Here is a 121894-nt window from a genome sequence, read left to right as displayed (position 1 = left end):
TATAAAAAAAATGTAGCAAAGTATCTTTTAACCTGACACACAAATAAATACTGAATTAATGTGCCTTGGTTTAAGGTTCAGTGACAAAAACTGAAGAGAATTTTAACCAAGACATTACAGCAGTCCTTTGAAAAACTTAATTGATAAGGAAAAACTGTTTGCTAACAAAACTGACTTATTAAAACTATTTATTTTAATTGTCATTTTTTATTTTCAGAACCTCAGCGACCTCCTTGAAAGAGGAATTCCACAGATTTTTTAAAACTTGAAAAATTCAGTACTTAAGATGTAAACAGATTAATTCAGAGAGTTTTTGTAATTTCTTTACAGAAATTAAGTGTCAGATTGAGGAACCAAGGGTCACAATATTTCGGTACAAATATAGACATTCAGAAAAACAATGAACCAGCCTAAACATGTCTTTTCTGTATATTGCTGGAGCAAATCATTGTATCTCAATTTGTGTCAATATTAATTGTTTGGCATATTTTTATCAAGTTATGTGGTGAATGTAGTATTAGTAGTTAGTTCTCCCCAAGGACTCTTATTAAAGGTATATATAATGCAGCAGTGTTACACATTAAGTCTAAACCTGTCACTATGGTAATATATGGTAAAATAGAGGTTTACCACTACACTCTGAATCGTTTACACCTTGATGATTGAAATATACAAAGAAATTTTTGGAATTCTCCTTTAACAAATCAGGGTGTTTTTTTGACATAAGCTAATATAATGTATGTTACTCAGTCCCTTGCTGAACCTTCAGTGTGTTTAGGCAATGCATCATTGGGAAAAAAACATAAAATAATTGTGCTTACATGTTTTTAACCTAAGAAGAAGGGGTTGAATAAGAATAAGTTGTTCTAAAAACATCCTGATTTGCATTTTTGATGCTCAAAAATATTAGAAAATTCTATAAACATACTTAAATATGGTCAAAAATGAATGCTGTTTTGTACTTTTTATGAATATGACTTCATTTTTTAATGAGCTCCCCTGTTTATAGGAAGGAGTTCAGCTTGTTAGAAGTGTCTCTAAGGAGCTATGACACTTATGTATAGATGAAATACTCTCTACAGTGTTAGTAGACCATGGGCTGAGGCTGTCTATGTCCTGACTCTTGAATGTCAGCATATGTCTGAGAAAACAGGCCATGTGGTAGTGAAGTCGACACCCTGAAAACTTTAAAACATTGAGTTTATTGGATTCAAATGTGTGCATCATTTCAATTATAAGATATTGTCTTAACTAAATGTGCCCAGGATTTTAGGAGTAGAAGTGTTGCTTTCTTGAGGGTTTGTTACTGACAGCTTTGTACAATGTGCTTAGGTTGTCACAGGTGTCAGGAGAAATCAATTCTGTGCAAAAACATAAAAGATCATAATTGAAATTGTACTAAATGAAATGTGTAAGTTTGGTCACATCTCAAAATACTGGGGTGTGTTTTCAAGGCCTAATGCTACATATATTGTAGTCAGTTATTTTATGTGCATCCCTGGTTAATGTACTGAATTTCTTAGTAACATTAGTAAATAGTAAATATTAGTTATTTTTAATCGTTCCTGTTCGTTCTATGTCAAGTCAAAAGCAGTTGCCGATTTAAACGAATGCACAAATTTGAATAAAAATAAAACCAATGCTTTGTTATTTTAATGTGCACCTCTCTGCCTCCTTCCCCACAGTCTGCTGAACTGTCTTCTTCCTTTCTCTTTCCCTGGCTGACTGTTGTTTGCAGTCCAGTCTGTACATAGTATGTATTGTGCCACAGAAGTCAACAGTGCATGTTTGTCTGGACAGATCTTCTCTATGTGTGTACTTTTTCATCTTTGTGATAGTTCACACAGCAACTATAACTGTAGCTTAGTTACTATTAACCCCTTAAGGAATGAAAAGTTATTTATATCTCAACCATTTGTATGCACTTTGGGAGGGGTGGATATTAAAATATTTCAAAAAAAGAAATTTGGACCTTTTTTATTATTATTATTATTATTATTATTTATTGGAGCACGTGTCATTCCATAGCAGCTCACCTAGCAGTTGAAGTGATTCGAGGATAAATGAAGAAAGAAAACACTGACCCATCAGGTTCTAAATGGAACTAAGCTGTACTTGTGCAACATGTCACATACAACATCTTGATATATATATTGATTCCACATCAGAATGTTGGAAGATATTTTTTTTTTATTGTAACTTTAGGTTTTAAATTGTACTCTGAACATACAGTAATCTGTACATATCAAAACACGGCAGGCAGCCTATAGCATCATCAGTACATATTCTCATTTCTCTCTCTTCCTCCCTCCCTCTCTGTCTCTCCCACTCTTCCAACTCCTCCTTCACATTCACAAGTCACACACACACTTTTGTGTGCTATTACTTGTCTCAGAGGACTTTTTCTTTAGAGATTAACTTCCTCCAGTTTCAGACGTCAGCAAAGTGGTGGAGTAGGCCATGTTTACTTTCTCTGCTTCAACTGAACATTATCTCACTGCAATGATGTGAAGAACAATCCATTAACTGACTTCATTTTGTTTTTAAAATGACTGTCTGGAATCAATGGAAGGTTGTTGCAAAAGATTAAAGCGTTGCTAAAAGAGGACCATTCAATCATAGCGACACTAGGTAGGAATTACATTACTACAGTATTTTCTTGCTATGATTTGCATTCTTATCTAATGTTATCAGAACATTTCTTGAATAAAATACATATAATATTGAAAGTGTTAATCAACACAAATGATATACACCAGAATTTATCAGCATTTCTGAGACCACACTGCACTATTTGATGATTGCAGGCAATTATTAAAAATAGAAATATACATTAAATATACTATTAAACATATAAAGGTTATACAGACAATAAGCATAATCATAACTAGCAAACTCATATTTGTTCTGTGACTATCCCTTCTTTTCTTTCTTTTTCTATAGTGGCTAATTCCCAGTCCAGATCGTATTAGGAGAATATTATGGGGTGTGTGAGTGTGATCGAGCCTGTAATTGGGCTGCACTCATTCTCCATGTTCATGACTTACCCGCTGTTACAGCAGTACATTTACAGGAGATTGTGGCAGCAGCTGAGCGGGTCTCAATATTCGTCCACCTTTAATCAGTCCCACTGCTCTAAGAACTACAGCAACATCAGCATTCAGCAGGTCATTCACCATGCATCACCCTGAGGCTACATTCTGGATTCATTTAACTTCACTGTTGTTTATTGATTTTTTTGTTTTAGAAGAATTAGCTTTTGAAGAAGTTTCTTTTGAAATAAATACATACATCCCCTGCACCCATGTAATACAAATGTAGTTGAATTATCATCATATTTGGTATATTTGCCTAATTTAATATCAATGCTTGTTTTAATCAGTTGGTTTTTATTTTATCTTCACAAAAATTGTGTTTGTCATCATTGCCACACGTTACTTTTACAAGGACAGCAAATCCCTCCATCCCTACCTACATCCCTCCATTTTTTATAATCAAAATTTTTAAGCATGGTGACACTCGGTTTACCTAACTCCAACTGTAAAGAAGTCTGTATGTTTATCTGCAATGTGCCATTTCATATTATTGTTTCTTTACATTTTACAAGTTTATGGGTGAATTTTGAAAAGTAACCAGTTTTTTTTTTCTTTTTTTTTTTCTAAATTAATAAACTCAGATCTTCAACTAAACCAATATTTACATGATGCATTTAACTCACAACTTCCTGTCCAAGCGTAATTTAAGTACCAGATTTAGAACTGGTTCTGCTGGGCAGTTCTGCACACTTGAGAATATAAGACCCTTTTAATCACTTAATTACTTGTCATTTGACACCACCATAGTCTCCACGTTTCATTCTCTGTGGTTTGTGTTCTATAGGCCATACAAACAGAGACGTCACACTTCCTCATGCAGAGTGAGCTGGCTTTCCTCATCCCCAGTCTCTTCTCTTCACTGCTGTTGGTCTCATACAGTGACTATAGGGGGCGCAAGGTGGCCATGGTGCCCCCCCTCGTGGGTGATTTTCTCTTCACTTTCATTTACTTTATAGTGACCTGGTTCTCACTAAGCCTGAGCTACTTGTTGGCTGCTGCTTTCTTGGCTGGTGTGCTGGGGGGTCCCAATACACTCATAGGAGGCTGCTTCTCCTATGTGGCTGACCGCTGCCAAGCCGCAACTGCTGGAAGAAAGACCATGCAAATGGCCCGTCTGGAGGCGGTCCTGGGTATTCTGTCTGGATTAGGCTCCCTTTGTACTGGCTTCTTTATCAGAGCAGCTGGCTTCAGCTGGCCCTTCCTTACTGCATCCATACTTCATCTTATAAACCTCATTTATGTGCTGGGGGTCCTGGAAGATCCTCCCAAGCAACATTTGCCGACTAGTCCCTCCAGCCCTAGTGCCGCCACTGACACACCTCATGTAACCCATTCTCATGCCATAACTGGCCGTCTGCAGGGTGTTTATCTGCTGTTTGCAGCTTCCACAAGGAGACGGAACACAGTGTTGCTGCTTCTTTTGGGTGCCTTCATTTTCTACAAGGTGATCACAAAACACCCTGCAAAAAATGTAAAGTAGTAGTGTGTAATGCATGCATTTTTGTTCATTAGGGTTCTCCTCCAAGCATGTTATGGAGTCCAGTGATGTTGCATAAATGGTAGTTATAAAATAAGTGGTGATGCTGGGGTTCAAGCTTTCATCCTTCCAGTTTGGTAGCATATCAGAGACCAAACTAGTGGCTTAAATAATAAACATAATAAGGTTAAATAATAAACAGAAACACAACAAAAAAATCTGCCTTATATATAGCCCATTATGCAAGACATATTCAATAGTAGTGGGTAATACTGTTGCCCTACATTTGGCAGACTGGGATTCAATTCCCTGGGTAGACTCCAGACCCATCATGCCCCTGAACTGGATAAGTGATGAATGACTTTACACATAGAAATTATGATACATGCTCTAAAGGCCTATTTCTATAGGTAGCTAATGTCGGAGGCATGTCCATCTTCATCCTTTATGAGCTGAATGCGCCACTCTGTTGGGACGAGGTGCTGGTTGGATACGGATCTGGTCTTTCAACTCTGATCTACCTGAGCAGTTTTACTGGAGTGGCTCTGTTTTCACGGTGGCTGTCTGATGCTCATATTGCTCTCCTGGGGCTGTTGTCTGTCGCTCTTGGACTCTTAGTGGCTGCATTTGCCAGAACCACAACACTCATGTTCCTGGGTAAGAGAATTTTAGGAGGAGAGGGGTGGATGGATGGATGGATGGATGGACTGTTGAATGGAGCCTGGACAGATGGATGACCAAGTGTCTGGAATGTTTACAAATGGAAATATTGAAAGAATACCTGAAAAGAAGAGTCAACACACAGGGATGGATGGTTCTCAGTTAGTTAGCCAAGTGATTAGTTCATTGACAAGTCTTTTTCTGAATTGAATAAGATCAGTTACAGCAGAAGCCCTTCAGATATGTCGATCAGGAGAACCACTTGTAAACAATGGACAAATAGCTAGAATGTTTACTGCATGAAGAAACAAAAAGATTGATCAGTTATATCCTCTGTGATCTTGCAGTGCGTCTACCTCTCCTCCTGTCATTTATGCCTGCACCTGTGATGCGCTCCATGATGTCTAAACTAGTGTCCAGTTCAGAGCAAGGTGAGGACCGCATCATGTGATACATATATGCCTCCTCTGTCCTTCATAACCCATAGGTCATAATTCCTTATAACACACACACACACACACACACACACATAAACAAACACTCGCACAGCCTTCACCATTCCTCACGGTTCTGCAGTCTGATAGCTGTCAATAAAGAAAAGTAAAAGAAAAGTGTTTCAACTCAGAGCATTGCCTGTCCAGTCAGTAACCTGCCTTCATCTGTGTGTTTGTATGTGTGTGTGTGTGTGTGTGTGTGTGTGTGTGTGTGTAGGAGCTGTTTTCGCATGTGTGGCTTTTGTGGAAATGCTGAGCATGGGCCTGGCATTCCCAATGTTCAGTAGCATTTACGTTGTTACCTTCCCCTGGTTCTCAGGGTTCACTTTTCTCCTAGCAGCCAGTCTGACCCTCATTCCAGCAACACTGATTGGGTGAGATATTGAATCAGAAACACATTTCCCCTTTAAACAATTGTTTAATATAAAGATTTATTGTATTACTCTCAATGAAAGTTTTAATTGTCAGTGAGACAGTTTACTTAAAATACTATGGAAAATATCAGAGACAATATTCAGGCAAAATAAGTATTTTCTGTTTTTTTAAGAGTTTCTAAATAACAATCCACTTGCAGAAGCAATAGGAAGTTCAAAGGAAAAATTGTGAAAAAATATATCTGAATTATCACAAACTTGCATAAAACAGCATAGTGATCTCTTGTTTGTGTGATATCTGATATGGTATACTATAACTCTCAGCCATAAATCTATAATAAAAATATGAGCCACTTGAAATCTGAATATTGTTTCTAAATGACCCTTCTAATGTTGCCCCCAGCACTGTGTTATGGCTAAGGCTGGACATGGAGGAGTGCAACAGACTGATGTCTGAAGATGACTCTGAGAGCAGCACAGGCTCTGAGATGCTTCAGGTCCCTCAGTGGTACAACTGTTGAGAGACATTGTACTCATAACAATGATGGCATTATCAGTGCTGATGAGTGTGATTAAGTTTCTAAACATTTAATTCTTGGAATGACAAAAGTGTTTATTCATTTCACTGTGGCAGTGCACATGACGTGGACTTTTGTTCTGATTCATTTATATAAAAGAAAGTACTAAATTGTCATTGGAGAAACTCATTTAGATTATGTACCTCTATTTGTAGTTCTCTCTCTCTCTTTTTTTTTAAACATTAGGTTTTATTTAAAATAATAATGCACCTGATTGATTCATTCATTGTCTGTAACTACTAGAGAGTAGTTCTACTTCATGGTCGCATTCACTCACACCTATTGACACTTTTGAGTCGCCAATCCACCTGCCAACGTGTGTTTTTGGACCGTGGGAGGAACCTGGAGCATCCAGAGGAAACCCACGTGGACACAGGGAGAACACAGCAAACTCACACACACAGACAGTCACCCGGAGCAGGACTCAAACCCACAACCTCACAACCTCCAGGTCCCTGGAGCTGTGTGACCGCAACACTACCTGCAGCGCCACCTTGACGTCCCAATATGCACCTTCATTCATTCATTCATTATCTGTATCCGCTTATCCAATTCAGGGTCACGGTGGGTCCAGAGCCTACCTGGAATCACTGGGCACAAGGCGGGAATACACCCTGGAGGGGGCGCCAGTCCTTCACAGGGCAACACAGACACACACACATTCACTCACACACTCACACCTACGGACACTTTTGAGTCGCCAATCCACCTACCAACGTGTGTTTTTGGACTGTGGGAGGAAACCGGAGCACCCGGAGGAAACCCACGCGGACACGGGGAAAACACACCAACTCCTCACAGACAGTCACCCGGAGTGGGAATCAAACCCCAAAACCTCCAGGTCCCTGTGTGACTGCGACACTACCTGCTGCGCCACCGTGCCACTCCCAATATTCACCTGAGAACTTTTATTTAAGCCACAGAACTGAAGATGAAACTTTCCTTGTTTGGACAGTATAGTGAATGTTACATTTATAAACTTTAATACTTTACCTGCTCCATTAGAATAATACTGAAATTATTCTTGGACTTTTCCATCTGTTTTATTTATACAATAAATGTTTATTAAAATATGATATTTTTAAAGGGTATTATACACATGGGGTTTATTGAAAAGGTTGCGTATTATGCAAAGCTCTGTAAAAACAGTGCATTTATTATATAAAAATAAATGATATAATCTGTACACAGAGTAAATGTGGAAATGATTCAACGTTTTTATCTCTATTAGAACAAAACCTATTTGAGTTTCTTTCTTGTTGATGCAGTTTGTCACCAGCTGTACTTTTGATCCATTCATCCATCCACTATCCACCGCTTATCTGGGTCCAGGTCGTGGGGGAGGCAGTCAGAATAAAGAAACCCAAACCTTTCCTTCCTAGCGGTGTTCCCAGGCCAGTCAATACATATAATCTCTCACTTTGCACTGTATCAAAAGTTCATGCTTCCATTGTGTTTTCCTATCCTGTAAAAACTGGGTATATTTGAAGATACAAGGTTGTTTTTCCAAATGCAAAAAAATGTTTAGATATTTAGCTCAGAGTGATTCATAGCCTTCTTTTAATTGTTCATGCATATGACACATTCAGTGGACGCATGAGTTCATTTTTTAATTAAGTGGCCCAGGATATCCATGGGGAGAGGGAAGACAATGGTGGAATTTTTCTCTGCAGCAATGGTGTTGAGTGTCTGCAGGTAACGCAGCTGCAGAGCAGATGGAGACTCAGCAATCACCAGAGAAGCCTCCTTTAGAGCCCGAGAAGCATTCATCTCTCCCTCTGCTGCTATCACCTGCACAAATCACAGTGTCCAGCTGTTAAAACATTGTGAACTTATATTTCTTTCCTTATCTCCCCAATTTTAGTCATTACACAGTTGCACAAGAACCCCCCCCCATATTATATCAGAGATATATAAGTTAGTCTTCACATAAGTCTTTACACTCCTTTTCTTGCTGCCACTAATTCAAACTTTTGGCCAGTTCTATATATTTGGAGGGGAACCCTAGCTGTCCAGCTCTGTAATATAACCTAATATGTGTTTACATTGATTAGCATCATACAGATTAATGAGGGTAGAGACATCCATCTGATGACACAACAATGCTTAGACAGTTGCATCACTCATGAGCCAATGCAGACAGCTTTCCTCTTAATATAAATTTAGTAAATATCTTATGACCTGTAACTACATTTCACATAGTTCTCTTCTTCATGTAGATGCAAGAGAGTCTGACCTTTGCTCTGGCCTCACGTGCTGCCTCTGCCTCAGCTGCCATGGCCCTCTGCAGCTGTTGAGGCAGCTTCACATCCTTAATCTCCACCCGTTCCACCTTAATGCCCCACGAGTCTGTGGCCTCATCAAGAGTCGTCTGTAAACAGGAAGAGAAGGATCAAGGATATAACTCTGACTTATGAGAATGGGTCAAGGCTACTTTTATGACATATACATTAAACACAAATTGTAGGATGCACACACACACACACACACACACACACCTGCATGCTATGAGAGATACCCTCTCTGTCAGACAGCACTTCAGCCAGGTTCTTGGTGCCCAGGACATTCCTCAGTGTGGTCTGGGCCAGGAGGCGAGTAGAGTAGTCAGCATTGAACACATTGGCCACAGAGGCAATGGGATCACTGACCCGGAAGTACACCACACCGTCCACACTTACAGTCACTGAGTCCTTGGTCAAGATCTATGATCAACAAGACACAGATGACAGGTAAGATAAAAACATAGACACAAAACAAAAAGACAGTTTGTTAGACATTCAAAGAAGCAATCAGCAATTTTCTCCAGTGATACGTCTTCACATTATGACACAGCTGTTATAACAAAATCTAGTGGGCTGAATACAATGGAGATTTTGCATTAACCCTATGTTTACCTTGGCCACATTCTTGTGGAGAGCCCCCTCTCTGGAGTATGAATTGTTAATTCTCATGTGAGTTACACTTTACCCCAAACATGTCAAAATTAAAAAGACACATTTATTAATATTATTTGCTAGTTTTAGGTGGTGAAAAAAGACTGGTTATTCCTGTAATATGATTTACCTCTTGAGGAGGAATGTCAAATGAGACAGTTCTCATGTCCACCTTAACAAAGGAGTCAGTGCATGGGAGGATAAAGAAGATGCCTAGAGGTAAAGCAAGAAATGTGCAAAAAATACAGTTAACCTTAGAATCTACAGCTTTTAAGGAAGTTTCATTTTTTAGGATGCATTTCTTAGAAGAAACATTTCAGAAAGAGTAATAAAACCCAGTCACCTAATTATAAACAGGTAAAAATCTATAAAAACCTGCTTAAAATAATCTATTAATGTTCTTATAGAAATAACAAAATGAGAAGTATCCGATTATCTCAATTAACTTAGACAAGTGTAGACTGATATATAATTTGTTCGTTTATTATAATGAAAATCACTTTTTGAAAATTAAACAATGTTTAAACAAACTCTTTTTAATGTAATTCATTAAAAAAAACAGAGGGAAATCCTGTTCTCCTTAGGGGTCCTTCAAGTCCATTTATGGAGATTAAGCCTGAGTGTAATTATTATTAGTGTCATAGTAGTTGTTTACCTGGTCCCTTTGGCTTTTTGGATGTGATCCGGCCCAATCGGAATATTACAGCCCTTTCATACTCCTGAACAATCTGTAGGGCACAATATAATATGTTTCATAAAACACATAATCAACTCTCTCATGAAGCTCAGAAATATGGTCTGACTTGCTCAAACAGAACAAAAGCTTAAACAGTAGATTGCTTATTCTCTAGAACACATGCAAATTAGAAACACAGCAGTCACATGAAAAACACATCGTAAAAACACAATAAGAAAATGTGAACAAATTAGCACTTATTGCGCCTTCATACCTTGATGCTGACAAAGATCATGATGGGGAAGAGCAGGATTGTAAAAAATGTGGAGAGGGCAACAAGGATCCATCCACAGCAACCAATACCTGGTTTAGTGTCATCTGTGGAAAAAAAAACAGATGAAGACAAAGACTACATTTTTTTAATTATTACGTTTTTATTTAAAAAAAAAAAAAAACAATGCTGGGAGTAGTTTGATGTGAATTTTAGAGAAACTAAGAAAGTGTGAATAATTGACAGCGATGGCACGGACATGTCCATGAAACACTGTGTTCATTTATTGCTCCCAGTTATAAACACATTAAACATCTGTTGTTTGATTTATGGGCGGCACGGTGGCGCAGCAGGTAGTGTCGCAGTCACACAGCTCCAGGGGCCTGGAGGTTGTGGGTTTGATTCCTGCTCCGGGTGACTGTCTGTGAGGAGTTGGTGTGTTCTCCACATGTCTGCATGGGTTCCCTCTGGGTGCTCCGGTTTCCTCCCACAGTCCAAAAACACATTGGTTGGTGGATTGGCGACTCAAAAGTATCCATTGGTGTGAGTGAATGTATGGGTGTGTGTGTGTATTGCCCTGTGAAGGACTGGCACCCCCTCCAGGGTGTATTCCCGCATTGTGCCCCAATGATTCCAGGTTGGCTCTGAACCCACCGTGACCCTGAACTGGATAAGCGGTTACATATAATGAATGAATGTTTGATTTGTATGTCACCTTCTATGCTCACTTTCCCCCAAGTTGACGTCTTCAGCTTCTTAGGATAATTTTACCATGTTCTATTTTCATTGTAGATGAATTTGCATTGATATTACACTCCCCACAATTCCAGGCTTTATATTGTGTTTTTGTAAGCAAAATAGTTTAGAAAAGAGTGTTCAATGTAATTTTAAGGACCTTTTTTCTGACAGTGCAAAGCCAACAGAATTTATACAGGTGGGGTTTAATTGTACATGAGAGTATAAACAAAAGTAATGTCATACTGCAAAGCATCTAATTCTCTTTCTTTTACTCAGTTACTTAACGTTGAATGTGTTGAAAAAACATTTTGTTTTCTTAATGTATGCCTTTAAGAGAAATTTATTTTTACAACACATTTAATACAATTAAAAGGACTGTGTACAATCTTAGATTTAATTTTTTACAAAAACACTTTTCATGACATGATATATCCAGGGCGAAACACTGTCAGTGCAGAGACTCTTTGTGAACTTGCCAAGTGTTTTTTTTTTTTAGTAAAATAAATCTTAGAAGGCTTGATTTTGAGAGTGCACACTTTTTCTTAATTTTGCAGACTTTCTTTAAGTTTACACACCACACTCAAAACAAGGCAATCAAACAGCAGAGTAAATACAGCCATTTAACTGCAAGGTGCAGAACACATTTAAATCATGTGATGTAGGTAACGTGTGCATAATTGTGCTACCATGTATCAATATAAATAGGGTATCTAATTTTATCTTTTTCACCTGAACGGGTATTTTAAGTAATGAGTAGTGGGATTAGTCCTGGAGTAATGAGGAAAGTATTCCCAAGAAATAAAATAATAATATGTAGTTCTGTGCTTTCAGAAACTTATCAAATGCGTTACCAAGGAACACTTATCACTGCCCGGTGGCCATGTTGTGTGTATGTGAAACTGAACCATAAACCACAGCTAACAAGGAAAGGTGTTTATTCAGTGAACAGCAAAGTCATAAAAGTGAGCAACTTGGACAGGTCTGCTGCTGTTTTCATTCTCAGACAATATCCTAGGTACCATTGTTACTGAAAATGATAAATAATCATAAATAATGGTTTTAAGGGCCCAGTTATCATGACCCCCTGTACAAAACACACAAAATATATAATTGCCCCTTTGTTATTAATGATAATAACATTTAATGTTCTCCTAGTTTCTACACTCATCTGTTGCTCTAAATACACTGATAGTTTCCTTTCACCCCTTTCTTCAGTGGTCAGAAACTTTAGCACACTACCACAGCGGTGGTGGATCATTCTCAGCACTGCACTGACACAGATGTGATATTGGCATGTGAGTGAGTGTTACACTGTGGATCAGATATAGTGCTGCTAAAGTTTTTCAGTGTTGTATTTACATAATATTTCAAACACTAGTCTTTCATCAGTGTCCACAGGACAATGCCCAAAAGATGCTGTTGGTTAGATATGTTTGGTTTCATTCTCAGTCCAGCAGCACTGCTGTGTTTGTTCTACTTGTACATTGGATCCTATAAAATGGACAGTGTGGTGGCCACAGTTTTACGGTTGGATGGTGTAGACTACTGTACACACTGTAACCCCATCCTTTTTCATTTATTCTGATCTCTGTTTATATAACCATTTTGCTATTTATATAGTGGTCTTCATTTATACTCTGCTTACAATGCTCTTTGTTTATATAATGCTCTTTGTTTATACACTATAATATTAAGGGAACTGGTACTGTGTGTGTACAAATACTAAAGCATTGTTCAGACACGCAGCTCAAATTCGCATAGTTTGCACATCACATTTTAGCATGTTTAGATTTTCTTCAGTCTGAAAAGTCACAAAGCTACAAGAAATCTGACTTTTTTCAATCTAATTAATTCAATCATTGTCCTAACAGAATGATGTACCTTCATTTTTAACCTTTCCAGATTGTTCCAGACCTTTCTGTAAAATGCATTAAATATTTTCTTGACGCTTTACTGAACTGAAAAAACACAAAGAAAATGTTACCAACGTTTTTAATGCTGCCTGCAAAGAGGCTTGTTTATCAACATGATGCATCAACTTTCCTTGTAATTACTCTGTTAAATCACTTGGGAACTGAAGATAGTAATTGTTAAACGTCTACAAGTGGATATTTGCCTATGGCTTGATTTAAGAATTCAGTGGCTCAACACAACAGATGCACTCAACATGCATCCTGAAATAACCAGAGGCTTTACAGGAAAAGCTGTTGTCCTGGAAGTATCTACAGTCCTGTCATAAATCTCTTGAAGAAGATAAGTGCTGCTAAAATAGCATTCAAAGATTCATGCTTACAAAATTTCCTCTGACTGTGGTTTACCCTTTGCCCCTGGGCTGGGCCAGTCATGCGCCTGTTAACTTTATCTGGTCCTGGAAATATTATCTGCAGGTGCAGGGGCACCATCTCAATAGACTGTATGCTGTTTGATGTTATTCCTACATTCATTAAGCATCTGCACTGTAAACAGTGTCAGGTGATAAGACAAATAACACGATGGCTCTGCTTTCCGAGCTGGTTTTACAAGTGTGGAACAGATGCATGTTTTATTTCATACAACAACAAACATTATAAATCTAGTTAACTTACTGTTGAATAAAGTGTAATTACATGATTTTAAATATGGGAATAATATTTAGTTTCACTGTTACATTACATTTACTGTATGCCCAATTTCCACAAGATTGCGTACCTAATAAAGATTTAAAACATTTTTACTACAGTGTGACTGTTTAATTATGTTTTAATTCCATTGTACTTAACTAATTACGTTATAACTTGTCTTTGCTTAGCAATTACTTTGTCGTAGTTACACTGTTCTCTACTGAGAACTACTAGAGCACTGTAAAATAAAGCATTGCCATATTTTTTTAATTAATTAAGTCACAATTTGTGAATGTAGCTTGAAGTCCTTACAACTTTACTGTATAGGTGCAGCTATGGTGTAGGATGAATAACAAACTATTGCAAAGGAAAAGCATGTATCTCCATATATTTAAATTTTCTTAAATTATTCAAGCACAGTTAAAATATACCTTGTGTGAACATTTGACGATGAATGGATCAATAGACATACATTAAAAACTTAACACATTACAGTTTGGCTGTCTCCTGTAATGTTGCTATTCTGGGGATCTCTTTTTGTTTTGACAGTGACGATAGATAAACACAGCATTTATAAAACATTAAACACAGAACAATAATAATATAAATAAAAAATAAAAAGCGAGAAACCATTTAAAATTATAAAAAATAAGCAAAGTAACTCACGGATTAAGTCTTGTTTGCTGTGATTTCCTCTCTCTATCTGACTTTCCATCTCCATACAATGTGTTCTAGTTGAGTTCAGTGTTAAGAGTGTGGCTGTCTAAGTGTTAAAGGGGGAAGTTAGTGCTTATAAAACACACTATCTACAGAGGTGTGGCCTTATCTATCTAAAGAGTACCATTAGGAAATTACTGATCAAGTCAGAAGCCTCGTGACTCTGTCAGCTATAAAATACTCATCAACCTACAATTCACAATCCCTTATCCTCAAAAAAAAAAAAAAAAAATATATATATATATATATTTTTTTTTTTTTTTTTTTGAGGATAAGGGATTGTGAATTGTAGGTTGATGAGTATTTTATAGCTGACAGAGTTAAAAAAAAAAAAAAAAAAACTATGTGAAAGCGTACCTATGATAAACCACATTGCTCATTTCCTCTTTGAGAGACGAGACTACAGAGAACTGAACAAATTTACACCTTGCAGCTTCCGCAGTCAAAAGAAAAGAATTAGAAGTTTAACTAGTTGAAGACAAATTATGAATCTGTGCTAATAATTCAGTAATCAGCTACATATCAGAGCTGTAAACTACAGAATTGCACAATTCTGAAAGAAAAAAAGGAAAGTGTTGGCTCACACCTCATGAGCCTAAATCACATGATTAGACCTCTGAGTATTGCTACAGCATTAGTAGTTCATTTTTATTATCCTACAAACACGTGTATACAAGACTGCTTTCAGTTGAGTATTTGTTTTATTAAACCAAAGTAAAATGCATCAAAGCAATCACTTAAATATGGATACATTCAGTATCTTGGCATGAAAGTTGAATTAGGTGAATAAACAAATAGAAATCAGTGTTAAAAATCATTGTTTGGAGGAAGTTCCCATCTTGCTGAAACACACATTTCTGTATTTTAAATGGAAAGCCATTAGGGTGGGATCATATAACCGTCATTTCAGTTTCTCCCTAAATCTTTAAAAAAAAAAAAAAAAAAAAAAAAAAAAAAAAAAAAGACCCATAACCAACCCTACGAAACTTTAGGAAAACCTTGAGTTTTAAAAAGGAAATGAGAGAAAGAGCCTTCTCAGGAAGTGAATACCAAGTCTTAGGTATATTCTTTAATTGTATATGTTGCAAAGAGTGTACTCATGTCCATGATGCCTGAGTAAGTCCAATTTTCATGAATTTCATGCAGTGTTAACATTATACTCTACAGTGTATAGAAATTATTCTATTTCAATCAGGCATTACAATATCAAAAAGCTGCCTTGAAAAGTAAATCGTTTGACAAATGGTTAAACAATTAAAACTAAAGAGCAAGCAAGTCCAAAAGAAAATAAAAATGTAAAATATTTCATGATACATAAACTAATCTATACCTACTGATGGTTCTAGTACAGTATTTGAGAGTCATTAACTTCATCTAGAAACAAATATATAGATCCACCATCAGCAATCTACGGCAGATTCCCATTTATCCAATTTCTTCTATATAGACAACGGCATGTATAAAAAAGGGTTTTAAAAATAATAATAATAATAAAATAATAATAATAATAATAATCTAGTACACATCACACATATTTAACAGTTGATTTACCCAAACAGTCTTAGGGTATTAACATTTTTTTAACAGATGCTGGCTCTTTAGAAGTTAAAAAAATTCAGAGTGAGGTGATTGTGACACTGCCCTCTTCACAGTTTATCCAAATGCTGTACATCCATTTCATCGTGATTAAATGACATTTTGGGTAGATATATTACTTTTCTTCTAAATGAAGGCATTTTCAAAAATGAAAAATTAATAAACCATTACTGTTCATTCTTGCTTTCAAACTGTTGAATGGGAAACCATATATCTAGCAGTAACATCACTTGGCAGAGGTATAGACCACAAAGACAATTTGCATTGGATTTCTGATTGCTCTCTTTCTTTCTGTTGTGGAAGGATTTTACTACAGTAGAGCGCCCTGTGCTGTTTGTTCCAAACAGCTTCTCCCTGTGTCCATAGAGGTCACTTTTAAATTTAACAACACTCACTCTCATTTACAGTCCATAACTCACAAACTATCAAACCACTGCCTTTGGGCCACTGAGGTACTGTGTTCAGGTTGCTCTTCTGAGTGTAGTCACTGCCAGCCCAGCTGAGGATGTAGGCCTGGCTGCAAAGGGAAGGGGGTACCAGCAGCAGCAGGGGAGAAGGGGGTCCCTGCAGCTGGAGGGTAGCTGCCAAAGCCATTAGGCTGAGGAGTGAAGCTGTCCAATGCTGATGCAGAATGAGCCTGTCCAAGCAAACAAGCATTAGACTGAAATTAATGTATCATTGAATTACAAAGCAAGGCAGGATCATTGTTATATATTGAAACATTAGCATAGCTTTAAGTGGGTGACATGACAATGGAATCGTTGATAGAGCATCAGACAGATATTTAACCTGAACTCTGGTGGTTGCTTTATTTGTGCATTAATTATAACAATATTAATAATAATGATAATAATAAATACATACCCCATTTCCAAAGAAGTTGGGATGCTGTGCAAAATGTAAATAAAACAAAATGCAATGTGCAAATAAATTAAACCATATATTTAACCTAAAATACTACACAGACATTTTTTATTTTATATAAGTGATTTCCATTAAAGAATCTTGTATATATACACACTTCTATAAATTCTCTGAATATATTGCTGATATTACCTACTGTAGACATTTTAATTTATATTTTTATTGTCCCCATAGTGGAAATAAGGTTTGCAGCAGATCTCAGCAGTTATACACCACGTGCATTATAAACAATTTCTCAGTTTCAACATTTAAAATACTGTATTTGCATCATATTCAACACAAAAAGGATTTGCATTATTTGCAGATCATTTCATTCTGTTTCTATTGTCAATAAGCAAATCATCCCAACTTTTTTAAAAAATGGGGTTTGTAATCTCCATATTCACCTGGAGTGATGTGCATGTTTGCCAGACATAGCTAGAACAAATATTGTTGAATGTTTGAAGCTGTTTGGTACCTGCAGCAGTGCTGATTGCACAGCAGGGTTGTGGAGGCCTGAGAGAGCAGCAGGAGCAGGAGGCATTCCAGCAGGGAACGACAGCAGTCCAGGGAAAGCTGCACCTCCTGGGGCCTGAAGAGTACTGCAAAATACCATCACAAATATTGTTAGACAATACTGTTGGAATTACTTAAATTGTTTTAGAAAAAATGGCTCCAAAAATGCATACTATAAATACACTCATCCACCCACACACCCCTGCCGTAACATTATGACCACCTTGTTACTACACATACTATCCATTCTATCAGCTCCACTGACCCTAGAAGAACTATGTGCCATAAACGAAGTCTAGATCATCTCAAACAGGTCGTAAGTTCACATATATTGATTGCTTTAGTTTCAGAGGTACCAGAGCTTAAAAATATATATTTTTATAATATGAAGTATATATTTAATCCAGAAGAGAGCTCTTAACTGAAATTTGGTCTCATTTCACGTAGTCAAGTCAATGTGCACAAAAAAATGTTGCCTAATTAAAAACGTAATCGCTTTTTTAAATATTACGTATACATATAAAATCTTTGTTCATTTTATGGTAACGGTTGTGGAGTAATAAAGATGACCATAGTCATTTTATGAAAAGAAAAAAATATATAAAAATACATGCTATGTTTATGATCACTAACATGGAAATCATATCCACCCATGCATTTATAAACTTTGCTTATAACATTTAGTGAAGTACAATATAATTCACAGTATGTTGTGGTGTTCATCATTTAACAGCTACAATAAAGGTTCAGCAGAAAACTTTCACACCCTTATAATGATCCATTCACCAAACATATCTTTACAGAGAGCTATTGTATGTTTCTTTGAAAAAGCAAATAGAAATTAGTCTTAAAATTCAAGGGGGCGCATATGATGTAAACAGGAAAAAATCAACTGGGACTGTCATTCAAGGCTGTGACGAGGGAACATCTGATATTGAGCCCTAGATTTCACCCTTCACTGTGTGTGATTAAGCATGTAAACAAGCATTATCAACACAAAAACAGCACTACAAAGATAACACACCTAATCTCTAAGACATGTATAGAAACATGTATAGATCATGTTTAGAATGATCATAGATCATAGACCTATAAGAAACATACACACACGCTATGATAATTACAACCACAAGCAAAATCCACTCTCCTCCTTCCTACCTCCAATCTTAAATAATAGAAACGAATCGCAAAGTAAATCAGCTGCAATTTTGCAGCTTAAAATGTAGACGTTTCCCTTATTATTCAGCCCTACTCTTGTCCAGCTCAAGATGCTAAACTCTCACCTGGGTTGGCCCACTAGTGCTGGATTGAAGTTGGAGCTGAATGCTGAGGCAAAGCCTGGAAGCACGGGTGAAGTAGAGGGCACACCTGCAGCTGCTGCAGCTGCCACAGCTGCCACAGAGGAAGCCGCCCCTGGGAGTCCCATGAAGGAGGAGAGTACAGGACTACCTGCCGCAGGAGCTCCTGAACCCCCAAATCCAGGGAAGGCTGGGTTCTGACCTGGAGCTAGCCCCGGGAACATGGAGGGAGCAGCAGTTAGTCCGAGGCCGAAAGCTGAAGACGCTGGAGCTGCAGCATGGTCCAGTCCAGAGTATACAGTTGAAGGTGGTGCAGAAGAAGTGGAGGAGTGGTTGGAGGATTGAGTTCCAGTGAGGTTTGAGGCTGAAGACAGTGAGGGAAAGGGGGATATAGCAGGGAATGCAGTAGCAGGGCTGCCTCCCGCCTGAGACGATAGACTCTGCAAGCTTGCCATCACTGCAGAGCCTGAGAGAGAGGGCTGGGGGGAGGGGCTGCTATAGGGGGAAAATATATAAGTTAAATATAAAATATGAATATTTTAGCAACAAAATGTAGTGTTGGTTTTCTAGACAGTGACTAACTGCAAATGTATATTCGGATTCAAAGGATTACTTGTACATTACATGATACAAGAAAATAAGACTTTTTTGCTCATTTTAATGTACTGTACTTGCTTTGACATGTTGAATAACAAAAAATAACATAAAAATTAGTGCTTGCAAAAGTTATAAAACACTTTCTATTTCAGGTTTAAGTTTATCCTGATAAGATAAATGCACCAGACAAAAAAGAACTGTGCATTAAAACAAAGACATCTGCTCTTATAAACTAAAAATGTACAATAAAATAAAATCTGTCATATATGAAAATCAATGGGTTGTGCAGTTTCATAAACAAATAACATGAGAAATTACCTGTGACTGAGGCCCAGAGAGCGTGCCAAGGCAGCGGAGTTAGGCATCACAAGTGAACTGAGTGAGGGTGTCCCAGAACGAGAAGAGGGCCCTTTGAAGGCAGATGGAACAGGGCTGTTACTGCCACTGCCTCCACTGTGCTGGCCTATGGAACTTATACACTGCTCTGTGTACAGTGCAGGGTTGGCCTGTGAATGGTTTGGGGAGGGCTTGGGGCTAGGGGTGCCTGAGGGTAAAGACACTATGCCCTGCTTACTAGGAGTGGCCCGTCCATGTGACAAAACTTGTAGTCCTGAAGGCGTGTAGCTGTGAATGACGGAATTGGAAGATTTGGAGTGAATGTGATCTGACTGTGGATCAGCCGAAGACACGAGACCCTTCATAGAAGACAGTGAAACACTGTGAGAAGACAGAGGGTCTGCAGTACCTCTTGGAGTGGGAGTGAGAGAGCCCGAGGAAGTTCCCGAACGGGAATTCCCATGGAAAGTATGTGGAGGCAAACCTGCGCTAGTTCTGACGGGGGTCCCGGAAGGGGTGTGTGTCTTGATAACTGAGGGAGTGCTTCTGCCAGGTGTAGGGGTGCTATGGCCACTAGAGTTAGGAGTTAGGACCTGAGGAGAGCCAGCAGTCATATTTGGGCTTTTGATTACTGAGGAAAAAGAGTTGGGTCCAGGGCTCTGAGATGGAACCATACCAGGGAAGACAGGGGTGATTGGTGTGGTTGGCTGTGCTTGGGAGGTGCCTGGTGTGGGAGGAGCAGAAGTAGAAGGCGAGTTGGTGGATGTGGCAGAGCCACTGGAGGGGGGGTTCTGTTGACTAGGAGGTCGTGTATAGGCTGGAAGAAATATGAAATATTATTAATAACAGAGTGAAATAAAAAAAAATGAATTTATATTGTTTTATTGAAATCCAGGGGCCCAAGCACCACATGCAAAGCAACATTTTTCAAAAGTTAGTTGACTGCAGCTATAACATTCACAAAAAAAGCCACCCCTTAAAAGTAAGAAAGATGTGTTATCCCACTGATTTCTATTCATGAAAAATGACCAGAACCAGATGTTAGAGTAGTATCCAAAACTATACAAAACTGGACAGCTCCACAAGAAATATGCTGTCCTTGTGTCCTCCACAAGAAATATGTTGTAGTGCTAAGCACTACACTGGCTTATCATGACTGAAAGAAATTTGTAAGATACATTTTAAGTGATTAGTAGGCATGTCCTGAACACCACTTTTAGGGCTTCAGAGCTTTGGAAGGGATACTCAGCAAACATTGGGGGGGTCACATAGATCACAGTGTATGCAAAGGATAACCAGAGCTTTACAGAAGTGGTCTAATTGCAGATACAAATCTGACAAAATGAAGTGTGACTTCACCACGCTCCATTCTAAGAGGGCTGATGTTATACTTCATTTGTACAATGCCTTTAAATGCTCACTAGTCTGATTGGTGGAAGATTCCAGGAGCAGAGCCTGAATACACGTGCCTTTATCGATAGCTTATACTGAGTCAAAAAAATAAGATCCTAATCTCAAAATTAACGATAAAAAGAAATTACAAAAAAAAATACCCACAGAGAGAATATCCTGGTCCAACCCTAGTGAATGGATGACATTTAAATTTAACCAACATTTGCAAACACTAGAATGCATTGTGACTAGATTATGATCATTTCTAATCAATTAAGCCACATTTGGAGGTGGTCAGAAACAGATGTTGACCAAATTCATCACAATTGTAAAGGGAATATTTATTCACATACTATCGCATAAGAAGAAACATATTGAAAAACCGAAGACTGGGAACACTTGAGGCTGATGTCACCCAAATAACCAAGAGTCTTATTGCATTAAATGCAGTTAATGCATTAAAGATAAGTTTGATGATTTGCTGGTAATGAGATTAAAGTAAATGGAAGTATGTCAAAATCATGTCCAGATATGAAACACTTGTTACAACAAGGTGAGTAGCCTTAGCAGTTCAAGCCATGCATTTAAAATAAATAAATAAATAAATAATAATAAAAAAAAAAACATCAATCATATCTGGGCTAAAAGGACCCAGTTTCCAGTTTCACACCATTAACTGTTCACAAAGTGAAGTCTGGTCTTTAAGAGCAGGATTGAGGCTTTTTAAATGAGCATGCTGAGTGCAGCGGTCAGGCACAGCAGAGGGTGTGCTGGTGAGGAGCAGTAGCAGTTAGCATAGCTCACTGTTTGGCAGCAATAGCAGTAGCAGCATCAGCAGCAATTGCATCATACCTGCTGTCTTTGTAGTGGCACTGTAGGGTGGGGGGGGTATGCTGGCTGTAATGACCCCTCCCACTGACACCAGGCCAGCATTGTTGTACGCACCTGAGCATGGGAACAGAACCTGCTTGGTAGTGGTCATGCACTACTCCAAAAACTAACTCCAAACTCATTATGCATAACACACATCAAATATTTAATTTTATAAGCTAATATACCCTAGTAACAAGTTGTATAACTTTGCATTTTAAAGGGTTAACCAAAGTAGTGTTCAGATTGAAAATTTTACCTACCTATTGTCTGTGCCCCTTTTTCTCATTGGTCATTATGCCATGACTATTTATTTCTCTCTTTTTTTGCTCTAGCAAGAGCAAAGCTTTTTATCAATATCCCAGTAGGAACAAAACACCCAATGTGTTTTCACCTGCCTGAGCTCATGTTCTTTTATAGCATTTGCACTTTAGAAATGTGTTTGTTTAGCTATTTTATAAAACTTACTTGGTGCAATTGTGGCATGTGGTCTGCAAGGAGGAATGGGGTAAGGTACAGGCCTGTGTGGGTTGTAGGTTGATGGAGACTGTTTTAGAAAGAAAAAAAAAGGAAGAATGAAGAGTTGCTACATTAACCGCCACAAAGAAACTCTTTCAAACTACACTGAAGTCATTCGTGGCAGTGTACACATTAGTGAGCAATTTTTTTTGCCACACACACACACAAACACACACCTCGAGCAGCAGGCTGCCAACCATAGTGCCCAGGGAGCATTTTGGGGGTTAGGTGCCTTAGCCAGTGGCATTTCGCCCAGGAAATGTTTCTGCCATTCCTGAGCATTGAACCACTGGTCCTCTGGTTTCAAGTCTGCCTCTCTAACTATATACCCCACTCACCTTTAAACCTATGAGAAGCTGCAAACGTACAAAGTCTGAGAAGACCCAACACTGCCAAAGAACTAATTGAAAAACTTCATCTGGCAATATCATTTCAAAATGAACAAGACAAAGAAATAATTAGGAAGAGAACACATGAGAGAAAGAACTTACCGGTTTGCTGGGGCCGATGATGCGGTTAGCTATCCCCTTCCCTTCAGGATTCACCTCCTCACCCTCTTTTCTAGGAGGCATTCCCTTAGAAATAATAAGAAAATGTCATTACTAAATTGCAGTTTACCACTCACAGAAGTCACAAATTATTCACAAATTTGCAACTTGAACTTCCATCTGGGATCGATAAAGTATCTATCTATCTCATCCATCTATCTATCTATCTATCTATCCATCAGGAAGTACATGTCGGCAAACTGTTGGAAAGTTTTAAAAACCTGCTTTATTTCATTGCATATTTTGTTTATTTGTAAAACAGTTTATTTTTGTTGATTAAGTGCAACTTATTAGAAAAGCTTTGTGTTTATTTGAAAAATCACATACGTAATTGTAATAACCTTGTTTGGGATTTGTAAAGCAGTCTTTGTCATAGTTATTTGTAAGTCAGTGCTGTGCTCATTTGCAAGAATGAAAGTTACAGAATACTTTCTGATTATTTGCAACATTTTGGTTCTAAATTATGTCCATAACCATGATACTCACAGGGAAGGATCCAGTGAGCTGGCTGGGTTTGCCTTTTGGATATGGATTCCCAGGGATCATTCCACAGGATGAGACCATTGCCACTGGTGCTTTACAGCCAACTTTACAAACCTAGTTTCACACAACACACAATTGCAATTCTCGTTATAAGCATACTGACTGCTTTCAATATTATCAAAGGGTGAAAAAGAATCCTAACTTTCACTAAACATTGCTCTTGGCAAGCTGGATACATTTTAAATAATAAAAATAAAAAGGCTTATAAAGAAATATGAAAACTTTCTTGTTTTCTGGTTTAATCCCTCCTATAATTCATTGTTCAACACCCAAAAGAAGACTGAAAAAAGATATATTTGCCAATTTTGTCAAAGTCCCAGAAATGAGTGACTGGTATCATATCAGTAGAATAAATTAGTATCATCTTCATCATATTATTGAAAATATAAATATTTTATATATAAATTATTATAATGATGTTCTTATATATTTTATTTTCAAAAGGCAATAATAAGAGAACATTAACTTAGATACATAAACAATCTGAATATTTTACCTGTTCAAGGATACGTCGTGCACGCTTCTTTTCTGAGAGGCTAACACGGAACTGATCCTCCACTGGGCCATAATTATGGGCATCAGATATATTCCTGTCATTGAAATAACACTACTCATGAAACATTTTCTTTTTTTTAAAGCTACATAAAATATAACTCAATCAGATGTGATTTTTAAAGCTATCTTTTTGACTTACAGTGCTATTAGCTCCAGCACAATGAGTTTATCCTTTGAAAACGTGAAAGTGTTCAATATATTAGCAACCTTGGTTGTTGGAATGGCCACCATTTTCTGTCGAAAGAAAGAAAGATTTCAATTTTGGTATATTATCCTCACTGCATTTAAACGGCTGTACGATGGCAGTAGAGATCAGTGTTGATGTAATTTTAGAAGAATAAATTTTCACTTACATACTGAAATGCTTTCACAGCCTTTATCTGAGGTTCTGCCCATGAGAAGTATTTTAGAATATCAATCACCTAATGAAAAAACGATAGATGTAAACAATTACTTCAAGTGCTATACAGTACTTTTGAAAATATATCATGATATCAGATGATTATTAATAAAGTAGGTGAAGATTTGTGCCCTGATTATTGGTTTTACACATTGAATACTACCCAGCAAGAAATAACACCTCCAGATAGAAAAATCTACTATTTATTTATTGTTAAAACATCTGTTCTACTTTTATTTAGTTTGGAAGGACATTGGCTGTATATTTTATGTTCTTCACTATTCACAATTATCCTTTAAATGTCTTACTGTTTTCATTGCCTGCATGTTGATTGTCATTTTCTCCTTTTAACTACATATACACAGCTACATTTGCAAAGCAATTTGACCTGTATTTTGTGTGGCCAAGTAAATATAAACTCATAAATTCTAACAGACTTTAAAAAAAATAAATTATAATAACAGACTTGCAATTGGCCCTTTTGCGTATCAGTCAGATTTATTTCCTCTGCAATAGTAGGCAGCTCTCACTTACCAGAGACTCTGGCAATGAAAACCTATAACAGGCATAAATCAACTCCCAAAACTCCCATTGTCCCTAAGGTTTTTATGCACGATGCATTTTTTTTCTAGCAGAAAAAACTGTTAATAATAAAGCACATTTGATAGAATATGGAATGCCTTGTTTAGTATTTTTTGGCACAAGTGTTGCATAAAAGCAATAGCACATTCACCTATATGTCTTGATTTTATTTATTATTAGAATTACCAACAAAAAAATAAATTATATTATAGTCTTCATGTAATTCATAAAAGCCACATTACCTACCAAAACATAGATATTAAAGCTTTATAGCTATTGAAGTTTATTGTTCCTGGGAAGCCTACATGTTTATATAAAATTTAAATTAAAGAGATTTTAATTTCTAAATCTGAATAAATCTGAAAATGTTACCATTAAGTAAGTTACTTAAGTTCAAACACACGCACAAACATTATTCAAAATAAAATGTATGAATTATACATTTCAATTTTATCATATACAAATAAAATTCAACATGAAAAATGCAGACAGATATAAGTGAAATACAAAACAAATCATATTCAAATGTTTGGCATCTTTTAAGCTTCATACCAAATAGGATATTACTAAAATATTGATAAAACTACCCAGCAAATTGATGTAAAACATTCAGTGGCAGACATTAATTCAAACTTCAATGCAATAGCAGATAACAATGCATTTTACCTGTTCACTGGAGAAATAGCCATGCACCTGCTCTATTGCTTTGATTCGCTGATCTGTCAAAACACACTGAACAACACATAATATTAGGAGATTAGTTAATTTTCACACAAATATTTACGTACATCAATTAATAAAATTAATTCACCATACATTCACATACATTCACATACACTACTGTGCAAATGTTTAGCTTAACCTAAAATACAGCTGGAATTTTTAAACACCTCAGTGTCACCGCTGGACTGAGGACAGTTTAAAAGACCAAAACGTCTGGCCACAAATGTCCTGTGACCATTGATGAAGGACAAATGACCAACACAAACTGTACAACAATAGATGACCTACTGTTTCTAACTTTGCATCTGCAAGTGGTCTAGCGAGTTGGGAGACTTTATTACAGTGTGTGAGTGAGCTGTGTTTAAAAACCCCTGTAGCACAGCTATATCCATCCTGCCAAAGTCACGTTTGTGTGACTGCAGTACTAAGGATGATAGTCCTTAGTAACCCTTAATATCTGCTCTGTGCTGGTTATGTATGGGCCTTGACTAGTGAAGGACGGGGTGGAAAGTGACTAACAAAATATGCAGCACAACTGACGGACTACATTCTGTAATAACAGAACTACGAAGTGCATTATGTGGTCAGTGAAGAGGGTGAAATGGACAATGAGATCCGAAACAAGAGGGGCATTTTAATTTCAAGGCTTACTGGTGTATGGAGCTGTTATTTAGCCAAACTATTTCTTCCTTATATTTAAAAATTTTCATGTGGTGTTTTTATTTATTAGAAGATGCATTGTGAGCAAACGTATGAGGAGTCAATGCCGTGGCTGGGCATTTCAACTTTGAAACAGCAATGCTCAAATGTGTGGATTTAATATAAATATACATCATAAACCTGAGGAACCAATTCCTTCAGCTCAAAGAAAGGGGGTTTCAAGCTGCAGGCCCATGGCTGACTGAAAGACGTGTGTACTAATGGCACATTCGTACTGAATGAAGGAAAAAAGTCTAAGACATTTAAAGCATACAGAAATGTTTACCTGTGAAATAACTTCTAAATCTGATTACTGATTAACAAAAACCTGTATCTGTTTAATTGATGAAATTGGAATTTGACATTCTAAAAAATAATACATTTTTTTTAATTAACAAGGTCACATTTACCTTTTTTACTTCGTCCAAAACTATGTCAAAAGATTTCTTGTCCATACTGAACGCTGCTCCTTAGTTATTATTATTTTCTCTGAGAAATGTGCTTTCAGTCTTCAGACTGTACTGATGTCCAGTGAATGGAAAGAAAGCGAGAACCAGCTGCTAATGCATTAGAGCAGCTATCAGTAACACGAGAATAACCAGTCGGTTAAGAAACCGTATTATCCGTGAGATTATTTCTAGAGTAAAGCGTTGTCTTGTCGTCTGTTTCTGTCCTTTACCGAAATAAACTTCATGTTTGCAGACTCTCAGCTCTGCAGCGAGTTGTTATTGACTGACAACGATTCATTAATAATAAGCATTAGTTTAATATTAAACTGCACATTTTTTCTTACACAACCACTCACGGATACACCTTCGCTTGCTTCTACGAGGCTGTAAAAAATAAAACATCAGAAATCGCGCATATTTTTGTTTCTGATTTGTCTGTTGTTCTCGCTGTTAGCTGTTAGCCTTTAGCCTGGCAGGATATAGGACTCCAGGCTTCCTTTCTCAGGACCCGCTCTCCACATGTTTAATCTCTGTCCCAAACCTCACATCGACCCCTTCTTCACTATTGCCCCACACCTGGGCACAGGGCAAGGCCTCTACACCTATATCCGCGCTAAATCGTCTGTGTGGAGACTTTCAGACTGACAACGAATGTGTTCTGTGGTAATTTAATGCTTTGTTTCGTTGTAGGCGGCATCTATTTCACCGCCTACTATGTGCACTTCATAGGAGCCTGGGAGTAATATGAGATTCAGCCCTATTGTTTTGTTTTCATTCTTTAAATTGCTGTTTTTGCTTCTCTGTATATAAATAAAATAAAATATAAAAATTGTAGGCATATCCCACCGTCAAAAAGCCCTGAAACAATTTCACCAAGCGAATTTAAACATCTACTTATAATATAAATCGCGGTATAACGGATAAATAGCTCCCTACGCCCTCCATAGTGCTCATAGCTCATAAATGTTGAGATCATATTATACACAAAGAGGGAATTAATGTTAGATAAGCATACCGCATCCAACTCTTAACTGGATATAAATAGTTTTTATTTGTTCTTTAAGAAGCTTTTTAGGTATACGAGTATTTTTTTTCATGGCCTACATAGTGCACTATGTAGGGGGCAGGGGCCATATGAGAAGGCGCTCCTCTCTAATTTAGACAGGCAAAGTGACTGGCAGCATGCAGGAAGAAAACACACACTGAGGTGTCACGTATCAGACGAAGAGTATGTTTTAATTCTGATTTCTAGAAGGTTTAAAAATTCATTATATAGTAAAAATGGATCGCTTCGCTTGGACAAATGGACTCCTAGAAATGAACGAAACATTAGTGATCCAGCAGAGAGGTGTCAGGCTTTATGATGGAGAAGAAAAGGTAACTTTAAAGTTAAAATAGTAGCTAGTTGTTATTGTAACCGCATCATTTAAAGTGGTTTACTACATGTCTGATTTTAGTCCACTGGGAGCAGACAGGCGGCCAACAGTAATTAAAGATATGAAGGTTTCCTAAGTTCACTACAACAGATGCTTCGGTAAAATGCAGTTATTTTTGTTTCATAAAATATGAAGAACAGGGTATGTTTACTTTAGAAATGGAATTAGAACACTATCAGGAATCAGGCACTCCTGTTGCAGTAGCTGTCTTTGTTGCTATTCACCTATTTGTTGCCATTGGAGGTCGCCTTGGCAAATGTTCATTGGTCAGACTTCAGGATGCACGACCTCTGTCAGCTGAGTAGTTGATACAATAAGGATGATAATAATACATTACATTTATAATGAGCTTTTTAAGAACTGTACCCTACAATATACAGTTAATATAGGCAATATAGCAACAGACAGAAAACATAACAAGGAAAACATTTATGGTACTGGGATGTTTAATGCAAGGGAGAAATCTTGAGTTTTAATCTAGGACCTAAAAGAGGTCAGAGAAACTCCAAATAGCAGGAAGACTCTTATTATAAATCCCCTCATAATTGTTCCTTTAATCAGTATTATTTTCAATCATACTTACCATTGCCTCTATGTTTATATCAGTACATCTGAACATAACAGACTGTACTGTAAACTGATACTTTATAAATGGTTCTGACCAGAGCAGGATATTTCCACCTTGTTGTATTGTTTTGCTGTTATTGATCTTTTTTTTCTGTACTAGACTTATGTGAAGTTGCTTTGTGTACATATCAGTGGTAAAAAGAAAATTGCTATACAAATGTAATATATTATTTGGGCCAGATTCTTTTTACCACGTGTCAGTCTATGAATGCAGATACTAAATACATATTTATTCATTTAAATATTTATTATATGTAGGAACAAGGGCTATATTCAGCAGGATTCACATTAATGAGAAAAGTGACCTGTAATATGGTAGGAAGCTAAAAAGGCAGTTATAAAATACTGACAATTAATATTGCACTCATTCCTCCTGCAAAGTGTGGAGTTATGCCATCTGATAGAAATGGGGATGACTGATCTCCTGTAGCACTCCTTATTTCAGTGGGTCAGGAGAAGTCTTTAGGTGAAGTTGCTCTTATGACTGAACACATCCTGGAGTGGGTGGGAGCAGCAGCTTCATCACTGTTCTTTGCCGACCTACTGACTCCAGGGAGTCCAGATTAATCTCAATGTTCCTTTCAGCTTTCTTGATCTTGTTGTGGGCGGCACGGTTCCAGGGACCTGGAGGTTGTGGGTTCGATTCCCGCTCCAGGTGACTGTCTGTGAGGAGTTTGATGTGTTCTTCCTGTGTGCGCGTGGGTTTCTTCCCACAGTCCAAAAACACACATTGGTAGGTGGATTGGTGACTCAAAAGTGTCCGTAGGTGTGAGTGAGTGAATGTGTGTGAGTTGCCCTGTGAAGGACTGGCGCCCCCTCCAGGGTGTATTCCCGCCTTGCGCCCAATGATTCTAGGTAGGCTCTGGACCCACCGTGACCCCAGCACTGAAACTTAGTTTATAAAACATCAGAAATATCTTGTTATAAACATTCTCTGAGTTCTCTAATAAATAAATAAAAAATAGAGCACTAGCAGCTCAGACACAATGACTGACTATGTCCTGGGTGCCAAAGAGTTCCTAATCCAGGTGTTAGTGAAGGTGTCTGACTGTAATTCCATTTGTTTCTCACCAAGTAGAGAACAATATTTTGTTTTTGTTTTTTAAAATAGTTTAAGCCTAGAGTTAAAAAGGCCACTTAATTCATCACTTAAATTTCTATTGAGGTAAAGGCTTAAAATCTTGATTAAAAAAAATCTTTATTTTTGTGACAGGCAAAACTTGATGTTGGAGTTGTCCTCTTGAGCACACATCGCTTAATTTGGAGAGATCAGAAGAACCATGTAAGATGACCTCAGGTTTTCTGAACTGATTTTTTTCATTGTGTTGTGGAAAAATGTACATAGAGAGCATTGAGTCTCACTTACTGAGTGTTTTTTATTTTAAAATATTACTCATATTAACCCCCTTTGTTCACCGTTTAGGAATGCTGCATATGTATACCTTTGTCTCAGATCATATTTTTTGAAGAGCAGGCAGCTGGCATTGGGAAAAGGTAGCTGTTTCTTAACTTTACACCACTATAGACGAACGTATGAACATTCTAGATGATTTTATATGATCTCTTTATGTCTTTTAGTGCCAAGATTGTTATTCACCTTCATCCAGCCGTTCCAAACAAAGAGCCAGGTCCCTACCAGAACAGCAAGTTCTCTTATTTTAAACTGTCTTTTAAGGAACATGGACAAATTGAGGTATGTGACTGTGATAAGATCATTAGTTTAGTGATGTTTATACACACCTGAAAACAGTATTTATTGTTTGTGAATCATATTGTCAAACACAGGCAGAAATACATATTTCCAAAAAAATAAATAAATAATAAAAAAAAAAACTGTAAAGATGGTGCTGCGTGTGTGGCAGCAGCTTGTAAATTTCCCCACTTTGGGACTAATAAGGAATGTCTTATCTTATCTTCTCTTATCTTATATGTCAGTGCATTTGTTTTCACACCCGTATAACCAGTATCCTTCTTTATTTATTGAAGTGTTTAATACTGATGCTAATAATTTGATTATAAACTACTATCATATAATTCAGCTGACAAAATGGAGCATTCACAACTTTGTACATTTATTTTAGTTTAAAGAAATGCATAAAGCAATAATAGCCATGTTAGTCCAACAAATCAATTTGAAATTCATTTTGTTTTTATTTAATTTTATTTTGATGTTTTTTGTTTTATAATTTTTTAGTTTTTATATTTTATAAATGAATGGATGTGCATATGTAAAATTTCTATATGCTGTTTTTAAAATGGTGTTTAGTACATTCCGAAAGGCTTAAAATTATATTTTTACTGCAACAACATTGGTCCCAGTAATGTACACCTGAATCTAAATATAATGGTTTATGTAGGAATTGACAAAGTATTAGTTCATACTTTGGCATGCTGCATAGAAATGTTTTATTGTTTCCAGTTTTACAGACGTCTGACAGAGGAAATGACACAGAAGAGGTGGGAGAACACACCAGTATCTCAGCCCATTAGTACGACCGCTGGATCAAAGGTTAGATCTAAGATTTAATGAAAGGATTCATTTTTGGCTGAAACATGAGATAAACCACATTTAACTACAAAATCTATTTCTCTTTCTCAGTCATTTTGAATTTAGAGAAAAAATGTATAGTGTTACCTTAAGGTGGCACTCTTTAATCATTGTTGAAGATAAGTTGTGGTTGTCAATTGATCCACAGTTAAACGTGTGTACAAAATTTCTTGTACTTGAAATATTTTTCAATTGAAGTTGCATTAAATATTTGGCCAGTGATCGACTATGCACAATGCCATTTTTTATGTTTTGTTTTTTGTTTTGTTCCCCCCACCCCAGATACTAGAGAATGTACTACCAGCTTTACACTGTTTTTATTCCCACTTTTGGGAGTCGGTGGGATTGGGTGTGTGCGTGTACATTTGTGTGTGAGAGAAAAAGCAACTGATTGTTTTCTTTTCCTGTCTTTTGTGTTTCAACAGGCAGGAAGGACACGCGCAGTAGGGATTGTTGGCATTGAGCGGAAACTGGAGGAGAAGCGGAAGGAGACTGATAAAAACATTTCAGAGGTGTGACAGTGAGCTCAGAAAGCTGCAAAGAATAAAGGATAAATTATGAATTGTGAAATGATAAGTGATTTAAATATAAAATGTACAGGGCTGCAGACAGATAAGGTTTATGACCGTTAAAGGGTACGTTGCTTGCAAGAAGTCTACGGCCATGTGGCTCCACTGGATGGTCCGTAGGTGTTCATCTCTGTGGGCTTTTGATTTTGGAGCTGAACATAGCCCTGTTTGTGTGGCTGTGTGACATCATGGTGTGTGGCTTGAAAGGCTTCCTGCCCTGGCTAAAAGCAGAGATAAGAGAGAGCCCAGCCAGGGGCCATGGTGCAGAACTGCCCGCTGCCAACTGTCCGCTAAATTACTGTTTAAATCTATTCCAATCTAATATGAAAAATAGGTGTCTCTGAAAAGGTCAGCTGCATTCATTTTGAAATCGTAGGTTAATTATGAACAATATTCCATGCAAAATAATTCAATATCTGTTTTCAAGCATGATCATAAGAAAAAACATGTCTTATTGTTTTTACCGTCAGACTCAGTATTCCCCAAAAAACTTTGCTCTGTCTTATTTTTAAATGCCTTGTGATTTGTTTTCCTCTCTTAAACCGTCTTTTTAGAATGCACTTTAGACAGCTAGCACAGGGCCAGACGTGTTACAATTTCATACAGTGTTCTGATGTCAAGTGGGTATTGTATTACTCAAAGCAATTGCGCCAATGTTTTAAACGTTTGTATATAATTGAATCAGTTATTTGAAGTAAGGTTTTTGTGTGTGATTAACGTTAAATCAGCTCTAAATGTGCAGTTCATTATGGCCTTCTTCAACTTATACTTGCATGTTTATTTCCTCTGTGTGTGATTAAAACACTGTAATACCTTCAGAAATCACATATATATGCAAATCTGTGCAAATTGGAAAAGGAAATTAGCATGAGGTTATTTTTTTTACTGATGCTCTGCTCTAATATTTTTCTCCTCCCCTTCTGTGTCTCTGTCAGGCCTTTGAAGATCTCAGCAAGCTTATGGAGAAGGTCAGCCCTCTGACATCACCCTCCATACTGACCACTTCTGCAGCGACAGTGTGACACCACAGTAACCTGTCTTTGTCCTTTCTCCCTCAGGCCAAAGAGATGGTTGAGCTCTCCAAATCCATAGCCAACAAAATCAAAGACAAACAGGGTGACATCACAGAGGATGAGGTGAGAGGAATTATAGCCTCTCAGCAAGTTCTATATCAGGCCTGGGGCTGTCTCACTGCCACAGTGTAAAACAATGTGGAGTCAGGTGGCAGACACACAAAAGCCTTGCCACGGGCTATTAATCTATGTTTAAGTTTGAATCATGAAATACTTTGTCTATTTGTGGACGAGTTTCAAAAATAAACGCATTTTGATGGTATTTTTAAGCTTACTTAAATGTATATATATGCGCCCCCTCTAGGGTGTGTTCCTGTTTTGCGCCCAGGGATTCTGGGTAGGGTCCGGACCTACCGCAACCCTGAACTGGATAAGCGGTTGCAGAAAATGAATGAATTAATTTATATATGCTAATATACCGATGCAAATCTAATTTAGGGAAAATTATGTACTCTCTAAAAAGATGTGTTGGCCATCTTACTGAGAAATCACATCGCCTGGTGATGACGCACGGTGGACAGGACACTTTAGACACACAGTGTTTTTGGAAGGTATCAGCATAAATTCAGCGATTCAGTCAAGCTTTTATTGACAATCAGTGTTTATACATGAGAACTGAAGAAAGGTGAAGAGTTCCAGGTCAGGATTTTCTTAGTTCCTGAATCTAAATAGAGATGCCTAGGTGGTATGAGATTGATGAGGATTCAAGGTTTGTGAGATTAACCTGGTTTCGGCTGTGTCCCAGTGGGCTTGCTGCCAGATTAACTAATGTTATGGCACAGTGTGGTGTGCTTACCCTTACATGAAAGGAAATAGTCTGTAAATATAGACATCCCACTTAGATAAGATTTTACTAGCCACTTCATTTGATCTCTTGGTTTGCGAACCTTTGGGTTAGGCTATTACTACGTTAATGCTCCCAGGCTTAATAGGCTTTATACAATCATGTATGTTGAGGTTACTCTTCCTTGTGCTTGTTTTATTGGATGTGTTTTTTTTTTTCACTTTATTCCTCTCTTTCCATCTAGCTCCATTTGTAGGAATTGTGGAAATAATTTACTTACACTAGGCATCAGATATGTTTTTCTGAAAGCAATTAAGTGGATAATGCAAAGGATGCTAAATATTTCCACTGGCTTAGCTCTGTTAAGACCTCTAGCTCAGTGGGGTGCTTCTAAGCCCATTGCTTTGACAAATGTAGCAGAGTAATCCATACTGGGTTCAGTTTCTCCTGAGCTAAGCATGGTCAGATTCACATGTTGACACCAAGACATAGCTGGTGAAACATACAGGAGGTAGGGACATAGACACAGTATATATATTTGCATTTGGTGTGTCAACTATTGTTATCCTGCAGGGATATTTTTCCACACCTCCAAAGTTCAATCTGGTGGTTGCATTTTCTGCTTTATGTGATACAAAGAATCCTAAGATAATCAGTGAAAGTCTGGGCTTTAGCAGGGCCAGTCTACTTTACTTAGAATACAATTTTATTTTCTCAGTAACAGCTTCTTGACAGTTACACATACTTTCAGAACCAGGGTGCTGAGTGTACAGAATCACTGGATTTTTACAAATAAGGACCAAGAATGGAGCTTGTCTCGAGGACAAAAACTTTAAATACATTTTGTCTAATAATGACAATGGTGTATAATATCTGGCAGAGAATCACCCCCCCCCCCACACACACACACTTATTTTCCTCTGATTTTCCCCTTCATAATAATTTAAAGGTGTCTTCTAAGAATGAACATCTTGTACTGAAGATCTGTTTTGGCTCCTTTTTTGCCTGTTTTTATAACGGTTCATAGCATATCAGGCCAGGTGAGTTGGTTTGAAATGGACTGCAATGCTTCTGCAATGTGGTATTTCTAACGTATACAATTTTCATTCTGTCTTATGTAATGCCCTTTTGTTTTGAGGGCTGATTAATTTTTTCCCTTTGTTGCCTCTTGCAGACTATACGTTTCAAGTCCTATTTGCTGAGCATGGGCATTGCTAACCCTGTGACCAGGGAAACTCATGGTTCGGGCACACACTACCATTTGCAACTTGCCAGGCAGCTGGGAGATATGCTGCAGGCACCACTGGAGGTAGGTGTCTAGTTGTCTAGTTCTTGTGATTGGTACTTTACACAATAATGTGTTTTGTTATCATTAGTGGTGCCATTCAGTTATTCTATTATTTATTTATTTATTTTGTGGTGTGCCAAGTTTTTTAGGCTGGACTCTGGGAATTTGTCCAGCAGTCAGCATGCAAAAGCCCACCAACAACAAATGAGCCACTGCTCATTGATCTAATTCTATTTGTTAAGCATTACCAATATGTCCTGACGTACACTGTAGTCTTCTAAGTATCTCTCTCTCTCTCTCTCTCTCTCTCTCTCTCTCTCTCTCTCTGCCCTTGGCTATGTTGGTGATTTTCACAGGAACGAGGGGGTATGATGGCCCTCACTGAAGTCTACTGTCTTGTGAACAGAGCACGAGGGATGGAGGTACACTCAAGCACACACATTTAAACCCCTCCCTCCCCCATACCTATATTTTCATAGATATAGAGTATACGAAGCTTAAAGTATCTTTATAATTATCCCGAGAATTATATGACTAGGCCTGAGCTATGAGCTAGGGCCATGTGATCTGATATCAGCAATTATTTTAAAAACTAATGACAAGGCTTCAAGACTACTGATATGTAATCTACTGTAGTCTAATTTTAAACAGGTGGATAAATAATAATAAACCATATGATCAAATAATATTTTGTCCCTTTTACCATGCACTAATATGGGGTATTACCAAGGGCATCATCTGCAGAACATTTGCTGTATTTGAGTACTTAATTTTCTGTATGTATTTTAAGCGATTTCCAAAAGTTGTCAGTAGGTGATTTCCAGATCACTCTCCTGAAACAATGGAAAACTGTAAAAAATAAAATGGAAAAAAATGTATTGGTAAAAAAATGTCATACTAAGTACTTTTTAATATTGCTCTGGCTTAAATATAACAAAAAATTGAAATTATGGGTTTACCAAGCACCTTGCCTACATTACCAGGCCCATGACTGAACAGCACTAAACCAATCATTTCTACTGAGCATGGCTTTTAAGCAGTACCATTGATCTCTGTCACAGACTGATTAGTGCTTAGCCTGACCTTCTGCTCAGACGGATTTACATTTCAGCCATCTGCCTTCAACTTTCCAAAGCACACCTTTTGCCATCTCATATTATAGGGTGGTACTGCATGGCTATTTATTAGCATTGAAGAAAAGTTGAGAAATTGGGTTTTACAAAGTGAATTACAACGCATTGACATCCTTCTTATGTAACTGATCCCACAAAGCCTACCTGTATAATTGTAAATGTATATTCATACATATTGGAAAATATTCATTAGATCGTAGCAACATCACTTTCATGTTTAAGGGTATCAAACTCCTCAATATAATTTATTTATGAAGTGTTTGACTTTTGTAAATGAGTATTCAAATTTTGATTTTTACATTTATTTTTCAGTGTTTATGTATTTATAAAATGTATGTAAACTTTCAAATATGTTAATTAAAATTTTAGAACTGTATCTGTCTTCCCACATATTGATTGTGTCACATATATGCTTTAACTAATTTAGAGCACAAATATGTATTAATTAGCAGCCTGTAGATAATAAAGACCAGTGGTGATCTCAATCCTTTTCCTGGGCTACCACTACCCTGCATATTTTAGAGAAACTCATGCTTCAAAAACAGCTGAGGCAACTTATGAACTAATTACCAACTTCTTCTTTGCGTTTTAGAGTAGAGAGACCATTCGGGTCAGTGGTAATTCAGAACCAGGATTGAAAACTACTGATATGACCATTATAAACATGATAAGTTTGTAATTGTATCCCTTTACACTCTTTTATCTAGCTTCTTTCTCCAGAGGATCTTGTGAATGCCTGCAAGATGTTTGAGTCCCTAAAACTCCCTCTGAGGTTAGTTCACAAACAAAATATTTTGCACACATGGGAGTATACAGTTGAGACACAGTCGGGGGGTTAAGAGTATAGGCAAGCCAAAGAAGGAATCAGTTAGCCACTTCCTGTCTGACTTCCTGTTTTCAAGAAGCCATGTCAGCTCTCTTCACTTTCCATCTTTCTAAAGAAAACATCCATTGACTTTTCCAATCCCACCAATACCACCAACTCTACTTAAGAAACACTTAACTGGAGAATTTATGTATTTGCTGGATATTGTTTCAGGGAGTTTGGCATATGTTTTACACTGTGGCTGTTCTTGTATTTTCCAGTGCAAACCATTTATTGTTTCACATTTAATTTCAGGCTACGAGTTTTTGACAGTGGGGTGATGGTGGTTCAGCTACAGTCTCATAACGAAGAGGAGATGATTGCGTCTGCTCTCGATAATGTGAGTGTCAAGCCACTGTCATATATGCTCTGCTAAATCACTTACGTGGCCACTAACTCTATTATGTCTAATTAGAGGTTTGGTGGAGCGGAACTTGGAGCAATCATCTGCTGAAAGCTTCAGCCTAATTCCATAGGCCGAGCATGAGAGAGATTTATCAGTTCAGTCAGTGTTGATGAGGGTGCTGCCTCAGCAAACCACATATCACTGATCACAGTCTGTTGGACAGGAGACACCACCAACAGATGTGTGAGGAGGACGGCTGGAAGAATTGCGCTTTAGGTCAAAGAAACAGAGGCGTGTCAGATCAGAATGTTCCATGTCTAAAGAGTCCAAGACAAATTTGGCTGAAGACTGGAATGTTTAGTTGTGGCTTTTAGAAAGAAACTTCTGTGGTCTGTTGGGAGCTTTTAATTCCTTACAAGACTTGATTGTATTTTTGGCATTCATTCTGCACTCATTCATGCAGCCTCTTTCTGAGCCAAACATGCAAAAAAAAAAAAAAAAAAACAAAAAAAAAAAAGTCAGTTTGCTGGTCAGTTTGTAAAAACACATGTTCGTTATAGTGCGTGTTCCATTGACGTTTAACGGTGCTGCTCTCTCTTCCTATTCCACAGGTGTCTGAAAAGGGTTCCTTAACAGCAGAAGAGTTTGCTAAACTTTTAGGGCTGTCTGTTCTCCTTGCAAAAGAGAGGTACTTTTAATTTATTTCTGCCTGATATTTTTCACCAATACCACTGCTGCACAGCATGGTTTTTGTTTTAATGTTATTGTTAGATTACTCCAAACTTAATTCAATACAGTGCAAAATTCTTAAGTACAAGTTATTTTGGGAAGACAAAATATATATCTGAGTACATTTGAGTGCAGATAAAATAAGGGATCATGGATTTATTAATGTTCAGTGCAAATATATTTGGAAAGTATTGTGATATGAATTTTCATCAACATTGCATATATTGTGTATCATATATTATATTGTACAGCATTGTCTAAATGCCCCTTTTTGTTCAGCTAAGTGACTCTCAATGTCTTCCTTCCTGCCTTCTCGGCATCCTTCCTTACAGACTGCTGCTGGCTGAGAAAATGGGACGTCTATGCAGAGACGACTCTGTGGAAGGCCTGCGCTTTTATCCCAACTTGTTCTAATGTACGAATCTGAAGCTTTATTTACATTTTCTTCTAGACTCTGTCACATACCCTGGTACAGAAAACAATACTGTTCAGCCCATAGACTGCACTAGTGAGACTCTCAAGCATCTTATACCATATAAGATGCTTAAAGTATTGTATGTGGTGCATTATAAAGGGGATAAATCTATGCTGTTCTCAGTCTCTTATTTTAAACAGATCTTTATGTAAAATACATGTAAATATAGTCACTGAAGGAGTTGGGATAGGCTGCTTTAAATAGTGTAGCTGTAATCTCAACCCTGAACAGCAGGGCTGTGGCTGAAAGTTGTATTAATGAAGCCCAAAGCGAAGTGGACCAACAGTTTCTCCTGGATTTTTCAACCTAATCTCAGTTGAATCAAACTCCACAGTCACATAAACAGAGAGTATTTTTGTACTTTTGTGAGTTAAAGAAAGGATGTACTGCTCACTTGGGACTTATAAGAACACCCAACGTTGAAGCAAATGCAGATAGAGGTTAGACATTCAAGAGCATTCTCAAGAACTGATTTACAGATACTTTTACTGTTACTGAACTTATTTTAAAGGGCAGCTTCAGGTTTAATGATTATATCTTTTATTACCTGAATAAAGGACATGCACCTCCTGATAATTAACCTGATTATAAACATATCAGCTCATTTTTTATTACCTTTTCTATATAATATTATTTTACATTTTCTGTGTGACTATTAAGAAGTATACTACCAAAACTGATTCTGCCTTAACATGATATATATAGGACCATTTTAATGATGTTATTTAAAGAACAAGGCAGGCTTTGGATTATATAGGAAAATTTAACCATGCAATTGTTTCTTTGAGTTTTCATGATTTTAAAGGGCTCATCAAGAAAGAAAAAATTGTTTTGTTTATTTAAAACAAAGGTTTATGTAGTATTTAAACATATTTATGTAATTAAACTGTTATCTAATAAAGAATAAGTTTGATACATAATTTTGATATGTTATGGCACATAAACTCATCCCAGTTGTTATAAGTGCAGCTTATTTAAAGATGTACTTTTTATTTGTGGTACTGTTCTCCTCATTTGATGAACAGTACAGTACAGTACAACATGAAAAGAAACCGTTCCCTGTTTTCCTTCAAGCCTTTCCAAGGGAACATGTGATGAGGGTCAATTAAAATGAGATTACTGAAACCAAATTGTGTGATGATAGAGTTTATATCATTACGTGACTTCAAAGAAATCTGTAATGTCAACTTTAACCTGCAGCGTACTTCCGTGTTATGTACAGCGTAACTGGAAATGTGCCGGAGCCACAGCACAATTTACCTGTCAGACATACTTTAACATAATTGAACTTCCAGAAATCTGTGAATTAAACCAGTTTTGCAGAGACATGTTTCGGTAAAGTCTTTAGTGAGCTTCTGCAGCAGCATGTGTAGACTTACAGCACAGGGGTGACTCCATGATATTGCTGTTTTAAAAAGTAACAGCAGTTTCCTCAGAAAGTCTACTGGTTGTGTGAAATTGCCCACAGGTGTGAGTGTCAAGGTGGGTGAGTGTGGGATGCCATGTGATGGACTGCCACCCTGTCTAGTGAGTGCTCCTGCTATGAGCTAAATAATTGTGGACCCACTGATCAGGATGAATTTCTGCAGAAATATCTATTCTACTAAGGGTAGTATTCGAGAAATGTACATAAGAGTGATGTTGTGGGTCTCAAAAATGTATGTATTTAATAGCTTTTAAAAAAAAAACCGCATCTACTATGAGTTACTGAAGATGTTAAAATATTAATCAACATATTGTAATGGTTTTTGAAACAGATAATTAAATCTGTACATACATTATCTGTACATGTATCTCCGCCAACCACTTCCAGGGGGCGCCCGGGAGTGCGCGGTCACGAGCACGCAATTCTAGGCTCGTGCACGGATCCGTTGCTGTGTCTGCTGCGCGCGGTTCCAGCGCGAGATCAGCCCGGAGTCCTCACGTTAGGCGCCGCTCCTGCTTCAGCACAACGACGCTGTGAGTAAAGCAGCCTCTTAAGGACAGACCGTTGAAGACCGAGGGCAGTATAAAGAGTGAATGTTTGATGTAGGGCAGTTAGCAGATTTGTATATTGTTGGAGGGAGTATTAGCTGATGCTGACGCGCTGAACGAGAGAGAGAGCTCTGTCTGGAAAGTTGGAGTCATTGGTTTGGACACATCTGACTGAATCTATTCCTCGAGCCAGACTTATTCAAGCGCAGAAGAGCAGCAGTTATAGATGGATGCTGTATTCTTATATACATTCTTATGTAAAAATGGGTTGTAATTAATTAAATCAGCGCTGAATCAGTTTGAAAAAAAAAGGACAAATCCGTTGTTGAATCCGATAAATCAAGCAAATTTCAAGCTTCTCAGATTTTTTAATTACAACGTAATAACAGCAGAAAATGAAACTACACGATTAGCATTTTGCTGTCCAAACTGCTATGCTACAGAGACCAGTGAAATAATATATATATTTAATTTATTTTTAATGTCTTAAGATTTCCTCTGAACATTTTACTGTGAGATTTTAATTTTATGCAAATATACATAATATTTAGCGATCTTTAGGGAACAGTTATCAGCAAATGACTTTTTTGACTATTGTATTTCAATGATCCCACTCTCTTTTTCTGGGAACAGGTGAATTGTTACTTTATATCACTGGTCACTATATAAAAGCGATGGGACAAATATGTCCAGAAAAAATCTGCATGTACCATATAGATCAGATTTAGGGGAAAACTACATTCAGAGTGATCATTGTATGTGATGTGTATTTCAACATATGAAGGACTATATAATGCCACTTTCTCCACAAGATAATGCAGCCCTTATTGAAATGTCTGTGATGTGTTATGGTCAAAATACCACATGGATCAAACAGCACAGCGCTTTTCTAGACCTGCCTATACAGCCCTGTTCAGAACGACTGGTTTCAGCCACGGTTGAGAATGTGCTTTTGTTAACTTTCAAGCAAGAGGTGCCCAGGACTGAGCAGCAAGGAGCAGAAAAGCTGGCTTTTAGTCACTTTCTCTTTGTTTTGTTTCTTTTCTATTCTTGTTGTCGTCATATTTTGACTCCATTTTTCTGCTCTTTGCAATCTCAAATGGGTCCAGCACTGGTGAGGAGGTATGAGAAGTCTGAAATGCCTATTCGCTACGTAAAGCGTAGCACCATCTTATCATTTGGGTGCATTTTGTGGACAGAGCAAAACTGCTCTAGATTTCCCTTTAGTGACAGTTAAGAACAATTTTAATTGATTGAGACAGATGTAACATTATGTTTGGCTTAAAACTTGGAAGAATCAAACCTTAAATGTCTAGAGAAAGAAGCGTCATGATTTGGGGATGTTAATTTCAACAGGAGTTGGTCCTATATAGCTACAAGTGCAAAGTGAATGATAATGTTTTCTGCGAACAACACCCAGTCAGCCAGCAGGTTTATGCAAGTATTGAAATATTGGCATGGTCATTCTGAAGTTGATTGTGAAGCTTGGAAGAGCACTGGCTACATAATTATGCCTAATAGTCACTAAAGTTACTGAACTGTGGAAATGACATTAAACCAGAGCAGTGTGAGAATGTCCAGTAGACACAGATGCACTCAAAGCAAGAGTCTCCACACTTCCTACTGTATAATTAATTTAACAGTATATTAAATTGTGGAATGGTTATAAATGATGAAATACACATCATCTATTCATATTACGATGCATTTTTACTGGTACAAAATATGACTTTGAAATTTTGGCACATTTTGTATATATCTTTTATCATTTTAATCTATGGATCTTATGTATATTTTTTCAATTATTCTTTGTCACTCAAAATGTTCTCATTAAAAATGTAACTTTTGTAGCTGTTCTGCTCATTTCTGCTCTTTGTGGTAATGGAACGCTATTCACAGGGCTGTTTGAATGGCAGATGAAGGTGATGCTGAGCAAGAGAGAAAAAAGACACATGCATCGGAATGACACAGGGTTTCACCACGCTGATCCCATTCCTGCTGATGCTGATTATGGGATTTGGTAAGCAGACACTGTCTAATCTATATGATGTGATAACTAACGAAACAAGGAGGTATTAAAGGCAAGTTTTTTTTGTGATGTGTAGGTCAATGGCATTCACACTTTAAAAAAAGAGGAACCATTAGATTTAATTGTTAAATTCAGTAAAAACCTATTACACAGTCTTAGCTACTGCGAAAAGCTAATGATGTAAGCATGATATGTATCATGTGATTTGTGTAAATTCAATGCATCACTTTATCAGCGCATGGATTCGTTCACGTCCGGCTGCATCATTGTTCCACCTGCTATTGAAGTTTACATAGAGGCCAATGAGAATCGGCTCTTTTTACTGGAGCAGGCTCGGACTCAGAGGAAGAGTAGGGAGGGTCTTTTCCTGCCCGCTTTTCCCTTGCATGTATTTTTTTCTCAGGAAGTGACCTACGTTTAGCGGCATTTATAATTCACAATGCCTTCTCAAGAGATTTGGCAAGTGCACACAAAGTGTGTTGTGTCCAAAAAAAAAGGCACTGCACCTTATTACATGTAGAGCAGTGAATGCTCAACATGTGTGTCTGATTAGATATGGAATTATCTGCTGAAACATGTGTATAATAAATTATGGAAAATATGATCCTCAATAAGGGTTATGGCTGTGCATTACTTCAGTCAGTACAATCTCTGTTTGAGGATTAATACTTATTACTGCCATTGTTAAAACTACCCTAGGGTGACCAGACGTCCTCTTTTACCCGGACATGTCCTCTTTTTTAGACTTAAAAAAATGTCCGGGCGGAATTTCACAAACGTCCGGGATTTTGTTTTTCTGGTGTTTACATAGAATTTCGAGAAGCATTTCGTTCACAAACTAGTCCCGCCCTCCCCTACTCCAATTGGTTCGCTTGAGTGAGAAGGGGGCGTGGTGAAGTAGCCTAAATCTTCTGATTGCACGGTCTGACTGTAGAGCTACCGTTATTGGTCGATAACCTTCTCTGTAAACATTTAATTTGTCAGTCTGCACGTCAGTAGTCCTTGTTTACGTCAGGCAAAGCTCATGTACCTACCCTCATCTCGAGCAGCTATGCCGAAACATAAATGTAAGTTCTCGGATGAATTAAAAAAGAAATCCCCATGTTTTACGTAGCACATAGGTTCAGCTAAGCATACAATGGCATCAAGGGGCGAGGGCTCATCACCATCACCCCCCGAGACGTGTCCTCTTTTTCTGCATCTCAGATCTGGTCACCCTACACTACCCTCCATCACTTGAGCTGCAGGGAACAACTGGCCCACTAGCATCAATAGGACAATGGAAAAAATTGTGTATGTTTGAAAACAATATTTTAGATGTTTTTCAGGAAATCCACAGAATTGGCAGCCCTTTCTTTGACTTATTTTTAAGAAATCTGCTTATTACATTGATAACGTTATCTTTTTTCTTTTAAAGCAATGGCCGGTCTCCAGCTGTGGCCCTCGGTCCATGTTGCTCTGAGCAATGCCAGTGTTTTTGTCAGTTACAGTGCAGTTGGCAACATCACAGACCGTGACCTTTACATGGCTTTGGTGGACATTGATAAGAATGCAACCGTGCTGACCAAGCCCCTCCCATCCAATAAGACAGAGGGCTTGCTGGAGTTTGACTGCGCATGCTTCCTGTATGCGGGAAATTTCAGCTTCAAATTAGAGCATACAGCTCAGCAGGACTTGTCAAACAGGACATCCGTCCAGTGGTGGAGCCCTATACTGAGGGTCCAGTGGCCCACTTTCCACCTTGGAGTAGAACGGGCTAGCGACAACCACAGCTCTGATGCATTTCAAATCACTTTGTCCACAAGCGATTACTTCCATGCCTGCTCCACTAGCAAGACCTCAAACCTCTACCTGGAGGTCAGTTACCTGGAACACAACCAGATTGGAAAGAACACCATTGATAAGGTTCAGATTCGAATAAGGAAAAATATCAAAGTCATAAAATCCCAGCACTTTGAGCTGGAGTGTGCATCCCAACTGACAGAACGTGGCTTCATTCAAGTGGCTCTCAAATCTCACCACTCCCAACAGGACATCAAATCCTCAGGGCCACTCTACTTGTCCCGCATTTTCTCCTACAAGCTTCTGGTGGACAACATCTACAGAAATGGCTGCGAGGGGACAGTGTCTGTCCGCCTGCTCTCCCCGCCATGCACAGTCACCATGGGCAAAGTGTTTTTGTATAAGGAGATCAACACAGCTGCAGAGAAAAGCCCTTCACCACTGGCCTTCAACTTCCTCAGCCAGGGCGAGAATGAGACTGAGTTTAACTGCTCAATCTTTGATTTCGGCAGGAATAAATACTGCTTTGATTTTGCGCTCATCTACAGCCAGACTCCTGCATCACACACCTGCCTCATTGTGCAGAGGAATGCTGGTGAGGAATGAGAATTTTTTTATATGTTAAAACTTTGTTGGTAGGTGGACTGGTTATGGAAAAGTGTCTATAAGCGTGAGTGTGTGATTGACTGGTTGAGTGTGTGATGCACTGTGATTGCATGGTGGCCTTGTGCACGGTGTGTTCTAGCCTTTCATCAGGTGATTCCAGGTAGGCTCCAGGCCCACCATGATTCTAATGAACAAATCATGATTGTTTTCCACTGAGGTAACTGCCATACACAATATTTAAGTTGAATTTTTGTATCAGTGTGGTTTACTGCAGTACTGTTAAAAGTATTTTAATACATCCTTGAACCTCTTTGATATTTAAATAAATGAATGGTGGTGTCTGAATTTTGCAAGGAAAATATAAATGTTAGCAAATTGTAAAGTTTCTCAATATTGTTCCTGAAACATTAAAAAAATCTTTTTATATCGAACATACATTCATTTATATTTCAGGAAACACAGGTCGTATTTATTGGTGACATTTGTAATCATAGCTAATGATAAAATAAAATATCTATAGATATCAAATGGCAAATGGCAAAAACCTGAATAGAGGGTGCTAATATAGGGTCAATGGAGCTGAGAGATTAAACAGTGAATGTAGAAACAAGGAGGTGGTCTCAATAATATGGCTCAGTGCTTCTTGATCATGTCTGTGATTTATTAGTGGAGATGTGGGGCCCCTGGATGACGTGGAGTGGATGCAGCGTGACCTGTGGGGAAGGTGTCCGAGAGCGAGTGCGTGAGTGTCTGCTGCCCTCTGGTGGTGGGATGCAGTGCACAGGCATGGTTAAAGAGCAATCCCTATGCTCCCTGGAGGACTGCACAGGTAAGCCATAATAGCTAATATTAAATAAGTTATTTTCCCAGGCAGGGATTTAGACTGGTCTTGGACATATTTTTCCACTTAATGGAAATAAAGGGACAACACTTAAGGATGTGGATGGGGAATGTCTAGATTTGTGGTTATGAATGATTATTAATTTCAAATCTTACTTAGTCTAAACTGACAATCGCTGGTGAAATGGAGACATTTTCAAATAAATACGTCAAGTGATTCTGATTTAACCTATATTTAGATTTCATAAGATTGGCTCCCAAGAGGGTCTGTAGTCTAAGATTTGGGCCTCTTATTTGGAGATTGTGGGTTAGATTATCTGTGATTCCTCATCTGTCTGATGCCAGGAGTCCTAGTGAGCACAAATGGCCTTGCTTTCTGGTTGGATATGATGACCCTCTTTTCCCCTGAACACACAAGCTAGGTGCTAGCCATCATGTGCTTTTGTGGTTGGCATGATCGATCTGGCCAGGTGATCACCTCTTGTGCGTTGATGCTGTCCAGTGACATTGCACTGGGGGCAGTTAGGACAAGTGGACGTAGGCCTCGTTTTGGAGGAAGCACACGCTAGCCCAACTCTCTTGGCTTTGGTGGTATTGTGTGTTTGATGCATGCTAGTTGGTGGGTGGAATTGGCAGAGAGTAACATTTGGGAAGCAAATTTGGCAATACTTTGGGATAAAAATCAAAAAGAAATTTAAAAGATGATCTAGTGATTTAATAAAATGCTAAATGTGGTAGGTTATGAAATAAAGCTAATCATAGAAACCATAGAAATACATGCTAAAGTATAGTATTGATTGTGATATTCTGGGCTACTTCCCAACTCTGCTTTTACACAACTGCAGGTTTTGCACAGTGGTATATAACAGTCTTTTATTGTTTTCTTTTGGATTGCTTTCACAAACTAGACAACGTTTCTTTCTCTTTAAGTGCTGCATGTGTATTTGTAGCTCTGTGGCGTGAGGAATCTAATTTGGACCTTTTTATGGATTGCAGAAAACCTGCCTCCTTCATTCACACCTCCTCCAGCTGTGGGGAAAACTCATCTGGGGGGAAATATGATGGTGATGGTTGGTATCTCTCTATGTCTGGCTGTCATCCTGATCACCATCCTCATCACAGTGTGGAGGAAACTATGTCGCACTCCCAAATGCAGCTCAGTGCGACGTGAATCCATGCATTCTCCTGGTTGCCGTAAGAACTCAGATGAGGCTTCAATTTGTGGACACAGTCTGCAGAGACCAAGTTTCTCTGAGAGTCTACAGGCAACTGGAACTCAGAAAGGTCTAACATACCCTGTTTGTGCATCAGACAAAGGTGTACTGGCCTGTCAGCAGAGTCTTTCCCTGCCCTTGCCTTTAGCCCAAGACCCTGAGCGGATGTCCCCCTCTGGTCAAAAAATTCTGCCTCCGATTTTTGGCTATCGCTTGGCCCAGCAGCAGCTTAAAGAAATGAAGAAGAAAGGACTTAAAGAGGCCACTCAGGTCTATCATGTCTCCCAGAGTCCTATTGATGACACTATGCTGGAGGCCACAGCCTCCACATCTGCTGGTTTGACACCAGTGCCTCAGGAACTGGAAAGCGAAGAAGAACCCTTTGGTCATTTCCACAAATCTCCTTTCCCTGAGCCTACATGGCCTCACAAAAACTCAGCCACTCTGCCTGACAGGCTAGGCCCCAAGGTAGACCTGATACTGGGGACACCAAAGTCTGCTTTTAGCACCAGGGAACAGCGACAGGAGCGCACCGCAGATTGGGTGGCAATGGTGGAGCGCAGTCGACTAGATTGCTCCAAGAATCCATATTTTAGGAGGACCTCCAGCTTCAATGATGCATCAAACTTGCAGCATCTGCCACCACCTCATCCCTTTAGGGAGAGAAGCATGACCCAGGTTGCACCACGACAGCTTCCAGAGGGTAGCTGCAGGACCAGAGCTTGGGATCATCCTATCCCAGAGCTGGAGGACTGGTCTCAGGCGAAATATAGGATACCAGCAAGCTCAAATGATCAAAGACGGCGACCATGGGTAGGTACTCCACCTTCCCTCTCAAAACCATCAGTGATTAACTCTGGGACTTCATCGCCAGCCAAAGATCCCCTAGGCGGCGGGCGCACCATAGGTCGGGCACCATCTTTTGGAATCGATCGAGCAGAAAGGGCAGAACAGAACTGGAGCAAGAGGGGTCCATCACCCATCCAGAGGAACATGCTGGCAAGGAAGCTTCGAGAAGCAAACTCATCAGCCGGCAGCCATCGGCAAAGAAGTTCAACCTTCTCCAGCTTTGACCAGCACAGGAGCCGGTGCCGGAGCCTTCCACTCTCTGCAGACTACAGCAACTCCTCCTACGGCCTGACTGAGGATGAGAAACGTGTTATGGACATCTCTGGATACCTGAGAGAAGAGGAAGGGCTTGAGGTAATGAGAGGTCATAGACTCACTTGAATTTATCTATGTAGTGCATTTGGATCAGGAACTCCACATACTGCTGAGGTGAACTCCCATAAGCTTGAATATAGTTATGCATATGAAAATGCATATAAATAGAGCTTATGTTAACAAAGATCATTTATTTAATAGGTCCTTGATAGAATAACCACTAATGTTGAATTGTGTCAAATAAGAATTACTGTTAAGTTTAAAATAACTATTGAGGCACTCTGGCCAAAATGAAAAATTTAACAATCACTACCTGTGTAACCTGTTGTAAATATACCTACTTGCCTTAGTGCTTGAGAGTGAAATTAACCTGGAGTCAGAAGGATCTGAAAAAATAAATTCAGGTTGGAGTGAAGACATGAGAGCAAGTTTTTTCTTGCAAGCTAGCTGGTGCAGATAGAGGTCACATGTTACAGTATTTCAATATTTTGTTCAATATTTATTAATTTCAACACAAAAACAAATATATATATGAAGGTAAAATCTGTCAAAATGATGGATGTAATTCTGTATTGCTATGTTATGTTCTTTTTACTAGCACCAAATGACAAGAGGTTAGATGTATTATTACCATCATTATATGGACTGAAGGTAACGTGTACATTTCTCTAGGTTTACATAAGCGAAACTTGTCTGTGTTTTTAATGGGAATGGGTATTATATAAAATATATATATTTTTTTAATTGTGAGTTCTTTCAAATCTATGTGGCTAATGGATGAACTACAGGACAAATGACAAAGAGCACATACATCCATATATATGTTGTCCACATATTTGCCCTCAAATAGCTTAGCTTGTGTTACCAACAACAGTGGCAGCTAAGGTCCAATAAGACTGTGGATAAAGTTGGATTTTAATGATTGCTGAAATGCTCATAAACATTAACAAAATCTAACAAAATCCTAATGACATTTTTTCCCATGAGTGCATAGTATGAAGTATAGTTTATAATATGATATTAAGTGATATTGTAGCAGCTTCATCTGCCTTTTACCACATCCTAGCTAATCTGAGCTATGAGTCATATACATATATTATTTATTTAACCCAGGGATGATTATGATATCGTTGCTCTGAAAATCTTGGCAAACCTGAAAAAACAGTTCATTTTAAATTTTTCCCCACATAATTTGAAAACATCAGCTGCACCTTAGATCATATCAAATTAAAGTATAAGGAAGCATATTTTATAAAATGGTTTTGGAAGAAATTCTTATATTAAAATTATATGACTAACTTATCTTGAAATATTTTTTTTCCTGTTTTTAACATTTTTAATGCTATTTTAATACCAACTTAAACATTTGCAGAATCTGTAACAGCAAAAAAAATGTCATTAGAATCCATAATAAAACACCATGCAGTGTTAGTAGTTTGAAATGTGAGAATGTTTATACACTGGAAAATGGAATGTCAGCAGGCAATGTAATGTATTGTTTTAATGTAAATAAACTTTATTGTTTCATTTGTATGTGTAGGTAATTTATGTTTATTTTTGCAGATTATAATGTACAAATATTAGAGATAAAGTGAAGCTATTAAGTAGTTAGGAATACTATCTAAATAGATATTTTGTAAACTTTGTTAAATGATGCAAACTGTCATTAAGGTGTGTGCAGATACTTTAAGTTTTGCTTTCTGTTAAATATAATTTTGCTTCTGCTAATGCCTAAGTGAGAATGGTTTCTCTTTAATAGCACAAGATGATATCAGTGGGTACATTATTCTATAGGGTTTTGTCACTTTGAACATTATTGTTTATTTATTTTATTTTTAAGAAATCTTCATTTTCAGCGCGCTTGGCCCTGCTGTGGATACCTCCAAATGTTCAGAAGCATGTTATATAAACAAAATATGCAGTAATCATAAATAATTTCTCAGATTGGCAATAGAGTTTTAATGCTTGTTTATTTTACCATGCACAATAAAGAGTATCTGTTGGAAGGTAAAATGACATGCTTCAGGAAAGACCTTCCAAATGAAAAGTTAAAGTGACAGTGTATATTAGTTTAAGAACAGTCTCCTTCAGTCTGCATTTCTACATTTTATTAATATTTGTTAACATACCCTTATATATAGTATAAGACTGTAGTACCAAGTCCCCTTTGATTTAAGTCATATATTGTAGTTTATATTGGAACTCTCCTTCATGTTGTGTGAAAAGTTCATGATGCATCAACCAATAGAAATACTCCAAAATTACTTGGAATAAAATATATTTACACTGATATCCATTGAAAGGTAAGAAGGTTTTTTCCTTCTTCTGTGAGGTTAATATTTCTGGAGATGGATGTTTTTAACTGGACAGCGACGATATGTGAGACAGTGGGTTTTTTCTAGGCCTCTGGTCCTGCTCCACTGCCCAGACTGTCCATAAATGATGCAGGCCGCACCTTCATGGTAGTGTGCCTGAGGGAGTACCACAGCCCTTTCCAGGTGCTCCAAACCACTCCGTTGTCATGCTTGGCAGTGTATTTTCCCCCTCGATAAAACCTTCCATTCAGATTAGCAGCATGACACCTGCCAAACAACAGTTATGCATTTAACAATCATTCATTTAGATCCTTTTTACTCCTGGTCATTCATCCATCTTGAGTAACAGGATTATATCTGGAAAAAGCCAAGTCACGTAAAAATACAACTGTAAACACACACAAGACGCCTTTAAAACAAATAAAAATCTGATCGCTCAAACCACTTCAGGAGTCATATAGCAGTGTAAACACATCCATTTTTCCAAGACACATTCAACAACCAAAATTCCTCCCATGCAATACACCCATGGGAATGTGATCTGTGTCTATAGGGAGAGAATAGTGAAGGACACACATGGTTGGGGACCAGGCAAAAAATAATAATCTTAATAGAAATATGAACAAACACTACTATAACTTTTGAGGTGGCAACATTCTTTAATACGCCACAAAAAATAGGTTGAACAAAAAAATGAGTAGTTGCCTGGTAATGGATGGATTTGCATACTTGCAAAAATGATGACATAAATAAAAAAAAATAAATCACTGTAAATTTAAAGTTTAATGGAGATGGAAAATATTCTAATGATAACAAAAGCTTTTAAATAACAGAAAAAAACTAAAAAGCAAGAAAAAATTTAATTTCATGGATATTGTGTGACAGTGAGAATATATGCTGTTTGTTAATACACATAGTTTACCTGTTTTAAACCAATATTTTTAAAGATATCATGTATGAAAAATGCCCTTAGCATAAACCTTATGTTTCTAAACTGCTGAGGGGCTTTACAATACTTCAGTACTCTTTTATGTGTTGATATATTTTTTGTATTTCACCTGTTGTACCACCAGCCTCCTTTGTTTTCTTTGGCACAGCTTCCTTGCAGGTAGCGGTCATTATCCTGGTCCCTGGTGCTAAACTGCATGCCACTGTGTGAGGCAGACCACTGTTCCACCATGTTACTCCCACCAGACAAAGCATCCCCAGCCCGGCCACTGTACATGCCGTAGTAGAGCCGGTACTTGTCCTGCATAAGGGGAAGGTAGAGAATTTATATTCATGATTACCAAGTTTTACATATCTAAGAAAGTTTACAGATGAACTGGAGCATGTATATTTTAAACTAGAAAAAAATGCTCATAGATTTAGGTTGAAGGTCACAAATTCACACATTGGTGATGATGATTCTCCACAAGGGAAACTATTAGAACTAAGGCAGTTTTGGAGCTTCAAATCAATGGCACTGCATGACTTTGTTTGTATAATAAGATACATATTCATATAGTGTGCTTATAAAAACTTACTTTTTCATCTGCCACTCTGAAGTTGTCATACATTGCATAAGATCTTATCCCATTCCAGTCCATCAGATCAATCTTCATTATGTTTTCACCTTTAAAATATTTGATATAAAGTTAATTCTTTTCTTTTATGGTCATGAAAAGCAACTATACTTTAAAAGCAAGAACCCACCTCTATTCATCAAAATGTGAATACGTTCATTGCCCAACCAGAACTCATCGTTATTTAATATGAAATGACCAAACCCATTCCTATACTCCTCCCACTCTCTGGAAATAAATCAAGCATAATATATCTAAGTTTGCAGTTGTCAATACAAGTTTTTAAAAAGCAATAATTATATATTAGCATAAGTGTCTGTTTGGCACAAAAACGTAGCTGCTATACTCAATTCTGGAATATTGCTTAAAGAGAATGCATATAAGTGTATTTTGAAAAATTGCTATATTAGTATTAAATTGTATGTCCTCAGAACTGGACGTGTTATTATTACTAGGTATGAGCTGGTTTGCTTTGTAAGTAAATAGAATGGCAATTTTCAAAATTACCGCTATTGTGCAAAAATGTTCCAAACTTATACATTTTTAGTGTAGACATATGTACTTTATTTGTATTTCAACTGCTAAACAACATTGTAATTTACAAGTTCTGTTAACACACTAGGGGGAAATGTTCACTACAGCAAAATCTGGTTTTGAGCCATTTTGTTTTCAACAAGGTGTGATAACAATTTTGAATGGTCTATTTTGTTACAATCTCAATGCAATATTTTTCATAACCTGTTGAAATCCACTTTTCCATTGCGACGCTTCTGTACTACAGTCCATCCTGCTCCATCTTCCATATCACAATAAACCAGAAAAGGCTCGAGACCTGGTTTAGGTTTAATACGGTAGAACCCGCTCTCTGGTTTTATTCTGTCAAACAGCTCAGAGCAATCTGTAGAGGACCATAAAACACCACATATTACCGTTTAGCTATATTGCCAAAATATAAATCTGTTTTGTATAAACAAACTAGAGGACCATGAGTCCTCTTACATAATTTCACTGAAACCAAGTACATTTTAGCAGGTTTTCTTAAAATATTAAGTAAATATTTTAATGAATCTTAAGCTTGTCCTAATTAATAAACTTATTAAATATTGCATTGTCATAAAAAATATATTCATGAGATGAAAATAAGAATTGAGATATTAAAAACAACCTTGTTTTCCAGAACTAACATGTTAAAATAATTATGTGTAAAATGTGTATATGTGTTAAACACAAGCACGGATGTATGACAGTGGGCTTAGTTTTCTGAGCACACTAAAAGCCTCACCTCTGTCGTGTACCAGCAGGTTTCCTGCTGTGCTGGGCAGCACTGGGCTCATGGCCTCTGTATGATTCCTCCATGGTTCCTCTTTGTGCTGCAGTCTGTAACGGCGGTGGGCACGCATGTGTGCCAATTTCCACTCTCCCAGCAACAGAATATTATCAAGCTTCTGTATATTCACTCTTAACTCAGACAAATCCAGACTACATTCATCCTCATCTCCCTCAGATACAAAACACACAGCATAGGAATATTTTTTTCCATTTCATAATCAGCATTTTATGTCCAAAGGTTTACACATACTCTTTGTATGAACTTACCTAGATTAAGATACACCCACTGTAGGCATAGACATTCAATTGTACAAAATATGTTTAAACAAGCTCCAATCACAAACATGAACAAAATGCAACCTATTCACAAAATTACACTACAAAAGCGTAACTTCATCATATTCAATCACAAATGCTAGATAGAGGGATATAAAGCCCCTCAGCAATGGGCTATGGAGACATGGACCTGTGTTCTCTGGATTGGATCTCTGGAGATGGGATTGTTGTGTGTTAACAAGAACTAATCACTACCTGACCTCTCATGTCTAAAGATCATAAAAGCCTTAAAGGATTCCAGTATCTGCTCTAAAGGCTTCCCAGAAAAGTAGATGCCATTACTGTAGGAAAGGGGGACAAACCCCTTATAAATATTCTTCATTTGCAAATACTTAAATGCAGGTTTAACGTTCCCTTGTAGCTTCCTTTAAATTTTGGTTAATTTTTTTTATTATTTTACTTTACTATAATGAAAAATTAAAATATATTTAAAAAAATTAAACATGAGGACTGTTCTGAAATATATTCAAAAATTAAATAGAATAAAATTAGAAAAGATTTTCTCTGTAAATGATGTTACCTTTAAAACAAAACATGTTTTATGTCAGTTTCCATGAATGTATAATACTTCTCAATCATAAACAAAAAAAGAGCACTACCTACCGAGACAGCTGGTGACACTAGCCCAGAGGAAACCAGCAAAAAGAGTATCAGTTTTAACATGACAACTAAAATTAGGAACAATTCAATTAAATAAAATCCAAACTAGCTTTAAACACTTTTTAACAGCTTAAACAAATCCACGTCGAGTTAGTTAATAATCCAGCAGTAGTAGACGCTTTTCTGAAACAAGCACACAGCAAGCACACGTCTTCTGCTCACTGAGAAATCAGGTGTGAACACCTTCTGTGTTTTTATTTCCATTATTTATAGGAGCACTTTGTTACGCATGGTCTATATTAAATCCAGTGAAAGTGTTTCACCATTTCCCATTCCATTCATTCCACTGGCCTCTCCCTCTGTTCCTGACCAAAAAAGGAATGTATATTTAGAGCTTTATTTTATTATTATTATTTTTAATGTAACTAGGCTTTATCTAGTAGGTATGCTTAATAAATAAACATGTGAACTGGACACTCTTGTTTGTTTACTGTCTAATCACAGGATTTAGTTTGCCAATCAGAGAACTCTAATAGCCAGTTAATATATTCAAGATCACGTAATTAAGCTGATCAGAGGACTCGTCTAGCCTATAACATTTCAGGATTCAGAAAGTCAGATGATAGCTATTCAGCCATCGAAGTACATTGTAGGATTTAGCTATCCAAGCACACTGAAGGGTTCAACTCACTCAGATTACATTAGCCGAAGAGGATGGAGGATTCATCTAGCCCTATTTGTCGCGAGATTCAATTAGCCAATAAGACTGCAGGATTTAACCACCCAAGTTGCAGTATTCACGTCAGTCCCAAGGGCTAAGAACAGTATGACATTGTTACAGATTATCTTGAATTTCCCTCTGGGATCAATAAAGTATCTATCTATCTCAGATATGTGTTTTAGCAAATATTGATGTGTAGTGTTTGGTTATGTAAACAAAAATATATTTTTATTCCATCTGTTTCTTTAAACTCTTTCGTGTGAGGGAACTTTACACTAAAAACAAAAATAATATTTGGAATCGTCTATCCAGCAGTTTTTGATAACTTCAGTTAAAGTCAGTTTTGCAATTCAGCAGTTTTGCAAGACAGTGGTGTGCCCACTAGACATGACGGACATAAATGTTGCAACATTTTAGCAAAAATGTTTTTAATTAAATATTTTACATTTTTAGATTGAAGAATATATTCCAGGTGTCTGTAACTCCATATGTTTTAGTTTAGCAGTTTTTTTTCCATGGGGGGTGGGGGTGAAGAGAACTGAGTACGCGAGGAAGTTAAAAATCCGCTACGTTTGCAAGGAATGGGCGGATAAGTAGAATGGTGGAAAGAAGGAAGAAAAATAACACTATGAACCTTTGAACTGGTTTCCTCAGTATCCCCGAGTCACGGGACTGTCAGAAGAACATAGTAAAGGAATGGCGATACAGAGTTGGACAAAAATACGCCCGAGCATTTAATACCTGGGAAGTCTAGCTGGTTTTTGATCTACTGAAAAAAAGAAAACACTGCAAAGAAAACAAAAGGAGTGGGAATACTGTAACCTTCCGCGGATGCTGACTGGTGTGTATCAGTTTGCTTTAGCACTATTTTAAATCCTGTAATTTGGCTTTAACCACAGAGGACTACGAGCTGAATGTTCAAAGCTTCATTTTTTAGACTTAAAGACGATCTTTAGACCACGGACCTGAGAGTTTTCCCGTGAAGTCCGTTAAAACGTTCTTGCATTTGCAGATTCCTGAGGGAAAAGATGCATGTATGCTATTTTTGTATGCTTTCCCTCTCCACAGGCCCCGAATTCAACGCCGAATTGTTTAACAAGACAACGGAAACGGAGAAATAAAGTGAAGTAAGTGTATTTTCTCAGGATTAAGAAGATAAAAAAGGATGGATATGTGTCGTAACGGTGATTTGGGATTCGAGAAAATTCAATGTTTATTTTTTTCTCATTTCCAGTCCATTTCCATCTTATTTTGGTCAAATATAACAACTGAAAGGTTCATCACATTTAAAGGTGCATAGGTGATTTTATTTAATTTAATCCATTTTCTAACTAGAACAAATTAACTGTACAATATGATCAATACTTATTGTAGTTATGGCAACAGTATGAGAGTTCTGTGCCTGAGAACAACTGTTTTAAAAATGAATTTGAGAGGGCAGATCTGTCTTTGTGGTTGTGGTTCACCTGATTGTCAGTAGGTGAGCTAATGACACAGAGGGGCAATGAAATTGCCTGGTGCACCTTTAAAATTGGGGATAACTGCTGATTTTCTTCTTATGGAACAGAACAGGTGACAAGCAAAAAAATAAATAAAAATGTCATCTGTACATTTTAAACCTGGCCCGGATTCCAAAGAAGTTAATGGGTGAGTGAATTGACATTAAACTAAATGACTTACTTTTAACCAGCACTAATGACCTTTATTCTTTCAGCATTTAAGCCACGAAATCAGATTGCTTTTCCTCTCCAAACATGGTGCTTACATGCACACATTTTCAACGGCTTTGCACTACTAAATTTACGGGCTTTTTCATAAAACAATCATGGTGAGCACAAGACAAACTCTGATGGGAAAAACCAAACATGAGACTTCCTACTCTATACGGAGCCAAGTATGTTAACGTCTCACTAATGCAGCAAAACTTTGCATCTCTTTAATAGTTTGTAATGAAAAAGAAAATATTTTTATTGTTAATAATAATTATTATAATTAGTTTTAAGTATTTCTATTGCTTCACACATGGAATCTGAACAGAATGTTAAGAACATCTAGTATATTTGGATTAAATAATTTAAATATACGAAAAACAGGAGATGCAGGATTTTGTCCTTTAAAAAGGAAAAAAAAAACTGTGGGTCACTTTCATTTTCCAGACTTTAATTTACCACAGTTAAGGTGGATAAATTTTCTAAAATCATTGGTTATTCTAGTGATCTGGGCTGCCCCGGCTGCACTATATGTCCTAAGGATTGTAGACACCCATTTACCTGTTTGTCCTGAGTTTGCATCAGTAAAATGCACTACTCTTCTGAAAACAGTTTAAAGTAGGTTTTAAAACTTGGATGTTGGTTGATTAGTTTAGGATGGCAAAACACGTCCTATTTGCCCCAAAGGTATTGAATTGAACACCATCACTTCTGAAAACACATTTCACTGTATAGCCCTTGAGCCTGCACTCTGCATTGGGCCTCATAACTTCAGGATCATGTTTGGCCCCTCCATAGCATACTGGTGGTGCTTTCTTTATGTAAGTGATGTGTGTTCAAATACTGAACATTAAAAGTAGAAGAATTTATTGGATTTACTAATTAAAAGGGTGTCTGAAAACTTTGGGGCATATAGTTATAAAAATTAAAGAGGTTGTTTTTTTTTTTTGGGGGGGGGGGATCTCTCTCTCTCTCTCTCTCTCTCTCCCCTTCACTTTCTTCTTTTTTTTTTTATTGGCCAGGAACTTTATAATGGAAGAAGCTCAAGTCCAGATTGATGATGGCAAAGAGGGAAGTGAGGAACCAGACACAATGTACTAGTAAGTGTCTTTTCTAGATCTCAGAACCTTCTCTAATCTATACATTATAGACCAGATGTAACGTAATATTCTTGTATATATATATTTTTTTGTACTTATCTCCCCTTTCATTTTTTTTTTCAGTCACATCAGGAGAAAAATAGCTCCTTTTGTAATGTCCTTTGGGTTTCGGTGAGTGATTCACTTTGTTGAAAACTACCATTTTCGATGCAGTATATGGAATGTGCACATTTATTGTGTATTGTCCTTTTTAGTGTCTTTGGAGTTGTGCTCATCATAGTGGACATTGTGTTGGTCATTATTGACCTATCCTTAAATAACGTTCCTGAAGTAAGAACTCCACTGGCGATCATCTCCTTGGTCATCTCTCTCTTCTTTGTCATCGATGTGCTGCTGAGGATTTATGTAGAAGGGTTAGTGAGAGATCATTTGTTTCTGATAGTTCTGCATGTTCTTTTCACTTGATTTCCATTTTACCATACAGTTAAATATTTTAATGTTTGCAAGCAGACATTTTGAAAAATCGGTGCAAACTTTAGAATTCATCTCCTTGCAGTGACAGTTTAGATTCTTTGCTCTTTTCCAGTTTGAACTCATGAATATGTCCTCATTTAATACTAACCAGAAAATGAAAGCGCTGTTTTATCAAAAAGACACTAGTTTGTTGTAGCAGGAACTATTGTAATGGCAGCAGTTTCCTGTCTGACCAGTGTGACACTTGTTTGACAGTTTTGTAAGCCATGTACCTTGAAGCTATGTTCCTTGGAAATAGTTTTAGCCTGAAGTTAAAGGGAAGTTTCATTAAAAAATTGCATTTTACATTTACACTTCTCTCATTACTCTAAATATTTTTTAGTTATTGAATTAGTTATGGTAGTGTAAACTGCAACTGCAAATAGCATACATTAATGTCCAAACACTGTGCCATGACTTACTCTGACGTTACAATAATTGTCCCACTAACATCCAAAAAACTGGAAGGATTTTAGACTGAGTTTGGACAGTTCTTTTCTTGACACTTCTGACAGCTTAAGAACAGTATGTATGTAATTCTTTTGCTCTTCATGTTCCAGATTTAAGAAGTACTTCAGCTCCAAGCTAAACATCATTGATGCATTAATTGTAATCATCACTCTGGTTGTCAGTATGGTTTATACATTCAGCAGCTTCTCTGGGGCAGACTTGATTCCAAGGTGCACTTAAATATATTCCTGTTTTCATCTTAAATTTTAACAAAAGTATTCTTGTCATCAGACAATTAGTTAATGTTTGCCTTTTAGTGCATGTTCTAAACTCACTGGCCTCTTCATTTAGGTATTATTAAAAGTGGAGTGCAGGCATATCCCACACATTTATTTTAATGTAATATTTTAGCTGTTATTTCTTAGTTTGGACTGCTAAGATAATACATTGTCTTGTATGTAACTCTTGGCCAGGCATGTCTTTTAATTAACATGACCCGCTCTGGCTACAATCAACAGGTTGGTGAGCATCTTGAGGGCTATGAGAATTGTTATTCTAGTACGTGTCTTTCGCCTAGCTTCTCAGAAGAAAGAGCTGGAGAAAGTCACCAGAAGAATGGTGAGGTTCAAGGATATGCCTTTTAGAATTGTTTATTAATAATATTAGTATTGAAATATCAATTATGCAACATATGATGCAGAGATGATTTTAAAAATAATTGTTCAACATTTTTATAATTACTTTTTTTCCATTCAGTTGAATCATCCTTTTCAGGTGGATTTGTAAACACTGTACTGTTTGTGTACTCACTGTAATATTTGTGACTCTTAAAGGTATCAGAAAACAAAAGGCGGTACCAAAAGGATGGATTTGATCTGGATCTCACCTATGTCACAGGTTGCGTTGCTGTATATATTCTATACTTTTAATTATGTTAAAAGGATGTCTCTTCATGATAAAATATTGATTTTCTCTTTGCTTATTCAGACAGAGTTATTGCCATGTCCTTCCCTTCATCTGGAAAGCAGGCACTCTACAGAAATCCCATTAAAGTAAGCCTAGTGTTTCGTTGGAAGGAAACTTCAAGAAGTAAATTATTAGCGTATTAAATGCTTATTTATCAGTGCTATAATTTTACATCAGTTTGATAAATGTCTGTTTTAGGAAGTGGTCAGATTCCTGGACACAAAGCATTCAGATCATTACAGAGTTTACAATCTCTGCAGTAAGTAAACTCTGTTGCACTGCTATTTATTTGTCTCACTAAACAACTCTGAGTAGTAGTAGTAGCACATTCTCTCTCTTTTTCAGGTGAAAAAGGCTATGATCCAGTACTCTTCCATTACAGAGTGGAACGTGTCATGATTGATGACCACAATGTGCCATCTTTGGAGTAAGTATAAAGGAACCACTTTTCAGACTGCTTTCCCTTTAATGACTCATTTGTATGAGTTTTTTGAGTTGTAACACATTGTTATTGTTCTCAGGGACATGCTGAGGTACACTGCAAGTGTGAGGGAGTGGATGGCTGCTGATCTAAGTAACATCATAGCCATCCACTGCAAAGGTGGAAAAGGTAACACTACTGTTTAAAATCCTCTGAAACCTTGCAAGTTCATCCAAAACCATTCCTTAGAACTGTACATATTTTTCTCTTATTCCCAATGTCACCAGCAAAGATGTGTTTATTATCCAGATTTCCTTATTTTATTTAGCATGGTGAAACTCTTATCCTACAAACGTCAATTTTATATCATCACATGCTTGCCAGAATCTATAATCATAAAAACAATTGCTCATTTAATATCTGACACTGTAAGATTAAAATCAAATTATTAAAATATTATAATTAAAAGAAATTAACTACTGCATGCACAAGAAATATCAGCCTGAAGTTGCATCCTACCTTTACATACTTAATAGCTCTTGAAGTCAAACAGGCCGAGCCACTGCTCTCTTAAAGGCAGGAATAGGGCAATATCCTCATCTCTTTTCATGCTTTAAAATTCTGAGGTTTCCAAACCACTCCGGATGCTCTTTCTCAGCCATGGTTGAGAGAACAAGAGGACACTGGAGCCATTTCAGACCAAGACACTAAGTTTGTTTCCCATTTATGGAGCAAGGGTCACGTACAAACACTGACCTGTTTCCAGTACACTTACAGACCAGAGAGCTAGCAAGTTGTGAGGGAACACCATTCTCTGAACATTACATTGAAGGGGTTATGGAGTCCATCACCACTTGAAACCACTTTTTTGGCAACATAAATGACGCGTGCCACTAAATAAATTTTCAGATGCGTTTGGGCTGTATATATAATATAAGGTAAAATAATATTGCAAATTTTATTAGTAATGTCATTTAGTTCAAATAATCAGAATATTATGTAATGACAAGACAAACTGATTATTTGATATTACTTTAAAATTCAAAGTGCTTTGAGGCTAGTGTGATGATTTAGGGATGCACTTTCTATAATTTCTACCTGTTGGTAAGCTGCATTAGCCTTATAGCTCATGTGAACCAACACTAAACATGTTTAATTGGATCACCTGCATCTGGAGTAAGCGGAATTTTTCATGGATTTTTGTTAAGTCATCAAAATGTGTGTTTGTGCTGTGTCAGGGCGCACAGGGACGATGGTGTGTACATGGCTGATTGACAGTGATCAGTTTGAAAGTGCACAGGTATTGTACCTCTATGGCAAAACATATGGAGACGTGCATTTAGACTGTCAAGACTTGCTCTTTTATCTTCTCTCTTTCCTGATGTGTGCTGCAGGATAGTCTGGACTACTTTGGAGAGAGACGCACTGACAAAAGCATGAGCTCCAAGTTCCAAGGTGTGGAAACTCCATCTCAGGTGAGTCATGCTGACGTTTGCAGACTGTGACTGTTTTCAGAAGAAGTTAGTTTGACAGGTTCTGTTCCTGTGACTGTAGAGCAGATACGTTGGGTACTATGAGGTCATGAAGAACAAGTATGACCGGCAGCTGCCTCCTCCTCAGAGCCTGAAAGTAAAGAGTTTTCGCATTCACTCAATCGCAGGTAATTGCATAAAGCATTAAACAATACAGTTTGATCTCTGAATGTGGGATGTATACACTGTGCTTCAGAAGTTAGCTTAAAAAAACTCAACTAAATAATTTTAAAAGGAGTATAAAGAATATGCACAAAATATAATGACTGTGTACATAAACCTAGTTGGTACTTGATTACCACTTTATAATGGTATTTTCCATGTTATATGGATTTAAAAATATATTGCTAAATATTGACATCAAATCTTTTTGTTTTTTAGCTTAGCTTTTAAAGAGTAATCTTGCCCCTGTGTCAGTCAAAACACAATCTCTGTATCAAGGAGAAATATGCTACTGTCACTTACATTAATACAGAAGCTTCACTCAATGGAGATTTGTGAACTGTCATGCAGGTGTGGGGAAAGGGAATGGAAGTGATCTGAAGGTGCGGATCATAGTGAGGAAGGAACAGGTGTTTCAGTGTGTCTGTGCCAAGCAGGAGAACTGTGCAGTAAGTCCACTCTTAAAAATTGAATCTGCTAGTGAAAACAATGTTTCTTTCAGAAGATTATATACAGAGGGTCTCATAGATTTAAACCAGACTGTCTGTGAGGAGTTTTGTGTGTTCTCCCAGTGTCCGCGTGGGTTTCCTCTGGGTGCTTCGGTTTCCTCCCACAGTCCAAAAACACACGTTGGTACGTGAATTGGCGACTCAAAGTGTGTGTGTGTGTGTGTGTGTGTGTGTGTGTGTGTGTGTTGCCCTGTGAAGGACTGGCGCCCCCTCCAGGGTGTATTCCTGCCTTGCGCACAATGATTCCAGGTAGGCTCTGGACCCACAGTGACCCTGAATTGGATAAGCGGTTACAGATAATGAATGAATATAAACAAAATAACGTTATTTTAAATAACAAAACACATATGAAAATATTTACATTTTTACACTATTTCTAGGCGTTACAATTCAAGCTAATGTGTCACAGACCAACACAGGGCATTTGTATAAATGTGAATTCATTCATTTATTCATTGTCTGTAACCGCTTATCCAGTTCAGGTTCGCAGTGGGTCCGGAGCCTACCCGGAATCACTGGGCACAAGGCAGTAACACACCCCGGAGGTGGTCAAATGTGAATTTTAAAGATAAATACTGATATTTGTGTAAATCATGGTTTTATTCTGGCACAGGTTTGTAAACTCGTTTTAGAAATTGACTCAAAATTGAAGCATTTTCGCTGGATGCTCCTTGAATGTAGAACTTTTGTCGTTTCGTCAAACGTTGTGTTTTTTTTTTTATATAAATATTTCACCAGGTGTTCCCAGATGTTGAAAACAATGCAGTGGTGATCAGTTTAAAAGAAGGGCCAGTGGTTTGTGGAGATGTGAAGGTCATGTTTGAATCCAGTGCTGTAAGTTATCTGATTTAATTGTGTCTCTTCTGTAAAGCATCACTACTGGGTTTTAATTGATTTATTCTACACCTTATGTCTATGTCCAGGGTCTTCCAAAAGGATATGAGGACTGTCCGTTTTATTTTTGGTTCAACACTTCGTTTATAGAGAACAACAGGTGCTATTTTCTTTATCAAAACTCAACTAAGTATCTACTGAAGGGTTTGTTGGCTGTCAGATTTTTTTGCTGTATTTCTTTGCTGTATTTTAATGTTGTAATCTCAACACAGGCTCTACCTATCAAGGGATGAACTGGACAACCCACATAAATCCAAAACCTGGGACATCTACTTGGAGGATTTTGGTATAACTGTGTCATTCTGTGACCCCTAATGAGGGGGAGGATGTAGACATCACAGCCCAGGGCTGGATCCTTCTAGAAATTCACATTTATTTTCTGGAACCCACAACTCTTGTAAAAAGTGATAAATATTTGGCTCATGAGGTGCTGGGAGCAAAAACACAGGCTAAATTGTGAGCCCCAAGACGGTAAAATATTTGTAGACTTTTCACTTAACCATACGTAGCACCTAGTTATGGGTTTTTGTTTACATCCTTTCAAATTAAATTTCAAAGGACAAATAAAGGGACATTTTTCAAGTAAGGTTAATAAGTTGCAGTAAGATCTATTGCCTGGTGTAAGTCATTGAGGACAAACAGCTTGACTGGGCTTTGCCTTCACTGTTCAGATGCTGTTTTTTTTTTTTTTTTTTTTTTTTTTTTTTTTTTTTTTTTTTTTTATATAATAAGCAGATGTTTAGCGTTATAGGCCTCCATAGGTTTAAGCTTCCTACACTTAACTTTCACCATGTCACTCAGAATAATTATCTGTAATGTGCATTGCAAATAAAATGTACAAATCTGCATCCTACAGATGAAAACTTGACAGATGAAATCAAAGCTGTGTTGTTTGTTGGCATTACCTGACATATTTTGAATAAATAAATAAATACCTGTTCTTTCCTTTGAATGGTGAAGGATACTGAATGAAGCATTTACTGTAACATTTTAAATGAAGCTTAGACACTTTTTTTTTTATTTGATTGACTTTTTTGCTGGATTGAAATCAGCAGTATTTATATATATATATATATAGTGTGTGTGTGCAAAATTTTACTTAGGCTATTCATTATACCAGTGCTATGTCAATTTTTCCATTAAACTTAAAAATTCACGTAATGTATTAAAAACTATAAAATAAATGTTTAATATTCTAATAGTCATGCCATACTACATGGGGTAGAATGGGGTAGGATGAGCAATAATAATGTGGTCCTTAAAGAAATTGAATGCAGGAATATAGTTTAAGTATCTGACAGGTGTAAAACATCCAAAAGAGGGTGTACCTCCTACTTGGAACTGGCTCAGGCCTGCAGAGATACACTTTTCACTCATATTACCTCACCCTCCTAATGTTTTGCCTTTATTTTTTGACATCTTTGAACATGACTTCAATGTTTACTACTGACACCTTGTGGACTCTGTCCATGTTACATGTAAATGCATTTGAGAAGCTCACGAGCATTCTTCAAAACTACATCCATGTGCAGAGAACATTCATTCACTTAATTTAAGAATATTTTCCTTCAGATAAACAGTAAGCTTTCATATGAGAATCAGGTTGTGTTGCTTCCCTTATGAAGTTGTACACTATACATCTGATGTGGATGGCATTTGAATAATGGGCTGACCTCCCTAAATACATCACTGAATGTATTTGGGATTATTTGGATCTTGAACAGGAAATTAAACCAGTTAAGGTTTTGAAAGGCAGAAAAATATCCTTAAGATTTTCTACAAATACATCTGTAAATAACTGAATCTGTAACATTCAGTGAGCAATTTTGTTAATTTGGTAACAAGACTTTTTTGTAGCTTCATGCTATATAAACACATTTTTGACAGGAACTAAAATTAAATGTGTGGTGGACTTTTGCAGGGTACTGTACCATACAGTTTGTTCACTTGTGAGCCTGCAGCTAAGTCATTTTTCTTTAAAACACAATACGTAGTGGAATTGTTCAATTTTCCTCATCAAAACACATTGTAAAATATGTGAAATGCAGAATATCAAAAATTTATTTAATCATTCATTCAAAATCTACCTCATAAAATCAACATTGAAAATCTATAGAAGTTAAATCAACATTTCATCACATCCAGTGTGTAGTTACCAACTAGAAACAATGAGCTTTTCTACTCATGTTCACATTCAGACATGTGACTTTATAAAGAATGAGGCCAACATTAACCAGTAAAGAGAGTTCTATATGGTGCAATGTGTAAAACATTTTACTATGTACACAAGTATATAGATACTCTTTAAAACCAAGTTGGCCTGAAAACATAGATCTAGTGATATTGTGAATGAAATGATAAAAGCAGTTGAACAGTGCAAAAGGACATTGTCATAATCATATCACTCCACACTGTTTGGAAACCAGGTACTCTCCATAGAGTAAGCATGTGCGAGTGAGTCTTTATGTAATTTCAATATGTAACAAAGTGCATATCATTCTCTTTCAAGTGACATATACTTTCCCTATTTTTAAAATGATTCCATTTCAAACATTGTTTGCATTAGTATTCTAACTAATTGCATTAGTATTCTAATTTTTGACTGTGATGATTAGAATTACATTACAATTTCATTCGTTACCTTCAAGACCCTGAGATACATTCACCAAATGCACACTTGTATTTAATAATTAGTGGTAAGAATTAAAGTATTTAGGCAAATGTGCACAATAATACCAAAAGGAACAGAATTAATGGGTAATAATTACAGAATTTAAAAAAGGGCTCAAAAATGCTACATACTCCACAAACAATAAAGTAACAGCTCAAAGAGGTTCCTTCTAAAGAGCCAGGAAAAATTATACTTTGGGAAAATCTCTAGTTTTCAAATACTGTCTTTGAAACTATGGAGGTTGTTAAAATCTTGTAAGATCCACATTAACTAATCAGCAGAGGGTTTTCCAGACAGACTGTGCTTTTTGTCCTTTGGTTTTGTTCAGAAGATCACATTGCTGCAACAGGTCATAGCGGCCACTGCGCAGAAAACAGATCAATGTACTCTTACACACATCTATACAGGGTGCAGATACATGGCCTTTGTGTCTGAGGTACCAAAAGACCTGGAAGGCATGGTCATCGGTAATAAACGCTTGGATCAAATAGTTCCAGTTTGAGGGGAACAGAGTGGGCAGACCATAGGCCTGAGAGGCCCGATAGAGCAGAGTCCATGCTGGGTCTGGGTCAGGCTTGGAAAGCTCTCCTGAGTCATCCTGATAACCATTAGCTAAAGTGAGGTTCATGATGAAGGTTTCATGATCCAGGACCAGACGACTGCTGCCAGGGTAATTACCATCAAAATGGTACACACGATATCCTAATTACAAAATCAGAAAAAAGATTGATATTAAAAATAAACCTTTGTTCCCTCCCTTGCTTCTTTCACCAGGGGAGTATGCAGACGCATAAAACATATACTATCCAGCAAACTAGATAATGACCACTGAATAACCTTGTGCATGATCATGTACATTAACATACCTGGATTCAGGTTTATGTAAGTGGTAACACTTGGAGCAATGTAAGCCACTCCCACAGGGCGAGTCATCGTCTCCTCATCGTAAAACACCTGAAATTCATCAAGGTGTGTGTGTCCAAAAAACTGTCCGGTTATAGTACTTTCATACCTAGTATAAAAACAAGGGAGGTAGTAACTTAAAAGAACATTCCAGTTTCAAACAAGAGCATAATTTTTATTTTTGAGTTTTATAGTGCAGTATTATATTCCTCTGCTTCATCAACCTGACAGGAGTCACCATTTCATATTTCATACTTCTGTTCACCCATGTTCTCACACTTCAATATCCAGCAATATACAAATAACCACTATAAACACTGTGGTGTCAAAAATGCTCACCACAAGCCTAAGTCTTTGAGACATAGGCTAATGACAAAAGTTAGCATTATTGTAAAATTTATCATCTTGCAAAATCATAAAGTAAACACAGATTCTTTATGTTATACAGATGTTTATTCAGAACAATATCCCAGAGACGCTTTTAAATCTTTTCAGCAAGATAAAAAGTAGCCAAAGTGAGATAAGGTATATCTTGCCAACTTCGGCTTTAAGTTTGTTTTTCTCCTCAGCTGTTGGGTCAGATAAGTTTAAGCAAACCGATTTCTCAATCACACTGAAGATTTACAGATTTACAATGGTTTTCAGCTACAGCTTCAATAAGATACTGTCTTCCTAGTGGTATCATTAACTATCTGGCATCCTTCCAAATCCATGACAACTTTTATGATAATACTTTAAGAACAACAAAGAGTAAAATAAAGAATTATTAACATTGTATACACTGACCCAGCAGAACTACATCATCTGATCAATGTCTAAAATGACTTCAAGTCCAAGAACAGAAGTTTCACTTCTCAGAATAGAACTGCATCCAGGAAGTGCTGTAAAATCTGAAGTCATCTGTTTTTGTTACAGCAGGGACTAAGACAATTATTAGTTAATATAGTGGCAAGTTTAGCTTGGTACTGACCTGTTGACTATGTGATAGTAATTCCAGCTCCAGCTGGTCAAACACAGTCCAGGGGGAATGTGGCCAATGATGTGAACCTATTAAAAAAGAGAGGAAGAGAACTTTGACAAATAACAAACTTAACCTCGAGTAGTCGTGTGAGACTAGACCAATATCCTCTTTTTTTTAACATAACCATAACTTATGCTTGCACATACTGCCCCTAAAAATGGCCCACTCCCTTCTGGCTTAACAGCTATATATAAAATAACAGCTGCTAGTTAATATGTGGAATCGTTTAAAACCAATTAAACCTCAAATGTAGTGTTTACGAATAGTGAAAGTGTAGTCTAGTTTACCAGGTAGTTTTTCTACCTTTTCTCCTTTGTTCTCTGCCTCCTGCAGGATGTTTATGAGCCATTGCAGCTGGCCTGCTGGGTCTGTGGAGTTCACCATCAGCCAGAAATTCTCTCTGGCACAGAAGTTCATATTTAAGGACACCACCCGCAGACCTGGCTGAACTTGTGCTGAGTAGAACCCCCCTCGTCTGAAAAGTAAAGCGTTAGGTATCTCATTTTAATTAAGGCCAACATGTTGACAAAAATCACAAGATCAGTGGATATTATTTCCTGTAGAAATTTTTTCCAATCTGCTTGAAGTAAACCCACAATGATTAAATTCAAGAGAGTTTTCTTGAAAATATCATAAAAAAGATTTTGACTAATTAGACCAGAGTAAACTATGCTCTGAAAGGTCCAGCAGTGAACTATTAAAAAACAAGCAGTTCCAAGAACATATTATTTGTCTCTTTGCAGTTCAAACAGGAAAACAGCTGACCTCCAAACTGCATGTTTATCTCCTACATGTTTATCTCTCTAGCAGAACACTGTCAAAAAAAATAGTGCACCGTGATTTGAACAGTACATGAAGATGGATTATATTCAAGATCATTCTGTCTTACTACACTGACAATCAGAGCATAAACAAAACTCAAATCCATTGTATGAGGGATACATTATATATGTAAAATGATACATACTTTACACAGTTTTACACAAAAAAGGCATTTTTTTCAGTTAATTTAAAAAATTTACTAAAATTAACAAATCCTAAGACATTATTTGTTTACTATCTCCTGTTTAAAATGACCTTTAACAATTTGAAAAATATCTTTAAAATGTGTGCCAGATAAGAACAAATAACACAGAGCAAGTACAAAGCAAACAGCACTAACATCACTATAAATGAGTTCCAATGATTTTTATTTTTACAAAAAAAATACAATGACTGTGTGTTGCTTACTTCAAGGTCTCCAGTGCTCCAGCTGGTAACCAGGGAGTCCACTCCTCAGCCATGGTATCATACAGCCACTGAGACGAGCGGTTCCCATGCACAAATGGAGGAGGGAAGCTGTTAACTGGTGTGCTTTCATGGTTTCCAACAGCTGGGTACACAGTAACACTGGGTCCAAGGTACTTCCGGATGAGCCTAGAGATGGTGGTTAGCTCATTTAACTGCTGAGCCCTTGTTTGGGACCAAACATTGTGTGCAGGTATGTCTCCAGTCCAGTACACCCAGTCCCAAGGTCCTGCCTTGGCTAAATTTTGCAAAAGATTTTCTACTGTATGGAGAGGGAGGTCACACTTACTGTAGGTGCCCCAATAACCCGCACCAGGATGCATCCAGCTAGGCTTACCAGAATCATTCCGGCAGCACAACGGTTCTTGACACTCAACAGAGCTACCCTCTGCATACTCTGCATCCCAATGGATATCAGTGAGGAACAGCACACGACTCTGAGGGGAACCAGGCTTTGGTGGGTTTGGAGGAACCACTGGAGGTTTGGGAACTTTGGGCAGTGTGACATTCCAAGGGGCATAGATGTCAAAATGGCCACAAGTGGGTCCCAGCAGTAAAGCACAGGCTTCTGAGGGCCAGAGAATTGACTGTTGAAGGGCGCGGATGAAGTCATCACGGAAGAGCTCTGTTATATCCTTACACACTTTCTCCTCAGCCAAATGTAAACGCATGCAGGCTTCTCCAACGACACGAGCCACATGCTCTGTGTTTGTGTCACTCTTTAGAGACAAACAAAAGAACACAAAATGTTACCACAACAGTTTCCTCTTGTACAGTCTTTTAAACACAAACAGGCAGTCACACTCAGAACTTTCTATATGAATCCAAGAACTACCTTTTAGAAACTGATAACTACTCAAACTATTTAAAAAAGTCTAAAGAAACTGCACATTAAAGTAGACCAATCAGAGGTTTATTTAATTAATTTCACAGTCATAACATACTAATTTGACCAAAGATTCTGGCCTGCTGTATATGAATTTATTTTATTTATTTTTCTAAACATTATGTATTATTATCAGTGGGACACAATAATGGCTCCCCAGTTGCGGAAACACACCATATTATTACGACCTGAATTATATTTAACACACAGCACAGTCAACATTCAATATCCTGATATTGATACAGGCTCAGCTACAAAAAAAAAGAAATGTAGGAACTTGTAGAAGGGGAAGCTGCTTCTTACCAAAAGGGCAATGTCCACGACGGTGAAAAGAGCTTTACACAGCGAACAGCTTATATTATGCCAGCTGAACATAAGCTGAAAATTATTTATCTGTTTCACAACTCCCAGGTCGGCGATGTCGTTCTCATCTTGAAGGGGATACGATTTCCCAACGGGGGGCAGCAACAAAACAACGCCAATGAAAGTAAACACTAACAGAAATATCTCTCTGAGCTTTAGAGAGAACATAGTTCAAAATCCAGATATTGGCAACCCAACGCCAAACACTAAGAAGTTCGAAGTGGTTCTGAACTGCTGTCAAATAAAACCATGAGGACTTCAGCGAACTGCTCAAAGAGGCTGACTCACTACAGCGCTCTCAGCTCAAGCAGGAAGCTCAACCACCATCAGACTGCACCTCTTTTCACAGCGCTACTGTGATAAACACAGCAAAAACTGTCAAGAAAAAACACAATACAACGCCAGAGTCACTTCTGCGGTTTCCCTTGTCGGCCCTTTCCACAACACCATGCCCAGCCAGCGTCGTTCAACAGTCAGCTGAGAGACCACGTGACGTTCATGAATCTCTCTCAGCCAATGGTCGAAGTGTAAACAGTACATTGATAAGCCACAACATTATAACCCCCTCCACACAACTCTGACCCGCCAAGGCATGGACTCTGCTCTAAAACCATTAAAGGAGACATGTGGTATGAAGATGTTACCCAGCTAACAGGGAACGTTCCCACAACTTTGGCTAACGTTACGTAAATGTTCTCCTAATGTTAGTTAGAAACGTTCCAGCTGAAAGTTACATGAACATGTTACATGAGTATATGTATGGTATTCTTTAGACACATAAAAGGAAAGAGTCACCTGTTTTACAGTCTCATTTACACCAGTGTTTGAGAATAAGGTACACCATTAAAAGATGTGGATCCATTGAATGTGTTCAACTTGATTTTTTTTGTCTTGTTATATTTAATTTACTAATATATTTAAGATAATCTAGTAGTTGTTTTACTTACTTTATCTTTTACTTTTTCCTATCTTTTCCAAACTGAAATTTCGTAACAACTGCATGAAAAACTGCTGTTAGGAGAAATAACGTTTTCCACAGTACTGCCCAGTTTGCATACTGTTGCAAAGTTACAGAGATGGATGGAGCCAATTTTGTCCGGTTTTCTAGATGGGGCTTCTCTGCTGACAAGGTAAAATAAAATTAAATAAAAATTAATAAAAATTATTCATTCATCCATAACCTCTTATCCAGTCCAGAGCCTACCTGGAATCATTGGGTGCAAGGCGGGAATACACCCCGGAGGGGGCGCCAGTCCGTCACAGAGCAACATACACACATTCACTCACACCTAAGGACACTTTTTGAGTCGCCAACCCACATACGGAAACCCGCGCAGTCACGGGGAGAACACACCAAACCCCTCACAGACGGTCACCCGGAGCGGGACTCGAACCCACAACCTCCAGGTCGCTGGAGCTGTGTGACTGCGACACTACCTGCTGCATTATATATCCCACGGATTTAAAAGCTAACCGATTTTAGTTACCAGAGCAAACATTAGTTAACAGCTATTTAATGTTAGCTAAGATTAGCTCATTTAGAAAGCCAGCTGTAGCCTAGTTGTTACTATGCTGTCCCCTTTTGTCCGCGCACACTAATACCCGTGTTACACCAAATTCTGTGACCATCGAATTCTGTGACCCTAGAGGGCGCTACTTCACAGCTGCCGTCAGAATTTGTGACCCCCACTGAATCTCCATATAAACCTTATAAACATTCAGGTTTAAGTACATTTATGTAATTAATATTTAGTGGGGTCACAAATTCTGACGGCAGCTGTCAGAAACTTTGAGCCCTATTGTTGGACATGAATTAGCGCCCTCTAGGGTCACAAAACTCGACGTGTTGTGCTACCTTGTCGAAATGTGCTTCCATTGTGTACTTTTGTAGTTAACAGGAGATGCTGCATACAGGCGTATAAGCAGGAGATATGCACAGCCCAAATCCCGTTATTAAAGATATGATTCGATACGGTAATAAGAAATTATTTTATAATTTTTTACATTTAATTCGCTGTGTATAGTTTTTGAACACTCAAGCAAATAATAAGTGAACTATGATTTTGTAATGCTCCGGAGAAAAGCACATGAAGCGGTAGAACAACTTCAGAATACAACTCGTCAGAATACAGGTGTTATGCCGAATTCAGCACTCCCGCCGCGACAGGCATCTCCTGTCGGGAGCGCGCGCATATTTAAGCTATATTCAGTCAGCGACAATATGTAACCGGAAATAGTTTTTTTTTCTACCGTATTTCCGTTTCAAAATAAAAGACGCAGGAATCCTTGTGTCGTCTTATGAAAAAAAAACCCTTAATCTTTTTTGGACCTGAACATTTTTACGTTAATGTATAAAAGTACATTAAAGCTGTGCATTTAGTACAAAAATGTAATTATTTAAAATACACACACACTCTTTATCTGTCGTTTGTAATCCGTGTTGATGTGGGAAAAGGATTAATACAATTCATTCATGCATGTTTGCAATCTTTACACCTCTTCTTTTTCTTAATGAAGACCAGTTATTTTTTTTTACCCATAGGGCAAGGGGGAGTATACAGACTGATAAAACTACAGAAGGGATGACGTACATGGATTTATTCATTCATTATCTGTAACCACGTATCCAGTTCAGGGTTGCGGTGGGTCCGGACCCTACCTGAAATCACTGGGTGCAGGGCAGGTCACACCCTGGAGTGGGCGCTAGTCCTTTGCAGGGTGACACACACTCACACATTCATTCACATCTATGGACACTTGAGTCGCCAATCCACCTACCAATGTGTGTTTTTGAACTGTGGGAGGAAACCAGAACACCCGGAGGAAACCCAGGCGGACACGGGGAGGACGCACCAAACTCCTCAGAGACAATGACCTGGATTGGGACAAAAACCACAACCTCCAGGTCCTTGGAGCTGGGTGACTCTGACACTACCTGCTCCGCCACTGTGCCACCCTATATGGATTTAAATATTTTAAATTCTAAAATGTTCTAAGCATCTTCATAATTTTATGGCAAAAATACATCACTTCTTATATAGGATACTATGGGCACCACACACATTACGGCAAACTACATTCACATCAAAGAAGGATGGAGGTAGTTTTACTGTAATAATGCCTAAACAATACATTTCATACATTTAAACAAGTGTCACTGCACATGCAAGAGTCTCTCAAACTATAGGTGTGACACAAAATATGGTGCAATTCACATTGATAGACATAATTTTAATAGCATCCAGCCTAAACAATACATTGTGTCAACACAAATACATAGTGAAATGACCTCTCCAGACCCTCCTATTTCTGGAAATATGCAGTTTTATATCAAACAAGCATCACTGCACCTGTAGGAGTCTCTTACACTATAGGCGTGACACACCTTGATTAACATTGAGAAAGGACACAGTTTTAGAGACAGAGTTTTGCATGTGCTCTAACCCAAGTTGAAAGCCAAGATATAAGACCAAGCAACTCCATGAAGCAATAGACTTCTGCAGGAATATAATAACTTTTTAAAAAGTTTTTCCCTTGATCTGCTTATTAAATGAATGTTACCAATGTCAGAAAAATCTCATTGTCATTCATTTCTATTGATCAATTCATTACATATTTTGACACAAATTGCAAAACAGGCAGAAATCAAAATGTTTATCATCACAGTTGATATAATAAAATTATGTGCATACAGTACCCGATTATCTGGATGATAAGAAAGAATAAACAGAAACGAGACTGGCACAAATGGGTTGTATTTCAGAGCATTGTGTAAGTAAAGAACTGTGTTCTAGAGCAAAGTTTCTTGCACATGGTGTCATTGAACAATCATTTTGCCAGAAGAAGACAAGATTTAAAAAAACAAAACAAAAAAAAAAAAAAACACTTTTGCCATACTATCTCGTATAACACCAGACACCGCTTTCAATAAGCTATTGAGTGAAAATTGGGGCACAAAAAGTGTAAAGGAACATAGCAGCAGCTTGAGCAGCAATCACACTGAGCACTGCACTGAGAAATACTTAAAAAAAAAAAAAAAGTTTCCTATTCATGTACAAAAGATGCGCACTGTAGCATCTGCAGATCCCTGAGGAAAATATAGATGAGGTGACATTTAAACCTCCAGTTTAATCACCACCACATGCATAAAACATTAACCATAATAACACATAATACTGCTGAAATAAAATTGAATGTGTTAACTCGCTTTGAATGTGTTAACTTGCTAAGCATGTTAAATGTCACACCTGGACGCAAAGACACTGGTAAGAGTTGAAGCTTATGACTGCAATGTGGTATCGTATGTGCTCCTGTCCTTTCTTTTAAATAAATAGGGCCTGATTACAAAGTTTTAAATAATGACGGATTAGTTACTCAGTTTCACTATTTTGACAAACATTTGGGGACAAATGTTCAAAATTTATTTTGAACTGAAAGTTCTGGACGTACTGTGTGTTTAGGTTGCTACATGACAAAGAATACAGAAAGGATTATGTAAGGATTATCAGTGTGTAAAAATCAGGTACTCATTGATAGCAGAATAAAACTGGCCAATCAGAGCATACTTTAATCAATACAGGTGGACTCTAACACTTGTGCTCAAATAATGAGAAGGTTTGTAATATGCTTGTACATCAGAAAACCAGGAAAACATGGGGAAACTGGAGACAAAAAAAAATTGAGAACATTAGAAATGTAACAATATGCTGAGCGGTCAACAAATACAGAACAGCCAAGGAGCAGGAAATGAAATGTGAAAATGGACCTGTGCAGAAATCTGCATGGTTATGTGCATGTGTGAATTTGTTTAGTTTGACAGACATCATTAAGAAACTCAGTCCCAACTCCGGTTCGGTACTGGCCTCCTGTGGATAGTGCTTCAGCATTTTTTCATTGCAAAGCTTTGATAAAACTGTTACTCTGTGCTGCCACTAGGAGTTCCTCTTCTCCAGCTCCTCAACTAGGGCTGTGGGTAAGAGATCCAACAGAGGAAATTAAAACACTGAAGTACTTTTTCAAATTAGTGACAACCAGTCAAAGAACTAACCTCCAATAATTTCATCCTTCACTTTCTGGAGCTCTTTGCGCATCTCCTCCAGGATTTCCTGCAATCAGAAAAAACAATTTCTGTGGAATGTGATGGCTACTCTGTGATGAGTATAGAAAATAAGGCACCATCTTGTCTCCTGTATAATTCATACAGACAGTAACGGGGGAGAATCTCTGACCTGCTTGAATTTCTCCACATCAAAGCTCTCTTTGGAGGCTGTGTCACTTGTGCTGCTGCCTGGTCTTTGCCTAGGGGAGAGACATGATTAGAAGTAAAAGGAAATAACCGGAGCCCTGTTCACTTGTCATGTTCTGAATTGGAATGTGCACCACAGACAGAAAAATGTACTCCCTTAATCAGCATAGAAACACAGCAGTGTATGTTGATGCCTCTTCACTGATTTGCACAGAAACATGAACATTAAATGGGATTGTTCAGTCAAGAACCATTGGCAATATGTGGTGTTTTAGACATGAAATTTGCATCTCAACATATGTTGCTATAGACAATAGTTAAATAAGGATACATTAAAATGATAATCTTCCAGAAACAAATGGCACTTGTGCTGATTTAGGCATAAAGTTGGCAAAATACATATATAAGGAAGTTCCATGTCTTGTTTACTTTCAAGAAGAAATCACTAGACACCATTTCACTGCTAAATGGTGGAAAATTGCACACACACACACATTAGAATTCCAGCAGAAGGACTACCTGTTCAACGATGCAGGGGTCGTAGTAGGACTCTTCTCGTGTCCCTTAGGGGCAGAATTAGTTCTGTATGGAATAACAGTGGTATTTAATTTATTATTTATTTGAACTCTTAATATTTTAACTATATCCACTACTTACATATTTTAATTATCAAATCTTCACATAAATGCATGATTCTTATGGTCAAGTATGCTATATAATTAATCTTAAACTGAATTGTGTAATGCCCTGGCGCCCCCTCCAGGGTGTATTCCCGCCTTGCCCAATGATTCCAGGTAGGCTCTGGACCCACCGCGACCCTGAACTGGATAAGCGCTTACAGATAATGAATGAATGAATGAATTGTGTCATTCGTTCAATATTTAAAAGCATGACTGGGCATAGACTGATTTAATCTACTTACAACAATCAATTTTATATACACATCTCCTGGAATCTCATTGAACTGACTTACTCAGGTACACACATTGTTAACAAAAATCACCACAAACCATGCTATTCAATTTCCCCTCTTTGTTGTCTCAGGAGAAGAAAATTTACTTTATTATTATATATATATTTATATATATTATATATATTTATTATTTATCTAGTATTAGGAATGAGTCTGCAACTTTACCGTGGCAGGGTACCAGACTTCTCCCAAGGCTTTTTGATAGGTTCTAGGGTTTGGAATAGAAAAATATAAAATGTCAGAATAAAAAAAAAAAAAAAAAATATATATATATAGTGGAAAAAGGATGATGCAGTCAAGAAGATAATGTTTCATTCTGACCTTCTGATTTGTTGTCTGATGCCGAGTCATCCTGAAAAAAAGAAACAAAAAAAAATGGATTAATTTTCTCTTATGCATCTTGATGAATGATGTATTGCTGAGTGGAGAGAAAGTTTTAAAACAAACTTTATTTTCTTCTTTTTTCACAACAGGACTGTCTGCAACTTTCCGTCTGTAACAGAAATAAAACAACTTAATTTTCAGTGTTCAACAGACAGCATTCTGAAAATAAAAATATTTGTTTTGAAATGCACTTGGCATTAATATGCCTCTAGGGAGATCCAATCATAAGTGACTGCCAAAATGCATAGCCACTCACAACTTTAACAGTCTCATGACTGCTTGTTATCTATTTTGTCACATTATTGCCACTGAAAATGGAGCATGGTGGAGCATGCTGTTGTGGGTGGGATAAAACAGAAATTTTGCAAAAACTCTTAAACTTTAAGAATTTTTGTCCTAAAAATATAATAAACACAGCCCCAGAAACTCATACTGTCTTCAAATATATACAGGTTGAATATAAATGTATATTTAGATTATAGCGAAAAATACACAATTAATAAGAGGCTCTTTTCAGTTAGTTATAGCACAAGGCGTGTTGGCCTTGTGGTTTGAATGGGGCCAGGTTTGTCTTTGATTATATGAATGGAATAAAGGGTATGCAAATATAATACACCTACTACCACTATTACACCTACATCTACTTCTACTATTACTACTACTAGAATAAAAAAATATTGTTTACAATCACCTTCTTGCAAGAATGGCACTCATTTCTCCCATAAGCCCTCCGCCTCCTCCTCCTCCTCCTCCTCCACCTCCTCCTCCTCCACCTCCACCTCCTCCTCCTGAACTCTGACTGCTCTCTTTTGCTGCAGGTGCAGGTCCTCCACTCTCATCCTACATACAAAGGATAGAAAAAATGAAATCTAGTTAGAGCATATTTCCCTATGTTAAAGCATTTTATCTGTAAAATAAAATATCTGAGAAAATAACAGGCTATACAAGATATTCAGTGCAGATAAACGTTAAATTATTTAGAAAATAAAAAAATTAAACCAGTAGCTTTCCTTGTTTAATAAGGAGGAGCATTTACAGACTGAAGCCCTTCAGAAAGTCTTATGCTGAACATAACACTGGAGCTAACCAGAGCAGTGCAATGTATTTATTTTTTTACATTTATTTTAGTAAGCGTTATAGAAATAATGCCATGTGTAAGGGTGCATTATGGCACCATGCTGCTAAACCAATGTTAAGACAAGTTAAATAAATTATTTTAACCTTTTTAAATATTAGATCTTTTTACACATCATTAAATTCGCAAATACAGGAACCTTACCACCAGTGTACATCTGCTTGGTTTTGGCTTTAACACTGAACTGTGTGTGGTATTGGGTGTTTTGTATAGAGGACGGTTTTGCTTTGCTTGATGGAGGAAATAATATTTAGCAATTGGCTGTGAGGTGGCTAGTTTTGAAATTAGTGTGACATGTTCATTATTTGCTAACAACTTTGCTGCAGGACAAAACAAACAACACATTTTAAAAACATTAAACATGTCTTGATTGACTTATTATGTTTGTATAATTTTTCAACTAACAATGACTTTATTACACTATAATCACTCCTTTTGTAACATACTAAATAACATTAGCCCCATTGTAACAAGATGTATACAGAACGAACACAGAGTGGCCAAAACATTAAAATGACATCTTCATTCAATTTCCATTGTTTCAGCTCCAATAATCATATAGGTGCACTTTGGGGTTCTACAATTACAGACAATAGTTCACCTACTGTTTGGCATACTTTAGTTAGCATTATTTTTACTCTGTCCTTTAGTGTTCAGAACCCTCAGAGGACCACCAAAGAGCAGGGTTTTTTTGGCTGGTGGATCACTATATACATCACAGTAACACAATTATGGAGGTGTTGTTTGTAAGTTGGTGTGTACTGTGCTGGTATGAGTGGATCAGACAGCAGTACTGCAGTCAATGCTGGACTAAAAATAGTAAACCAACTAACAATATGTAGCCAACAGCATCCTATGGGCAGTGTTCAAAGACCGCAGAAGAAGGTCTAAAAATGACTAATACAAACAGTGTAGCAGGCGATGAAAATCTCTGACTTTACATCTACAAGGTGGACCAACAAGGTAGGTGTTTTCAGGGAGGCCAATGAGTGGGCAAAAGATTTAAAAGCTCCAGTACCACTGCTTTTTCTGACCCACTCATACAAATGCAACACAATAGCATGCCACCCCCACATCAGTGGCAGCGTAGTGTTGAGAATGATCCACCAGCCAAATATCTACTATGTAGGGGCCTGCCCATTGAAGACAGGGTGAAAGGGATTAAACCAAGTATGCGGAGCAACAGATGGATTGCAGTCTGTAACTGTAGAACTAAAAAGAGCACCTTTATGATAAGGAGAGCTGATGAAATTGAAAATAAGCATAGAAACAAAGAGGTTATTTTAATGTTTTGGCTGATCGGTGTATAGTATCAATGATTGCACTTAATTCTCCTTTACCTTTGCTACTTTGCGAAGTTTAGCACCAGCTAGAGCTGAAGCCAGTCCTCCAGCACCTCCAATTCCACCACCTCCACCTCCTCCACCTCCTCCTGAGGATGGGAGTGGTGGTGCAGGTGGTCCCCCACCAGAGGGTGGTGGAGGAGGAGCGGGAGGGGGTCCAGGAGGAGGTGGGGGTCCAGGGGGAGGCGGAACTCCAGCGGGAGGAGGGGCTGCAGCTGGAGCTGGAGGAGGAGCTGGAGGAGTAGGTGGAGGAGCAGCAGCCTGTCTCTGTCTCTCCAGTCGTTCTTGCTCCTGCCTCTCTCTCTCCTGCCTCTCTCTCTCCTGCTGCTCGTACTGCCTGTCAAAGAAACACAAACACAAAGAAGATTAGTCTCAGTTCTAAAAGGAGCAATATTTTTGTTATGAGCTATGTATGTGGATAATGTGAATCATCTTATATTGAATCAAGTACAGAAACTGTGTTATAAAAACTTGATTCACTAGGTTGTGATGCCATTTCCGTCCATACTATTCACATGGCAATCATAATAAATGCTGTTGCTATACATGGAGTAATGTCACAACCATGAGTACAGCAAACTGAAGGGCTAGTCTGTGTTTTATAACGTATTTTAGCTTGGATCTCTTTTTGAATCTGTTAGTGCAGAAGAAAGCCAATAAGATTAGCGGTCATTTTGTACACAGCAGTGAGTTGTTACTGTGCTCTAGTTGGTATTGTCATTAAAAAGTGTTGTATAAGAGAGTTACATGCAAGAATACCTCTGCTGATCCTCATAGCTAGGTCCATTCTGTGGAGGTCGAGGTGGGGCTTGGGCACCTGTAAAAGAATTGTTAACCCATCAATGCTCCAATCTAAAAATCACACTCAAGAACACTTTGGTAAGCAAGGGATGCTTTTACTGTAACTTTCACAGTGAATCAAGGCCAATTTATGTGGTGTTGTATTTGTCTTACCATTGAGGACCTCTAGCACTTGCATCATTGTGTTAGCAAACTGTGTAGCTTCATCCTTACTGCTGAAGTTCAAACCCCACACCTGCCGCGTATCACGCCACTGGTGGAAGTTTGGAGTGGCCTGATTGTACTTTATACCTCTCACAAGCGGGCAGTTTATGACAACCTATAAAAAGAAAGCAGCAATGCTTCAGTATCCTGTTTATATGTGATTCTGACGGGTGTTAACTTGCAGTTGTTGATACTGTGACAAACTCTGTTTTGGGAGGTGTTCCAGAGCCCATGCAGTAAATTCCACTACAGACGCATGTAGGTCAGGAGTGCCCAAACTCACAGCCAGCTAATACTGGTTTTGATTTTGGGCCTTGTCTCTTGCATATAAAGATATCTCTGCATAGTTCTTTACTATCTTAAGTAGGGAAAAGTTATTCTTGAAAATAAATGTATACATTGGAAATAATATCTTTGCACCATATTCATTTACATGTGGTGTTGTTGTATTCTAATTCCAGCTTTTTCAGGTTATCATCAGCCTATTTACAGGATCAGTATACCAGAAGCTCTAACGCAAGTGAGCCCTGTAAACAATTGCAATGTTTCTTGTGTGCTGTCAGGTGTTATTATGGGTGCTTTGATGGTTAAAAGTAAACTTTCATTCATTCATCAATTCAGGGTTGCGATGGGTCCAGAGCCTACCCGGAGTCACTGGCTGCAAGGTGGGAACACAGCCTGGAGGGGGCGCCAGTCCTTCACAGGACGACCGACACAGACAGACAGAAAAACACACACACGCACGCATGCACACACACACCCCTATCGCCACTTTTGAGTCACCGATCTACCTACCAATGTGTGTTTTTGGACATTAGGAGGAAACCAGAGCACCCAAAGGAAACCCAGGCAGACACGGGAAGAACACACCTCCATACAGACAGTCACCAGGAGCGGGTCTTCAACCCACAACCTCCAGGTCCCTGGAACTGTTTGACTGCGACACTACCTGCTGCACCACCATTCACAATATGACTTGGCATATCCAGAATGCGGCAGCACGCCTGGTCTTCAACCAACCAAAAAGAGCACATGTCACGCCCCTATTAGTTGAGCTGCATTGGCTACCCTTAGCTGCTCGCATCAAATTCAAATCACTAATGATGGCCTTCAGAGTATTCACTGGTTCTGCTCCCATCTACCTCAATAGACTCTTAAAACCATACGTTAGCGCCCGCCCTCTCCGTTCCTCAAAGGAGCGCCTACTAACACGACCAACCCCAGGTACAAGGTCAGTTGAGGCTATTCTCATCTCTGGTACCACGCTGGTGGAACGAGCTTCCAAGCACTATCAGAGCAACAGAAACCCTCTCCACATTCAAGAAATCATTGAAAACCCAGCTCTTCCGAGAGTATCTTTTGCACTGAATGTCTTTCTTTAATGCACTTATTACTTCCTGGCATATTGCACTTAATGTAAGGTACTTTGTATAATTTGTGCTGTAGTTCGAATGTTAGCTCCTCTTTTGTAAGTCGCTTTGGATAAAAGCGTCTGCCAAATGCATAAATGTAAATGTAAATATTGCAGCCATAATATGTAGCAAGGTTATGGTAGTGTTTTGTTTATACTGTGCAGCCTAATTTGACCTTTAATGCTTGTAGGAGTGGCAGGATCTAAAAATTTGAGTGTATATTGTCTACATGTGGAGCTGTGAATGTGATGGGAAAAAAAAGAAAGATCAAATAAATAAATTTGTTGTTGGTGACAGTCAGCAGTGGGCAGTAGAGTGTATCAAGAGTTGTGCTGCTCTCACACAAAGGAAGTCAGCTGCAGACAGCAAACTGTGAGACTGAAAATGATCACAATAAACCACAAAGACACTCTTCTATTTCCCATGCACACGTGCCTTTTCTGTTCCTCCACAGCACATACAACATAACACATTTGAGCTGCAGAATGATCACTTTTTTGTCACTTTTTTTGACCACTGAAAAAAGGCATTGAAACTGATATTTGAGTGGCACTAAATTCACACGAAATGTGTCACACAACTTCATTTCCTCATAAATAGAGGAATGTGGATCGTTTGGCCTAAAAGTATATCATTCAGAATAAATTACCTCAAATTTACTTTTTTCAAAATTACACTATCAAATATTACCTCAAAACAGAAGTCACAGTAAGAACAACATGCATCAGAAAAATATGAATCTAGTAGGACAGTAATATATAATCTACTCACTAATTAATCTATATAGAACACATTAATGTAGTCTTAATGTCATATTATTGCTTGTATCACTTCATTTGTATAATGTTTATTATATTAATTTCATTTTAAATTCCTAATGTAAGTAATGTGTAGACAGGTGGGACTGGCAATGGGTAAAACTGAGGGAGAAAACATACAAACATACAAATCCAAAAAAAGTAATAAATGGCTGTTAAATGCTGCCCTTGTCATGACAAAATACAACAGATAAATGACTGAGATTTAAAAAGAAACCTTGTACTGTTTATGTACATTATAGTTAAGAATGTATAAGGTTTCTGTTATGACAACAAAGGTTTGCCGTGATGTTGTCTGTAAACTTGTTTTCCTCTAAATCAACCTGGTTTGTCCTTATTATGTTGCTGCAAGAAAAAACATGCTCATATGAATTTAAACATTTGGAATATCAAGGTGCCACCAAAGCATTTGCCAGGCAGTGTATGTCTTTTAAGTTTGTTTGTGAGATTTGCAACGTACCTGCTGGTCTGCTTGCTGTTTGCGACCCACCACCCTAAAAGTGTTGTTGCTGGGGTTCTGGTAGATGTTCACTCTGCTGATGGCCTGACCTCCGGAGCCTGCAGGAACCCAGCGCTTTCCAGCATCATCATACTGCATCACAGTGGCTCTGGCCTGGCACATACTCACCTCACTGAACACAGACACAAGATTAAAGATTACAAACCTATAATAACTGGTTGGTATTTGGAGTGGTATTTCTAGCTGGGTACCCCAAAAAATTGAACACAACACTTCATTGTAATTATAATGTTACATAAAAAATATAATAATATAATTTGTTACTTCACTTACAATTTCATTAATAATATGAACCTAATGCTATTTGTTACATAGAACAAATTTAGGAATTCATGCCTGCAACTCAAAAAAAGCTGGGACAGAGATATGTTTGCCACTGGATCACATCGCCTTTTATTTTAATATAACTTTTTATTGTTTGTGAATTTTTATTGATTTATTTATTTTTTTCTTTATTTATTTCCTGTTCTTGCTGTATACCAGACTTGAGGGTGCTCCATATGTGTGCACCAATGAGCACCATACATTTTCAGTAGGAGTCAGATCTGGACTGCAGGAATGCCAGTCAAGCAAACACACTTTATGAGGCCACACTTTTGTAACTCATGCAGAATGAGGGCTGGCCTGGAGGTTGTGGGAAAAGACAACATCTCAAGCAGTACGTCTCTCTAAAATACCATTGTAAGACCCTGCATCAATGGTACTTTCACATTTATTTAGCTCATTCTTGCATTGGACACTAATGCAACCTCATGCCGTCACCTATAAACCAGCTAAAATGTTTGGGCCAAGCTGAAATACTATGACCCTTCCTCACTAAGTCGTTTGTGGATGCTCTTTTTAAAGGTAATGTTGATGTCTTCAACCGTTACTAATTAAACTGCCGGTTGTGAAACATTCCTGAACACTGTTACTTGTATAATCTTTTCAGTCTACTGTCCCAACTTGTCATTTGTATTTATTGTTTTTAGTGTTTTGCAGGTGTTCTTTACAATATACCATGAGATTAGCCTGTGAAAACACTGAACATATTTCTCTGTATTTTAGTAAGTTAAATAAAGCATCATATTATTTTGCAATGTGTTTGCTTCCATTGTGAAATAAATTCTCTCAACAACAAGTCAGCAATTCAATTAAAATTTGAAATTGATGTAAAAGACACAGCGTATACAACTCTGGTTACATTTCACCCCCCCCCCCCCCCCCAAAAAAAAACCCACCAGATTCAATTAATCTGTTAACTGCCAGCTTTATTGGGTGTGTTTACGAAGATAAATTGTGTAATCTGTTCTAGAGACACCCCTGGATTTGTAAAATGAATCATTGTAGTAAGCACAAAGCTGTTTGGAAGAAGGTAAGGGACTAAGGAAGGTATTCAACAGGTATTTTGCAACTAACTGCACAGGAAGGACATTATCACACATAACAATGAGTCACAGGCATCACACCACATACCACCAACTGAAGAACTAGATGCAGGAAAAATCTGAAAACCTTTCTCTAAGAGGCAGATCTGAGACAATGAAAAACACACACTGCAAAACACCACAGCTTCACACTCACACGTATAGACACACACACACACATTCTCAGAGGACAGTAAGCAGTGGAGGATGTGGGAGCACCTTTCCCTCTTCTTCTGCAATTGTCTCATCTGCATGATTGCACATACCGACTTCCGCTGACATGGCAACCTTATTCTGAAACACAAAACTACCTAAAAAGGACCAACCTGATAGCTTCAATAAACCCATGTGTGTTTAAAATATATGATCAGTAATTGACACAGAAGACTAACTAACCTAAGGCAAATCTAGTTGTTTTACTGGGTTACTCAAACACCTTCATTCATCAAAAGAGCCAGTAACCCTCATTTGGAACAGTGATTAGTGATATCCAGGACTATAATCAGATGGATCAAAGTCAGAGTTAGACTCTGCAGAGTGGCGGGTCTATAGGAACCTAGGCTCCTACCCACTGAAACATTGTTAGTAGAGCTGAAAGAGGATATGAGACAGTAATCATGCGGAAGTTCTATCACAGAAAAAAGAGGTGAGATTCGACCATGAGATTTTTGAAGAGAGTAAAAAAGAGAGGCATAATTTAAGAAACACAGAAGCTTCCATCAGCTTCCGACACAACAGGAGAGTTCCTCTTTTGATTTCACATAAATGAACTTCATTAACATGCTTTCCTGGGTTGGATGCATGTTGGCTGGTTTGGTCTCAGTCACTACAGTAAGACAAAGAAGGAAACTGTGGTTCACTGACATTCAAAGACAAAGTCACGCACACATGGCTATATAAGGCTGTACCAAAGATTTATCTTACTTAGCTGTGTCTGTAAAGTCTGATTACCTCACCATTGTCCACCCTTTTCTGCACAGCGTGATATGGTTAAATCATTAACTAGGCCTAATATTATTAATATGGGATACTTTTTTTATTATGATATTTATTTATTTGTTTGTTTGTTTGCAAAATGCTTGAGGAAATTATTTAATTAATTTGAGGGCTTTGGGGTCAGAGCAAACAGAAACGTTAGGTCTGTGTTTGACTTTATCATGAACCTTATTCCTCATTCACACTGTTCTAGAATGTTTCCCCCCATTTACACTCTTCTAGAACGTTATCCCCTTACATGCTCTTTCTTTAACGTTTACTACGTGTATTTTTCCACTGCAGTAGGTATTGGAAGCTTTGGCATCAGAAAAGTGGAACTGAGCTTTTTCTACAAGCCATCAGTCCAAAATCAAAGACCTCAACTGTTTTATCTGATGTGTTCAGTAAATATTGTATCCGATGTAACAAGAATATACTTAGCTATTCTAGCAGTCATTGTTTTTTTTTCAGTTTAAACCACTGGACCACTGTCAGCTATATATATAGATAGCTGGTGAAGAGTTAATTGTTTTCAAGCACAGAGAGAAGGCTGCTGAGTCTAAACGGTGATAAGGCAGTGAACTGAATATAGATATATAAGTCATGCGTGTCAAAGGAACTTCCTCCTTCAATTACCAGAAAGTAATATACAAAGAAATATGCTAAAATGAACGTTTTCTCCTATCTTACCATATTCACATGAACCGACAGACTGAAATATATCCACATTAGGGTGGAACAATACCTTGTTTGTTAACTACAAAGTGGCCCTTTTATCATCTACAATGGCTCCTTCTGTGTGCTTTGAGCTTAACCAATCAGAAAGTGTCTCTGAGTGTTAATATAAGGTTCACACTGGTGATTACAATGTGTATTCAGTCACTTTATCTAGCAATACACATACATACACAAGGGTTTTGTGTGTATACTGTGCAGCACTAATATAAAAATCACAAGAGTTTTACTGATGGTAAATAACTATTCTGCATTTTCTCATAAAAACATTTCCTGTAAACACTTACACAGCAAGTTAACTGTGGTGAGAAGCAAGACGTCTAAAGATTCATACGTAGACCACAAAAGCCAAACAACTAAAATAAAGATGGGCCATTTCTAAAAACACATGCAGCCTAACACCTCATATTTTAGCACTATGTAGGCCATAGTCATCTGGCTTTTGAGATGTTTAATGTATTTTTTTCAGAGCTGAAGGGCTAAGGTCAGTTTGCTTTAAAGTTTTTTTACTGTCAGATGTTCTTTATAACTTTAATCAGCTGTGATTCTAATTAAGATACAAAGTAAAAACAGTATTATTCCGCTCTGAGTAAAACACAACGCTTGATCTTTGTTTTATACAATGTCTGAGGTTGATGTTTGAAGATACACCAGACTTTCAGGCAACAGATCATTAAGATTATGCCAAGCTTATCAAAACAAGTGCATTTACATATGCATCTAAATTGACAGGGTTAAAGGACAGACAAATGAAAGAAAGGTTCATTTACAACAATTAGCCATAACATTACTATCAGTCCTTTGTATATACACTCATTGTCCACTGACTGTGTGCAAGCAATTTGGAGATCTACAATTACAGTGTGTAGTTCATCTGATGCTCTGCATACTCTGTTTATCCACTTTTTACCCTGATCTTAATAGGTGAGGACCCCCACAGTACAACCACAGAGCAGATATGATTTGGGTGATAGTTCAATCTCTGTGCTGTAGTAACACTAATGCTGTAGTGGTATGTTAGTGTGCATTGCGCTGGTAGACATCAATCAACCACAGCAGTGCTGCTGGAGTTTTTGAACCCATCAGGGTCACCGCTGAAGTTCACAAATCAAAAAAAATAGTACCCAAATAATACCTGCTTTGTGGTGGTCCTGCAGTGGTCTTGACCACTGAAAAACCGAGGGCTACAGAAGAACTACAAAGTGCATGTAAACAGTCAACGAAACTGAGTGAATGGAGAGTGAGGTTAGAAACTGAGAGATGGTTGTAATGTAATGGCGGATCAGAGAAGGGAGATATATCATAGTAAGTTTGCAATGCATGAATCCCTCATTCCAAAGTTGAATGCTCAAACGAGAGTTCATTTCTACAAAAATCCTTAGGCACAGGTTTACAGTGATGTAGAAAAAGTGGTATGATGAATCATTCATTCATTCATTTATTCATTCATATTCTGTACAAGTGAGCAAGTGCATATATGGCAGGCACTAACTGAATGGTACAGACATGAAGGCTTGACCTCTATACTGAGGAAGTCAATTGGCACTGTTATATTGTAGTAGTTTATTTCATGCATTGTCTGAGTACCTTTGTCCACCCACATGGGCATATGGCTTTTCTATGGCCATGTTATCTGCCTGAAGAACATTATCAATCAGCGCAGACAACAGTCGCATTTACAGAACAATAATAGCTATGTTAAGTACAAAAAACATTGTATTAATGCAAGATTTTGAACAATTTTAAGATTTTGTTTGTACCATCAAGGAGAGCTCTTGCTCCATACTTAAGACACTGTGTGTGTGTGTGTGTGTGTGTGTGTGTGTGTGTGTGTGTGTGTGTGTGTGTGTAAAACTATATACAGAACACACTGTTTATAGCAACATGCTATAGTTAGCAATTGTATACATATATTGCTGCATGAAGGCTAGTGAGTTAGCTCATGCTTAATGTATATATGAAAATTAATGTATGTGACATATGCATCATGATTATTACTTCTTTACAATGACCCCTGATGAACCTGATGAAAAGAGAAGCCAAACACCTGTCTCAGTGGAGAGAAATGTACACTCACTTCCCCTACACACTGGAGGAAATGGTTGTGTTACAATCTCTGTAGAAGGAGTGATACCTCAAAAAGATCGAGCTGCAAGATGAAGACTTTTTAAGATGTTTAAGGATTGATAAGTTGCAAACGATGAAGAAATGTCATATTTGAAAAAATGATAAAAATATATGCTTTTTTTAATTTACTGTATGACACACTGCTCTTCAATTAATCAAGTTAAACACAAGCAAATTTGAAAAGGTAATTACAATTTCCATTATAAATTTCTAAGCATTCTGTTGTTTATGATGATAACACTTATACCTGACTCTTATTTTTAGATTTTTTTGTACACTCTTAAAAATACAGTAGTCATAGAGGGCCCTTTTTTCTATGCAAATGTGGAGTCATGTTGGGATTTTAAAGAACCATAACAGATTTTGTCGTGAATATGAACAATATTTTAAAAGGCCCTTCACAGACTGTAATGATTCTAATGTCAGTTTAAGAGTTCTTCTTAAAATTTCTATGTGGAGGATGTTTACAATTCTTTAAAATGTTATTCACACTCATTCATCTCATTTACGCAAGGAGTCCCTTTGGGAACCAGAAATGGTTCTTCTATGGCTGATGTAATGTCACATAAATGAGACGATAAAAATAACACATTGCCCACCCCTAGTCTGTGGCCTTCTTTTAAACATTGACTAATACATGGGGTTGGATGAACAGGCGGTCTCCTCTCTCACTGAGCAAGCCTCATTTGAGTACAGCAGCCAGTAACACTGAGCAAAGAAGGTGTTCCTTAAGGCAAGGAATATCTCTCCAGGTATGTAGGTAGGTCTGTGACTCAGACTGGGTGTAAATAACCACAAATGCAATTTAAACAAAGGCCTAACCAAAGATTTAACAGCCATGCCGACTAAAATACAAAGCTTAACCAAGTGAGTGCTATTTTCTTCTGCAGCTTTTGGATGGTTTTATTTACTTTGATAGAAGTAGGAACTTTGAAAATATGGAGAAGGAACATAATCGAATGCCAATAAACTACAACCTGAGGACAACTCATTTGTCTCATATTTCTGGACCTGAGCACTTTCTCTTAGCACAAACATTGTAAAACATGAATGGGCCTTTTTGTGTGGCCAATAACATAAAACAAGCCTCTGTATTTTTAATACTCTACCATTCATGTTTTTGTTTGTTTTAAGCTAAAATTAGCAAAATCTACGACCTGGTAACACTTAATTTACCTCAAATACTTCTAAATGTTGACTATACTGAAGCTTTTCAGAATTCTGCTACAAGTTTACAAGCCAAAACCTTAAGCTGCAGCATCGTCCTGAAATGCAATTTTTCACAAAACGTGTCCAGCCTTACCTCATTTTTAGGAGTTGAACTTGTCACCAGTTTTAGTGAAAAAAGGGCTATGGTCGTAATAAACTCATCTGCTCCTCGGAGCAGTGTTCACTGCGCTCTTCTGCCGGTGCTGAAAGTGAAGCCACAGTTTCCTGGTTCGAAAACGAGGAGAGTGACATGAAGGGCATGAGTTACGTCTGTGGCTGTAGTGGTGAGGTGTGAGTAAAGTTATTGCTCTACTTACTTCACTTGGGTTCTGTTCAGAACATACATTCAGGGTTCTAGATTTTAGAAAGCGCACACAATGTTCCATTCCTCCAGCCAGACATCTTCTCACACGACAAGAGTGGAAGAACTACTGTAAATGCATTGTAGTAACGTGATGCACACTTCAGCATGACAGATTTCTGTCAGTTTTATTGACGCGAACTAACGACGTTGGAAAAGATAAGCCTTAAAAATAAACGGACAGTGGCAGCTGAAAAAAAACAAAACAAAACCTTAGTCCAATCTGTTAATCTAATAAAAATGATGAAAACACAGGTACGTGAAACTTCAGCTTTATCCCGCCCTCGTGTGGTCGCTTCAGGTGTTACAACATAAACCCTGTGTGTATCAATTAGTTGCTTTAAATATAATTTCACTTTTTTAATGGTTCATTATATCAAACTCTTAATACGTAACATACACGAATGTAGAACAGATACATTACTGTAAGCAAAATAGTTGCAAAATAGACCTTAGTGTAGGTTTGTATGTCATTTAGAGTAAATACAATAACATTTATTGTTTGACGTTGAGGCTTCTGGTTCCTTTGTGTGTTGAAGTGTTTTTGTTTGTTTGTTTGTTTGTTTGTTTTACATTACAGCACCCTGACTTTGCTAACATCTGAATGTTTGAATTATGTAAAGTTATTTTTCTGAAGCACTATAAAGCACAATAAAGAACCATGTTTGTTTAAAATCTTTTCGTTCATTCCTTATCTGTAACCACTTATCCAATTCTGGGTCGCGGTGGGTCCGGTGCCTACCCGGAATCACTGATTGCAAGGCAGGAATTCACCCTGGAGGGAGCCAGTCCCACACAGGGCAACACACATTCACACATTCTAAGAATCTTTTAAATATTTTAAAATCCTTCACTCAAACTTAGGGTACTTTACCCATTTAAACATATTACCAAAATGATTCTTTGTGGTTCTTCTGTGGTATCGATCAAATTACCTTTTGTGGCACCTTTATTTTTAAAAGTGTATGATTGGCTTGCTCTGTATTGTGCCTTGTTGAAAATGATGAAAATGAAAAAGGCTGATTAAGCTGTTGTGTGTGTGTGTGTGTGTGTGTGTGTGTGTGTGTGTGTGTGATGTTACATCATATACATTTGTTTGGTTTTCATACATGAACTATGCAATAGGAATAAATGATACATAAATAAAACATTTGCATTCTGCATTAAACATTTATTTCAAAAGGGTGAATGTTATGATATGATATGGGCCATTCAAGTCTCTCTTCACTGAAAGCCCTTTTTCATCCTGGGATTAGTGACTGAGAATAACCGTTTAAGTCAGTCATATGGTATTCAGAGTCAGCGTTGACTTATTCTATTCACTTTCTTTCTTTCTCTTAGCTATTTAGAGGAGACAAAAGATCCCTGGCTCTTTTTCTTCCCCTGCAGGTGTGGTCCCCAGTAGAAAGAGGAATATTTAAAAGTCAAAATCTGCACCCTGCCTCCTGTTCAGGCTGATCACTGTTCAAATAAATATGCAAAGCTGCAGTGTGTAGTAGTGAGCTGACTGTTTATGTTTGGACTGTGTTTGTTTTACACAGTACTCATTACAAATAATAATAATAATAATAATAATAATCTTCTCTATTTGGAATCTGGAGTGGTGTATTTGGATTAGATGTTGTACTTCACATCCAAAGATTATTAGGTTTTATTAAATGTATTTTCCATTATTTCATTTCTCTGTCTCTGGACAGCACAGAGCAGCAGGTCAGTATTTGCATACAGTTAGAGAGCATCTCTGAATGCCAGAGAGACTGTACTGTACCTTGAAGCCCTGTTCACAGTCTCGGAGAAATACTTTAGGATACAAGCTGAAATGTACAGAACCAAAATGGGTGCCGTATGTACAGTAATAATAAACATGTTTATATAATCAACAACAGGTAGTGCCACCTGTGTCAAACAGATCCAGGGTCCTGGGGTTGTGGGTTTGAGCCCCACTGTGGATGTGTTTGGTGTGTTTTCTCCCCATGTCCATGTGGGTTTCCTCCCACGGTCCAAAAACACACGTTGGTAGGTGGATTTGTGACTCAAAAGTGTCCGTAGGTGTGTGTGAGTGTGTGTGACTCTGTGATAGACTGGTGCCCAGTGATTCCGGGTAGGCTCCAATGAATGGATATTTATATAATGTAAAAAATATAGTACGTATGTGATAAATAATGAGTATTATAAATACATTTCTGTAGTTTGACTGTGAGTGTTCTGACTTGTGATAGACTGGTCTGCTTTGGTCCTTCCACCGTGTCCATGATCATGATGAAGTCTTTACTATTTCTGCCTCTCTGAATCAAAGAAATCCTAGACACATTTAATAATGCTGAGATCTGGACTCTGGGTGGCCAGTTTGTTGTTTATTTGTGTTTAGCTATTTTTGATTGCATGTTTTTTCCTTTTTTTCTTTTTTTAATGTTTTTTTTGGAACAACTTCTTAAAGACCACAGACCCAAGTAGACTCTCCTATATCAAAAATATTTCATGAAATGGTCTTTGACTTTTGCACGGTACAAGAAACTTCTATAAAATAAGTAGGGAATACATACTTCTAGCTATGTAGCAATTATTATAAAAATATTCACAAAGTTGAAATATCAGTAGTATATTTTGCTGGTTTGTGTAATACTAGTATACTCAAAGAGCTCTATATACCCAAATGACTTATGGAAAACACATGCACTGGCTCATTTGCAGCATTCTCACAATATGCAATTAGTAACCCATGAATACAACATGCACCTGTACCTCCAATTCAAATGGGTAAACTCAAATGAACTGGTGTGAACAGCTGATGTTACTTTGTCATAAACACAAAATTAATGGTGGATCATTAATTAAATTAGTCTATATAATATTTCTGTTTCTAAAATCTCTCCAAAATAGTAACATTAGTTTACAGTCAGAAGAGCTTCTGTTCTATACCATTTTTTGTATTTAAAATTATTATCTGAGGCATTGAGATAAAGTTTGCATATTGTCTAGAAACCACTGATGCCCATTTTTTTCCAGTCAGAGTCTAGTGTAATGAGACTGATGCTAATCTCTTACATATTTACCCTAAAAAAAGTAAATTAAAGGGAAAAAAGGTACAAAGTACTATTTAAAAAATGAAGCTTTAAAATGTGTTTTATATTTCTTAAAAAGATGTTAGGTTTTATTTATTTAAAAGATAAGTTTGATAACCAATATAATCATTATTTTATTCAAAATTCCTTATCACATTAACAAGTTTACATAGAATACATAGGATGTGTACATAGGATAACTCATAGTTAATTATTTATATTATGCTCTTAAATACCAAATAATTCAGGTATAAACAGATCTGGTTTTGTTTAAACTGGTTCAGTGCAATAACGGATGCTGCTAAAAGTTACATTGTGCAATAAGCGATGCTGCAGTTGTGGATTGTTTACATAGGATAACTCATAGTTAATCACTTATGTTATGCTCTTAAATATGTTTACTGCTTCCTTAAATAATGTTCTTTTAATTCTTTCATGTTTTAACTCCTTTTTCTCTTAATTGCACCAAGGGGAGGGGGGAGGGGGGTCTGTAACCCAATTCCGTTGTATAAGTAAAATGTAAATGACAATAAAGGTTTCATCATCATCATCATCATCATCATCAACGTTAATATACATTAAACTATATGTGTATGCATATCTGGATATTTCCCTGTGCAAACTTTAAAAAAAGGAATAATAATAATTAAAACAATAAACATAAAACTAAAATGAAACAGAATCCACCACAAACAAGGGCACAAGGTTGTTGTTTTTTATTGCAGTGTATAGCATAAACTTTAACATGGAAGTGACAGAGCATAATTCATGCATCCAGTAAAACCCTGCACACTGCTGAGTGACACGTCTGTGGAGATTATTTTGATCCTTTGTCCTGCACAACAAATGAAGACCACCTGTAAAGTACGGACAGATGATCATTCAGTCCCCCTAACCGGAGTAGTTAACAGATAGTAAACAGTAAAAGGGGGATTTGAATGGCTTTTGTGTGCATAGGGTGGTTGAAACACAACAGATGATGGTATGAGATGAGAAATAAAAGCTGAATTTTACTAGCAGTCCAGGCCGTGCGTGCTCCTGTTAGGCAGACCGTGGCCTCAGTGCCAGCAGAGCCAGTGGGGCATTTGCATGGATGGTCCAGTTGAATGAAGAGACCAGATTCTCACTACCTGGCATGCAAAACCAGCAGTCCAGCAGTTAACACACACACACACACACACAGGTGTGTCTGCTGATGTGGCCTCCCTTCAGAGGTATGGAAATGAGCACTGAGATTTGCTCTCTCTAACCGCTGAGTAGGATGAAGGACACAGATGCACAGAGAAGAGACACAAGTAAAGAGCTAGTAGACTCTACAGTAATATTAAAGCAAGGAAGGTACTGAGTTCATATACTGAGTAAAATTCAACAGCTAGGTTTAACGTAGTCTTCAGGAAATCTATAAAAGTCTGTCAAGGATGCCCCGGTCATTCCTGGTGAGAAGGAAGCGGTCAGTATACGGTGCCTGGATATGGAGAGACACCCAGTGCCAACTCTGGATTGATCCCAACTTCACAGGTACATTTTAAATGACACACTGAACATATCTGGTTGCTGTCCAAAGAAAAAGATTTATGTCCAAAATAGTTCTTTTAAAGAAAAAGAAAAATTCTTTTTAATGTAAAAAGATTTTATTTCAAGTAATTTCAGAACATTATTAAGGGCAACTGTTTTCAAATGATGTAGTAAACTCCAAAACAACAGAAATGGAGGTAAATGTTTTTCATTGGACAGCAACAATATTAAATACGCATTGAAATATGTGACATAAAATATTTTGCAGGTACAAATATGTACATACTTTCCACAAAGTACATTGACACAGTACTTGCCAAAAGTAAACAAAAATACAAATCTGTTGATATTTATTGTAATTATGAAATTTTACTGATTTTAAATATATATTGTCAATCATTTGTGTTTTTAAAACTGTATATATGTTATCCATTTAATTTCACAAATATTTTTATTTATGCATTTTACATTATATAATATTGATATTTTTGCATGACTAGCTACAGAATTCCAGAAAATTATTTCATGCCTCAGAATTATACAGTTTTATCAGGAGGCCATGGAATTTTGTGAAAAAGAGTAGAGATAATTGAGTATCAAGACTTGTCTTCAGTGATTTGTTATGATTCTCTTCATTTTATTTATACAAAGCCGAACCTTAGAGAACCACTTTAAACTATGAAGACCAAATAATTCAACAATTAAACGTTTATTCAGTCCTCTGTTGGTTTACTTTCTTCATCACACAGTTCCTCGAACAGCAGATGTAAAGGCACTTGGCAGCAACGACCCACAGTTAGTCGAAACATCAAGAAACATTTCACCTGGGCCAGTACTCGCATCCAATATCAGCACTAACCTGGAGTCAGTTCAAAGAACCAGCAATCCTGACTCAGGAATGGGGAGCCCACAGCACTGCTGCCCTCAGCCGCCCATTCCAAGCCCTTTTCAGCCCCATTCACTCTCACTGGCTACAACCTCCAGAACCAAGGTAACTTTGCAACACAGGCAAATTAGACTTAACCTATTCAGTGGCTGGAGTCACAGTCTTGAAAGAATATTGTAGTAAAATGTATTCTTACACAAAACATAGTCAACCAGGTCATGTTTAGTGTCACTCTTTGCTTAATTTTAGCACTGAACTAATTTAGCTCACAACCAATGGATCTCTATATTCCATATGTTATAGCACTGTAAATTGCCTAAATTACTACAAGTTTACCATTTGGAGGTTGTCAAACATCAGAACCCTTTTAACAACTTAAAGCATTTTGAGGCCAGTGGGTGGTGATTTAGAAAAACAGTTTACACAAGGTTTATAAAAGGATATATGCTTCTCTTCTGTTAGCTGTATTATACACTTATATTTGTGATGGGGGAAATGCATTCTAACAAGCTATTTCTATCCACAGATCCCACCTCCCAGTTCTGGTGATTTCCTGTGCCCCGTCTGTCACAAGATTTTCCCACTGCAGCGGATGCTTACACGTCACCTGAAGTGCCACAGCCTAATCAAGAGGCACCCATGCAGGTACTGCGGGAAAGGTTTCAACGACACCTTCGACCTCAAGAGGCACATGCGCACACACACAGGTGATACTTTACACACAAACACACACACTAACATAGCTCAACAGAGGACAGCTCTCTAATGATAGTGTCAGGATTAACATTACTATGCGGTACCTGTTTGTGACTAATGTTATATTACATAAATGCTTATGGTGAGGTTTAGTAACAATTCTTTTAAATTTGTAAATTAAAACAATATATTAATGTTGTATCTCTGTGTATTGTATTTTGTGCATCTATGTCCTAAATCATATATTAAAATCACTATAATAATTTATCCTACAAAATTATCTATGAAAAGCTAAAGAATCCAGTTTCAGTGAGAGATTATTTGCTTAGATGTTGGTCTACCAATCTACGTAGGTATCCGACCATACAGGTGTGACCTCTGTGAGAAGGCCTTTACTCAGCGCTGCTCTCTAGAGTCGCACCTGCGGAAGATCCATGGTGTGCGGCAACAGTATGCATACCGCCAACGCCGCTCCAAGATCTTTGTATGTGAAGACTGTGGCTTCACCTCCAGCAGGCCGGACGAATATTTCCTGCACATGCGTCAAAGACACCCAGAAAGCCCTGCCCTGCGCAGATACTACCGCAAACACCTGCAGGAGACACCCACCCAGTCCCACATCTCACCCTTTATGCTCTATCCCACGGCAGCCTTTTACATTTGAAAAACAGCAGGGCTGCCCCTTCGCTCCATTGCTGGTGGCTACATGAGGACCCCTGTCAGGAGGTTCAAGTTCAGGCAGCTTTGGCTACACACATTTGCTAAAACATGAGCCAGGGAACAGTGTATAAAATGCTTTTATTTTAATAAAACTCATCTTATTAATACATTATAGCACTATTTTCATATGAAGATAAAAACTAATAAACAAATAACAGTGCATTACACACGCAGACATACAATTCAGTGCAAGTCAGAGATCACCCTTCTTTAATTTACAAATATTTCTTTATTTCTTTATTGTAGAACCCCCCCCCCCCCACCCCATTTTCTTTACATTTCCCCTTCTTAAAACAGTGAATTATCTAATGTTTAATCTCCTGAACAATGACTAGAAATTTAATAGATGAAGGATGCTCCCTGAATTATGCACAGTGCTTTACACATTTACAAAAAAGTAATTTCAACTATTTATTTTTAAAGCATTCCATAATCAGGTCATTAGTAAAGTGCATGCTCATAATTTGTTGTAGACTGGGATTACAGTAAATGTGATTTTAACCTGGATTTATATTTATATATTTGCGAATAAAGTTTGTATTTTTAATAAATCACATCTTGTCATGTTTTGACAGTTTTAGCTTCAATGTACACCTTGCCAACTTTTTCAAAAAAATGACTCTAAGCTGTCAGCAACAGAGTGAAACTGTTACTCAGCATACCTCCAAAATTCACAGTTCATAAGTTCACAATGGGTAAGTGAACTAAATTCATTTGGAGGTACAAAAAGATTTTTTTTAATAATACAAATCTACATATTTAAAATTAGTCTAGAGCACTTTAACAGAAGTATAATCCAATTAAATGCTATGTTGAAAGTAAATCATGAAAGTCAAATTGTTCACTCAAGCATTTTAAGGACAAATCCGTTGCCTTATAATAAATACATAATACTCACCCAAAACTATAGTTTCATGTGCAATATGTTTTAATACATTCTTTGTACAAAAAATAATGCCAAGTCTTTTCAAAATAAACTTGTAATATATTAACTTTTTTAGTGAACAGTGCCTCCAAACTGCATACTAGGGCTTCTGTTGTCATTCCCTATGTTCCTTCCATAAGCTAATTTGGCACAAAAGTGGTTGTGTGTGATGTACACTCTTCCACCTTGAACTGCATGCATCTAATACTGATTACAATACAGCGAGTCATAGGTGCTTAGGAAAATGGGTATTGTACAAACTCAGAGACCCTTGATGCCTTTCTCATCAACAAGTGCAATCATAGAAGTGTCAGTCTACAAGTCAAAATTTATGGTCACTGTGGCCTAGAGTTAACACTAACTGAAGTAGTCATGAACTGAACTAACAGTTACACATACAATACACCTGAATTTTATCAGGTGGTGTGTAAGTGACAAGTGAAAGAATGTGGACATTGGTGGTATATTTGCAGTTGTCAGGAATCTGATCCCAAACTCAGACAGCTGTTCTTCACACAACATAGCTCAGGAGATCTCAGAACTGCAGTGACGCTCCCACATCTGGAGTTCTCCACCTGCAGCACACACCAACAGGTACGACTCGCACCTCACCCATGGCCTGTGCACCTAGTGATTACAAAAGCTAGGTTTACAAACACTTCATTATCAATTATTTTTCAGTGATTGAATGATACCTTGACCATCAGAAACTGGGAGCCTAAAAGAGGAAAATGGGCCTATCTCTGTCTAAGTGATTTACATGTTAAATTACCTTGACATCTGTTAGCTAATTTTGACTAAATTCTAAAAACAAAGATTAAATTCAAAAATTCTGGTTAGACTTGTGTGACCTTTTAGAAAACTTGAATGTTATTAAGGCATATGTAATTTAGGCTTTAGTGACACTCACCCTGTGGAAGAGCATCAGGTGGCGGAGGAGAGGCATCACTAGTGGGTAATGGCAGGCAGGGGGCAGCAGTGAGCTCTGCAAACATTTAGCCAATAGTTCAGTCAACGTATGCAGTGACCCACGACATTGCAAAACACCAGTGAGCAGAGAAAGGAAATGTCTGAGCTTAGTGCTTGGTCTGCTCTTACTGTTGCGTACTTCTAATGGAATTTCTCACGGATTAAAGCTAGTTCATAACCCGCCATGCTAGCTGCAGTATTTTAAGGGAAGGTACTGATTAACAGATAGAGACAGAGAGATTGTGCTGAGAGGCACGCTTACATCCCCAACAGGGTCCACACAGCCAGCAGGCAGAAAGACAGGCGGCAGGCATACACACAGCTCTGTGGTGGAATGAGAAAGAGCCATTAGAGAAGTCCTATGGAAAATGGAGAAACAGAAAAAACGAACCTGTCCCCCATGACCACCATAACTGTTTCCCTTTTACTGCAAATGTAGTTGATAATCCAAGACATATTTCTTATCTAAAGTTTGATGCTTTGATAACGATCTAAAAAGCTAGCTAGCAATGGGAGCTTAAAGCCACCTTAAAATATAATGGAAGCTGTGCATGTAAATCATTACACACCCTCCACAAATAAGAATAATCTAATACAGCCATGCTGACGTTCTATTTTATATAGAGCACTATGTTTTTGAGAATTTTAGCATTATTTTGACTATAAATAGAATAGTCATACACACAAATGGTAAAAGCAAACAGTATATTGTACTTCATATTTTTTAATCTTTAATTACAAATGTATATGTATTAATAGAATCCTCTTTGTGCAAGTTTCTTCCGTGTCAGCAAACAAAAGCAACCTAAATGCTATTGTGCTATGTGTGGAGAATGTGCAAAAAAATAGCATAATGCGGAGCTGCTGTCAAATTGCAAATAATACTGCATCAGGCAAAAGTTTGTCAGTCATAAACCTGTGCTGTATCTGTACTTTTGTTTATTTTTAAAGAAATTGTAAGCCATTTTGTTTGTTTTTAAGACATGCCAAATCTGATAGAGCTAACTCAACAACTTAATCACAAACCAGAAAAAGTATGTGATTTGGTATGTGATTTAGGTGATGCACTTTGCTCTATTGTAAACTAGATGCCATAAGCTCCCATGGTAAGCTACTTAAAGCTCCAAAGCAAAATCCAGACACCAAACATACCTTGATTAATCAACTGCATTCAGGAAAAAAAAAGTGTAACCTAGACTTTTGACCAAAACATCACTTTAAAATGGGATGTGCAGCCCATTAGCAGACGACAAAATGAAGTTGATGCGTGTCTGAAGGATGGCATGCGTGGTTCACTGTGAGTGAGGCTTGCTCCTTGCAAATAAAGCAGAAGGAGTGAGTGTAAAGTTTGTATCTTCATGAGTGGCTTGTTGGCGTGAAAGCAGGACACAGTGGGAAGTCGCTGTGCTATTTGATCACAAGGCCAGGTGAAACTGCTGAGGTCTCTTTGAACGGCATGTGCTGGTGTAGGACTCTCCTATTCCTGGATGTTTATAACTGATCTCTGGGAAAAACTGTAAACATACATATTCATGGTGATACAATGCATCACTGGAAGAACCAAATCTACTTTATAAAACTGACAAACAAACCAAAATGCCTATGTACACCAGCTAGCTGTGCAAGGCCTGACTACAGAATGAAACGTCTATGAACAACATCTGAACTTATGAAATGTTGTGATGACCTTGTGCCTTGCCTTTGTCCTGTTGGACCATCAGTTTACAGATCTTCTCACGCAGTGCCTGCACCTCTTGCTCCAGCTCTCTGTTTCGCTGCTCTGCCTCCTGCAGACGTCTGCAAGAACATGAGCATTAATGAGAAAGTGCATGGTAGGTTAGGAAGGCCAGTTCAGCAATTAGAAAGAGAGAAATAAGACAATGAGGTGAATCAGGTAGAATTGACAAGTATCAGAACAGCAGAATACCTGTGTAGTTCCTGGGTTACTTTGTCATTGTGGTCAGAACTGACTGGAGGCTCGGTAATACTGTGCTCAAGTGCAAGGGGGAGCTCTCTCTGTGTCTGTGTTTCAGCTGGCGGAGGTTCTCTGAGCTGCCATGCTTGACTCTGCAAATGTAATAATATGTATACACACTGATATGGACATGAATAGAAAGATCCTGAGCTGCCATCCAAAAAAAAAAAAAACATGATGCAGCAGTACCTTTCAGTGTTTAAACAAATTCTGATACTTTGACCAGCAGGTTTTCTAGATGTGTATTTAAAATTCTTGCCAATTGTCAGAACACTAGCTCAAAGTATGTGGTAGCTGTCAGTCAGCCAACAGCAACTGCCAATCAGTCTGTGGTGTCTGCTACTGACCATTTGTGACAGTTATCAGTCAACCAGTGCCAGTGAGCATGAGTGGAATCCGTCAATCAACTAAGTAGCTAAAAATCAGCCAGCGATACCTGCTACTTACCAAAGGTGGTAGCTGTTAGTCAGGAGCTGTTGTCACAGATCAGTTACCAGCAGTTGTCACTGACTGGCAACAACATTTTTTATCAGCTGAATTATATCAGTACAAATAATGAACATGAACAAGTCTTGATTTCATCCGTAGGGTTATGATTAATTTTGAGTGTCCCATACCAGTTTTCCCGGCTGGAAAAGATGCTCTCTGGCTGGCTGCTGATCAATCTCCATCATGATGTCTTGGCTACGGTCAACAGCACCTGTTTCTCTGTAAGATGAAATTAAGGTGTGCGTTAGAAAAGAGTCTCTTTGAGAGAAAAAAGCAGCTTTGCTTTAACAAAACAAGGTAATGATAACAATGAAGAATATGAATAATAACAGACCTGGTGGCTGTGTAAGAATATCCAACAAAGGCTAAATGAACTCCTGCCGGAGCCCTGTCCATGACATCACTTAGGGTCTCCTACAGATATATACAAATGTGTTGATTATCATGATATCGCAAAAATAATGCATTCTAAACAGGATGATTTGCAGCATGATTTTTATTGGCTGTACAGAGTGGGGAGTGGCATACTGCACCTATTTCTTAAAAGTGAGGATATTTTCTCCTGTAAGTTATCCTTACACCATAAAATATTAGAAGTATCAAAGAAAATATAGTCAATAGTTTGTTACTGTTTCACTAAGGCAGTCATCCAGCACATCAAAGTTGGAGGTGTCAGTAGGGTTGGACACTTCAGGGTGGTAGGGGGCAGGCAGCCTGTGCAGGGCTCTCCAGTCCAGTCCTCTAAAGAAAGGATGACTCCTGAAGTCTGCAGAGCCATTAGAGCCCAGTCTCACACTCCTCTCACACAGCAACCCTGAGATCAGTGCTCTAACCTCCTCTGAAATATCCACCGCTCCTGAAGGGAACTCAAAATAGTCCTGGAGAGGCACAAATGTACATGCGGAAGCAGAGATTGACTTTATAACATCTTTTATGTTTAAGAAAATAATCCTGTTCCTCAGTCTCAAATACTCAGTCGAGAGCAGTTACAGAATAATACATTGGGGAATTTCACAAAGGAGACTTTACTTAAGAATTTACTTAAAGCTGATCATGTTTTCATCTGAAAGGTCATGCAGAAACAAACAAGTCTGGGGAATTCTACTTGTTTACTTATATGCTTGTGTAATAATGCTATACATGTTCACGTGCCTGGAAGTGGATTATTTTGGCGTATGTCTCAGACAAAGACTCTGCATAAAATGGTGTGGTCCCCAGCAGCATCTCATATGCACACACACCAAGAGCCCACCAGTCACACTCCGTTCCATAGCCCCCTCCACCCTCAACTGCCCTCAGGATCTCTGGAGACAGGTAGTCTGGAGTGCCCACAGCCAACGAGGAATGAACCTGCAGTCACACACACACATATGCCTGAAGTAATGTTATTGCAGTCACAAACACTGATAAATTATGTTATCCTTGCTATCCTTGTTATCATTCTACACAAAATGTTGTCGATAGACACAACACGCTGTCTGTACACTACATCATTCAGTGTCAGCACAAATAGTTTCATGCACAAATAGTCAATGCCTTAGAAAACGTTGATATTTTTTGTTGTTTTTATATGGTTCTGTGCATAAAAATTAGTGTAAATGAAGACATTTATTGATGTATGTGAGAGCAGAGCCATGTGTTTCATTTTAGCCAGTAAGTAGAGGAAAACTAGAAAGCAATTTCACTGTTTAGAGTAAGCAATATACAGTAGCAAATCATTTTAAAATGCTATAAAAAGTGCCAAAATTAAATTAATTAAACCACATTTTATATCTTTCCAGCTGGTACTTGAGGAGATGAAAATCAAACCACAACTTTTGTATGTTCCTGTTTGGGTCAGCTCTTGTTTTTGAATGTGTTTGGAAAAATGCCCTTAGAAGCCAATAGGCATTTGTGGTATTTGTTGGGTAAAGTACAGTGACCTCACCATGCCATCATCCTGCAGCTTCAAACAAGAACCAAAATCCCCCAGTCGCACATGACCATTCACTGTCAGCAGGATGTTGTCAGGTTTTATGTCTCTATAGGGAACAATGGATTATTTTGTTACACATCCACATAAACAAAGACATACACACAGAGATTTAAATGATCACTGCACATACATACCTGTGTACATAGCCCAGTTTGTGGACAGAGTCAATAGCCATCACCATCTCAGCTAAGTAAAACTGAGCCATGTCCTCTGGAATATGGTCCCCAAACTTACTCAGCAATGTCAGCAGGTCTCCACCTACATAGTAATCCATTGCTAAATACTGAGACAGAAAGAGTAAATGTTTCTTGCTTGTGAGAATTCTGGCTCATTGGAATTCTACTATTGCTCTTTATAATGTAGGTGCAATACAGGATTTCAGCTGAAACATACAAGGTAATTGTCATCCTGGAAGGCATAATGCAGCTCAGTGATCCAGCGCCGATCACCTTTTAGCAAAACCTCCCTCTCCTCCTGATAGCAAGCTGTCTGAACAATTACAGGGTGTAACACAGTAAAGTGAGAGATTATTAGCTTTATAAAAACATACTATGATAAAAATAACTAAGCGCTTGTGGAAAGGTTAAGAAATGTGCAGAGGGCTTTACCTCTCCACGCTTCAGCATGTCCCATTTGTTCATGATCTTCAGAGCATAGACCTGCTGATTGCTGTGCATTCTAGCCACTGCAACCTGCAAACACACACTGGGCTTATGACTGAGCATGACTGGGTGTACACAGCATACATTCAATCCAGAGCAGTATATACACTTACTTCATTCATTCATTCATTCATTATGAGGGTTGCGGTGGGTCCAGAGCCTACCTGGAATCATTACACGCAAGGCGGGAATACACTCTGGATGGGGCGCCAGTCCTTCACAGAGCAACACACACGCTCACACATTCACTCACACCTATGGACACTTTTGAGTCGCCAATCGACCTACCAACGTGTGTTTTTGGACTGTGGGAGGAAACCAGAGCACCCGGAGGAAACCCACACGGACACTGGGAGAACACGCCAACTCCTCACAGACAATCACCTGGAGCAAGAATCGAACCCAAAACCTCCAGATCCCTGGAGCTGTGCGACTGTGACACTACCTGCTGCACCACCATGCTGCCCCCACTTACTTCATAATATATATTTTAAAAAAAGTAACAGACTCCAGTTACTCACCTCACTGAAGGTACCCCGGCCAATCACCTTTAAGATGTTGAAATCATCCCTTTTTATTCGAGTTTTCTTCACATGTCTCACAAGAGGCTCAGCTGTGAATGGGTAAGAGACATACAATGTCAGCTATAGCTGCCAACTGTAGCAACAAATCTGATCTTTTTTGTTTTGTTTTGTTTTGTTTCCAAAGTGTACTTTAGTTTTGCATCTGATGTAAGGCTAATATAGTTCATGAGTAATGGATGTTTATTCCTCACCAATTATGTCTCTGCACTGAGTTGACTTGGCACAGTTGTATCAACCATGAGGGAAAATTTACAATTATTAAAGTCTGCTAGCCAAGAGTATTCGTGTAATGTAATAAACCATAACAAACTTATAATTAGGTAACAACACATGCGGTCGAGGCAAGTGTGCTATAATTAAAACCAGGCTACCATACACCGGACCTGTCCCATCAGCACGCATTAGAGTGATAAATGACAAAGTGGATATTCACCTTCGCTTAGGTATAAGCTGATTAACATTTATGTTATTTGTTTAATCCAAAGACCAGAAGCTGATCATTGGGTGGCCTTTGGCAAAATTGGGTGAGCAGAATTTTTAGTCAAGAGGGGCTGCACTTTACACAGTACACAAAAGGTGGTGGCAAACTCTCATGTGCCTCACGATCACCTTGTGCTCCAGCTCTGAATCTGACTCAAGGGGATGTGCCTGGTGCAGCCAGGAGGGAAGGTGTGTCTGCACGTGTAAACTTGCATACCAGGAATTAGCTATGGCTGACTGGGTGGCTCTTGGTCTAGTTCTCCCTTGCTGAAGACAATTTGACAGTTATTTTCTTAATAAACTTTAAGCCACATGACACTTGCCATGTCAAAATAATAATAATAATAATAATTAAATTAATAGTAGCTGTGCTGTGATACTTACATTAACTAGAAGTGCTGTGCTTTTGATGAGGAAAATTCCTTCACTAATCTTCCAACTTCTACATCAGTGTATTGATCATACATCATCACTCTAAGCCATATGGTTGCTTTATATTCTTACTAAGTATGTATTGAAACTACCATATATTAGCACACTTTAAATAAATTATCTTCCAAGAACAGCTAGTCCCCTCCAGGGTGTATTCCCGCCTTGCGCCCGATGATTCCAGGTAGGCTCTGGACCCCCCGCGACCCTAAATTGGATAAGCGGTTACAGGTAATGGATGGATGAAGAACAGCTAACCAGCTTCTGTTCTTTGGTGTTTCGAAATCTTCTTTCAGCTCCCAACAGAACAGTATGGCTGTTATTATGGAAAGGGGCCAGAAAAACAGCATTTAATATTAACATTTAATATCTCAAAATAAAAACCTGCTGAAAAACTCTGATACTGCACTTTTTCACAAGACAAATATTATATTCAAGAAATGAGAATTACTGACTCAGATCTTAATGGCGTAATACTGGCAGGCTTGAGGTATCCTCTGCGATGTTTGTTGGACTTACAAATCTCAGACTACTGCAAGACTGCTAGTTAATTTTGTCATTGTGCATGACCTATAGTGAAAAGGACTTTATATGTAGCTTACGTAGGAAATACCTCCCTGTAGTTTGTTAAGAAGGACAGTCTCATTCCTCTTTAGGAGATGAGACCATTCCTCTTCCATAGAAACAGAGGCATCCCCTTCATAAGAGACAGATATATTCCCCTTTAAGAGCAAACTGTTCGGAAATAGAACAGATGATGCTAAGAATAGCCTGCCACTGCTTAAGACTTTTTTAAGGCAAGTTTTTCCAGTGCTTTGGATTGCAGACTCGTACACACAGGCACACACAGACACACATCCATGAGAGGAATGTGAGCGAGAGCAAGGCAAGAGTGTAAACTGTTTTAGTGGAAAGAAGTTTCCAGAAGTGTTTCTCCAGATCTCAAACACAGAGACACATCTCAAAACAGTAACTTGAGCAGGGGAGCTATGGGGAGGCATTAAGCAGTATCAGGGCAGAAAGACTTGAAATAAAAATGGGGTTTTAGGACAGCAAACCTAATGGTACCACCATCAGAGGTCACAAGAAAGGTGAAATAACTTATTTTAGTCCTGAAATTTCTTGAGTCTTCTCACCTCAGGTACTGTGGATCACACTAGACATTTTTTATTGCTTCTATGCAAAGTAGGCATCTTTAAATCTGCTTGTGAATTATGCTGTATATATTTATGATTTAAAAATTCAAAGGATATAATATGAATTGGTGATGAGTGAGCTTTATTTGCCACCTCAGCCTTGCAGCTGTGGTATAAAAGTAAAGAGATAAGAATCAGATACTGACATGTCATGCCATTTGGGGAGGGATATATTTCAAAATTGTATTATTCTACAAAACTGTATTTACCTAGTTAAGAAGGCTGGAAAGGGCAACTGTGAAATAAACAAAGCAAAACTGCATGAGAGTGTTGCTAATGCTACATTTTTCTACTTTAAAAAAATCCAGAATTTCTGTTATGCTAAATGCTAACATTGTGAAAGCAGGTCTAAGTGTGTTGACAGCAACAAACTTTGTAACCACCAACTTCTTCCTGAAACACATTTGCTAATAGTGTATGCTAACTGGTGCACTGACAAATATGTTCCTGGCTTAGCAGTATGTACAATACAGTACTTAATCAGCCCCATCATGGGCTAGCTTTGTTCAAGAAGGGCATAGGCTATAGGTGGGTTGGTTTATGCTAGTAGTGTGACCTAGGTGGGCCCAATAACCCTATATCTCTATCAAACCTACATTGGCCTATAGCATTACATGTATAGCCCAGATGGGCCCTATTTTTAACGGTTCCTGATACAAAGAAACCCTGGAAGGCATTCATGTGTGGGGCCACCGTTTAACATTTGGACAAAACTTGCTGTTACTCAGCTGGCAGCTGGATTGTCCAAACATGGGTGGGTGTTACCAGTACAAAAAAGTGTTACCAGTACATTCAGATAAATTATTTATATTAATAGGTTTGTTAGAACAGACTGTAAAGTAGCTGAGGATTTGGCCAGTAGATGGAGAATTACAGGAATCATGTATCATATCCCAAGTTTGTCTAAAATGTGGCAAAAATTAAATCACTATAATACATTTCAGGACAGTGATTGTAAGAGTGCACTCTTTATTTTATTTATTTATATTTATTTTTATTTTGTTGGAAGACAGGGTTGTAACAACTAATGATCACCATTCCACACTCTTCTCTAAACTGTCAGCCAGCCTATAAACCCCAGAATGTTTTGCTTCAAACCAGGGGGTGCGTTATGCTGCCCCCCAACCCACAATCCTGTGTGCCTGTGGAAAGTTTAGTGTGGATCTCTCCACCACTCCCTTCCTCCTGTTTACCACTTCCCCCTCTGTGGACCAAGGCCAAAGCAACTGCCAGCCACATAAATGGAAATATCACTACAACACCGGCAATGACAGTGAATCTGTCTGTTTGTGTCCCTCGCTTTCCTTCTCAAAGCATATACACACCGGTTTTCATAAGCTTCCATGCTTTCTAATTGGCTGCCAGCAGCTGAAAACGTGGGGGGTTGGAGATTTTATTGTAACTAAAATATATCAGCCTTTGCTGGGGCTTTGCTCTCTTCATTATATCAGTGGCTGCTGTTATTTCAACACCTGTCAGATACCCAGAGATTCAGCTGTTCTGTCATTGTGCTGCCCTCAGACTCTCACTGACTCACACATACAAATACCGTAAAAGTGGCTGTATGAAAGCATGTATTAATGCTAAAGTTTGGGTGCCCCATCCCAATTATATGTGAATATATGTTTCAATATTTTCCCATTTTTAAAGTCAATTAACAACTACCTGTACATGAACAATTATGTAATTATTAACCAATAGTTGGCAGCATAGGTTGTGTTCATTTTAAATATTAAGAAAAAGTAATTTGGCAAAATTATGTATATAAATATAAATATAGAGGTATAATGCAGAATGTGTGTGTTTGTGTGTGTGTGTATGTGTGTGTCAATGTCACAGTCTTTTTCTGTAAGTGTGTTTTTCTTGGCCATGACGCCTGCTCCTCCCAACATACCTCCAAATACAGAGTGACTGGATCAACATCAACACAGGTGGTCACAAGTGTGTGTGTGTGTGACAGAGAGTAAGTGTATAAATGTGGTACACGTGGATGTGTCTGGGTTAGCTATGTTTGTCGTAACTTGATAACAGTTGATCTTTTTGTGCCTTTGCTTTGATCTAGTTAGTTCACCATTAATATCACACACACACACACACAAACACACAAAATGAACAGAGGGTCGTGTGATGCACCCTCAGTCTGGAGCAGGAGACATATGGTGACCCTGAAACTCATACTAACAATTGCATGATCACATGACCTCGGAATAGCGCTCTCTTTCACGACCTTGTGTTCACGTTCACCTCCAAGCCACATCCTGCCTGAGCTCGCTAGAGCTCAGCACACAGTTACCAAGCAACAACAACACACACACACACACACACATACAAACACTTCCACTAGCATACTCTCTTGTGCACAAGTTCGGAATCAATTGTTAATTATTTTTGTGACTTCATATACTTTAAAAAACATAAAGGCAATTTAAATTGTACACAAATACCAAAAGGTATTTTAGATGATTAATGTATTTTTGGAACTAAAAAACGTTAATAAAAGCTGAGTTTCGCATTTTCTAAAAAAAAGCGATTATGATTTATTTATTCATTCATTCATTGTCTGTAGTCGCTTATTCAGTACAGGGTTGCGGTGGGTCTTTTACAAGCCTTCAATCGAACATACAAAGTATTTTACAAGCTTCAAATATCTGTTTGAAGACCAAAAATCTTACGGTGAATGGTTGTTAGTTTAGTGCTAACACACAACTACAATTCTGTAGTAGTGCTAACAGAAGTTTTTTCTTCCCTGAATGTACTAATGATATCAGTACAAAACTTAATTTCTTTATGCTGAACATTTCTCTGACATGTCTTGTTACCTGCAAATTATTTGGAACCTGTGCAGCTTGAATTGTATCCCTCACATGCACACACACACACACACACACACACACACACAGAAGGAAGTGAGATGGAATGGCACTGACCCCACTGGAGGAAGCGGCTGATGTATTTTTCTCTGGCTGGGCTGGACGACTGGAATTCCTGGTAGACACCCACCAGCAGGTCAAGTAACGTCTGCAGGCCCACTGGACCTGATACACCAATCTCACCAGCCACCCCAGGCTCCCTTAAAACTTTCTCCCGCAGCACCGGGGCCTCACGGGGCCCAGGGCCAGACGACATGGTGGCACGGCACAGCAGAGCTGAAGAACTGTGTTCAGCCCCAGCTGGGTTCCATAGCCCCTCAATAACACTGTCTTTTCACACTGACCATAAATCTGCCCCTACCACTAACCTCTGCACAAACTTTAGCACACTTACCCAGGCCTGAGTGGACACTACCTTCCAGTCTCAGAGATACTCAAAACTGAATGTCCCTCACAAATCAGCCTGTTGTTCCCTCTCTTGCTTTCTCTCTCTCTACCCCTGTCTCTCTCTGTTGTTGCCTTATTCTTCTCGTCCCGCGTCTGTGCATGTGTCAAGCAAGCAGTGATTCCAGCTCTGGCTCAAGCCCTTTTTTGGTGAGTGTCTCCCTCTCTCTCTCTCTCTCCCTCCCTTTCTCTTCAATCTGCCTGTCTCTCTCTCTCAATGTCTAAACCTCTCTCTTTGGTCTTCTCTATTCTTTCCTTCTCTACTTCTCTCTCACACAGGTAGATGCAATGCAGTATAATGCTCTAGTTCCTCATTGTTTCCAGTAGTTCCTCATTCTGAACACTCATCTAACACTTCACACTTTCATGGCTGTTACATGCCCGTCCTCAGTGGACCTCAATGCCTGGAGCCTTGTCCACTTCATCCTTCCATCTTCAGTATCCTCATCCCCAGCCCGTGTGTTGTTTCGCCATTGGCTCCTCTGCGGTGGGTCTGCCCTGAACAGCTGCTTTGCTCTTGATTCTCACAGAGGGCGGAACTTTCTCTATTTCACGCTCTCTCTCTACTTCACGCTCTCTCTCTCTCTCTCCCTCGCTCTCACTTTCTCTCTCTCCACCCAACTTGTTGCCCTCCCTCTGTTGCACTTTTACAGCATGTTGTCTCTTCACCACTCCTCTATGCTTCCTCTGTTTATTAATACTGTGCCATTTCTCCTGCCTGTCTCTGTCAGTCTCTTCTCCTTTTACCTCTTTCAGATTCAGACAGCATCATTATTGGTCTCTTCTATGAAATTAGACAAAAAGCTACATCAGTTCTGAGGGTAAATTCAATGTTTGACCCAAAAGGTTTGGACAAAATGCTTAAACATTAGCAATGGCTGAAAACTGAAGACACTATTATACATGTTTTTAATAATCTATTTTATAGTACAAAAACATAGTCGGAATATATTTACAGTGTATCAGTAACACAAACCTATTCTTTACTTTCTTCTATTCTTTGTTATCAATGCCATAAAATATATTTTGTACCAACAATACACACCCAAAAACCTGTTCACTACAGTTATTACATGATTTATCAGTCCACTGTACATTAGCAGGAACTAGCATTTATAGAGAAGACATTTTTCTGTTTCTCTGGTGAATGGGCATCTTGTGAAATGCCATGGACAGATTTTAAAAATCGTTAATAAATAATTCATTCATATCTTTAATGGGCAATGTGTTCTGAAATATTGTCTTTTAAAAATACCCCTCTGGCACTTTGCTGCAGGGTCAGTCTCTGTTCTTTAGGGATTACTTTAAACTACATTCATGTTGGAACATTGCTGTTAGGATTTGACTGCACACTGGTACATCTGAGTGCCCGGTAGCTGAATTCCCTTGTATATTATCTGTCCAGCTTGTGTGCAAGTTAATCCAAAAAACACAAATCATTTGCATGGTGCACATTTACTGTCAATGCTTGTCAATGTTGCTTATCTAACTCTCTGTTGATGTTCTAAAGAACTTCCATTAAAATAGAATCAAGTGGTAGATGATGGCAGTGATTCCACTGACCTCACTTTGTCTGGAAGGGGCAAGAATCTTAACTCAGTTGAGAATATGTTTGGAACACAGCAAGTCAGCTGGGTAACACTTTGTGTAACAATTTGGGTAACACTTAACTGAAGGGCAGCATTCAGAAGACTGCAGCTGCATAACCTTTGATGGACAACTTGCATACAATTAGGCCTACATATACAAATTTAATGGCCTATTTCATCCAGCATTAACTGTCTTAGGTCAGTGACACTTCACCTCAGCATGTGTTATGATAAGTGACCCATCTTTACAAATGTCTATATTGGTTTATGTGAGTTGTCATGAAAGGCCTATGAAGGAGCACGTAGCCTTAATAATGCAGTCCTTCAAGAACGTGTTATCAGATCACCAAACAATTACAGTATATTATTTATGTGTACAATAGGACCATTATTATATATTAAAAAATACACATTATGGTGAGTCTCTTGACAACCTCAAAAGTAGTCACAATGTTTAGAAATAGAAGATAAATTCCTGGTATTTCAGGAAAGCCTCTAACCCACTCAACTGGGTGGAAAGACCTAACCCGAACATCAAATGACTTCCTTGGGTCTTGGAGTCCTGAGTTTAATAGTTGCTTCATATCACTGTCTTTGAGGAGTTTGTTGTGTTCAATGTCTGTGTGGGTTTCTTTCAGGTGTTCAAATTACACCCCGACCCAAAACCACATTTTAATAGGTCAGTTGACTGTGTGAAATTGCATACATCCACAGGTGTGTGATGCTCCTGCTGAACAATCTCTACCAAACAATTGATGTGTTGTGAGCAAATAGGTTTGGCTTGTCCACTGTCATATTATAGAGGTCAATGCTGCATATCGGTGTGGTTCCCGTTACATTTTAGGGAATTATATATCTCCACTGCTTATTGAGTGAGTAAACTGGATGTAAATGTACATTAATTGTACATTCAGTCTCTGAGCTCATGACAGGAACTCAATCATTACTTATTCAATGTCTTGTGTGTGCACCGCCCTGGCTTGGTAAATGGGAAACAAATGGTCTCTGTCCAGATTCTCTCAGGCATTCTCTCTCTCTCTCTCTCTCTCTCTCTCTCTCTCTCTCTCTCTCTCTCTCTCTCTCTCTCTCTCTCTCTCTCTCTCTCTGCCAATGCCAAGTAATGGCATCTGGAGGCATGTGGCTGGTGAAGAGACCTCTCAAAGCAAGGAGAGGTGAATATTACTCGTTTTCTGCTCAATGGGTGGTCAAAAAGTATTATTACTGTTACAGGTGTATTACTTAACAAGCAAGACAGCTTCTTATTCAAACCGTTGCACTTTAAAAGATGCGGAAATTCTGAAAGAACACAATTAGGCGGGAGTTTGTAGTCATCAGAGGCCCTTGTGTCTAATCTCAGTGTCTAACGGCGTCATCTAGTGGTGAACCTTAGAAAATCATGAGGGGAAATGCATGAGGTGTTACTAACGCTAATGAATGTGTTTCATATGGACATTGAGAACATGTTTTGTCCTGAAAAGTCCTGAAAAGAAGTTAATGTTTTTGTGGTGTTTTATGGTTGATGTGCATTCATATTCTGGTTAAATGCGACTCATATTTCTCATTAAATCTTATAGTCAGTCAGCAAATGTTGGGGTCAAAAGGAAACAATTCTGGCTCCATTAGCTGCTTACCCATTAAATCAATCAATCAATCAATCAATCTATCTATCTATCTATCTAATTTATTATCTTTTTACCATGTTTAGGGTGACCAGATCTGAGATGGTGAAAAAGGGGAGGCTGATGAGGTCACGCCCCTGGCTGCCGAATCTTAGCTGAATCTATTTGTGCTTTTAGGTCCTTTACACCTTTATTTGCTACACATGGGAATTTCTTTTTTAATTCATCCGAGAACTTACATGTGCGTTTCGGCATAGCTGCTCCAGATGAGGGTAGGTACATGAGCTTTACATGAGGACTACTGACGTGCAGACTGACCAATTAAATGTTTACAGAGAAGGTTATCGACCAATAACGGTAGCTCTACAGTCAGACCGTCCAATCATAAGATTTTAGGCTACTTCACAACGCCCCCTTCTCACTCAAGCGAACCAATCGGAGTAGGGGAGGGCGGGACTAGTTTGTGAACGAAACTTCTCGAAGTTCCATGTAAACTCCAGAAAAACAAAATCCCAGACGTTTGTGAAATTCCGCCCGGACATTTCTTAAGTCTAAAAAAGAGGACATGTCCGGGTAAAAGAGGACGTCTGGTCACCCTATGTTTGTGGAATTGGCAGCATTTCTGTCTGAAAAGTGTTATTGCACTGTGTAGCAATAACGTGTTAAATGTTTTTCGTGTGTAAAATGATGAAAATTTGTTAAATAAGATTTTGTTTGGGGTTGGCTGGGTTCCAGCTTGTATCTGATGATGGTGTGTTCACGGTGAAGGGGAATAGAGAACTTTTAAAAGAAAAATGAAGAGGAATTTTTTTCTTATGATGTATTACGTTTCAATAAACAAATCTTTCTTAGTGCAACTTTGATTAAAAGATAATATATTAAAGCTCGGGTGACTTAATAGTGACGCTCCTTAAATATTGTAGGAGAAATAATATGAACATGAGTGACTACGAAGGTTATTATTTTAGGAAATATGAGCACAATGATTTCATTTGTTGAGGAAGTGGATACATACAAATCTATTAAAGCAGCAACAGACAACAACATATAACATTCAAAACTGTTGAGATAGATTTTGAGGATTTTCTTTGGGGAGCAATTTTCCAACAAATATTTCCATTAAACTGCCATCCCACTCCTGTAGTTATGATGAATAAGGAGCTGTGTTTTCTAGAAGGAAAAGTAAAGTTGGTGACAAATCTCCACGGATTAAGGAGCTCTACTGACGCAAAACAAAAAAGATACAAAAAAAATGTGCGTGTCTGTACAGTCTTATGTTAATGATACATCCTTCACAGAAAACACACATTTTTTCCGCAGAATGCAAAAGTTGACATTTGACAAATGACATTTTGTACTTTATGCTGTTTTTCCAGATTTACCATATGTTAAAGCATATGTGGGTTCCCCGTTCCCATATCTGAACACACATTAACCACAAAAAAAAAAAAAAAAAAACAACGGTGGTGTTTAAACTTTTAGCCATCTTATTAAAGAAAGAGGAGCAATTGATTTATCTTTAATACCTGTTGCTCCAGAACGGTTTACAAATCAGGATCCCCAGCCGGCCTCAGCGTCTATGTTTGGTACATGAGAGAGAGAGAGAGAGACAGAGAGAGAGAGACAGAGAGAGAGAGAGAGAGAGAGAGAGATGTGCAGGACAGGAGGAGCATGTGTTTGTGCATGTGTTGGTCAGTGTGACGTCACCTGGAACTCTTTAATGAACTGGGACAGAGAGCTTACAGGATCAACTCTGTGCAGTCAACCAGAAAGAGAGAGAGAGTGAGAGTGACAGAGAGAACAAAATCAAAAAAGACTGCTGTGGGTGACTTGTGGGGTGTATATCAGTCTGCTGTGGACATTGCTCATTCATTAGACAGTGAGTTCAGAATAAAAAGAGATAGAGCAGCCGATTTTATTGAATCACTGCCAGATCTTGAGCTGTTCGTCTAGTACAGGTAAGTACACCACACCAAACCTCTAGAACACTGTATACTGCTAAAATTTGTTGTAATAGTACAACAATAAGTTGTAATATTAAGAAATTGCATTCCTGGAAATGGTGTAAGGAATTATATTTTTGAGAAGTGAAAAATGACACGAAATGACTCTTGGAACAGTGTAATGTTAAGAAATGACATTGTTGAGAATGGTATGGATTACCACTTTTTCAGTTTAAAGTAGAATTTTGCAGTTTAAAGAATAACACTGTTGGGAAAGTTTTAAAGTTTTAATGGAATGAGGTTGTTATGAATATTTAAAGCTAAGCAATGACACTGGAAAATGTTAATGTAGAAATGACATTGCTGGAAAATAATATTAAATAATAGCATGATTGGGAATTGTAATATTATGGAATTTCATCAGTAAGGAATGATGTTGGATCTTGAATTGATAAGGAATATTGTGGAAATTTAATTGGTAAGGAATGTCATTGGTTGGGAATAATATTGAAAAAGACTAACAATTTGAAATTGTATTAGAATTTGTTTTGTGGAATTGCAGCAGAAATTAATGACACTCATGACAATGACATTGTTGGAGAGTGTCGGTTTGTGAGATTACAGATTACATTTGCTCAGGGAACATCCTCCTGGATCACATTGGATCACACCACACTCACCACGTGTGTCTGCAAACCTGTTACATCACTGAGGTGTCTGTGGATTACAGCTCCACTGCTCACACACATGCACACATTTGTCTGTGTAAGCTGACATACACATTTCTTCTCAACAAATATAAACACACACACACACAGGACTTTTGTTTTATTTTAATTTTCTTTTGATAGAGGTTTAAAGGAGCACTAATTGATTTAATGACCATAATGCAGCAATTAATATTTAAGAAAGTGATTCTGAGTTATTTCTACATTTTTCTATTACATGTTGCTCACGAGATGATGAAACAAATTGCTTTACAGTCCCAGAATATAATATATTAGTAGAGTTATGAATAATGTCATCAAATGAGCACCGGCATTGACAGTGCTAAAAATCCAGCTGTGCAGATAGACACAGTTGACATAATTGATAATAATATAAGATTTCTTCTTGTTAATTATTTTCTGTTGTTGACTTTATATAACAGTTAATTTTTCATTATGTTTCATGAAATTACAACTAAAGGGTTACATTATAAATAATATTTAAGTATTACCCAGTTTCAAAGTTGAAGTGGAAGTATAAGAACCTTAAGTATTAAGTAATTAAGTAATTCCCATTGTAAAAAATGCATTTCTTTTGGGTGTCTTTAATAATTTTCCTTTTGTGTATGCGTGTGTGTGTGTGTGTGTGTGATAGTAATAGTAGTAGTATGATGGCATCTGTGATATCTGGTCCTCAGGACTCCAGCAGAGAACAGCTTCAAAGCAAGGGACAGCATCTGCCCTATCAGGTCTCTTGTCTTTATCCTAAGGCCCTGTATGTGTCCAAACTTCAGTTTTTTAAGAACTGCACAGCATAGTGTATTCATGGTACTTATTAAAATAATGTTTTGAGATATTCTGTTTATCTCAAATAAATGAATGGATAAGAAGCTTACAGTTCTTGGGATTAAGTAAATGAACACTTCTCCCAAAATGAACAAAAACATATTTTTGGCATTATGTATCTATATAAATCAAAATCAAATAGGCAATATATAGTGACCCTTGTTTCTCAGATCTTTCCAGATGCAGAGGAGGACACTGAGGTGCTGCAGAGTCCAACTGGTCCAAGGGGTCGTCTGCCCTCCATAGTAGTAGACCCCACACAGGTGAGTGAGGGAGAGAGCGGTGGGTTGCTGTGGCCACTGCAGAGACATGCCTCCATAGAAGAGAACGACTCATTCCAGGACCAGGAACAGTCCAACCAGACTGAGCAAGACAATGCAGAGGGCAACCTAGAGGAGCGGTCAGTGCAATATTTTGTTTTCTTTCATTTTTATTGCATTTTGGATTACATTTTCCCCCTAAATATTTGGTATCGAGAAATATAGTGAAATATCGTTTCTTGTGATTTCATTAACCATTAACCTTCAGTGAAGGAGCTTTCACCTGCATTAAATTCTTCAGACATCTGGTTCTTATATATATATATATATATTTTTTTTTTTTCTTGATAATTTTATTAGAATGATGCATTTCACACTAAAACATTGAGATTGTGATTGATATTCTGAATCATTGGAATTCCCATGTAACCCTCAATCCTTTATAGTCACCATTCCAGAATGAGTTAGTCAATGTAGATCACGACTGTATTAAAAGTGTTACAGCTATACCTTTCTAAAAGCACTAGGACACTGCACTCACTGAGATTCTCCCACTGTGTTTCAGAGAGGCCCATATCAAATACTCATCAGCCACAGTGCAACCTGGACCGGTGGACCACTCTCGCCTCACTCCCCCACAGTCCCCAACAGCTCCGGAGACAGCGCCACCCTGTTTTAGAGGCTGAAAGACCAACAGCATGATAAACACTAAGACATGCTGCCTTAGGAGCTTTACACGGCAGTTCACTTCTGTAGGCCTGTTTCACTTTAAATGAAGAGATGCCATATTTGTATTTTATCATATTTCTCTTCATTGAGGAAATTTAATGCTTCAAAACTTTGTCTGAGTATTAGGTAGAGATCCCTGTATATTGCAATTAGGGAGCTTAACTTGGCATGTAGTCAGTTGGTTAAGGCCAACGATTATATTATCACCTAGCTGATCCACCTGCTCTTTAATCCACATCTATTTCTTTATTAATGTCTTTTGCATTATAAGCACAAATTAAATTTTTTTATCAAACTGTATGTATCCCTGTCTAAATCATTTCACACTGATGTTAAATGGAGAAATATTTCAAAAATAACTGCCCTTTGTTACCTGTTAACTGGCTTTCTGCCATAGAGAAGACATCACAGTGTAGCATTTTCATTCACAGATCTGGCCACATGGGGGCGCAAGAACATCAACATGAGAGCTCTCTCTCTCTCTCTCACTCACACACACACACACACACACACAGTAGACCTGTCTCGATTGTCCAGTCTCAAGGTCTATAGTAAGAGAAAAGTAAGAACATTGTTGAATATTTGGTCAATTAGGATCATATATTTGAAACAGAAATTCATTCATTCATTCATTATCTGTAACTGCTTATTCAGTTCGGGGTAATTCAAATCATTTTGTAATTCATTGTTTGATAGGCAGCAAAGTAAGGCAACAAGTAGTGTCACTGCCACACAGCTCCAGGGTCCTGGGGTTGTAGTTTCAATTCCCCTCCCTTAGGTCACTGTGTGGTGTGTTTTCCCCATGTTTGTATTTCTTCCAAGTGATCTGGCTTCCTCCCATGACCCAAATAATAATAATATAGTAGGTTTGGCTCTGTAAAATTGACTTTGTAAAAAGGTGTGAGTGTGTGTGGTGCCCTCCAGGGCATATTCTTGCCTTATGCCCAGGAATTCAGAATGGACTCTGGACCCACTATGGCCCTAAAAAGGAGGTTATAGAAATTAATTAATGAATTTTTGCATGATGTAACAAAGGGCAATATATATATTGACCTATTGACCCTACAGCACTTAGGGTCAATAGGGTAAAAGAGTTTCAAGGTCTGAACTACCTTTATCATGAGGCTCAGTCACGTTACATCTAACAGTCTTAAAGAATAATAAAAAAGGGGGTTTGGAAAATGGTTGTGCAAAAAAGAATTTAAACCATTTAGGTCCAGATAAAAAAGCCTAATAAAACACATTTATTTATAAAATACATGTATCCGTGTAAAATGAAAGCATCATATATTTGCTTCCTAGCACTAAGAACAATATCATGTGCTAGAGGACAATCATGTAACATGTCTGATTTGGTCACTATTGCAAAGTCTCAATATGCATCTATCAATCAAAAGTGTACCAGGCCTCTCCTTCAGACTCTGGTTTTGTGGTGAGGGGAAAGTGCGTAGGGGGAGGGCCATGAATTGGGACTGAGATTGGACTAAACTGGTGGGACATGGAGCAGCTGTCTGAAAGTGACTTATCCCAGAGACCCTGCTTCATCTCTCTCTCTCTCTCTCTCTCTCTCTCTCTCTCTCTCTCTCTCTCTCTCTCTCTCTCGCCCCCTCTCTTTCCTTCACTGCTCCGTCTGGCCCAGCTCCCAGACTGTGGTATGTATACAGACCAATGCAGTTTGAAACACACATAACTTAAGTCCAGGTCTGTAAATGGCTTTAAAAGAATATGAACAAAATGGGGTCTGTGAGAGTATGGGCATTAATCAATAAAACAGAAGAAATGTGGGACAGAATGAGAATAAAAAGGAGGACATTTGGACAGAATGAAACATTCAAGACTCAGAGAGCCAAGTTGCAGAAATCCAGACGAATTCAGCCAAGTGTAGATTCACCCACTGCGAGAGAAAAAGAGTGAAGAAACATGTCAGCACGACGGAGACAAAGAGTTCTCGATATAGCTACATTTTCCTCTCAGTCCCCTCTCCCATCCCTCTTCCATTTCTGATCACAGCCCGGCCCAGCCCCCCTTTCCTCTTTCTAATATAAGCCAGATGTGGAGCAGGGATTGTCTTGCTAAAACTCTCCTTTTTTTCCCCCTGGCTCTTTTAATTTCTTGCTTCTGTCTTCGTTTCACTCCCTCTCTGCCCCTCCCCCTTTTACAGGAAATTCTCCAGGTTCTTGGCCTTGAAGGGAGCCTCTTTAACCACGTCCAGATGGAGAGAGAGGGGGAGACAGGGAGAAAGGAGAGAGAGAGAGAGAGAGAGAGAGAGAGAGAGAGAGAGAGGAAGAAGCAGAGGGAAGAAGGCACAAAGCCTCTTTCTTCATGAAGTTTATTGAGGTTGGAGTTAAATGGCAGATTCGGATGAGCGAGGGCCCACAGCTCATGTCTGCCGCAGCACTGTCCAACTGTGGTCACCAAGCCACTCTCACTCTCTACCTTTTTGCCAGTAATGTGGTCACTGCATCATTACGCCTCTGCAGACGTCAGATAGAAACCACTGCTTTATCCACAGAGTGGCAAAACATTGCTCTTTCATCTCTGCTGCACCACAAAGCTGTGATTTCTTGATAGTTGAAGGCAGTCATTCCTGCCACCTTTTTTGGGAAGTTTTGTTCATGAGCAGAGCAGGAATTTTGCTGTACTGACAGATACTATCACTCTAGACTCTATGTCCATAAATGGGCATCACTTATTTGGCCTGTTTTAGACAAGCTCTATTGTTCCATCTAATTGTACACTTGGTTAGTCTATGTAGCTTTGAAAAGCTGAAACATGACAAAACACTGACTCCTAAGCACCCATGACAAAATACAATCCTCAAGTGGTTTGGCCATGTGTCACCCACCCACACTGATAGCACTACTGACTGGTCACTGTAGCTTTAGATTTTTGCACATCAGTGTTCTCTCCATGTAACCCTTAGCATGCAACACAAACACATTATACACCAAGTGGGAATCCCTGACTCCTACACTCTCAGAAAAACTGTCACTGAGTCACTGCTACCCCCAGGAGCACATATGTTCTTTTAGTAAAGGAACATAACTGTACAATATTTTATATATAAACTATAGATTTTTGTGTTGTTCATACACCCTGTTTCATTTAAAATATTTTATTTTACCCAGTTCTATAAACAGGGCTTACAAATATTCCTCTCTCCTTCTGGAGAAGAGAATATAATGAACATTTAGGGACCACAACTGGACGTTAAAACCACTATTGTACCTTTAAAGGTACATTTACACTGTTTGTAACTTTAATGACAGTCACATACCTGTACAGTAACTATTTTTCTGAAGGAACCTTGCCACACGAGAGAAGCCAAACAGATGTAAAGGTTGTAGGATGTGATAAGGTAGATATATGTAAATAAAGCGAACATTACATTTGACACACGAATGGTCTTTTATCTGAACCTACACATCAGGCATTAATACATGCTATATTTACTCTACTATTTCACTGTAATGGAATAAAACTGGCAGAAACCGTCTGAAAATGCAACTGTCTGAACTGAACTGATATATCAAGTAGAATTTTTAATTATTCATGCTAGCATTAAGATGGCATTAATTATGTTTGGCAGCGTAGTGACTCGACCAATGAGCCTTTCTATTCCCCTTTGTCTGTTATTCTCCCTCACGTTCTTGGCAGAAGGCAAAAAAATGATCAGAAAAGTTGCTATGACAATCTCAAATACAAATTGTAGAGTGTGCAGCTCATTAAGAAAGTTCTGCATGAGTAGAACTTACATCATGTATCCGTAATGCTGAAAAGATCTCCAAAAAAATTGACAGAG

The 121894-nt window shown here is 38.0% G+C and overlaps 11 protein-coding genes and 1 long non-coding RNA gene across 21 annotated transcripts; 6 read left to right on the top strand and 6 right to left on the bottom strand.

Moving 5' to 3' along the window:
- The first annotated feature begins 2981 nt into the window (after positions 1–2981).
- slc46a3 (solute carrier family 46 member 3) lies at positions 2982–6621 on the top strand. The gene is made up of 6 exons (XM_066651595.1): positions 2982–3167; positions 3880–4539; positions 4983–5229; positions 5580–5663; positions 5944–6100; positions 6504–6621. The coding sequence occupies exons 1-6, from the start codon at positions 2982–2984 to the stop codon at positions 6619–6621; spliced, it is 1452 nt and encodes a 483-aa protein (XP_066507692.1).
- Positions 6622–7783: 1162 nt separating this feature from the next.
- On the bottom strand, positions 7784–14647 carry stoml3b (stomatin (EPB72)-like 3b). Its single transcript, XM_066651461.1, has 7 exons — positions 14563–14647; positions 10562–10665; positions 10267–10339; positions 9742–9824; positions 9177–9380; positions 8915–9049; positions 7784–8469 (listed from the first exon to the last, which is right to left on the bottom strand). The coding sequence occupies exons 1-7, from the start codon at positions 14615–14617 to the stop codon at positions 8281–8283; spliced, it is 843 nt and encodes a 280-aa protein (XP_066507558.1). The 5' UTR covers positions 14618–14647; the 3' UTR covers positions 7784–8280.
- Positions 14648–15535: 888 nt separating this feature from the next.
- On the bottom strand, positions 15536–27602 carry proser1 (proline and serine rich 1). Of its 3 annotated transcripts, XM_066650941.1 has the most exons (14): positions 27101–27602; positions 25935–26000; positions 24640–24708; positions 24426–24520; positions 24228–24321; positions 23675–23785; positions 23132–23215; positions 22590–22668; positions 22104–22196; positions 19842–20676; positions 18912–19421; positions 17591–17714; positions 17074–17097; positions 15536–16846 (listed from the first exon to the last, which is right to left on the bottom strand). In XM_066650941.1, the coding sequence occupies exons 1-14, from the start codon at positions 27143–27145 to the stop codon at positions 16694–16696; spliced, it is 2382 nt and encodes a 793-aa protein (XP_066507038.1). In that variant the 5' UTR covers positions 27146–27602; the 3' UTR covers positions 15536–16693. The 3 variants fall into 3 exon arrangements, with proteins under 3 accessions (XP_066507038.1, XP_066507039.1, XP_066507040.1); XM_066650942.1 differs by lacking the exon at positions 17074–17097; XM_066650943.1 differs by lacking the exon at positions 22104–22196.
- A 106-nt stretch (positions 27603–27708) lies between these two features.
- On the top strand, positions 27709–40071 carry vps36 (vacuolar protein sorting 36 homolog). Of its 2 annotated transcripts, none has more exons than XM_066650963.1 (14): positions 27709–27802; positions 30416–30484; positions 30626–30696; positions 30781–30895; positions 31622–31711; positions 32176–32262; positions 33255–33287; positions 33378–33455; positions 35351–35485; positions 35821–35886; positions 37305–37369; positions 37718–37802; positions 38420–38496; positions 38870–40071. In XM_066650963.1, exons 1-14 carry the CDS (start codon positions 27791–27793, stop codon positions 38949–38951), a joined length of 1065 nt encoding a protein of 354 aa, XP_066507060.1. In that variant the 5' UTR covers positions 27709–27790; the 3' UTR covers positions 38952–40071. The 2 variants fall into 2 exon arrangements, with proteins under 2 accessions (XP_066507060.1, XP_066507059.1); XM_066650962.1 differs by lacking the exon at positions 27709–27802 and adding an exon at positions 28336–28516.
- An 850-nt stretch (positions 40072–40921) lies between these two features.
- Positions 40922–50136, top strand: LOC136675022 (thrombospondin type-1 domain-containing protein 1). The gene is made up of 5 exons (XM_066651395.1): positions 40922–40971; positions 42886–43006; positions 44433–45392; positions 46071–46232; positions 47240–50136. The coding sequence occupies exons 2-5, from the start codon at positions 42949–42951 to the stop codon at positions 48685–48687; spliced, it is 2628 nt and encodes an 875-aa protein (XP_066507492.1). The 5' UTR covers positions 40922–40971; positions 42886–42948; the 3' UTR covers positions 48688–50136.
- A 510-nt stretch (positions 50137–50646) lies between these two features.
- On the bottom strand, positions 50647–55521 carry fgl1b (fibrinogen like 1B). Of its 2 annotated transcripts, none has more exons than XM_066651536.1 (7): positions 55458–55521; positions 53784–54000; positions 53240–53399; positions 52632–52729; positions 52463–52551; positions 51995–52185; positions 50647–51203 (listed from the first exon to the last, which is right to left on the bottom strand). In XM_066651536.1, the coding sequence occupies exons 2-7, from the start codon at positions 53899–53901 to the stop codon at positions 51020–51022; spliced, it is 840 nt and encodes a 279-aa protein (XP_066507633.1). In that variant the 5' UTR covers positions 53902–54000; positions 55458–55521; the 3' UTR covers positions 50647–51019. The 2 variants fall into 2 exon arrangements, with proteins under 2 accessions (XP_066507633.1, XP_066507632.1); XM_066651535.1 differs by lacking the exon at positions 55458–55521 and adding an exon at positions 54770–54954.
- Positions 55522–56023: 502 nt separating this feature from the next.
- On the top strand, positions 56024–64435 carry tpte (transmembrane phosphatase with tensin homology). Of its 3 annotated transcripts, none has more exons than XM_066650702.1 (20): positions 56024–56328; positions 56556–56614; positions 57060–57134; positions 58219–58296; positions 58420–58467; positions 58551–58709; positions 59370–59489; positions 59778–59877; positions 60093–60156; positions 60247–60311; positions 60424–60484; positions 60571–60652; positions 60747–60835; positions 61885–61946; positions 62041–62121; positions 62201–62306; positions 62692–62789; positions 63588–63683; positions 63773–63843; positions 63956–64435. In XM_066650702.1, the coding sequence occupies exons 3-20, from the start codon at positions 57085–57087 to the stop codon at positions 64056–64058; spliced, it is 1533 nt and encodes a 510-aa protein (XP_066506799.1). In that variant the 5' UTR covers positions 56024–56328; positions 56556–56614; positions 57060–57084; the 3' UTR covers positions 64059–64435. The 3 variants fall into 3 exon arrangements, with proteins under 3 accessions (XP_066506799.1, XP_066506798.1, XP_066506800.1); XM_066650701.1 differs by having other exon boundaries at positions 57055–57134; XM_066650703.1 differs by lacking the exon at positions 57060–57134 and having other exon boundaries at positions 56025–56328.
- A 1358-nt stretch (positions 64436–65793) lies between these two features.
- On the bottom strand, positions 65794–71978 carry smpd1 (sphingomyelin phosphodiesterase 1). The gene is made up of 6 exons (XM_066651485.1): positions 70815–71978; positions 69569–70344; positions 68642–68813; positions 68288–68364; positions 67281–67426; positions 65794–67116 (listed from the first exon to the last, which is right to left on the bottom strand). The coding sequence occupies exons 1-6, from the start codon at positions 71040–71042 to the stop codon at positions 66689–66691; spliced, it is 1827 nt and encodes a 608-aa protein (XP_066507582.1). The 5' UTR covers positions 71043–71978; the 3' UTR covers positions 65794–66688.
- Positions 71979–73498: 1520 nt separating this feature from the next.
- On the bottom strand, positions 73499–90636 carry vaspa (vasodilator stimulated phosphoprotein a). Its single transcript, XM_066651791.1, has 14 exons — positions 90479–90636; positions 90256–90386; positions 83650–83821; positions 80909–81074; positions 80714–80771; positions 79952–80291; positions 78168–78316; positions 77540–77585; positions 77414–77444; positions 77258–77300; positions 76639–76701; positions 76103–76172; positions 75922–75979; positions 73499–75840 (listed from the first exon to the last, which is right to left on the bottom strand). Exons 2-14 carry the CDS (start codon positions 90258–90260, stop codon positions 75806–75808), a joined length of 1236 nt encoding a protein of 411 aa, XP_066507888.1. The 5' UTR covers positions 90261–90386; positions 90479–90636; the 3' UTR covers positions 73499–75805.
- Positions 90637–95002: 4366 nt separating this feature from the next.
- On the top strand, positions 95003–97345 carry zgc:171929 (uncharacterized protein LOC100124596 homolog). The gene is made up of 4 exons (XM_066651594.1): positions 95003–95102; positions 95849–96090; positions 96512–96692; positions 97035–97345. Exons 1-4 carry the CDS (start codon positions 95003–95005, stop codon positions 97343–97345), a joined length of 834 nt encoding a protein of 277 aa, XP_066507691.1.
- A 343-nt stretch (positions 97346–97688) lies between these two features.
- On the bottom strand, positions 97689–110847 carry LOC136674631 (myotonin-protein kinase). 4 transcript variants are annotated; one of them, XM_066650723.1, is made up of 15 exons: positions 110013–110847; positions 104918–105009; positions 104343–104426; positions 104128–104223; positions 103869–104017; positions 103687–103780; positions 102912–103109; positions 102389–102637; positions 102094–102173; positions 101888–101978; positions 101223–101362; positions 100983–101092; positions 99558–99619; positions 99237–99311; positions 97689–98953 (listed from the first exon to the last, which is right to left on the bottom strand). In XM_066650723.1, the coding sequence occupies exons 1-15, from the start codon at positions 110209–110211 to the stop codon at positions 98852–98854; spliced, it is 1821 nt and encodes a 606-aa protein (XP_066506820.1). In that variant the 5' UTR covers positions 110212–110847; the 3' UTR covers positions 97689–98851. The 4 variants fall into 4 exon arrangements, with proteins under 4 accessions (XP_066506820.1, XP_066506821.1, XP_066506822.1 ...); XM_066650724.1 differs by having other exon boundaries at positions 100995–101092; XM_066650725.1 differs by lacking the exon at positions 110013–110847 and adding an exon at positions 105845–106006.
- A 6112-nt stretch (positions 110848–116959) lies between these two features.
- On the top strand, positions 116960–118108 carry LOC136674388 (uncharacterized). Its single transcript, XR_010796050.1, has 3 exons — positions 116960–117006; positions 117274–117503; positions 117929–118108. It is a non-coding gene; the product is annotated as an uncharacterized lncRNA (long non-coding RNA).
- Positions 118109–121894: the final 3786 nt, after the last annotated feature.

This window comes from Hoplias malabaricus, chromosome 18 (assembly GCF_029633855.1).
Source record: "Hoplias malabaricus isolate fHopMal1 chromosome 18, fHopMal1.hap1, whole genome shotgun sequence".
Classification (NCBI taxonomy): domain Eukaryota; kingdom Metazoa; phylum Chordata; class Actinopteri; order Characiformes; family Erythrinidae; genus Hoplias; species Hoplias malabaricus.
This window is presented reverse-complemented; position numbering and strand designations above follow the sequence as displayed.

Excerpts from the sequence above, each read along its gene's own strand:
- slc46a3 (XM_066651595.1), top strand. The coding sequence starts at position 2,982 with ATGGGGTGTGTGAGTGTGATCGAGCCTGTAATTGGGCTGCACTCATTC. Across the intron at positions 4,540-4,982 it reads GTGCCTTCATTTTCTACAAG|GTAGCTAATGTCGGAGGCAT; the intron begins GTGATCACAAAA and ends CTATTTCTATAG. Across the intron at positions 6,101-6,503 it reads ATTCCAGCAACACTGATTGG|CACTGTGTTATGGCTAAGGC; the intron begins GTGAGATATTGA and ends TGTTGCCCCCAG.
- stoml3b (XM_066651461.1), bottom strand. The coding sequence starts at position 14,617 with ATGGAGATGGAAAGTCAGATAGAGAGAGGAAATCACAGCAAACAAGAC. Across the intron at positions 10,340-10,561 it reads TGATCTTTGTCAGCATCAAG|ATTGTTCAGGAGTATGAAAG; the intron begins GTATGAAGGCGC and ends TGTGCCCTACAG. Across the intron at positions 9,825-10,266 it reads CAAAAAGCCAAAGGGACCAG|GCATCTTCTTTATCCTCCCA; the intron begins GTAAACAACTAC and ends CTTTACCTCTAG.
- proser1 (XM_066650941.1), bottom strand. The coding sequence starts at position 27,145 with ATGGACAAGAAATCTTTTGACATAGTTTTGGACGAAGTAAAAAAG. Across the intron at positions 24,521-24,639 it reads CTGTGAAAGCATTTCAGTAT|AAAATGGTGGCCATTCCAAC; the intron begins GTAAGTGAAAAT and ends TTCTTTCGACAG. Across the intron at positions 23,786-24,227 it reads CACGACGTATCCTTGAACAG|GTTTGTAAAGTTGGCTGTAA; the intron begins GTAAAATATTCA and ends GTGTGAAACTAG.
- vps36 (XM_066650962.1), top strand. The coding sequence starts at position 28,421 with ATGGATCGCTTCGCTTGGACAAATGGACTCCTAGAAATGAACGAAACA. Across the intron at positions 35,486-35,820 it reads TGCTGCAGGCACCACTGGAG|GAACGAGGGGGTATGATGGC; the intron begins GTAGGTGTCTAG and ends TGATTTTCACAG. Across the intron at positions 37,803-38,419 it reads TTGCGTCTGCTCTCGATAAT|GTGTCTGAAAAGGGTTCCTT; the intron begins GTGAGTGTCAAG and ends CCTATTCCACAG.
- LOC136675022 (XM_066651395.1), top strand. The coding sequence starts at position 42,949 with ATGACACAGGGTTTCACCACGCTGATCCCATTCCTGCTGATGCTGATT. Across the intron at positions 43,007-44,432 it reads GATGCTGATTATGGGATTTG|CAATGGCCGGTCTCCAGCTG; the intron begins GTAAGCAGACAC and ends TTTCTTTTAAAG. Across the intron at positions 46,233-47,239 it reads CTCCCTGGAGGACTGCACAG|AAAACCTGCCTCCTTCATTC; the intron begins GTAAGCCATAAT and ends TATGGATTGCAG.
- fgl1b (XM_066651535.1), bottom strand. The coding sequence starts at position 54,829 with ATGTTAAAACTGATACTCTTTTTGCTGGTTTCCTCTGGGCTAGTGTCA. Across the intron at positions 52,552-52,631 it reads TCACATTTTGATGAATAGAG|GTGAAAACATAATGAAGATT; the intron begins GTGGGTTCTTGC and ends AATATTTTAAAG. Across the intron at positions 51,204-51,994 it reads GGAGGCTGGTGGTACAACAG|GTGTCATGCTGCTAATCTGA; the intron begins GTGAAATACAAA and ends GTTGTTTGGCAG.
- tpte (XM_066650702.1), top strand. The coding sequence starts at position 57,085 with ATGTCATCTGTACATTTTAAACCTGGCCCGGATTCCAAAGAAGTTAAT. Across the intron at positions 61,947-62,040 it reads ATCAGTTTGAAAGTGCACAG|GATAGTCTGGACTACTTTGG; the intron begins GTATTGTACCTC and ends TGTGTGCTGCAG. Across the intron at positions 63,684-63,772 it reads TCATGTTTGAATCCAGTGCT|GGTCTTCCAAAAGGATATGA; the intron begins GTAAGTTATCTG and ends GTCTATGTCCAG.
- smpd1 (XM_066651485.1), bottom strand. The coding sequence starts at position 71,042 with ATGTTCTCTCTAAAGCTCAGAGAGATATTTCTGTTAGTGTTTACTTTC. Across the intron at positions 68,365-68,641 it reads CAGAGAACAAAGGAGAAAAG|GTTCACATCATTGGCCACAT; the intron begins GTAGAAAAACTA and ends CTTTTTTAATAG. Across the intron at positions 67,427-68,287 it reads TACTATCACATAGTCAACAG|GTATGAAAGTACTATAACCG; the intron begins GTCAGTACCAAG and ends TTTTTATACTAG.
- vaspa (XM_066651791.1), bottom strand. Across the intron at positions 78,317-79,951 it reads AACTTCGCAAAGTAGCAAAG|GATGAGAGTGGAGGACCTGC; the intron begins GTAAAGGAGAAT and ends CTTTGTATGTAG. Across the intron at positions 76,702-77,257 it reads AAGTCTGGTACCCTGCCACG|AACTAATTCTGCCCCTAAGG; the intron begins GTAAAGTTGCAG and ends TATTCCATACAG.
- zgc:171929 (XM_066651594.1), top strand. The coding sequence starts at position 95,003 with ATGCCCCGGTCATTCCTGGTGAGAAGGAAGCGGTCAGTATACGGTGCC. Across the intron at positions 95,103-95,848 it reads GATTGATCCCAACTTCACAG|TTCCTCGAACAGCAGATGTA; the intron begins GTACATTTTAAA and ends TTCATCACACAG. Across the intron at positions 96,091-96,511 it reads CTACAACCTCCAGAACCAAG|ATCCCACCTCCCAGTTCTGG; the intron begins GTAACTTTGCAA and ends TTCTATCCACAG.
- LOC136674631 (XM_066650723.1), bottom strand. The coding sequence starts at position 110,211 with ATGTCGTCTGGCCCTGGGCCCCGTGAGGCCCCGGTGCTGCGGGAGAAA. Across the intron at positions 101,093-101,222 it reads GTAACCCAGGAACTACACAG|ACGTCTGCAGGAGGCAGAGC; the intron begins GTATTCTGCTGT and ends ATGTTCTTGCAG. Across the intron at positions 99,312-99,557 it reads GTGTGGACCCTGTTGGGGAT|AGCTCACTGCTGCCCCCTGC; the intron begins GTAAGCGTGCCT and ends AAATGTTTGCAG.